General features: G+C 38.9%; 3 protein-coding genes and 1 pseudogene across 7 annotated transcripts; 2 read left to right on the top strand and 2 right to left on the bottom strand.

Moving 5' to 3' along the window:
- Positions 1 to 50,976: 50,976 nt before the first annotated feature.
- On the top strand, positions 50,977 to 72,264 carry LOC131221706 (uncharacterized). Its single transcript, XM_058217004.1, has 5 exons — positions 50,977 to 51,196; positions 70,008 to 70,180; positions 70,629 to 70,727; positions 70,816 to 70,967; positions 71,752 to 72,264. The coding sequence occupies exons 2-5, from the start codon at positions 70,010 to 70,012 to the stop codon at positions 72,131 to 72,133; spliced, it is 804 nt and encodes a 267-aa protein (XP_058072987.1). The 5' UTR covers positions 50,977 to 51,196; positions 70,008 to 70,009; the 3' UTR covers positions 72,134 to 72,264.
- Positions 72,265 to 78,555: 6,291 nt separating this feature from the next.
- LOC131220642 (dormancy-associated protein homolog 3-like) lies at positions 78,556 to 81,016 on the bottom strand. Its single transcript, XM_058215441.1, has 3 exons — positions 80,803 to 81,016; positions 80,563 to 80,729; positions 78,556 to 78,773 (listed from the first exon to the last, which is right to left on the bottom strand). The coding sequence occupies exons 1-3, from the start codon at positions 80,999 to 81,001 to the stop codon at positions 78,702 to 78,704; spliced, it is 438 nt and encodes a 145-aa protein (XP_058071424.1). The 5' UTR covers positions 81,002 to 81,016; the 3' UTR covers positions 78,556 to 78,701.
- A 3,368-nt stretch (positions 81,017 to 84,384) lies between these two features.
- On the bottom strand, positions 84,385 to 85,616 carry LOC131220246 (uncharacterized mitochondrial protein AtMg00810-like; annotated as a pseudogene).
- Positions 85,617 to 111,088: 25,472 nt separating this feature from the next.
- On the top strand, positions 111,089 to 130,884 carry LOC131221704 (putative beta-glucosidase 41). 5 transcript variants are annotated; one of them, XM_058217002.1, is made up of 14 exons: positions 111,089 to 111,342; positions 112,198 to 112,264; positions 112,357 to 112,415; positions 115,615 to 115,690; positions 115,789 to 115,860; positions 116,364 to 116,451; positions 117,630 to 117,888; positions 120,467 to 120,582; positions 120,908 to 121,131; positions 121,223 to 121,254; positions 121,347 to 121,449; positions 121,896 to 122,004; positions 130,298 to 130,479; positions 130,598 to 130,884. In XM_058217002.1, coding segments are annotated over exons 1-14 (1,512 nt in total). In that variant the 5' UTR covers positions 111,089 to 111,219; the 3' UTR covers positions 130,600 to 130,884. The 5 variants fall into 5 exon arrangements, with proteins under 5 accessions (XP_058072985.1, XP_058072983.1, XP_058072984.1 ...); XM_058217000.1 differs by having other exon boundaries at positions 130,298 to 130,528; XM_058217001.1 differs by having other exon boundaries at positions 111,090 to 111,342; positions 117,633 to 117,888; positions 130,298 to 130,884.
- The last annotated feature ends 13,295 nt before the right edge of the window (positions 130,885 to 144,179 follow it).

Raw genomic sequence — 144,179 nt, 5'->3', positions numbered from 1 at the left:
CAAACGGTTGAGAACTGACCAGAATGTCCAACAGTCCCGATCATGGCCTCCCTAAGCCCAAAAAGAAGATTCAAGGCCACAGGGGAATTCCTTCAAAACCATCCTACAAAGTGGGTCCAACCAAAACAAAACATGACAAATTCCATGGATCATTGACTTGAAAAATGAAGAAGGAGAGAAATCAGAAAAAACCATCGAGATAAAATGGTGTTCCTGGACGTCCTTGAACGGAGATGAAATAAGGAAGGAGGGTGCAATGGTCGGACCAGCGTCCACATCGAACCAACGGACAAAACGGATGACCGGTGGTAATCGAACTGCCGACCCTAACCAGATTCCCTTGGGACAGCGACCGGTCCCCTATGAAGTGATGGTATGTCCGGTCTTGTCTTAGACCCATTGGATAAAAGCCCTTAAAAAAAGAGAAAAAAAAGAAAAAGATTCCTCCCTTAAAAAGTTTCTTCTCATAAGAAAATTCCAAAATCTCACGAGAAATTAGGAATCTTGATACGATAAATTGCTAGAAAATACAAGGAATATAAGAAAAATCACAAAAATCCAAATAAATCATGATTGGATGCCCCATTATTTTATTAGTGGAGGCCATCTAATTATTTGATCTGAACCATACAAATAAAAACTAGACAATCACGATCACCTGCGAGATTGGACGGATCTTTCAAAAATTCAAAAATATTTCAAACTATTAGCCCCATCGGCTTATCAGTGGAGGTAATGTAATTTTCGCAAATAAAAATCGAACGACGACGCCCACTCATGAGATCGAACGGATATTTTCCAAAATCCAAAAAATATTTTCAATAAAATCTCCAAGGAGTCTAGTTCCAAAGAGATTAGTTTTCAAAATAAAAATTTTCAAAAAACGCATGTGGCGCGTTGTACACTAAGGAATCTTCCATATTCTCCAGTTGTGATCAGTGCAAACAGATAAATAAGATTCGATCTCTTCCAGTTTCCCCAAAGGATGATCGAATCCGTACATGATACATGTACTATTGGCCCGATCTATATATCTAGACAGTCATACAAATGCTACTAGAAATGATTGGATCTACCTCTAAAAAGAATAATCAAACTCGAAGTGACGACAATCCATTGTAAGTAAAGTATTAGAAGTAGCAGACTGCATGACAAAAGATTACCTGCACATACTTAGTTCGGGATGATCGAAAAAATTGATCGAGTCCAAGTCGGCGTAGTGAGTTCTTCATAAGGCCGCACGAACGCGCATGGCAGCTAACCAATGTGACGATCAAATAGAACAAATACTCATAGGATGATTACGTAGCAAAGGAAACGATAGATCAAACAGTACGAGAATCCTCGTAAAGCCGCAATGAACGCGTAGAGGCCCTACTTTCAGACTTACCCTCCAATGCTATTAACAATCTGACGTAAAAGGGTTGTGATTGGTGACCCGTCATGCCACACCAACGCGCAGGGACAATCACAATGTTTTTCTCAGCCCTCATGATATGTGTAAGTCATCTCTTTTCCAAACATTCAACTGACAATGATACAATGGCAGATAATAGATTCGAATCACTATCCTTTCTGACTAGAAGGATTGTAAGTGTTATGGTCTTATGCTCCTTTGGTTATCAAATTCTGTTATGCCAAAACCTCTATATGTGTCTTGTGTAGTTTGTTGTTATATGAATGTTCAAGACACTGCATCAATGCTTCAAGTCAAGTACGGTGATCTACTTCAAGAAATGTAAGGTCATGTACTTGGTCCTCTTTTGTAAGCTTCAATATTCAGAACTACATCGATAAGAAGAGTGCTTGTTCAAGTCTAAAGAAGATGTTCAACTTAAAATGAAGTACAACTTAAGAAGACAAATCCAACCTTTAGAAGATCTCAAGATCAAGCTACATCAAGTAAAGATCTCAAGCTTCATAAGGTTCAAAGGTCAACCATCTTCTGATTGAATGAAGTTTCAATGTTCATACTTCATGTCCCAGGTATGATAGACCTTAGTTTGACCTTAGGGTAGGCCATTTTGTATATATAATTCAAGTTAAATCTTTTTATGTAATTTTGGTCTGTTCTAAGACTAGTCCTGGACCTTGTTTGACTAGTCCTGACACTGGTTCGACTAGTCCAAGAAATTCCACGACCAGTCCTAAGTTGTTGCAATTTTTCAGAATTTTTTGGTTATGCTACGACTTATCCTGAGACCTGGTCAACCGGTCGTATGAACAGTGCACGACTCGTCCCATGACCAGTGCTAGTTCTACAACTCGAACTACAACAACCAATTCTAGTTTCCAACGACCAGTCATGGGTTTGCTACGACTAGTCGTGGATGGTCTAAGACCAGTCATGGACATTCTAAGACTAGTCGTAGAACGGTTTTTTTTTCAGATAGCGCTTAAAATTTCAAAATGTCGTTGGTTCTACGACTAGTTGAAGTGTTTTCAAGACTAGTCGTAGACGAGATTTTTGCATCTATAAATAGAGCACAAATTTCAGAGATTGATAACTCAATTCAAGAAAATTCAAGGCTTCATTCTGAGATAAGTTTGTGTTCATTTTAAGCTACTTTGTGCATATTTAATATTCTCTTTTTGTTAGTTTATGCATTTGATTTTGTTTCTACATTCCAATCTGATTTAAAAGAGGAATTTCTATATTCCATCTTCTTGGAATCAAAATCAAATAAAGCTAAGCCCAACTGGTTTAATTTAAAATCAATTGGAACCTAGAACCATTTTAAAGTGAGTATTGGACATTGAACTTCTATATTCAAACTTCTACTCCGATTGGTTCTTCCGGGCTGCTTCAAAGAAAAGGAGAAATCCAGGTATTTTACATTATTGTAATTTATATTCTTTTTAGTTTCTTTTGGGATTCACCAGAAAAATCTCATTGTACTGATTATTTGAGGAAAGCCAGAAAACTCAGAAAGAGGGGTTTTTGAATTGTGTAAGCCCATTTAAAAGACACAATTGTGAAAGTTTTAGGTGAACCTGTGAAACCTATTTTGATAGTGAACGCTGATATCCCCTATGTGAGGATATTAGGAGTGGAGTAGCTGTGTGGCTGTTGTTTAACAGTTGGTGTACACATAGGCAAACCACTATAATTTCTTGTGTCGTGTGATTTGAATGTTTGTTTAATTTCTATATCTTTTATCATTCAGATTTGGGGGATGTATGTGTGGATGTGAATGTTGTAATATTTACATTTCTAGCATTGTGGGAATGTTGTAATAGTTTAGAATTTATTTCTTGCTATTTCTTTTATTTCCTTTTCAGTTTGAGTTTTTGATACAAAGAACATTCTAGAAATAAGGTTGTCCTGCCATAAACCCTTGGTTTTTATGGTGTAAGGTTGTCCTTAGAACAACATTTGTATCAACATCTCAACACTTGATTATTAAGGCTGCTTTTTATTTCAGCATTGTGAATTGATTTCCTTTATTTGGCTATCATACTCTTTTACTCCGCTATTATTATTTTAACTTGGCATAGTCCTATTCACCCCCCATCTAGGACATATAGCTAGGCCGTTTCAGTGGGATCTCTACTCGCTTTGACCTTCGGTTGCTTGCAACCTCGGCCAAAGAGAGGCATCTGTAGACACCCCACCCAGGCTAACATCTTGAAAAGGCAAGGACAATCTCGACCATGATCAATAACCCAAACCCCAAACCCTAATCCGAACCCGAAACCTTAATCCAAACCTCGAAACCCTAATCCAAACCCCGAAACCCTAATCCAAACCTCTAAATCCCACCTTAACCTTAGCTTAGACCTTAAACCCAGCATAACCCGAATTCCAATCCAAACCTAAAGCCTGTCAGAATTAAAAGTGTACACACAAATCAGCATGGGAACACACCCATTTGAACCCAAAAACTTGAAAAAAAGACTATCGAATGAACCAGTGCACCAAACGAGGCCCACATGCTCGAGCCCGGCCCGAGCCCGCGGTATTTCGACTACCGCTGCTCTCAGGGCACGTGTGTCCTCCAAGCAACAGCTGTCACAATATCCGAAAGTTAACTTTCTTTTAAAATTACCCCTCCAACCAACCCTATTTACCCTTTTACCAACCTCAAAAGCCAATGGGAGCGCGTCACGTGGCGTTTCTCTCTCCTCAACCACTCACAAACTGCCATATCGGCTTTTACCCCTCATAAACACTATAATTATTATAAAACCATTGGAGAAGGCTATAAATAGCCCTCCCCTCTTCTCATTTTTCACACAACAACTTCTACTTTCCAAGTGAGAGAGAGAGAGAGAGGGAGAGAAGAAGAGAGTGAAAGTGAGAGTGATGGGAAGCTCCTAAGCCTTAAATTTCAGATTTTTCTAGCCACCTCCTAGCCTCACCTTAACCATCTAAATTCCTAGGTTTAACCCGGATTAACCATGGTGTACCTTATGTTCTAGCAAACTCAAGTTCAAGCCAAAGATCCATTCATCTCATACTCAAGCATTCATCATGACATTTATTCCCTTCTCAACCCTTTTACTCCTTTAGATTGCTAGTGAACGTATGGCCTGTGACTTGCCATAAATTGGATCCTGTCACATCAAAAATTCATAGTAGTATAGTCCACTTTTTTTACCTTTTTGCATAAGCATCGTCACATCTGCCTTCTAGATACGCCGTTGGACGTAAGCGTTGTGGCTTGCCGAAATCTTAGATCTTGCCGCATCATAAATCCGTGTGTATGCCTAGTCCTATCTCGATCACAGCATCCATCATCCCTTGTGATTATTTTTCCACGCCAAGTAGAGACTGTACCTTTATGCCGGCAGAGAGGGTGCCTAATGCCTTCCCTCTTTGTAACCGAGGTCCCTTACCCGGAATCCCGATTCGTAGACTAGGAGTCAATCTAAGGTAGGAGAGTCTCCGGATTTCTCCAACCTTACATATTTTGCGGGTTCTAGCTGACTGTGGGATTTTAAGATTAATTGGCTAGTGACGACTTCGACATTCACAAATCAGCCTACTAATTCCCACCTTTCACACCAAAAACATTTAAATCAGCGTGAGCGCTAATTTTCAACGTTCACACATATATACATATATATACATATACATACATATACATACACACACATATACATATATATATATATATATACATATACATACATATACACACATATATACATATATACTTATACACACACATATACATACATATACATACACACACACATACACACACATACATACACATATACCCGCTTGTGGGGAAACTCAAATTCTCCAGTTATAGCATAAAACACCAAAGTATATAAGACCCAGCATGTTATATATGTAAAATTAACTCAATCTATTTGGTTCTATCATGCGTATCAATGTTAGTTATAATGCTAAAAATTAATTAAATTTATGACCCAGATGGACTGCACCACATTCAATAATAGGGATGTGATCTTAACCATAGGTGTGTGTTTGGGCCACCATAGTATGCATCTTTCATTAAATATATAAATTAAGTGCGAATCTCTAAGATGAGTAAAATACATTGAAAATAAAGCCTGATAAAAAGCTCGAATAGGCCATACCATGTGAACATATATCTTTTATAATAAATTTTACAATTTTCTGATTGCTATGACATATGAAAACTTTTACTCAAACTTGTATTTTATAATAAAAATAATATTTCTCACCTAACAATTAATTTAGCTTAAGAATCAGTTCAACTAGTCATATAAATAAGCTCAATAAAATTACATACTTTTATCTAAACTTTTTTACGTGACAATTTGATTTTTAAACAATTTCATACTCCAAATTTAGGTTGGTCTGAATATAAAACATCTTACCTGTATCTAATTTATAGGTTATCCAAACACAGAAACTAAGTTATCTGTAAGTTAGTTTCAGCTTACACTCAAACAAGATTACCTGTAACTTTCTTTTACATATAAATAGGTTACTTGTAACTTACAACTTAAAAATTTTCAGGCATCCAAACGCAGCCTAAAGAAGCAAAAAATCGAGATTTTGGTCTTTGAAGGGCATGGGGTTGAACTTTCGTTAGGCGCACACGCGTGTGTACAAGTAATGTCATCTACACGCGTCGTAGTGGCAGATATGTGCAATGTTCGAGTCATCTATCAGATGGATCCGACTGCTTAGATGTTCTCACAGAAAAATAAGAATAAATCAGGTACTCTCCTAGGTGGTCTGTGATAATAAAAACACGGCAACATCTGTTCTCAGCCGTCAATTTGTTTCATAAAAAGCGGGCCAGTAAATCAATGTGCCTATATAAATCTTTGATCATTATATCCAAATAAATTTATCCCTATGATGAATGGATCAGATCTTGTGCCAACATTCCAATCTAGCACATGTATGGTGTGTACATATAATGTCTTATACACGCTCATGGACTTCCTAGATCTCTCTAATTTAGTCCCATACACCCTTGTACAGGCTCTATTACACGCGACTACTATTACACACTTGGGACGACTGACCAGGTGGGCCACTGTTTAGAAGACCTGGAGGAAAGCTTGAGCTTGGGAAATTATCAAATGGATCATACTTCTACAAATATGATGGATGGTTGTAAGAAAGCTTGCCAATGGTCCACATTCAATGTATTTTTGCGTCACTCGAGATGAGTGGACAGTCATGACTTATGGAACAAGTCTTCTACATGGTGTGGTCCACCTGATGAACGTATCAGATTTTTTACATTGAACCAGATGTTGTAAGAAAATAGTTAATCTTGGGCCATGGATTGTCTGGTTAGGATCATCTAACTAAAATGCTTCTTTGGAACCTATGGCAGGATCCATTGAACCAGATGTTGTAAGAAAATAGTTAATCTTGTTAGGAACTTAAATGTCCATTTTTGTCCCTGATCGGATGGGGGATAAACGATTGAGAGTGGCGTGGCCCACTTGAGTTTTGGATCTGCCTAGTTTTTGGGCTGGTGTCCACACGTGAGCTGGAAAAACTGATGGATGGAGAGGATTTCTCACGTACATTGCAGTGGGCTCCATAGAGGGGAGACTGACTTAACATTGGGTGCATAAAATGCCAAACCTCTGTGAGGCCTATCACGTTGCATATGTAAAATCGATTCCATCCATCAGCCCTGGACCATTATTTGAACTGTACATGTAAAAGATAAGCCTGATTAAAAATTCATATGGGCTGCCTCAATGGAAACAGCAAAAAAAAAAAGAAGCCAAAATTGCTAAGTCCAGACGATGTGACTCGCCTGAGTTTTTTATCCGGATGATTTTTGCATATTGTCTTCATCCAGGTGGGTCAGTCCTGATTAACGAGTTTGATAAAAGATACACACTATAGTGGCTCCACACATAAACCTATGGTTCACATCCCTTCCCCTTTGTTCCATATAATGTAGCCCATTTGAGCTCGTGAATCTTATGATTGTAGGCATGTGGGCCTAACATTTAGGATGGAACCGGATGGATGGAGTGGGTTTTACATTTATAATATATGGTATCCCCACAAACTTAGGTGTTTCACACAATTGGGACGGTCCGGATCAATGATCGTCCATGGCTTTATAGGCACCTCACTCAAAGTCAAGCAAACTGATCAAGTTGGATGGAAACCGTAAACACAGTCCAAACCTAAATTTAATCTTAAATACTAAATTAAACTCTAGAACTTAAAACCTTAGAATTCAAAAAACCAGTCATTGAGTCAACTCGGCAATTCAACCCATTGAGTCAACCCATCTGGTCAACCCACCTAGTCAAATTAAGCCCAAAACCCATCCGACTATGATGTCTTTATTTAAAATTCAATCTGTCTATCTTATTTAATTAGCTATGTTAAGGGTCCAGCCTAAAGATGAGGCGGATTTACAACTCACATAGCATGTACCAAATGAAATTTACAATTTAAGTGTCTATTAATATAACTCCAACGTTAAGATCACTTTGGTAGTTGTTGATACAGAAATCTGGTTAGCCTTCCTTGGACTCGAAAACATGCACAAGAGATAGACAAATAAGACCCTGGCTTGTACAGGGGACCCTCCGATGCCTAAGTCGAGAACCTGGGTCTAGTTGAATATTGAGGGTTTGGGGCTAGAAATTGTGCATACCTTTCACCATTTGGGCCTTCTTATTTATAGGTGAGGAGAGGCGGTGTCGTAAGGAGCACATATCCTTATTTAGTAGGAAGTGATTATAGTAGAATTCAGATTCCTTGAGCGGCGGATCTTTATGGATCCTTGCTTGGAATTTCGGGGTGATTAGTATGGAAGTCGGTTTTCGTGATCTTTGGCCAAGAACATGGACAGACCTGATTGCGGTCAGGTCGGATCCCACAAAGGGTGGGCTCAGCCATCTTAAAGTGGTTTGAGCTAGGTCACAGCTGAGGTCAGTGCTGCATTCGTCTAAGGATAGGTCTTGTCGACTTGAGGTGAGCTAGCTTGCTTCACGTTGTAGTTTAGTAGATGCATTGACCTTGTGCTTAGAGGTTGAGGTCGTCCTTTCCCCATCGGTCTTTCTCCATACTTGAGGAGGTCGAGCTCAGCCTTCCTCCATACTTGGTCGAGGTGACAAAGGTGATCTAGCCATTGGACCACACCGTCACTTGTTCAAATTGTTGACCTGACCTGTCAATAGTAGGTCAGTCTATTTTCCCCATAACAGTAGTTAATAATCAAAATTCATGGGCCTGGGGCTCTATTTTATGGTGGATTATATGAGATTAAAATCCCTATTAATTAATTATAAAATTTTGAAATCCTACATTTTGATTGGTTTCAATTTGTTGATATTTATTAATCCAATGATTGGATAGCTTCCAAACCTGATCTAAAATGGTCCCAGGGTTTTATAATCCAGTCCAAGTCTAGTCCACACGAAAATCAATGGTCGACTAATTAATCGTATGGTCTAATTATGGTAATTGACTTGAATAGTCTTAGTACGAATTATGGATCAGTTTAACGATGGATTTGTTGGTTCCAAGATCCATTATTGACAATAAACGGTCTAATTTGTCTATCAGAGTCTTTTACAAGGCTTTGTCAAGGTTCAGAGTCCCGAAACACAGTTTCATATGTAAACTTCTAAGTTTTTCTCAGGTTTTAAATCATGTGTGAGTACACGTGTTTTCCTAATTTATCAAAAAAGAAAAATTCTAATGACACCCGAGGACATCTAATACTGAAATTTAGAAAGTTCGAGGTGTTACATATACACACACAACATTACATATATAGTCTTACACACATAATACTCAACACTCAATCAGTTCAAGCATATGCTCTGCGACTTGCCAACTTTATCAGATATTGTCCATAAGAAATTATTGGGAGCGTTGTACAAAAACATTAGGATCTCGCCTCCCAAAACACTAGAATTATGAGATATAATGAAATAATGAAATAAAGCAAAGCACAAACCATACGACATAAGAGATTTTAAATGGAAAACCCTCAAAGAGGTAAAAACCATGAGACCTTGTCCAGAGCAACAATTCACTATAAAGTAGAACATTACAACCGATTAGAAGCATATACTGTTTGGATCAAACCTTCTTCACTCACGTAGGAGTGGATGAACAATAAGAGAATAATGAAAAACTGAGAGATCTCACCAATCACGAGGACGTAGAAGCGCTGAGACGTCGACTGTGCAGTAGATCACCTTTACGAGCAGAATCCTTCCTTCCACAAGCTTCCTCTCTCTTTTCTCTCTCTTACCTTGGTTGTGAAAACAACTTAAAGGAATTACTTTAGAAACCCTTAGCATACCATAGAATAGCCCTAGGGACCCCTATTTATAGTTTAGGAAACTCCTCTCTGCACCTCTGCGAAAACCGCCTCAAATTTACATAATGTGCATCAAATCCAGACTGAATCTGCATAACCCTCGACTAGTTGATTGCTTGCCTCCAAGTGCAGAGGTTCGTAAGTAATATCATGTGAATACAGGGTCGATCCCACATGGAGATGAATTGCGAGAAGAAGAAAATCAGATGCAAAACAAACTAAGTAACAAAAACTAAACTGATGGTTTGATTTTAGGATTTTTGAATGTATGTAATTCAGCTGAATTAAAATAACACCAAAGCTTCAAAGTTCCACACATAGGTTAATATTCTAAAATCATGATGACTTGGATAACACAACTAGGATCTGAGCACTATGGTCAGCCTAATCGGAAAATAAAACAGTTTAAATATGTTAATAAATGATATAAAAGATTAGAAAATCATGGATTTGCATCATTGACATATATTCTTAAGCGCCAGTAATTTTAAGAATTCAATATCAATGAGAAAATTAAAATTAAAGAAATATAATATGTTGAGAACCTCTCCTATCTAGGAAATCTAATTGATCTAGGGTAAGTCTATCCATCAATGTGGATCTCATATGATGAAAACATATGGATCTCACAAGAGGATTAAAAACAAAACCTAAATAATCAATAACATGCATACACCATTCTTCTCATCATTAAAACAATCAATCGTCATAACTTAAAGAATTATTAAACCCATGTGCTTCCCTTCTAGCTTAGGCTAGAAGGAACTTAGAAAAACATAATTAAAATAGAGAAAGAAAGCAATAAGAAAGAAATAAATACAAGTAGAAAAGATCTAAAAGGAAAAAAATAACTTATAAAACATTAGTAAAATTAAAAACTCTTTAAAAACCCTATATATTGCTCTTGAATGCTTTGAATGATGCTTAGGAATGCCCTAGGAAGTCCTACTTATAAGTGGGGAACTCCAATTTTCGTACAAAGTTGGAAAACTCTAGAAATCGCCTCAAATTTACACAATTTTCCAAAATAGACTTCTCGCTGACAGTTTGTTTAAAATAGATTTTCCGCTGCACAGTTTTCTAAAATAGACTTCAAAGCTTTAGAATACACTTTTCAGGACGATTTTAGGATTCTTCACTTCAAATCTTCAATTCTTTTCATTCCTCACTTAGTTTTCTTGGATCTTTGGCATGTGAATCCTTCAATCTTGGTCTCCTAAGATCTATCCTTTACCTTTGTAATTCTTGAGCATCAGATTCATGCTTTTTAGCACCATTTTTTAATCCAAGCTCTTAAATTCACCTCGTAACACATACATAAATAAAATAGAACATTAAGCCGATTCATATTCATAAAACCAAGATATAAATGGGGAAAATTATGCAATATTTGAGTCTCAACACTAGTCGAGTCGGGTTCTCAACTAGTCGAGCCAGGCCCTCAATTAGTCGAGTAATAAAAAACTCGGTCGCTGGACTTTGAGTCGAGCAGTCCTCCACCGGTCGAGCAGCACCCTTCGACCGGTCGAGCAGCGTGGTGAAATATTCATTTTTTATAATCGGCTGCTCTATCTCTCCTCTGAACTGAGGAGAAAAACCCCATCAAATCTCTCCTTTTCTGACTCAGGAGAAATTCACCTTCTTCAAGCCAGCCAGGTTTTTACAAACCTTAAACTTACTCTCGAGTAATGCCTTGGTCATCATGTCTGACCCATTATTGTCCGTGTGAACCTTCTCAAGCTATGACACATTCTGTTCCAAAGTATCACTGATCCAGTGATACTGAATCTCTGTGCTTCGACTTGGAGTGCTGACTTAGATTCTTGCTTAAGTGTATAGCACTTCGACTATCGCAATATATCACGTGTTGCTCCTGCTTCAGGTTAAGTTCCTATAGGAACTTCTTCATCTAAAGCATCTCTTTACATACCTCTTTGACTGCAATGTACTAGGCCTCTGTCATAAACAATACCATGACCTTCTGTAGCTTGCTCTGTCAAGAGACCGCTCCCCCTGCAAACGTGAACATGAACCCCGATGTAGACTTTATGGAGTTTATGTCACCTGCCATATCCGCATTGTGTAGCCTTCTAACATAGGTTTTCCATCACCATAGCATAGGCTCAATCAGGATGAGCCTCTTAGATACCGTATTATATATCCATTTTACCACTGCCCAATGTTCTTTATCAGGATTGACAAGATACCAACGGAGAACACCAACCGCATAGCTATGTCTGGGCACGTACACACCATAGCATACATCAAACTTCCTACCGCTAAAGCGTAGGGTATCTTCCTCATCTCATCCGCCTCTGCCTTCATCTTTGGACACTGCTTGTCACTCAATTTGAAGTGACCATCCATTGGAGTACTAACTGGCTTTGTCGCATTTATATTGAACCGCTCTTGTGACAACCAAAGCTTTCTGTTGCTTCTGTCACGGGTTATCTCCATTGCTAAGATCTGTTTAGCCGGGCCCAAGTCTTTCAATCCAAGCGACTTTCTCAACTCTTGTTTTAGCCTGTCAATCTTCTTGATGTCTTTACCCATGATGAGCATGTCATCAACGGTAACAACAGAACTAAGAAATCACCATCTGAGAACTTACACATGAACACACAATGGTCCGACTCCGTTCTGTCATATTTATGCTTTAACATGAACGAGTCGAACTTCTTGTACCATTGTCTTGGAGTTTATTTCAGCCCATACAAGCTCTTCCTTAGCCTACACATCATATGCTCTTTGCCCTTGGCTTCGAATTCCTCTGGTTGGTGCATGTAAATCTCTTCTTCCAGGTTACCATGGAGAAAGACAGTTTTAACATCTAACTATTCTATCTCCAGATCCATACTAGCCACCAACCCAAGCAATACCCGTATGGATGTCATCTTCACCACTGGTGAGAATATCTCCTCGAAGTCTATACCTTTCCTCTGATCAAATCTTTTCACCACAAGTTTGGCCTTAAACCTCGTTTGTGAATTCTTTTGCTCAATTTCCTTTCTGAACACCCACTTGTTGCTCAGTGCTTTTTTGCCCTTAGGCAATTTCACCATATCATAGGGTGAGGTTCTTATGCAAGAATTCCATCTCTTGTTGCATAGCTTTCAACCACTTCCCCTTATGCTCGTCGGCTAAGGCCTCAGAATAATCTTCTGCCTCTTGCCCATCAGTGAGCATAATGTATTCATGAGGTAGTACTTCTTAGATGGATGTCTGTCCCTAGATGACCTCCTCACTTGTGGCTCAACAGGTGGATCAAGTGGTGGTTGCTCCCCTGGTCTATCTTCTATAGGAACTCCCTCGTCCTCTGCACCATGTTGTACTCCCCCGTCATAAGGCACCACAAGAAAAATAACTGGATATATGTCCTCTAGCTCACCTAAACTAGGCTGGGTCTTCTCTGGCTTACAAATGTCTTCTATACATTGATCTTCAAAGAAAACCACATTTTTGCTCCTCACGAGGTTCTTCTCGGTCGGATAGAAAAATCTATAACCGAATTTTTCATCACTGTGCCCCAAGAACACACATTGTCTGATCTTCGTATCGAGCTTGGACCTCTCGTCCTTTGGTACATGAACGGATGCCCTGCATCTAAACACCCTAAGATGACTGTACGATGGATCATTGTCCAGTCCACACCTTCTCAAGTACTTCTCCATTCAACGGAGCTGATGGAGACCTGTTTATTAAATATACTGCCGTGTGTATTACTTCTCCCCAGAACATCTTGGGCAACTTTGCATGGATAACATGCATCTAATTCTCTCTACAATGGTGTGATTCATTCGCTCAACCACACCATATTATGCTTAGAGGTGGGCATGTTGGACCTGATCCGGTGGATCTGACCCAATCCGACCCGACTCGGTACCGTTCCAAACAGAACTGACGGCATAGATCGTCCCTGATCGAGTCTGTCTATTCAGATCCGATCATTTTTTGGGTCAGGTTCGGATGATGGTGTATCCGGACAGAACCGATCCGAAAACTCGGACCGAAAGGGTCTGAACCAACCTGACCAGACCCGACCCGGGATGTAAATATATCTCTATTTTGCAACTTCACCCCGCCTAGGCTTTTTGTTTTGTGCCAAAAAAACCCCCCCAATGTACACATAAGCCCCCAACTCTATCTCTCTCTATATCTGTCCATCTCTCTCTATATCTGTCTCTCCCTTTCTGTTAGGGCTTCTATTTCTCCCCCAAATCGCACAACATCAATCCCCACATGCAGATCCTTATCCATCTGTGACGGATGGTCTCGATTTATCCCGGGGCTTCAGTTCCTGTGAACTCTGCATCAGATCCTGAGATAGAGCATCTTCGCCATGGGTTTCTTCATAACGACCCTGATCTTCATCTTGGCCGGCGTCATTGCCACTCTTTCCGTCAGGTTGTGCTGCAACAAGGGCCCTTCTGTCAATCTGTATGTCAACTGCCTCTCTCCAATTTCATTTTATTTCATTTCATTTTAATTTTTTGAATGCAGAATGCATGAAAAATGATGATTGGCTGATTAATTCTTGGATCCCCACCATGATTTATGTGTTTTATCCACGTCGTCCATCCATTTTGAAAGATAATTTTAGGGCATTATCCCAAAAATTAGGTAGATCTAAATCTCAAGTGGACCACACCATGGGAAAAAGTAGTGATTGAATTTCCACCATTAAAAAATCCTGGGGCCCATTTTAATCGTTATTTGACATCTAGCCTGCTAATTATGTCATACAGATTTGGATGAAGGGAAAAAATATATTTTAGCTTGATCTAAAACTTTTGTGGCCCAAGAAGTTTTTAATGGTGGGCATTCAATCAACACTATGCGGTCCACTTGAGATCTGGATCAAACTAATTTTTGGGCTCATATCATAAAATGATCTAGAAGAATGGGTGGACGGAATGGATGAAATATGGAATGACAAATGGTCTACATATACACCTGTCCACCAACAGATGATCGGACGGTCATGATTCTCGTACGTGGCATGCAAAGAGTGGGGGAGGCTAGATGAACAACTCAGATGTCGCACATGTGATAGGGGAGTGAAGTAGGCAGAGAATGTCTACTCAAGCAATTAATGTAGGGAAATCGTCATCATAAGGACTGGAAGCGGATTACGTACTAAATAACTCAGTATCCTAAGCCTACTGAGTAAACTCTGTGGGACCCACCGTCATTCATGCATTTTATCCACTCCGTTCATCCATTTTATCAGATAATTTTAGTCATTTAGCACAAAAATAAATCCTACACAAATCTCAAGTGGTCCACACCAACGGAAACAGTGTGAATTGAACTTTTATTGTTGAAAAGTTTGTGGGGCCCACAGAAGTTTTCTATCGAGCTGATATTTATTTTTTCCCTTCATCCATGTCTTTTTTATATTATTAACAAGTTGGATGACAAATAAACATCACAGTGGGCTTTAGAAAGGTTTTAATCGTGGAAATCAATACTTCCCCTGTTTCCTGTTGTATAGTCCACTTGAGATGTGAATATGCTTCAATTTTGGGCTAAACACTTAAAATAATCTTTAAAAATGGATGGACGGCGTGGATAAACCACATTCATCCATGGTGGGCCCGACATAGTTTACTCAGTACGATAAGAGCGTACTGAGTAACTTAGTACGCAATCAGATTTCATAGGGACTAGGGAGGGGTACTTGTCTCGATGGCCAGTTGGCCACCGAATCCATGATTTAAATAACAGGTGTGATCTCATCATGAGATCTCTTCCACAACTTACCCCGTTCTCTCTCCAACAACTGGCCTGACGTTTTGTTCTATACATCTCGACGTATCATAATTATACGTCGCGAGTTTTGATATTTCAATTTGCATGCGTATTTCCAGTATCCGAACCGTTTATATGATGCTACTCACATTGGAATGATGAGCCGCAAGAAACAAAAACTTTACATTGGAACATTTCGACCTTAGACTATTTCTCTTTTCATTTGAACATGGATGATATCTTTAGTTATTAATTTTTTTTTGATGGATATATCTCATAACGAGTTATTCCTATCTTTTAAATGGTTCGGATCATTGAAGATGATATCTATTCAACGAATAAAGTCTCGAAGTTTCCTACCATAGTACATCGGGATGGATCCTAGCACAGGGATTATATCATATATGATACTCAGGTAGCGTTCATCGCTTAATATGCAAATGCTGAAAAATAGAGTACATCGCAGACTTATAATCTAAAACTTAGATAGGTTGAGCAATCTTATCATCTGATTCTTTGATAGCTAGCCTTGGATTAATTTTTAACTGTCAAATTAAATATGGAACAAGCACATTTTCAAATCATCCAATAACCATAAATTTTCCTCCGTGGGACATCTAAACTGGGACCCATGATATGGACGGACTGATTTGATTTACTGTATGCTAGGTATGCACTGAACCGTGCCATGCCCAATCCGATCTGACTCGGTTTTCCCGACCGAGTCGGACTCGGATCGGATAAGGCCATGTACCATTCGGTACGGTTCGAGTATATTGACCAGGACTCGCTCCCGGAACGGATCGAATTCGGGTAAGCCAAATGAGATTTCGGATAGGGTCGGGTTGGACCCAATCCGATCCGACTCGGTACGATGCCTAGCTCTAATTATGCTGGGGGGGTCTTGGGAACCATATATTTATGCCGTATACCCAGGGACTTACAATACTCATGGAAGTCACCTGTTACGCCCCAAACTCGGAAACCGGGCTCACAAAATTTTCAATCGTCGAATCCGGCGCCGACAACCTCTGTAGTACCCCATTCTCGGCTCCCGGCATCTATACACCAGGTTCCGATCTTGGGATCCTACAAGGAGGATTTTAAGCATGATTTTGATTCAGTATAAGCATAACCATAAGTATAACCCACAAACAATAACCATAAGAACACTGAAAAGGCCTAGCTATATGTCCTAGAGGGGGGGTGAATAGGACAATGCCAAATAAAACTTATAACAGCGGAATTAAAAAGAATATGATAGCCAAAATAAATCACAATGTAGGAAAAAAAATAACCTCAAATTCAGATCTTGAGAGGTTGATACAAATGTTGTTCTAAGGACAACCTTACACCAAAAACCAGAGTTTATGGTAGGACAACTTTATTTCTAGAAAGATCTTTGTATCAAATCTCAAATCGAAGAGGAATAAAAAAATAAATACAAACTGAATTGAAATAAATTGTAATCACAAATGTATTGTTCTAGGGACAGCCATACACCATAAAAATGGCAGGGCAACCTTGCTGGAACAACTTTTAAAGGAAATAGAATATCAAGCTGATAAAGGAATAATTAAAAATAAATTCTAAACTATTACAACATTCTCACAATGCTTAAATTAAATAATTACAACATTCACCACCATACATACATCCCACAAAAGAATAATTAAAAATCAGAAGCATAAATCATTCAACCACAAGACAAGGGATTATAGTGGTTCGCCTGTGTGTTCACCAACTGTTAAACAACAGCCATACAAAATGCTACTCCACTCCTAATATCCTCACACAGGGGATATTAGCGTTCACTAAGAAAATAGGTTTTCCCAGGTTCACCCAAAACCTTTACAATTATGTTTTTGTCTGTGGGCTTACACAATTAAAAAAAAACCCTCTTCTGAGTTTTCCTGGCTGTCCTCAGATAACCAATACAACAAGATTTTTCTGGCAAATCTTGAAAGAAACCAAAACAAAAAGGAATTTACAATTAAATGTAAAATACCTGATTATCTCCTTCGTTATAGCAGCCCGGTAGAACCAAATCAGAGTAGATGATTGAATGTCTAAGTTCAATGTCCAGTACTCAATTACAATGGTTCTAATTCTAATAGATTTTAAATTAAACCAAATAGGGCTTGCCTTAATTGATTTTGATTCCAAAGAAAGGGAATAACAATTCCTCTTATCAAATTAGATTGGAATAACAGAAACAAAATCAATTAAATAAAGCTAAGGAAAGAGAATATTAAATAAGCACACTTAGCTTAGATGGAGCACAGAATTATCTCTTAGAAGTTCGACGAAGATTGGCTTGAATGGACTAATTAATTCGATAATTTCTTCTGAGATTCGTGCACTATTTATAGGTGAGCAGATCGCGTCTTCGACTGGTCTAGGGAACTCTTCGACTAGTCGAGGCAATAACAGATATTTGAAAGATCCGGTGGGATAAGCTCTGACCGTTCTACGACTGGTCGAAGGTCTCCTTCGACTGGTCGTAGGTCACCTTCGACTGGTCGTAGGTTTCCTTCGACTGGTCGAAGAACCTAAAAACATCGCTGGATTTCGAGTCGAAGATTTTCGACAGGTCGAAGATGCAGTCGACACTGTTCCTTCGACTGGTCGAACAGATTCCTGGACTAGTCGAAGCCTAACAGATTTTATCCAAAATTTGTAACAAACTCACGACTGATCGAGGAATTTCTTAGACTGGTCGAAGAAGGCCTAGGACTAGTCGAAGAACAGACCAAACTCATGTAAAATAAACATTCGACTTATGTATCCAAAATGACCTACTTCTAAGGTCAACCTATGGTCAGTCAAACCTCAACCATGAAGTAAGGACATTGAAACATTAGGAACAAGTGACCTTGAAGTATGAGCCTTGAAGTCTTGATGCAGTTGAAATCTTGATGTAGCTCAATCTTGAAAGTGTCTTGAGTTCTTTACAAACTGCCTTGTACTCTTCTTGAAGTCTTGCAGCTTGAGTCTTGTCTTGTGAGCAGTTCTTGCATTCAAGATTGATCCTTGTACTTATGAGCTTTGCTTGTTGTGAGCTTAGCTTGTTTATGAATGTTGATCCTTAAGCGAGCTTCACTAATGCAAGTTATATATAACAGTGATTTTGGCACCATAAATTTGACAACAGACATGGATATAAACTATAGCACTTACAATCTCCCCCTTTGTCAAATTAGTGACAAAACACATAACCAAGATAAACATAAAGTAAAACAACTGGTTAAAGAGTTATGAACCAGGTCATATCAACTGGCTAACCTGCAAATCAATATTCAATATACAACATTCAACATTCAACCAGTTTCATTCAACTAGTTCAAACATACTCATACTTCCCCCGAGTAACATAACCAATGCTACTCCTCTCACAATCACATCGTTAAGAACAAACCATTCTCCCCATTTTTGTCACAATATGATAAAGGAGAACTAAATAAAGGAATAGATGAGAGTAAACATGAGGAGTTAAGAGAGCATAGCAAAATAGTGATAGAGATACTCAGCATAGCTTCACATAGAATAAATATCCAGCATAAAACATAGATAGTATCCAACTCAAAATCAGTCAACCAAGTGCTAAGTTATAAAGTTATTACAGACCAGAAATCTCATATAAACTAGTCAGAACCAGAACCAGATGATGGAGCAGGAATAGAGGGATCAAGTTGGTGCATGCCTTTGTTCAAGCGTCTAAGATATTTGCGCATGTACTTAAATTGTAAATCATGAGCAACAGACATGTTTTCCAACTTTATATTTATATTCTCAACTTTACCCTCTAATGCACTCAGACGTGCATCAACATCAGATGGTTCAAAATCTGGATCATTTGTTGAGTCAGAATCCAGTTCTTCAAAAATGTCATCCAAATTTTAAGTGATTCCCGAGTTCTACGACTGGTCGTGGGTATCTACGACCGGTCGTAGGACGACTAGTCGTGTATACTCACGACTGGTCGAAGAATGCCCAAAAAATTCATATTTCTTGCAAATTATACAAAAATTGGAATTCAATCTAGCAAATATATACACTATAATACAAGTAGGCATAAATAATCAATTTAAAATGCACATGCCAAGATCAAATTTCATCTTTTTGAACCTGCTTTTATCGAGAGGTTTTGTGAAAATGTCAGCACGTTGATCTTCAGTAGGAATATATTCTAGAGATATAACTTTTTCTTCTACTAATTCCCTTATATAATGAAATCTAATGTCAATGTGCTTAGTACGAGAATGCTGGATAGGATTTTTTGAAATATTTATCGCACTGGAATTATCACAATGTAATAACATAGAATCCTGTTTAATTCCATAATCACTTAGCATTCGTTGCATCCAAACAAGCTGTGTACATGCATTACCAGCTGCGATATACTCAGCTTCAGCTGTTGAAAGAATTTTGTTTCTTACTAAACCATAAAACTAGACAATTTTCAATGTAAAAACAACCACCACCGGTTGATTTTCTATCATCTAGATTACCAGCCCATCCGAGTACCCAGCTAATTGGACACTAGTCTCATGAGGATACCAGAGACTGAGATTTACAATACTTGCGACATATCTAATAATTCGCTTGACAGCAATCAAGTGAGATTCTTTTGGATCAGATTGATATCTTGCGCAAATACCAACACTTAGAGAAATATCAGGTCTACTAGCAGTTAAATATAACAAACTACCAATCATACTCCGATAAAGTTTTGAGTCAACATTTTTACCATTAGAGTCTTTTGAGAGTTTCAGGGTAGTACTCATAGGAGTATCGAAATTCTTGCCATTCTCAAATCCAAATCTCTTGATTAGATTCAAAGCATACTTAGATTGAGAAATGAATATTCCTTCAGGTTGTTGCTTTACTTGCAATCCAAGGAAATAAGTCAATTCCCCAACCATGCTCATTTCGAACTGTGATTTCATCAAATCTGCAAACTCAGTAGTCAAGGCAGTACAAGTTGATCCATAAATGATATCATCAACATAAATCTGCACCATTAAGATATGATCATTATGTTTTTTAACAAACAGAGTTTTATCAACAGATCCCATTTGAAAATTATGACTTAAAAGAAATTTCGTTAGTTTCTCATACCATGCCCTAGGTGCTTGTTTTAATCCATAAAGTGCCTTTTTAAGCCGATATACATAATCAGTATTTTTGAAATTTTTAAAACCCATTGGCTGTTCAACATAGACTTCTTCATGTAAATCGCCATTTAGAAAAGCACTTTTCACATCCATCTGATAGATCTTTATCTTTTTAAAACATGCAATGGATATAAATAATCTGATAGATTCAAGACGTGCTACTGGTGCAAAGGTTTCCTCAAAATCAATCCCTTCAATTTGAGTATAACCTTGTACTACTAGTCTAGCCTTATTTCTAATTATATTTCCACACTCGTCGGACTTATTTTTGAAAATCCATTTTGTTCCAATGATGTGTTTATCTTTAGGTCTTGGTACGAGATACCAAACATCATTTCTTACAAATTGGTTGAGTTCATCTTGCATCGCAACAATCCAGTTCTCATCAGCAAGAGCTTTTTTTACGTTAGATGGTTCAATTTGGGATGTAAAACATACATAATTACATATATCCTCAAGTTGTCTACGGGTGCGAACACGAGGGTTTCCAAGAATTTGTGTGGTTGGATGATCTTTAACAGTCCTCAACTCAGAATCAGTCTGATTCGATGAAGTATCGGGTTTATCAATGATTAGTACTTCATCATTATCTGAATTAGAAATTGGTGTGTTTAAGTGATCATCAATGACAACATTAATAGATTCTTGAATCACACCAGTCCTTTTGTTCAGGACCCTATAAGCTCGACTGTTTAAGGAATATCCTAGAAAAATCCCTTCATCACTCTTCGTATCGAATTTTTCCAAATTTTCATGATCACGTAAAATATAGCACTTGCTGCCAAAAACTCGAAAGTATTTAACAGTAGGCTTTTTATTGAACCACAATTCGTAAGCCGTTTTATTTTTATCTTTGCTAGTGTAGACTCGATTAATAATATAGCAAGCTGTGTTGACTGCTTCAGCCCAAAGATTTTTAGAGAGCTTCATGCTATTCAACATGACATTAGCCATTTCTTGAAGCACCCTATTCTTTCTTTCTACAATTCCATTTTGTTATGGAGTTTTGAGAGCAGAGAATTCATGTAATATTCCTTGGTCGGTACAGAACTTCTCAAAATTGCTATTCTCAAATTCAGATCCATAATCACTACGAATTTTACTGATTTGAGAAGATTTTTCAGTTTGAATCCTTTTGAAAACTTTTCTTACTTCTTCAAGGGTTTCAGATTTATCCCTTAAGAAGACTACTCATGTGAATCTGGTAAAGTCATCAACTATTACCAGGATATACTTTTTCCCACTACGACTCTCTGTTCTGGTATGTCCTATCAGATCCATGTGGAGAAGTTCGAGTGGTCTTGATGTGGTATTTGAATTTATCTTTTTGTGTGAGTTCTTTGTTTGTTTGCCTATCTAGCACTCACCACATATTTTATCTAATTTCTGAAGTTTGGGTAAACCTCTTACAAGTTCTCGTTTGCTCAATCTATATAAATTTTGATAATGTACATGTCCAAGACGTTTGTGCCATAAATCAGTCTCGTCTGTATGAACCATGAAACATGTTTGATTAGATGAGCTGGATTCGCTAATAATATAGCAATTTTCAGACGTTCTACGTCCAGTTAATATTACAGAACCCTTATTGTTTAGTATCTCACAGCTTTGATTAGAAAACCGAACATTATGGTTATTATCACATATTTGAGATATACTAAGCAAGTTATGTTTTAAGCCTTCAACATATAAAACATTTTTAAACACAAGAAGATTAAAAAGTTGAACCGTACCTTGGCCTATAATCTTGCAATTGCTACCATCACCAAATGTGACTGAACCATCAGTCATATCTTTCAGATCCGTGAATAAAGCTTTGTCACCTGTCATATGCCTGGAGTATCCACTGTCTAGGTACCACTTTGAATGACTTGTTCCTTTGAAAGCAGTGTGAGCAACTAAGCAGGTGACTTTAGGAACCCATTTCATAACTGTTTTAGGTTTAAGGACATAGTTGGTCTTCTTCTGTGTATATTAGTAGGAATGACCTATAGAGTTAGATTTTAAGAGCTCCTTGAGTAAATCAACTATCTTTTCAGCTAGTGGATTTCGTTTCTGATTAAAGCTGACATGGCTGTTTCTAGGTTTTTGAAAAGTTTTTGAATTTCTAGAAAAATCTTGATAAGTATTTTTCCCTTTTGAGTTTGAGGACTCTCCTTTAACAAACATAGGAGGAGTATACTTTTGTTTAGGAGGTAAATTTTTATCATAGCCCAACCCGGATCGATCGCCACATTTTCTTGATCCGGATAAAAGTTTCTCTAACTTTGGATCACCTTGGGCATATTTCCATGTGTCCTTTAAACTCAGAAGAGAAGATACTTCAGTTTTAAGTTTCTCAATTTCAGATTTTAAATCAATAATTAGGGAGTTTTTGAATTCCAAATCGCATTTTGATTTTTCAAAACAATCTGAAATTTGTGATTTTTCTAAGACAAGTGATTCAAAACAATTTTTGAGTTTAGAAAACTTTTCTTTTTGAAGTTTAAGTTTGACAGCAATTTTACAACTTTCCTTATATAGGGCATTGTAAGCGTCTTGAAGATCATCTTCATTTTCACATTCACTATTCAGATTTTCTTCACTTGTTGAGTCATTATCTGAAAATGTGAATTTGGCTAGAGTCATAAGAGCTTTAACCTCATTGCCCGACTCAGTTTCAGAATCTTCTGATTCAGAAGAACCTTCAGAATCAGATGATTCATCCCATGTAGCCAACATACCCTTCTTCTTGGGTTTGTCCCTTTTAGAACATTTATTTGCTAAGTGCCCATAATCTTGATAGTTGTAACATTGAATATCTTTCAAAGATTTTCAAAATTTGGGTCTAAACTTCTTTTTATCATTAGTTTTTTGAAAATCAACCCTTTTCTTGCTTTTGAAAATCTTGTAAAATTTCTTAGCTAAAAGAGCCATTTCATCTTCTGAATCAGAATTTTCTTCTGAATTACATTTAGAAGATTTTAGTGCGATAGATTTACCTTTAGGAGCTTTAAAGTTTAACTCGTAGGTTTGTAGTGAACTAACTAGTTCTTCTACCCTCATATTATCCGTATCACGAAGTTCCTATATCGCGGTTACTTTAGAATTGAACCGTTCAGGAAGTGAGCGTAGTATTTTTGCACACACTTTACTTTCTGGGATTTTATCGCCAAGACCTCACATTGAGTTTACAATGTCATTCAATCTAGTGTAAAAGTCCATAAACATTTCATTTTCCTCCATATGAATTTCTTCAAATCTGGTTGTGAGGAGTTGGACTTTAGATTTTTTGACAATTGTAGTACCCTCGTGTGTCATTTCTAATATATCCCAAGCTTGCTTTGCAGTATCACAGGAAATGATTCTTTTGAACTCATCCGGTGATAGTGCGCAAGTAATTGCATTTAGTGCTTTAGCATTTGCACTACTCTCACTTTTCTGAAGAGTGGTCCATTGGTAATATGGTGTGACTTTCATTGATTTTGAACCATCAACCCTAGTAACTTCCATGATAGGAGGATTCCATTCAGTCACTGTGGCTTGTCAAACATTTTCATCCATTGATTTGAGGAAGATCCTCATTCTGGCTTTCCAATAGGCATAGTTGGAGCCATCAAAGGGTGGAGGCCTTGTGACTGAAAGGCTATCAAAATTTGACATCTTAAATAGCTTAAATCGTTAGCTCAGGAATTAAATCCAAGAAAAAAAGAGCTATTAGGCTCTGATACCACTTGAAAAGGGCCAAGCTATATGCCCTAGGGGGGGGGGGGTGAATAGGACAATGCCAAATAAAATTTATAACAGCGGAATTAAAAAGAATATGATAACCAAAGTAAATCACAATGCAGGAAAGTAAAATAACCTCAAAATTCAGATCTTGAGAGGTTGATACAAATATTAATCTAAGGACAACCTTACACCAAAAACCAGAGTTTATGGTAGGACAACCTTATTTCTAGAAAGATCTTTGTATCAAATCTCAAATCGAAGAGGAAAACAGAAACAAATACAAACTGAATTGAAATAAATTGTAATAAAAAATGTATTGTTCTAGGGACAACCATACACCATAAAAATGGCAGGGCAACCTTGCTGGAACAACTTTCAAAAGAAATTAAATATCAAGCTGATAAAGGAATAGCAGAAAATAAATTCTAAACTATTACAACATTCTCACAATGCTTGAATTAAATGAATACAACATTCACCACCATCGATACATCCCACAAAAGAATAATTAAAGATTAGAAGAATAAATCAATCAACCACAACACAAGGGTTTATAGTGGTTCGCCTGTGTGTTCACCAACTGTTAAACAACAGCCACACAAAATGCTACTCCACTCCTAATATCCTCACACAGGGGATATTAGCGTTCACTAAAAATAGGTTTTCCCAGGTTCACCCAAAACCTTTACAATTGTGTCTTTGTATGTGGGCTTACACAATTAAAAAAAACCCCACTTCTGAGTTTTCCTGGCTCTCCTCAGATAACCAATACAACAAGATTTTTCTGGCAAATCTTGAAAGAAACCAAAACAAAAAGGAATTTACAATTAAATGTAAAATACCTGATTATCTCCTTCGTTATAGCAGCCCGGTAGAACCAAATCAGAGTAGATGATTGAATGTCCAAGTTCAATGTTCAGTACTCAATTACAATAGTTCTAATTCTAATAGATTTTAAATTAAACCGAATAGGGCTTGCCTTAATTGATTTTGATTCCAAAGAAAGGGAATAGCAATTCCTCTTATCAAATTAGATTGGAATAGCAGAAACAAAATCAATTAAATAAAGCTAAGGAAAGAGAATATTAAATAAGCACACTTAGCTTAGATGGAGCACAGAATTATCTCTCAGAAGTTCGACGAAGATTGGCTTGAATAGATTAATTAATTCGATGATTTCTTCTGAGATTCGTGCACTATTTATATGTGAGCAGATCGTGTCTTCGACTGGTCTAGGGAGCTCTTCGACTAGTCGAAGCAATAACAGATATTTGAAAGATCTGGTGGGATAAGCTCTGACCGTTCTAGGACTGGTCGAAGGTCTCCTTCGACTGGTCGTAGGTCACCTATGACTGGTCGTAGGTTTCCTTCGACTGGTCGAAGAAACTATAAACCATCGCTAGATTTCGAGTCGAAGATGTTCGACTGGTCGAAGATGCAGTCGATATGTTCCTACGACTGGTCGAACAGATTCCTGGACTAGTCGAAGCCTAACAGATTTCATCCAAAATTTATAACAAACTCACGACTGATCGAGGAATTTCTTAGACTAGTCGAAGCAACTCTAGGACTAGTCGAAGAAGGCCTAGGACTAGTCGAAGAAGGCCTAGGACTAGTCGAAGAAGGCCTAGGACTAGTCGAAGAACAGACCAAACTCATGTAAAATAAACATTCGACTTATGTATCCAAAATGACCTACTTCTAAGGTCAACCTATGGTCAGTCAAACCTCAACCATGAAGTATGGACATTGAAACATTAGGAACAAGTGACCTTGAAGTATGAGCCTTGAAGTCTTGATGTAGTTGAAATCTTGATGTAGCTCAATCTTGAAAGAGTCTTGAGTTCTTTACAAACTGCCTTGTACTCTTCTTGAAGTCTTGTAGCTTGAGTCTTGTCTTGTGAGCAGTTCTTGCATTCAAGATTGATCCTTGTACTTGTGAGCTTTGCTTATTGTGAGCTTAGCTTGTTTATGAATGTTGATCCTTGAGAGAGCTTCACTTATGCAAGTTATATATAACAGAGTATAATAGTGATTTTGACACCACAAATTTGACAACAAACAGGGATATAAACTATAGCACTTACAAGATATACTAAGTAAGTTATGTTTTAAGCCTTCAACATATAAAACATTTTTAAACACAGGAAGATTAAAAAGTTGAACCGTACCTTGGCTTATAATCTTGCAATTGCTACCATCACCAAATGTGACTGAACCATCAGTCATACCTTTCAGATCCATGAATAAAGCTTTGTCACCTGTCATATGCCTGGAGCACCCACTGTCTAGGTACCACTTTGAATGACTTGTTGCTTTGAAAGCAGTGTGAGCAACCAAGCAGGTAACTTTAGGAATCCATTTCATAACTGTTTTGGGTTTAGGAACATAGTTGGTCTTCTTTTGTGTATATTTGTAGGAATGACCTATAGAGTTAGATTTTAAGAGCTCCTTGAGTAAATCAACTATCTTTTCAGCTAGTGGATTTCGTTTTTGATTAAAGTTGACATGGCTGCTTCTAGGTTTTTGAAAAGTTTTTGAATTTCTAGAAAAATCTTGATAAGTACTTTTCCCTTTTGAGTTTGAGGACTCTCCTTTAACAAACATAGGAGGAGTATACTTTTGTTTAGGAGGTAGATTTTTATCATAGCCCAACCTGGATAGATTGCCATATTTTCTTGATCCGGATAAAAGTTTCTCTAACTTTGGATCACCTTGGGCATATTTCCATGTGTCCTTTAGACTCAGAGGTGAAGATACTTCAGTTTTAAGTTTCTCAATTTTAGATTTTAAATCAATAATTAGGGAGTTTTTGAATTCCAAATCGTATTTTGATTTTTCAAAACAATCTGAAATTTGTGATTTTTCTAAGACAAGTGATTCAAAACAATTTTTGAGTTTAGAAAACTTTTCTTTTTGAAGTTTAAGTTTGACAGCAATTTTACAACTTTCCTTATATAGGGCATTGTAAGCGTCTTGAAGATCATCTTCATTTTCACATTCACTATTCAGATTTTCTTCACTTGTTGAGTCATTATCTAAAAATGTGAATTTGGCTAGAGTCATAAGAGCTTTAACTTCATTGCCTGACTCAGTTTCAGAATCTTCTGATTCAGAAGAACCTTCAGAATCAGATGATTCATCCCATGTAGCCAACATACCCTTCTTCTTGGGTTTGTCCCTTTTAGGACATCTATTTGCTAAGTGCCCATATTCTTGACTATCTTTCAAAGATTTTCGAGATTTGGGTCTAAACTTCTTTTTCTCATTTGATTTTTGAAAATCAACCATTTTCTTGCTTTTGAAAATCTTGTAAAATTTCTTAGCTAAAAGAGCCATATCATCTTCTGAATCAATCTTTTGAATTACATTTAGAAGATTTTAGTGCGATAGATTTACCTTTAGGAGCTTTAAAGTTTAACTCGTAGGTTTGTAGTGAGCCAACTAGTTCTTCTACCCTCATATTATCCGTATCACGAAGTTCCTGGATCGCGGTTACTTTAGAATTGAACCGTTTAGGAAGTGAGCATAATATTTTTGCACACACTTTACTTTCTGGGATTTTATCGCCAAGACCCCACATTGAGTTTACAATGTCATTCATTCTGGTGTAAAAGTCCATAAACATTTCATTTTCCTCCATATGAATTTCTTCAAATCTGGTTGTGAGGAGTTGGACTTTAGATTTTTTGACAATTGTAGTACCCTCGTGTGTCATTTATAATATATCCCAAGCTTGCTTTGCAGTATCACAGAAAATGATTCTTTTGAACTCATCCGGTGATAGTGCGCAAGTAATTGCATTTAGTGCTTTAGCATTTGCACTACTCTCACTTTTCTGAAGAGTGGTCCATTGGTAATATGGTGTGACTTTCATAGATTTTGAACCATCAACCCCAATAACTTCCATGATAGGAGGGTTCCATTCAGTCACTGTGGCTTGCTATACATTTTCATCCATTGATTTGAGAAAGATCCTCATTATGGCTTTCCAATAGGCATAGTTGGAGCCATCAAAGGGTGGAGGCCTTGTGACTGAAAGGCTATCAAAATTTGACATCTTAAATAGCTTAAATCGTTAGCTCAGGAATTAAATCCAAGAATAAAAACGAGCTATTAGGCTCTGATACCACTTGAAAAGGCCTAGCTATATGTCCTAGAGGGGGGGGGGGGGGGGGTGAATAGGACAATGCCAAATAAAATTAATAACAGCGGAATTAAAAAGAATATGATAGCCAAAATAAATCACAATGCAGAAAAGAAAAATAATCTCAAATTCAGATCTTGAGAGGTTAATATAAATGTTGTTCTAAGGATAACCTTACACCAAAAACCAGAGTTTATGGTAGGACAACCTTATTTCTAGAAAGATCTTTGTATCAAATCTCAAATCGAAGAGGAATACAAAAATAAATACAAACTGAATTGAAATAAATTGTAATCACAAATGTATTGTTCTAGGGACAGCCATACACCATAAAAATGGCAGGGCAACCTTGCTGGAACAACTTTTAAAGGAAATAGAATATCAAGCTAATAAAGGAATAGCTGAAAATAAATTCTAAACTATTACAACATTCTCACAATGCTTGAATTAAATGATTACAACATTCACCACCATACATACATCCCACAAAAGAATAATTAAAAATCAGAAGCATAAATCATTCAACCACAACATAAGGGATTATAGTGGTTCGCCTGTGTGTTCACCAACTGTTAAACAACAGCCACACAAAATGCTACTCCACTCCTAATATCCTCACATAGGGGATATTAGCGTTCACTAAGAAAATAAGTTTTTCCAGGTTCACCCAAAACCTTTACAATTGTGTTTTTGTCTGTGGACTTACACAATTAAAAAAAACCCTTCTTCTGAGTTTTCCTGACTCTCCTCAGATAACCAATACAACAAGATTTTTCTGGCAAATCTTGAAAGAAACCAAAACAAAAAGAAATTTACAATTAAATGTAAAATACCTGATTATCTCCTTCGTTGTAGCAGCCCGGTAGAACCAAATCAGAGTAGATGATTGAATGTCCAAGTTCAATGTCCAGTACTCAATTACAATGGTTCTAATTCTAATAGATTTTAAATTAAATCGAATAGGGCTTGCCTTAATTGATTTTGATTCCAAAGAAAGGGAATAACAATTCCTCTTATCAAATTAGATTGGAATAGCAGAAACAAAATCAATTAAATAAAGCTAAGGAAAGAGAATATTAAATAAGCACACTTAGCTTAGATGGAGCACAAAATTATCTCTCAGAAGTTCAACGAAGATTGGCTTGAATGGACTAATTAATTTGATAATTTCTTCTAAGATTCGTGCACTATTTATAGGTAAGCAGATCGCGTCTTCGACTGGTCTAGGGAACTCTTCGACTAGTCGAGACAATAACAGATATTTGAAAGATCCGGCGGGATAAGCTCTGACCGTTCTACGACTGGTCGAAGGTCACCTTCGACTGGTCGTAGGTTTCCTTCGACTGGTCGAAGAACCTGAAACACATCGCTGGATTTTGAGTCGAAGATTTTCGACAGGTCGAAGATGCAGTCGACACTGTTCCTTCGACTGGTCGAACAGATTCCTGGACTAGTCGAAGCCTAACAGATTTTATCCGAAATTTGTAACAAACTCACGACTGATCGAGGAATTTCTTAGACTGGTCGAAGCAACTCTAGGACTAGTCGAAGAAGGCCTAGGACTAGTCGAAGAACAGACCAAACTCATGTAAAATAAACATTCGACTTATGTATCTAAAATGACCTACTTCTAAGGTCAACCTATGGTCAGTCAAACCTCAACCATGAAGTTAGGACATTGAAACATTAGGAACAAGTGACCTTGAAGTATGAGCCTTGAAGTCTTGATGTAGTTGAAATCTTGATGTAGCTCAATCTTGAAAGTGTCTTGAGTTCTTTACAAACTGCCTTGTACTCTTCTTGAAGTCTTGCAGCTTGAGTCTTATCTTGTGAGCAGTTCTTGCATTCAAGATTGATCCTTGTACTTGTGAGCTTTGCTTGTTGTGAGCTTAGCTTGTTCATGAATGTTGATCTTTAAGAGAGCTTCACTAATGCAAGTTATATATAACAGTGATTTTGGCACCATAAATTTGACAACAGACAGGGATATAAACTATAGCACTTACAAACACCATTACAAAATCCACTATGATAAAAAACTTTGAATATAATACGTATGAAGGGAAATACAAGATAATGATAATAACAGAAACTCCAAAAGCTCAGCTGCACACTCCAACTGCGACAAGGCTACGACTGCGTCCTGACGTCACTTGCACTCATCAATCGTGCATAAGCTTATATAAAGCTTAAAAGGTGGTGTAAGTGTGTGCGCAATATAAGCGTGCTCAGAATGCAAGTTCAGAGAAATGAGGAATCATGCTGATGAGTACATGAATGCAATCAGCCGTACCAAGGCTATGCGGTGTAAGATATGAATGCTATCGGCTATGTCAAGACCATGCAATGCGAGATACAGTTCAAGCATGTCAATCCTCATCATATATCAGTACAGTTCTCATTCTGGATAATCACCGGGGTTTAGTACACTCCAAATGGCACTGCTCTCTTAGCCGCACAGTCCAAGTGAGCGTAAGAAACCTCACTATCCGCCTGACCAATAGTCTGCCAATACCTATCCAGCACGTCAATAGCGGACCCATTCACGAGCTGGTCAAACTCAGCCTAGTATTGGGCCCTACTCTAGGGCGAGTAAGGCCACACCTCTTTTCAACCGACCGCGACACAGTGAGAGATGCGGCCTCTTGGTATTCGGCCCTCGTGCGCTCATATATCCACTCGGTCTCGACATTGGAGTCATCCTCTAGTACCATCGGGTTTAGGAATTTTCACCTAGGGACATCTATGGTGCCTTAATGCTTAGTAATAATATTTTCGGTATTCGATCCTGCCATCCACGATGTGTCTGTGGAGGTCATAACCCCAATGTCACTAGGGTATATAGTAATCATGTCATACAAATGTGAAGTGCATGAATCACACTACTAGTCATGCAACAGTCCTACGCGTACCGCGCGCTCATGAAGGGCAACTCCACCTATCAGGGAGCCCATAAACAATCTGTCCGAAAGCATATGCTATGACTGGTCACTCCTCATATCAAGCATACATATGATGCGTATGAGCATGAATCATGGATCTATACTAAACAAGTTATATGGTGTTGGGCTCTGTTCATAACGAAGATGGGCCTAAACGGCCTACACATTACAAATATGGGCTTATCAATGGGCCCTAGGGAGAGTGATAATGTAGATATTTAACCAACATTATCCATACAATGTGGACGTCAAACCATCATTGCTCCCAAGGCGTAGCCCACCATCGAGATCATCATATAAACCACAGTGGAAACACATTACAATAGGCCTTATGTACATCCCATTGGGCCTCGACCTGTGGGCCTCCAATACATCAAATGTGCCTCATACCATGGGTCTCATATATATCAAAGTGGGCCTTAGTGGGCGGGTCACAAATACATCAAGTTGGGCCTAATCACATGGGCCTTGCATATGTCACAATGGGCCTTATAACATGGGCCTCATATTTATTAAGGCGGCCTTAACAACGAGCCTCATGCAAATCAAGGTGGGCCTCAACAATGGGCCATAAATATGGTAAGTGGGCCACACCACATGGGCCACATGTATATCAAATGGGCCACACTCAAATACAAGTGGTGTTAAGGATTTCCACCATTAGAATTCCCAAAGGTTTAATGGTGGATGTTCAAACCCATTGTTTTCTATAATGTGGTCCACCTGATCCTAGATCTGTCTTATATATATATATATATATATATATATATATATATATATATATATATATAATTTTTATTCCATCACATGCCTTAAAATAATCTCCAAAATGGTTGGACGGTTTGGATGAAACACATGCATCATGGTGGGTCCCATGGATGGCATAGATGAATTACATAACTCATGGTGGGGTCCACACTAATGGAAGGTGTGGATTACCACACATACATACATCAGTGGGTCCCATGTGGGGCTCACTATAATGTTTATTTTCCACCCAACCTGTGGATAAAGTCACACAGAGCTGGGGCCCACCAAAATGTTTATTTTCCACCCAACCTGCTGATGAGGTCATACAGACCTTGGGGCCCACCATAATGTTTAATTTCCACCCAACCTGTGGATGAGGTCACACGGACCTGAGTGAGGAGTAAAAACAAATTTCATATATGATCCAAAACTTCTGTAACCCAAAAGGGTTTTAATGGCAGACGTTTAATCACCTCTGTTCCCTATGACGTGGGCCACCTAAGCTATGATACGGCTGCCTCTGGGGGTGGCCCACTGCCCTAAGGGGGCCCGCCTAACTGCACGGTGTAGATGTTTTACACGCATCACGGTGGGGCCCACAGCTGGGGTCCTGGGTCTCTGCCCGCCCAGCGTCCACGCAGACACTGCTGCATCTCTGGTCAGTAGCAGCAGCAGGTGCTGCTGCCTCTTATGATATTATTATTATTATTTTTTTCTAAGGATTTTCTTAGGTAGGGCCCACATTCGAAGAATCTAACCCAGCCATTGCATTTCATGGCTCAAGACCGACCAAACAAGCCCAATATTGGGTATGTTTTAGTGTGTAGAATCATCAGATGGGTTTTAACGGTAGAAATCGCTATTTCTTATGTTATGGTCCGCCAGATAGTCATATTGGGTTCATTTTTCAGCTTAACATCTAAAATGATCTGAGGGATGGAATGGACGGCGTGGATCAGCCCCATACATCAAGGTGGGGCCTACATGGGTGGCCCACCCCAAACAAATATAAATATATTTTTTATATAGCTCGTTAGTACATACCCATGTCAGTACACGCACCCCATGTTAGCGACCACGCCCTGTCCAGCGTCCAGGATGCTGGACGGCATGGATACACAACATTGTGGTGGGTCCCACATGGACGTGGCCCACACATTAAGGTGGGTCCTACATGAACGTGGCCCACCTAATTTAAACCAATCTGATACTTGTGTTTTTCCCTCATCTTGACCGTCCAATAGACCCGCTGCAGGGTGGGCCTCACGACCGGACGGCCAAGATCGTCATGCACAAGGTGGCCACAAGACATCCCACCAAAGAAAGAGAAAGAGGGAGAGAGAGAGAGAGAGAGCGAAAGAGAGAGAAAACCGGTGAGATAGAGAGACCCCGCCACTATGGGTCCCTCACTACATTACATACATCAAAATGAGTCCCACCAACAAGTGGGCCCTAAAATAAGAATTTAACGGTGGATCACCTACCTCTAGGCATTCTCCTTGATCCCTTAGGCTTGTATGCTCTTATACTCAACTTTTAATGGTGGGTGATGGGGTTTTGATGGTGGGGATGAGAGATGAGAGGGTAGGGAAAGTGGGCCACACTTGGCTTTAGAGAAGAGCTTGGACGTATGGAAATTTTGGTTGCTTGGGATTGAGTTGTGAGAAATGATAGAAAATGAGAAATGATGGATTAAAGGGATGGATGGAGTGGTGTTTGTAAGGAGAGGTATGAGTTGGGTTGAAATCTTGTAAAAGAGGGATGGGTAGGAGAGAGAGAGTTGACTTGTGAAAAGGGAGGGATGGGTGATGTACTTGGCGTATGGCTTGTATTTGACATTGATTGATTGATGGGACACGTTATAGAGATTCCCTCAAAATTCACAATGCACGACATTTTTCTCGAAATAAACGTGGGCCCACATCTTCTGGTACGGGTATTGGTTCGGTGCACGAGTCACGGCATTGGAACCGCGGCGACGGTGCGGTCGTTAAGGTACAAGTTTCGGTTCGAGCCGACTTCGGTATGTGGGACCCTGCTTAAGATCGTGTGCAAATGTCGGATACGGGTCGAGAGTTGCCGGAATTCGACCGAGAGAATCGTGGAAGCCTACGGAACGATACGGACTATGATACGGGTCTTACATCACCAATGTATTTACCACCATTATCAGTCCGCATGCACTTTAATGATCTATATGTCTCTCTTTCTCTCGACCATAGCATGAAATATTTTAAACACACCAAATACCTCGTCCTTGGATTTCAAAGCATAAACCCAAACCCTCCTAGATGCATCATTTATAAAGGTGACAAAATTCAATGCCCCACCTAAGGTTATTGTCCTCATACGACCACAAACATCAGAATAAACCAAATCTAATGTATGCATTTTATTAACATGGGAAGCAGATTTAACAAATAAAACTCTATGCTATTTCTCTGATAAACAGTTAATACAGGTTTTGAGAGGTATATTTATCACGCCTGGAAGGACCCTTTTCTTTACCAATAGCTGAAGTCATTTTTCACTCATGTAGCTTAGACGCCTGTGCCACATGTCAGTAGTTGAATCTTCCGCTGCGTTCAACCGACCCTTGCACACACTGACACTTGCTTTGTAAAGGGTGTAACACTTCTTCCCTTTGGCTGCATCAACGAACCCTTGATGAGCTTTTAGCGCCCATCAATAAATCGGCTTTCATAGCTATCATCATCCAACCTTTCTGTCGATATCAGGTTGAGGTGAAGGTCTGGAATGTGCTTCACATCCTTGAGAATCAATGTATATCCCACATCGGTCTTCACACAAATATTACAAACCCCTATGATCTTCGATACTTCAGAATTTCCTATCTTCACTGTCCCAAAGTCACCTGACTTGTAGCTTGTGAAGAAATCCCTACGTAGAGTCACATGAAATGAGGCTCCCGAGTCTATCACCCAGTCGGTGTCCTGACTTGTAGCCGTGAGACAAACATCATAATCTGCTGAAAGAATAACTACAACATCACCATTTGAAGTGAATGCAGTGGAGTCTGATTCATCTTCATTCTTCTTTCCTTTTCCTTTCTTATCATTCTTCTTCTTACAACATTCATACTTGTAGTGGCCCTTTTTGCCACAATTCCATCATTCAATATCCTTCCTGACACTCGACTTTCCTCTTGATTTATCTTAAAATTTTTCACCCTTTCTATTCTTTCCTCTCTCCTGATCTTATATCACAAGAGTCTCTTGTTGAGTAAACTCCTGAGACTTCCTCCTTGTCTCCTCATTGAAGAGACAACTAGTTACCTGTTCTATGGACACCTTTCCGTCTGGTGCGGAGTTACTCAGAGACACCACCAATGTCTCCCAACTATCAGGCAATGAACCAAGCAATAACAAAGCTTGTAGTTCATCGTCTAAGACCATCTTCATAGCGAAGAGCTGGTTCAATATGTTGCTGACCCCATTCATGTGCTCAGCCACAGAACCACTTTTTTTACTTTAGATTCACAAGTCGTCTTATCAGAAAAATCTTATTACTGACTGTCTTCCTCTTATACAACTCTTGCAATTTCAGCCATAGGCTAGCGGCTGAGGTCTCCATAGACACATGGTGGAATACGGAATCATCCAACCATTGTCTAATAAACCCCACCGCCTTCCGGTCCAACTTCTTCCAATCATCATCTGACATATCCTTTGACTTTGCTGATATGCCTAGAATTGGAGCATACAAGTCTTTGCAATAAAGCAAGTCCTCCATATGGTCCAATTAGAACCAATGAGACTGATCATCCTTGATGAGCCACCTTCCATAATTCAAATTCGATCCCACTCTGTTCAACCAACCTGAACGCTTTGATGCCACTTTGTTGGGAGTGTTGCACAAAAACCTTAGGATCTCGCCTCCCAAAACACTAGAATTATGGGATATAATGAAGCAATGAAATAAATTAAAGTACAAACCATACAACACAAGAGATTTTATGTGGAAAACCCTCGAAGAGATAAAAACCACGGGACCTCGTCCAGAGTAATAATTTACTATGAAGTAGAACGTTACAACCGATCACAAGCACACACCGCTTGGATCAAACCTTCTTCGCTTACGTAGGAGTGGATGAACAATAAGAGAATAATGAAAAACTGAGAGATCTCACTGATCACGAGGACATAGAAGCGCTGAAATGTCGTCTGTGCAGTAGATTACCTCTATGAGCAGAATCCTCCCTTGCACAAGCTTCCTCTCTCTTCTCTCTTTCACCTTAGTCGTGAAAACACTTTAAAGGAATCACTTTAGAAACCCTTAGCATGCCCTAGAATAGCCCTAGGGACCCCTATTTATAGTTTAGGAAACTCATTTTCCCACCTCTGCGAAAACCGCCTCAAATTTACGCAGTCCGCATCAAATTCAGGCTGAATCTGCGTAACCCTCGACTAGCCGAGCTGGGTTCTCGACTGGTCGAGCCAGGCCCTCGACTGGTCGAGCAATAAAAAATCCAGTCGCTGGACTTTGAGTTGAGCATTCCTCGACCAATCGAGCAACACCCTTCAACCGGTCGAGCAGACTACTCGATCGGTCAAGAGCACGATGAAACATCTATTTTTTACAATCGGCTGCTCTATCTCTCCTCTGAACTGAGGAGGAAAACCTCATTAGAAATTTGGACTGGTTGGTTTACTGCTTTGGCAAATGAGTAGTCAAAGTGGATTTATCCAACTGAAATTAATGCATGTCGTAGGCATTGCATTTGACACATCATTACACACATATCACTAACTAGCATGTAAGAACTAACTAAATTATCAAAATTTTGAGAGATCTTGTAAACTTAAGACTATATGCTTATACAGGCAGAGTATCATGACTCAGATTTTAGGTACTTAGCGTATATTTTGGACTTGAGATCCACGTCATGACTTGTACACTAAGTGTACTTAAATTATTTGATATGCTTACATAAAATTTGCCTAGCTGGTAGTACTAACATAGATCTAAGTTTCGCTCATACTCAATCACATCTCATGAATAAGAAATTAGCCATTAATTTTAATCATTAGTTATTAACATAGCTAAGGACCATTTCATTCGGAGTCTTATCCAATAAAATAAATTTTTATCTAACAAACTTAAAAGAAAAAATTAATAATTCAAGAACATCAAATGAAATTGAAATTATAATCATAGTTAGTTTAGCATAGCAACTATTTCCTCTATCTAGTATGGTCATTTGTCCCTTGGGTAATTTTCTAGCTCCACCACGTATTCTTATTCTTGAGCCACTAGCTCGCCCTCAATCTTATCTATACATATTTACATTAATGCAAGGTAAGCTGGGTAGGATCAGAGAGAAGTCCCAGCATTGTTCTTCACATCAAATTCGAATAGAATAACAACAATCATATACAATATAAGTTTAGAAAGAAAATAAAAATGTTATGCACTGTATGAATGCATCAAGTAGGAATTCGTCCACTTTCTTAAGTTAGAAACCCATCAACCCGCATCTACGCCTTGGCAGGCTTATACCATTTGGTAGGCATAGGCAATGCGCACATTTACTCATTCAGTAGGCTTCCACTGGTATAGTGGGCTTTTAGTAACGATTCTACCCGATATACCATCCATGGAGGTCCTCTAGGAATTCAGCACGTATTGTGCATATAAATGATGGATGCACAAACATATTAAGTAGTCGTGAATGATATATCATATGATCACTCCTCGTCTCAATCTTGAATCATTATAATTTTCATGCTAATTGGTAACATCATCACAACTATCAATTTATAGTTATATCCATTCAGCAAATTAGATCATTAGTAGCAACTATACAAAAATTATATCATATGTTCACCAACAGAGTAAACCTTATTATTGCCTATACTAACATATTAAACAATTCGCATCATTAATAATACAACAATTAAAATTATATTTTCAATCAAATCAAATAAGAGATCATAACGACAATGTTAAAACATATATACAACACATAATCAATTAATCTATTTTAACTTAATGGAGGGAAAACACATCAGGATCACTCTGATGCGGTAGAGATGATTTCGTAAACCAATGGTTTGATTTAAATTAGAATTTTCTAAAATCGCATAAATAAAAATTATTTTGTAATCTAACTAGTTTACATGATGGGGCCAACCTTTGATCAATCTAAATCCATTTAAATAATAAGATATTTCATTTAAATTAATTCATAAATTAAGAACAAATATTATAAATTTAGAATTAGCCCATGGAATTTTTAAAGATTCTGGTTGTTTTTAGTAACAATCTTGAAAGTTGATTCTTCTGAAAGTTCGGGCGGCATTCTATAATATTCTGAAATTTTATGCTAAAATCTCATGACTTCGTTAAAAAAAAAAAAATCTATTTTAGCTCTAAAATTTTGAAAATTTATGTAGTTTGTGATGATTTATAAGAAATTTTAAGAATTTATGTACTTTATAATTTAAGGTTCAAATCGCATTTGATAGATGGATCAAAGCCAACCATTGATCATTACTTGATTAATTTCAAGGGACAACCAATGATCATCTTGATTTGATCATCCATACATTAATTTATTATAATTACTAACGATCACATTGATTGGTTAATGTGTCCCACTAGATGGTCAGATCGATCATCAAATATGGATGTTGTCATCATCTGATGTCCGAATTTTGATAGTCGGTCCAAATCGAGTTAGATCTCAACCATCTAATGGTTCTCAATAAATCAACACATAGTTCATTGCCTACCATTACCTTAGATCGATGCGACCCATCCAATGATCTGATCGGTCTGAAATTTAGGATTTTAATTAATTTTATTCTTAGGAATATGATGAATGAAAATTATTTAATCATACATATCATATTAGAGCATATAATTCTCTGTATCAAGTTGTAACTTGCGCAAAGAATTACTCTTCCGGTATTAATTTAATTTCTTTAAATTAAGGAAGAATCTTGGTAAATCTATAATTGGTGTGGTCTATTGAGGTGTCGAATATGTCTGATTCTTGAAATCATTATGTGATTAAGTCTTAGAAAACCCGTGAACTGTACATAAATCATAATAATCGCTGTTCATTATGGAAAAATCTCACCTTATGCACATCAGCCCTAAAGTTATACGCATCAGTGTACCCTTCTACATGGATGAGTTAGATGTATAAAATTGATGCTTAATTGATCCAATTTGTCAAATGTGTATATCAATACTGAATTAAACTACTACACAAAGAAAGCAAAGAAAAGATCATTATATTAATATGAATAAGCCAATTCTAAAAATCTATTTCCCACTTTCTCTCTCATTTTTGCTCTACAATTTTTTCTCTGGTTCTTTGAGTCTTAATAGGACTCTTGCTCTCACACACTCCCTCTTTAAGAAAGAGGGTTTGTTAGGAGACTATGAGATATAAAACATAGTTGGGATAAGGAATGATAGGAGGAGAGATGGGATGAGATCGATGGATCTCTCTCTCACTTAATTTTTTTTAAAAATAACGTTATTTATATTTTTTTTGAAAAATCGAGAGTTACATAAAGTGGGTGCCTAACACCTTCCTTCTCTGTTATCGTGATTCCTTACTCAAAATCTCTAGCCACGGATTTAGGAGTCATCTTAATATAGGAAATCCTTAGATTCTCTACCATAACATTTCTACAGGATCTAGCCAAATGTGGAATTAGGTGACTCTAGTCAGACATAACCTTTTTTTAATCATATACTCAATCATTTGCAAATCCATCGTTAGCATGAGCGTGATCCTATGGTGTGTTGAAGTATCTACTATGTTCCATGACCCCAAGGTTTGAGTGTACAATTGTGTACAATTGTTTATGCAAACTCAAGTTATTACAAATTTGGAGGAGAGTTGACTTTTGGATGAACTCTCCCTAAGTTACACCTCCCTAGGAAGCTTTTCTCTCTTTTCACAGACCACATCTTGAATTGTAGAATCATTTACGTGACAGGTGGCTCATGATGAGCCCTTATCTCATGGATTGCTACCAAAATGCACATCAAATTTTGAAAGAAATCCACATGGTAGGCAGTTCATTAAAGAGCCGCCTCCTACATGATTCTATTCACCCTTCGTCAATCTCATACCTCACTCATTATAGCTTTATTTTTGGTGTTTTTGTACTCGTTGGAAAAGTAATTCAATAAGCTTTCCAATGGGACTGAAATCTCCTCATTTGGATTCAATTCGACCCTTAAAAAGTGGGTCAAAGTCATCTGATGGTTCAACCCTCCCTGCTTGCAAATTTTAGCGACATTGTTTTGGTAAATTGGCTATATCTATCTTGATATTCGTCATATTTGATTGATCTTGGGCTCGTTAGAAAGGTAATTTGATACGCTTTCCAATAAACTATTAATAACCTTTATTTGATACCATTAAATCTATCATGCCATCTTTAGAAGAATGAGTAGCAAATAGAGTAGGTTTTATGCCTAGTTTTGGGCTTGGGTTGGACCGATTCTTATGGGGTTTTTCTATAATTTTTAAGCATTGTTTTAAGCTTGACTTTGAGTTTAAAGTGATTGAATTTGGGTTTAATTTTGAGAGAAAATTACAAGTCACACACAATCTAAATCTCATTGCAATTGGACACCCCGCTCAGGGTGGATTATCTATAGATGCCCCTCTTTGATAAAATTATGTGAAATTGAATGCTAAAGCAAGTATACACTCCACCATTCTGGTTAAACTAGGTCTTAATCTAGATTGGTTGTTGCCTTAGTGTTGATAATATTTGATTTTTAAGAAAGAAAGTAACTCTCACATATCATAAGGGTTTGAGGAAAATGTTATGACTGTCGCTTCGCTTTCTATGACATTACGAGTAACTAATCACAACCCTTTCACTTTGAATCAGTGATAGCATCAAGAATGAATCTGAAAAGTAGTGCCTTTGCACGTCGTAGCCTAACGGGGATGCCCCTACTTTCTCGATTTGAAGTGTCCTTAGTTACATGATTACTCTGGGAGTACTTGGTCAATTTTATCACTAAAGTGGTTAGATGGCCTATACTTTTTGTGGCCTTACAGGGAACTCACTATGTCTACTTGTACTTGATCAAGCTTTTATAAGCATCCTGACTTAGGTATGTGTGAGTGACCTTTTTTTTCATATAATCTTTTGATTTTAACATATAAGTTACAATTGGTCTTTTCTACCAGTGCGTACTTTTGCTCGGGTGGTAGACTCTTAGGAGTTTTAACACCCGGTCAAGGGTTCGAGTATCCATAGATGGTGAAATTCCACTAGCATGAGTGTGTGGGGTCTGTGTGCATGTGTAAAAAAAAGAAGAAAAAAAGTACTACTTTCATTATTTTGTTTATAATGGTGCAATCGCAATGGTATTATTAGTTCAGGCTGACCATATTTTTTTCATATATAAATAAAGGAAAATAAATGAATCGGGTAAACCAAATTCAAGTTTATTATCACACTAGTCTCCATTGAGAAGTATAGAAGACTTCTTAATGCCTCGGGCATTGTGCATAATTTTTTTTAAAAAAAATTGGATCTTAAAAAATGTCTCACATGGGAAGAAATGCTCCATAGGAATTTTATTGCAGCAATTTTTTTAGACTTTATAGGTTGTCAAAAAGATCATTTTGATCTTGTAAGAGGGTGTTATTATACATTTTTTTATTTTAACATTTCTTTTTTTAAAATAAGTCTAATATTGTAACACCCTAAACTTTTCAATACCCGAGTATTGAAAGTTCTTAAGTGTTACCATGAAATTTAACTTATTATGTACATGTATATGATACCAATCTAGCTATCCTAACCTACATCCATTCTCCAACATGAATTTGACCATTGAGAATAATTTACATTCATAGATCAAGCTATCTGACCATTAATTTTGAGATAGGATAATCATATACCCAAGTATTTTCACTTGTCCATCATAATCAATCGTTCAGTCAACTATTCAATGCTAGGTAAAGATATATGACTGTCCACTCTGAATTTGGACCACCTGATCATAGTAAATTATCCACTTGATCTCAACATCTACTTGTACACAAATCAAATTAAGATTCTGATCTGTTCATCTTGTTCATCACCTATGAATATGCTTAATCCATCATCAAAACTATAATCTGAGAAACTTATATATGTGAACAAGTCACTTGGATCTAACGGTATACATGTTCTATCTTTTGATCACTCCAAAAACTCACTTGTGATTATTCGTTTACAAAATTGACCATACACCCACTTACATACATGATCAGAGTACTAACTATCAACTTTTTCTATTTTAACATGTCATCTGACCATCCATTATGTTCATTGATATATGTATATTCTCTTTAATTTGTTTAGTTAACAATTCCTTATTCATAATGCTTTAGATATAAGTTCTTTTGTGTGAATTACTTAGAAATGTGCTTACAACCATGTAGAACCATTAAATTTTCTAAAACTCTCATATCAACAATAATTATGAAAATTTTATTAACCTAGACCCTTGAATTCTAAATCACATCGTTCCCATAATCCGTTTGATTTAAAATTTTATACCATACGTATGTATCATAAATTAACTATACATGTCAAATTTTGGCCCTTAGATCATTGCAAAAGTGACTAATTGACAAATTTTCTCCTTAACCATTGATTTTAGTGTCCATCGAGTGAAAAATTTCGTGGGTAATCATAGTAGGATATTTTTCTTTATATGAATGACTTAGATTACCCATAATATAAACCAAGTGTTAAATATGAATACCCCACTTTGGTAAGTTTTTCCTTAGGCTCGAAGTTTTCCTGTCAAAGCCTACCAACTTCTTATAAATCCAGAACTTCTGATTTAACGAGTCCAGAAAAGCTCCGTGGATTCGGAGTAGTTATCCATGAGGAAGATGATGATCGACCTCATCACATTCATCCCCGTATCAAGATCCTTGCATCACAGATATAGTGGATGTGGATTTGCCATATTAAGGGCCCGTTTAGATAGTTCATCATGGACATAATTATAAATTGTAAAAAAAAAAAGAAAAAAAAAGGCACTATATCTTAATGCATTATTCTGATCAGAAGTGTTTGGAATGCTCATTAGGATTATAATCTAAGGGTATTATGCTTGCATAAAGACTTATTTTCTTCATTTTCAGAAATATAACTAGAATATTTATCAGCTTAATCTCTTTTATCCCTCATCTCTCTCATCTTCTCACTTGTGGACCCCACATCTAATTAGGCTAATAATGGAGATGAATAATATGGATTAGACTGAAATTGAATATGAATGCACTTATGAAGATAAACAATATTAAAACATGTGATCTCTCAACTTCCCCCTCATTAAAGTCACAACTATTGTAATATATATATACAAGTTGGGCCACAGTTGTAGAGACAATCCTAGCCATTGGTATTTAAGTTCCAACATGGTCTAACAGCATTTATCTTGCCTCATTTTAAGTACCACGCAATCACATGCATACGCTAACCTTTTTCTCACAAGGAAATCTTTGATACTTTGACAGAGTCTTATGCACGATACACATGTAATCAGAAATTACTTATAAATTATATACGAGGTATGCAAGAAAATGAAATTAAACAATCCAAAATATGGGTCCTACTTTAGATATATCATGAACCAAAAGTTTTAGTTATTTCATTTTCTTAGTATCAGATTGTGGGATATTTATTAGATGGTTGAAAATGAAAAATATCCAATGGTTCCATTTTAATAAACAAGTGTGTCCGTGAGTTAGAGGCTAGGATTTGATTTTGTGATTACCACGTAGATATAGTGGGTTCTGCAAATGTAGTTCATTTATTTTTCAGTTAATGTATCCCATATTTACAATTTCTGAGTGTCTTAGTAATGTGCGACTTGGATGGAGTTGGAGAAGTATATAAAGGCTTCTTCACTCAAGCCATATATGGCTTGAAAAGTTTTTGAATATTTAGTTCCTCTGAATTGATTCTGCATCATCAACCATGCATGCATTTTCAATATCACTGCTGGCATGCATGCATCAAATCTTAACCCAAAATTGATGCTAGACCAGTGATGTAGAGCGGGTTGTAGACAATTTCATGGCCAAGAAAGACCAGATAAGGCCCAATCGGAGGTGGAAGTGATCCGAAGAACCTTAAAAAAAACATATCTTGCAAATTAGAATGAATTATTCGACCCAATCGGAGGTGGAAGTGATCCGAAGAACCTTAAAACAAACATATCTTGCAAATTAGAATGAGTTATTCGACGTTTCATTTATGATTTTGGGTAGGAGAAGCTACTTTAGCCAACCAACCCTGCTATGCTGGGTTGCCTCTGCTGAATTTGCAAGATTCCATCAGATTGATGGTCGAAAATCTATTTTATTTCTATTTTTACTATTTATAGTAAGTTTTAGTTCGATCACAACGTATGATCCATTGAGTTTTGGGAGTCGTGTCCAACATGAAAAGGGCTTAGAAAAATTAGCGGAATAACATGGTTAGGCCAAATTGGACGCTCACTATTTTTAGCTGAAAACCATGAAGTCTAATAGAAATCATGACCGCCTATAAATAGTAAGTTTCCTATTTATAGTAAGTCACAATTTTAGAGAGTTGGAGTTGGAGTTTGATTATGAAACTTCTTATAGGTTTGATATTAATATTTAAAGGATTGTAAACTCATTTTTATTATCAATCAATTTATTTTTGGAATTCTTATAAATTATTTTCTATTTTCTTCCTAATTCGAAGAATCTCCATGAGGAGTTGAGAGAAACTCCGTGGATTCAGAGTAGTTATCCTTGAGAAAGACTGTGCTCAACCTCATCACATTCAACCCATCATGTTCCAAAATAAGACTCAGATTGCATAATGCTAGCCATCCAAATCCCGAGCCACCCTCATCTAAAACGTTGGTTGTTATATCTAATTTTAATAATGTGTTTGCATGTTAGCAATCAAATGACTATGATTCTAGCGTAGAAGAAATTTTAAGATGTGGTCCATCTACATTATGTTCATTAGATCAATTGTTCAAATCACTCAACCAAAGGCTTCATTGACTGAACTTATGGTCATTCCTCTATGAATTTTTAATCATGTGGGTGCCATCCAAAATCAGCACTTCTCAAAATGTATATCAAAGAATGTATAGATTGTTAGTGTCACGAGAGAATTGTGTATTAGGTGCTCTTGAGAATTATAGTTTAATTTTCAAATGTTTTATATTATTATAAATAAGAAAAGGGAGCAGAGAAATTACTTCACCCTAACCAAATTAATTTAATTTCATGGATGAAAGATAATGGTGTGCATTTTTGGCAGGTGCCGAATGGCATTGGTTTCATACTAGGCACAGCTCAATTGATTCTCTATGCAATATACATGAATACCAACATTGCAAAAGGCAGAACAAAAGACATTATGGCAGAAAGCAAGGAGCCCCTCGTCAAGTCAGCTGAAGGACACAAAATCCACATGGGAAAGGCCTATGACGTGGGGAGCCATTGCAATGGAAAGCCCACCTCAACGTCTATTTCCTATTGAGAGAATGGCAAAAGAACATTCACGGCGGTAAGTACTTGCATTTTGGTAGAGCCACTATTATGGTGGTAGCATTGTGTAATTTTTTTAGTTAAATGGTTTGTTTGATTAAAGCATTTTTAGTGGCATTATCTTGTCATAGAAATTATTCCATGGGAAGCTGATAATTATATATATAAGCGCCATCCATGGAGTGTTTACATCCCATGGGTGGCTTATCCATCCATCAAGTGATTACATCCCATGAATGTCTTATGTATCAAAAATCAAATATATTTCTTTATCTTTTTTTTCGCTTTCTACCTATGACCTTCATCCGCTTGTTTGGTAGATGCCTGAAAATGAGTTCATATAATTATAGTTACTCATACTTATGTATTAGAGAACATTTTCTTTTCAGTAAAGATTATCAATTTTCTTGGTAACAAAAATTCATGATCTCTAATATATGATTATGATTAACTACAATGAGATGAACTCACTCATTTTATATATTAGGCATGGACCCACTCTAATGGACCAAATTTTGAACCCGAATCCATTTAATATTGTTGGTTCAACCCGGCCCATTTGCACCCCAAGTAGGGACATGATGCGTGGGGATGAAAGTAGTGGCCAGAAGTGCCCAATCTCCACGTTAGGGTTAGGGTTTGGTGATACCTCTGGGTAGAGATGGGCATCAAGTCTAGTCGTACCAAGTTAGGACTAACCCAACTCAATCTGGTTTTGAACTGGGCCGGACCCGAACTCGAACTGACTCGGTACCGAGTCCAGCATGCCTGACCCAAATCTAAGTCCAACTCTAGCTTGGACTAATCCGGATCGAGTCTGATCTGGTCACAAGTACTAAGTCAATTCGATTCTGGTGAAGTGGGTATTCATGGGCTGAAATCACCTCTCAATGTCTAGATTCACTTGCCAAAATTGCAGCCTTTCCATCAGCTACACGGCATCTCAGACATGAAATGCCATATATAAGTTTTTTTTTTTTTTTAAATATATATGTACGAGTTGAGTTTTAGATCGAGCCGAGTTAGTACTGAGTTGGATTTCGAGTCAAGTCAAGTCAAGTTATTGGGTGACTCGAACTCAACTCGGTTTGAGCTCGTATTGGACAAAGTCAACTCGATTCGGATCGACTCACCTACTCGGTTCGGATGGAGTCAAATCTAAACGAGTCAGACAAGTCAAGTTTGCCGAGACGAGCAGTCTCGTGCCCAACTCTACCTCTAGTAATACATTGGGCCTGACTTAGGTTGGGCAATGGCCCAAATATTTTGTAGATTGTATCATCCTAGCCATTCAATCATTGGCCCTTTCTTGAAACTGGCTGTGATTTGTCTTAAGGATCTATTTGCAGGCTACTAAGCCAAGGATTAGGGATTTTCAACATAGGAGATATTTTATGAGGCTGATCATATCAGCGGTCTGGATCAGTAAACCATGGACCCCACTTGAAGGGAGAAAAAAGATACCTAGTTATAACAGAAGGAAGGAAAAGGAATCATACGATATGTGACAACAAACTTGAATAGGATAAAGTGGTTATCAGTTCTGACGAGTGGGAGCCAATGGTCGGTAATGCATAGGAGTTGAGCTCTGATCCCACCGTGAAGAGGAATGGTCCATAAATCAACGGCTATTTGGAACTTTTCCAATTGAATGTAAACTGTCGTTGCATCTCTCTTCTTAACCGGTTATCTGCATGCCGCCACAAATTGGAAGGTTAGGATTGCCCGATGAAAAAGACTTTTTTGCCCATTGTCCACTCCGCCCATTAGGTTTCCTCCTTGATGCTAGGATCTGAACCCTAAAATCAGCTAGATCCACAACTCATGTGGGCCCCACCGCATAGAACAATGGGAATATAATTTAATTGCATTTCAATCTAATGGAGTGGAAAATACCAAAACCGTAATTACTTAGTGGAATTGCAATGGATCCATTTGGAAGGATGAAACCCTAGCCCACAAGGGAACCCTGTTGGCAGAAGCTCTGTGGGGTCCACCGTGATGTCTGTGTGACATCCACACTGTCAATCAGTTTTAACAGCTCTTGTTAGGATATGAGCCAGAAAATGAGGAAGATTTAAAAATCTAGTGGGCCACACCACTCTGGAATCTAAAATCCCATGAAGGTTTTGATGGTGGCGTTGGATCCTTTCTATTTCCTGTGGCGTGGCCCATTTTTGTTTTGGATGTGTCTCTATTTTAAGCTCAAGTTCTTGTATAAGTTGGTGAAGCTGAAGGATGGAGTGGATGTCACACAGACATCATGGTGGGCCATATGGTAATACACATTGTTATAATGTATGAAAGGTATCGCAACTAACATCAGAACAAGCTCCCTTAACTATTAAAAAGCTGGAAAAGAAGAGTAGGGCAAGAAGGCTCGGTGACCGGCATGAAACAGTTATACCAAATTGGAAACAAAACTCATTAACAGACCCACTGACCATGAGCTTGACTTCGGATGTCAACATTTGACAACCTCGACTACCAGTACTGAATCTCAACCTTAGACAATGACTTCGACTTCGACTTCCGATGCTGACCTCAATGTTAAATGTTGACTTCGGCATCAACTGAGCTGGGAATGTAAATATCTATAGAGAATCTTGTACCGTATATGGCAGGACTCTCCAGCGATGTCTTGTTCGAATATCATGCCAATCGAGATATAATTGGACAAATATTTGAAAATAAATTTTAATTCTAATACAGATCCCTCCAACATATTTTATAAATATACTTGAATATGGGAATTGCTTAAGAGCACCTATAAAAATATATTGTCATCTTCAAGGAAAATGGACACACAATTATCCTAATTCTGCTATACTTATTGTGAGTCCATGCACCTGACCTAGTCATCGGATGGTCCCCAGCTACAATTGGCACCTCTAGTATCTTTTTATTCTCCATTAAATTACAAGTACCTAGCAATTCGCAGGAAGTGAGGCGAGATCAACCAGATTTGAGCAACATGAGACCACATCTAGGTTGAAATATAGAACAGGTTATCAAACAATATAGGATTTGTGAGTTAATTGAAAACTCTGCAACTCAAATTGACTCGTCAGGACTAGGGGTGTACATTGGGCTGAACCGAGTTGAACTGGGCTTAACCCAGCTTGGCCCGATCACCAGCCATAACCAATCCAAACCCACCTGGCCCAGTCACCGGGCCAACATGTCCAACCCAAACTTGGCCCGGTCAACAATCGGGCAAGTTCGGACCAGTTTCGAACCTTACAGCAAGGTCAAGGGTCAAACAGCGTTCTCACTTTTTTGTCTCTAATAGTTAGGGTAAGAATATATATATATATATATATATATATATATATATATATATATGTATATATATGTATATATATATATATATATATATATGTATATATGTATATATGTATATATGTATATATATATATATATGTATATATATATATGTATATATGTATATATATGTATATATGTATATATATATATATATATATATATATATATATATATATATATAAACGGCTGAGTCAGGCCGAACTGAGACTTGTTTGAATTTAGCCCAAACTCAGTTTCGAACTGAAGAAAATAGCCCGTCCTGGACCGAACTCAGTTTCAGGTCGGGCCGAGTCGAGCTTTTTCGGGCCAAGTCGAGCGAGTTTACCAGGCTAACCCGGTTCATGTACAGCCCTAGTCAAGACTCAACCGAGTGAGGGATGACCCATCCTAGTCAGGATACTTCCTGTGCTGCCTCATGGTGCTGATCTAAATCAGACTCGACCAGGTCTGAGTTGGCACGGACGGGTCACATCACACTTGGACAAGTAGTCCATCCATGTCTGGGACACCCTTGACTGGACCCAGTCCATTTGGGACGTGGACTGAGTACATACTGGTAAACTCAATGGGACCCACCATGATGCCTGTGTTTTATCCAAGCCATCCATCCAATTTTCCAGCTCATTTATGCATTATCAAAGCTTAAGTGGACCACACCACAGCAACCATAAGAATTAAACGGCTGAGGTTGAATAACAAATAAACATCAATGTACGGCCAATAAAAGTTCCAACGGTGGACGTCATTGTCCCCACTATTTCCTGTTGTCTGGTCCACTTGAGCTGTAGATATACTTTAATTTTGAGCTCATACCCTAAAATAAGCTGGTAAAATGAATAGACGGTGTAGATAAGGCACTGCATCACGGTAGGCCCCACCGAGTTTATTAAGTACGGAGTTACTCAATACGCAATCGGGTCCGTCCATTTGCACCCTGACGTAAGGCACCACTTGCTATTTGTTTACTCCACCAGCAAAGTGGCACTTTCGGCTTAAGATCTCGGCCATCCAATTCTATGTACGGTCAATGGCTTTTGGGGTCCACGGAAGTCAAGACGAATTCTCCAAAACATAATGCTATGGACAGCCCCTGGCAAGTGGTGTGCTTGACCCCTCCCAAAGCAGGTAACGGTTCGGCTACTCACCCTCCCATTAGCCAATGGCTAGTGGTCGGTGCTATGTGGGTCCACCATGATGTGTGTTTCATCCATGCCGTCCACCCTTTCTGCCAGATCATTTTATGGTATGATCCCAAAAATGAGGTTGATCCAAATCTCAAGTGGAACGCACAACGTTGATTGAACGCCCACCATTAAAAACTTCTTAGGGGCATAGGAGTGGAAATAATGATACCCACCGTTGAAACCTTACTAAGGTAGGGCCCACAGTGATGTTTATTTTCCAACCAACCTGTTCATAAGGTCACATAGGCCTGGTCACCTCGATGAAGGGAAAACAAAAATGTCTCTTTATCAAAACTTCCGCAGCTGCCAAGAAATTTTTAACGGTAGAGTTTAATCCCCACTGTGTGGTCCACTTGAACCTTAGATCTGCCTCATTTTTGGGCTCACAGCCTTGGGTCAATACGACATATGCGAATTGGTTTTAAAAAAAATGGATAGATCAGATGATCTTAGCCATTTTAAATTAACGGCTGTGATGAAAAATAGCTAATAGTCACCACTAAATGTTGCAATTAAAAGAAAATTGGTAACTAGGATCATCTGATTAGTGTGGTTTATAAAGCATAGGCCATGGGTCCCACTAATTGGACCGTTTAAATTGTATCGCTCAGATAAAGATTCTGGCTTAGAGTTATCAATGGGCCGGGATTAAGCAAACCTCTTCCTGTTATTCCTTCACCTGCAAGCAACGGCCTTGCCTGCTCTCAAAGGGCTGCCACACCCATTCACCATCTCCTCCTTTCTTCGTGTAGTCTCCTCACCCTTCTCTGTGTGCGCGTAGCCCGCGTAATCTCTCACATCTGGGTGCGTGTACCTTCCTCTCGAACCCTAATCTCTCTCTCTCTCTCTCTCTCTCTCTCTCTCTCTCTCTCCAGAAGAAGAAGACATGTAAGATTTTCTTTTTCGTTTCTTTCATTTTATTTGTAAATTTTTTTTTTCCAAACGTTGTATGGTTTTTAGGGTTATAACTAGAACTATGATGGACACCCGTTTTGGATTGTTTGATTTGATTTGGATTTTGGGATTACGACCCATCTACGATGAGCCCAAGGTTTTGATGTAGGGTTTTGAATTGTTTTTTTTGTGTGTGTGTGTGTGTGTGTGTGTGTGTGTGTGTGTGAAATGCTATGAAGAGAAGTAGAGAAGAAATGGGGGTTTGGAGAGGGAAGGAATGATTTTGATAACCTTAAATAGCATCCCTTTCCATGTGGAAGGATGCTGACAGAACCCTTTAATCCTCTAGAATTGAAAATTTGTTCAGTGCGATAGACCCAACTAGTGGGATCTTTGTCTCCTAACTTTGGAAAATTGAGATGGGTTTATCGTGCTTGGATGGGGAATACAGTATCTGTATTGGGTGCACTGTTAGATCCACCGGATTTGCTCCTCGTATCTTCATCGTTGGTCGAATCTATTGTATCCTTGATCATTCAAGATGCCAACCGCTCATATTGGAGGTTCATGCAAGCAAGGGTCTCTTTGATCTCCCGCAATAACTCTGAATGTTTGCTGCACTTCTTTTTCCAGGCTCTCAACTTTAACCTTCATCGATTCAATTTGTTGAGATCACGTTTTTGGTTTTGGGAATCCCCAAGATTGATGCTCTTTGATACTAGTTGATATGTTCCTTGCTCCAAAAGCAGGGATGAATGCTTGATCCTCTTCGGAGGAGATTTATTTCCTAGTACACAAGACATTGAATTGTTTTAGGGAATTTATCGATGATTTTGATTAGTCAATAATTCAATATCACTGAATTGTTTAGGGGGATTTATTTAATGACTCGATCTTTTCCTCTTTTGCTCGCATGAGTTTATCAAAAAATTAGTATGGTTTCATGTCTGGGAGGTGTTCCACTGAAGTTATTTTCCTACTTAGACAATTGACAAGGAAACATAGGGAGAAGAGGAAGGATCTCGAAATGGTATTTATCGACCTAGAAAAAGTATACGATAGGGCCCCTAAAGAGTTAATTCGATGGGTGTTATGAAAGAAATGAGTTTAAAAAGGATATATTGACATGATTAAGGGTATGTGGGAGAGAACAGTAACAAATGTAAGGACCTCTAGTGGAGAGGCAAGTGCAAGGTGTTCCGTATCCGTTAGGATATGCCCATAAAGGCCGATATGTATAGGTAATGGGCATGGCCGTTACTTGATACGGGGGTGAAAAGAGATAGTTAGTTTTTTGAGACTGTATCAGCCGTTACGGTGGTCGTAAAGGCTGTCACAGGGCATAACGACCGTTGCTCCCATAACAGTTGAAAAATGATCGCTTTTTTTTCCTATTTAAATTCATTTTTCTCCTCTTTTTCACTTTTCTTATTCCAAAAAACTCTCGTATATCAATTTACAACATATTTTGACCACTCTTGCTGTAGCTTTTAAGATTAAAATTGTGGATTGAAGTGATTTGCGTGAATGGAATCTTTGAGGGCCTTTTTTTCAAAAATTTGAAAAAATAGTATTTATGCCTTTCTCTAATTTCTAGTTGTAATGCTTGATTGTGATGTGTAAACATTAAAGACATAATCATATTAAACAATTCACTAAACAACCCGATACAACATTCTCACCAAAGAGTGGACCGTTACACTACCATAAACATATTCAAAACAAAAAATGAATACATATTTGAAATATTTACATTATTCTTGATTTTCTAGATATTTTTTTCAGAATTTTTCAGGCAAAAGAAAATTTTTAACCGATATGGGGGTCATAACGGTTGTTACGCCCTCGTATTGGCTGTTATGGCCGATACACATATCGGTAATGGTGGTGACCATTACGGCTACCGTTACCGATACGGAATACCTTGGGCAAGAGTTCCCAATTATTGTTGGATTGCACTAAGAGTCGACACTGAGATCACACCTTTTTCCATTGGTTATGGACGAGTTAATGAGGCATTTGCATGAAGAGATCCCATGGCGTGTTGTTTGTATATGACATAGTTTTGATTGACAAGACAAGGGAGGGTAAACACAAAGCTAGATCTATGAAGTGATGCTTTAGAATCTAAAGGATTTTAAATTGGTCGGACTAAAACAGTGTATGGAGTGCCATTTTAGTAACAATAAGAGTGAAAATGAGGAATTAGTTAAGATTGTTGACCAAGAAGTTTCACAAAATGACCACTTTTGATATATTGGGTTCATAATTCACGAGAGTGGAGAGGTTGAGAAGGGTGTTGCCCATAGAATTCAAGCTGGGTGGAAAAATGGAGACGTGCCTCTGGATTGGAGTTTTATTTGATTGTTGTGTTATGTACCACCCAATTTGAAAGGGAAATTTTATAAAGTAGCTATAAGACTGGCTATGCTTTATGGGACAAAATGTTGGGCAGCTAAGGAACAACATGTTAATAGGATGAATGTAGTTGAAATGAGGATGTTGAGATGGATGAGTGGCAAGATGAGGAAGGATAGGTTTAGAAATGAATGCATTTGAGGGAATTTAAAAGTAACACCAATTGGTAATAAGATGAGGGAAAGTACATTTAAATGTTTTGGTCATGTACAATGGAGACCAAGAATCACACCAGTTAAGAGTGAGTCAGTACAAGTTGAAGGCCCTAAAAGGGCAAGGGGAAGGCTAAGAATGACATGTGGTCTAACTCAAGGTATGGCCCTCGATAGAGTGGAATGGTGGAATTGGATTCATGTAGCCAACCCCAATTAATTGGGATATGGCTTAGATGGTGATGATGATGATTTGTGGTTTATATGTTGGAAATTAAATCATTATGTTCTTGAAGTTATTTAGAATGGAGAAATGCTCCAGTGATCTGAAAATTATAGTGCTCCTAGTTGTATTAGTTCAGTAACTTCAGTTACACAGTCCAATCGATTGATCTGAACTACCATTGAGTCCATGACACATATCTAAGACTATGATGCAAAGATTTCTTTAAGTCTATGATCCAATCCATCCTTGATTTGGCCTTATTTTCTGTAGCCATCCGTATTCCAAGCCATCAATGGGATGGCTACGGTTGCCTTACAAAAATGATTCTTTAGAATTGCAACTTGCAAGCAATCGATGATGGTCCTAACAAATAGATGGATCATATTGTTAATTAGACCCATTTTTATGTAAGTGATCTGGACTGTCCATATTAAAGACCATTGATTGAATAGTTCTATTTGTCAGATTAGTGTGATGGTTGCAAGGTTGCCCATGAAATGTGCATTGGACTTTGATGCAGACACAAGTGCATTCAAGGTGTACCAACGAAGAAAGCGCCAACCACAAGTGCCGTCCTTGTGGATAGGCGACTATTGAGGAGCTGAAGACCTTTCACATGTGATTGGACATATAGAAGACCTCACTTAGGGAAGACACATGTGAAGGAAGATTGGAGAAAGAAGACCGAGCGTCCAAACTTTCCCATGCTTATGTTATTTGCGCGTTTTTGACTTAGTTAGGGGTCTTTTAGTAATTTTATATCTTTATTTGCTTATCCTAGGGGTATTTTCGTAATTTTATGTCTTTGCTTATTTAAGTGGGGTAAAGCCCTAAACTCGAATGTCAACTATTGATTAATGAAAAGCAAACCCTTTGGTTGCCTCCTTCCTCTCTTCTCTCTAATGGTGCTTCTTCTCTCCCCCTGATCTTCTTCTTCTAATTTCTTCTTGTGTCCCTCCAACTTCTTCAAGGTAATAATTTTTTTCCTTTTATTTTCCAGTTTTGGCTAATCCTTCTTCGATCAAAATCTTGAGAACCGATCTAAACCCTAAATCACCAAATTCTCAAATCCGTAATCCGAGAAACTTCTTGGTTCTTTGGACTAGTGATCTTCATTGATCGATTGGGTGTGACCATGCAAGATCGGGAGGTCTCATCCCTCGCCGGATCCAACCTAAGTAGTAATTGAATTCTATAACCCATGGTTGTAGTGATGGCCCGCTCCATTGCATGTTTCCTTTATGATTTTCTCAGTTATGATGATTACTGTTAGAATTTTAGATCATTTATTCCTTTTATTTCCGCTGTTTAATTATCTCCATGAGCATGCATCATAATTAGGGCTGTCCTGCGTCAAATTGATCCTACCTAAGTAGTAATTGAATTCTATAACCCATGGTTGTAGTGATGGCCCGCTCCATTGCATGTTTCCTTTATGATTTTCTCAGTTATGATGATTACTGTTAGAATTTTAGATCATTTATTCCTTTTATTTCCGCTGTTTAATTATCTCCATGAGCATGCATCATAATTAGGGCTGTCCTGCGTCAAATTTGGTATCAAAGCCAGGTTTGCATGGTTTTTGTCTAGATCGAGTTATCAAATTAGGGTTTTGATTTTTAGGTTTAACTTAGGAAAGTTCCAGGTTTAGAAAGTTTTCAATTTTAGAAACTTTCCAATTTTAGAAAGTTCCTAATCTGAAAAATTTTCAGATTTGAGTTGTTTCCTGTTTCAACTTAATTGTGTTAGTTCATAGTAGTTTTGCATTCATCGCATTCATCTTGAAAGTCATAACACCTAGTAGTCTAGTTAGGTAGAGTTTGGTTCAAATCTTCATTGTATGCCCACGAGAAGAGGTAGAGGTTTCGGACTTCAACCTACCATGAATAACGAGCAGTTATCTGAGTAACTTGCTCAATTGATACAAAAGATAACCGCCTTAGAAGCGGGTCAAAGGCGTGAGTTTGCCCTCCTAGAGAACCAAATTACCACTACCATGACTAAGGTGGAGCAACTAGAGGCGTCCCAAAAGGAAAACCCCGCTGTAGGGGAAGATGCACACTCCCAAGCGGAAGGAATCATTGGAGAATGCGCTGCCACACGTGGTGGTAGTGAGGATAGAGATCGTGGTAACGGTCGTGGTGTGGTGCGAGAGGCACGAGCCACATGTGGTCATCAAGACCGTTATGATCCAGATGAGCGTGCGATGAAGAGTGTGAGAGTTGAGGCCCCGAGTTTTGATGGGCGCTTGGATCCCAAGGCGTTCCTTGACTGGGTTGCTGACCTGGACCACTACTTTGAGTGGTATGGCATGTCGGAAAACCGTCAAATGCGGTTTGCTAAGATGAAGCTTGTGGGTCAAGCCAAGCTCTTCTCGACCAACACCGAGCGTAGGATAGAGAGAGTTGGTAGAGCCCCTATCACACATTGGTATGAGATGAAAGAGAAGTTAAAGGAGAAGTACCTTCCTCTCTCATACCGTCAGAAGCTCCTTGATCAATGGCAATCCTTACGTCAAGGGTCAATGCCTGCCGCTGACTACATCGCTAAATTTAAAGAGTATGTGATGCGATGTGATATCCGAGAAGACCCTCTAGTAACACTCTTGCTTTTCAAGACGGGCCTTTGTGCGGATCTTCAGCGCGAGCTTATTACTCGGCCCTTAACGGACTTAGATGAAGCATATCAAGTCGTGCAGGAGTTAGAGCAATATCTGAAGGCTCCTGTCGGTCGTCGTTTTGAGTCCCGAGACTCCAGTGCTAGATCTAGTTCCCAAGGAACTAGACCTAATATTGGTAGTCAACCTAGGGCACAGGCGACTATTCCGCCTAGGCCTAGGGAGGACAAGGGTAAAGGGGTTCTTGGTGCCGGTCCTAGTAACATGAGCCGGGTGAGGTGCTATGAGTGTGGCAACCTTGGCCACATGTCTAATCAGTGTCTTACGAAGAGTCGTGGGAGAGCCTTAGTTATAGGCGAGTCCCACAAGGGTGGGGATGACCAGGGTGATTATGAAGTTGAAGAGTATCACCCTGAAGGAGGATTTACTGATGAAGAAGAAGTGGATGGAGAAGCAACGCTTGCAGTAGTCAGACGTGTGTTAGCTCAGTCTGGAAGTAGTGCTAACTGGCGTCGAAGCACACTATCTTCTACACTATTGCCAAGTGTGGTGAAAAGAATTGTAAGGTGATAGTGGACAGTGGAAGTTGTCAGAATGTGATTTCCACTAGCACCTTAGATCGCTTAAAACTGAAATCTACACCTCATCCAGACCCGTGTAAAGTTTCTTGGGTTGACAAGACATCCCTACCTGTCACCCAGCAATGTCTAGTCCCCATCGAGTTTGGGTCATACAAAGAGTCCCTGTGGTGTGATGTTTTACCTATGGATGTGGGACATGTTATCCTAGGTAGACCGTGGCTATTCGATAATGATGTCACGATCTTTGGCCGTTCAAATGCGTGTACTTTTATGTATAATGGTAAAAATATCAAACTTAATCCCATGCCACCTGAGAATACACTAGGGAAGAAGAAGGATGAGAAGGCAAGTGAGCCTAGAGAAATGGGGAAATCCAAACCTAAGTCTTTACATATCATCAGCGCAAGAGAGTTTGAAAAAGAGGCTAAGGAGGATTCTATGGTGTATGCCCTTGTGGCTAGAGAAATTACACCTGAGGTTCCATCAGAGTTGCCCTGTGAGGTGACCTCGGTCCTGAAGGAATACAGTGATGTATTTCCTGAAGACTTACCGAATGAGTTGCCACCTATGAGGGACATACAACATGCCATTGATCTTGTCCCAGGGTCTACTCTACCGAACCTTCCTCACTACAGGATGAACCCTGCAACGCATGCAGAGTTGAAGAAGCAAGTTGATGAGCTTCTGCAAAAGGGTTTCATCCAAGAGAGTATGAGCCCGTGTGCCATGCCTGCATTGTTGACGCCAAAGAAAGACGGCACGTGGCGCATGTGTGTGGACAGCCGTGCCATAAACAAAATTACTGTCAAGTATAGGTTTCCTATACCTAGACTTGATGATATGCTTGACATGATGGCCAGGTCCACTATATTCTCTAAGATAGACCTCAAGAGTGGATATCACCAAATTCGTATACGCACAAAAGATGAGTGGAAGACGGCGTTTAAGATGAAAGATGGGCTGTATGAGTGGTTGGTCATGCCCTTCGGCTTGACTAACGCACCCAGTACTTTCATGCGGGTGATGACACAAACTTTGAGGCCGTTCATGGAAAAATTCCTAGTCGTGTACTTTGACGATATTCTTATTTATAGTACCACTAAGGAATCACACCTTGAATATTTAAAGAAGGTCTGTAGTGTCCTTAGGAAGGAAAAGTTGTACGCTAATCTTAAGAAATGTGCATTCATGTCTAACCAAGTTGTGTTCTTAGGATTTATAGTGTCATCTGAAGGGATGCGCCCAGACCCTGAAAAAGTCAGGGCTATAGTTGAGTGGCCAGAACCAAGGAACATTCATGAGATGCAAAGTTTTCACGGCCTAGCAACTTTTTATCGTCGGTTCATTAGGGATTTTAGCACGATCATGGCTCCCATTACCGAGTGCATGAAAGAGGGAGAGTTCGTGTGGTCTAAAGCCGCCGTCAAGGCTTTTAAAGAAATTAAGGGCAAGATGGTGGAAGCTCCTGTCATGCGTCTACCTGACTTTTCTATAGTCTTTGTAGTAGCGTGCGATGCATCTGGTGTCGGTATAGGTGGAGTGTTGAGTCAAGAAGGACACCCAGTGGCCTATTTCAGTGAGAAACTGAATGAGGCAAAACAAAAATACTCCACTTACGACAAAGAATTTTATGCGGTAGTGCAATCCCTGAGACATTGGCGACACTACCTCCTACCGGAAGAATTCGTTTTGTTTTCTGACCATAAGGCTTTGAGATATTTGTATTCTCAGAAGAAACTCAACCCAAGGCATGCCAAGTGGGTATCGTTTCTTCAGGAATATTCGTTTGTTTTGAAACACAAGGCCGGGGTTGAAAACAAACCAGCGGATGCCCTTAGTAGGAGAGTGGCATTGCTCAACTCCTTGAGTGTAGAGGTAGTCGGATTTGAGCAACTGAAAGATGAATACCCCATATGTCCTGATTTTGGGGGTACTTACGCGTTGCTCTCCAGTGACCAGCATATTATGGGTGAATATGTTCTTAAAGATGGCTTTCTTTTCAAGGGAGACAGACTTTGTATTCCCCGTATGTCCCTTCGTGAATTCCTCATCTGGGAGCTTCATTCAGGAGGGATAGCTGGCCATTTTGGTCGTGATAAGACCATTGCCCTTGTGGAAGATCGTTTTTATTGGCCAAGCCTCAAGCGAGACGTAGCCAAAGTTTTAGGGCAGTGTCGAACATGTCAGCTGGCAAAGCAAAGAAAGCAAAATACCGGGCTGTACACGCCATTGCCAGTGCCACATGCTCCGTGGCAGGACATTAATATGGACTTCGTGCTCGGTTTTCCTAAGACTATAAAAAAGCACGATTCCGTTTTTGTCGTTGTGGACCGTTTTTCTAAAATGACGCATTTCCTCCTATGTTCGAAGACGTTAGATGCGTCTCATGTTGCTCGTCTCTTTTTTGATGGTGTGGTGCGTCTCCATGGGTTACCTAAAACCATAGTGTCTGATCGTGATGTTCGATTTACTAGCTATTTTTGGAAGACACTGTGGCACATTATGGAACTCGTTTGCAATTTTCTACTGCTTACCACCCACAAACAGATGGTCAAACTGAAGTGGTAAACCGTAGCCTTGGAAATCTTCTACGTTGTCTAGTGGGTGAACATGTTAAGACTTGGGACCTAATTTTACCAACTGCTGAACTTGCTTATAATGGGTCAGTTAATAGATCTACAGGGTTGAGTCCTTTTGAAATTGTAAGTGGTTATAAACCTAGAATGCCCATAGATCTCTTACCTATGTCTGTTATCCAAAGGTCTTCTGAGTCAGCCGATGCATTCGCACGCCATATTCATGATTTGCATACACATATTAGACAGCGGTTAAATAAGAGCAATGATGATTATAAAGTTTCAGCTGATTCTCATCGTAGAGTGCAAGAATTTCAAGAAGGAGACTATGTAATGGTGCGAATAAGGCCAGAGCGATTCTCTCAAGGATCTGCAAAGAAATTACAAGCGCGTAGTGCTGGACCATTCAAGATATTACAAAAGGTTTGGTCCAACGCGTATCGGGTTGACCTTCCACCTGAAATGAGCATTAATCCAACTTTTAATGTGGAAGATCTAGTTTGTGCCCATACTCCCATTGTTGATACATCGTCCCTTTTATGGCATTTTTCTGAGTTTTCTACCCAACCCCTTCCACCCCCTCCTCCACCCATTACCCATAAAGAAGCAATTGAGGAAATCTTGGATGACGAGATAGTATCCACGAGAGATGGGGGTTTCCAAAGGTATCTTGTCAAGTGGAAAAACAAACCATCGTCTGAATCTACGTGGCTGTCGGGCGACGCATTGCAGGGTATTGATCCAGATCTACTCGAGCGCTACAAAAGTTTCAACTCGTCGGAGTCGAGTTTTTCTCACCCGAGGGGAATTGATGTGGACACAAGTGCATTCAAGGTGTACCAACGAAGAAAGCGCCAACCACAAGTGCCGTTCTTGTGGATAGGCGACTATTGAGGAGCTGAAGACCTTTCACATGTGATTGGACATATAGAAGACCCCACTTAGGGAAGACACATGTGAAGGAAGATTGGAGAAAGAAGACTGAGCACCCAAACTTTCCCATACTTATGTTATTTGCGCGTTTTTGACTTAGTTAGGGGTCTTTTAGTAATTTTATATCTTTATTTGCTTATCCTAGGGGTATTTTCGTAATTTTATATCTTTATTTGCTTATTTAAGTGGGGTAAAGCCCTAAACTCGAATTTCAACTATTGATTAATAAAAAGCAAACCCTTTGGTCGCCTCATTCCTCTCTTCTCTCTAATGGTGCTTCTTCTCTCCCCTTGATCTTCTTCTTTTAATTTCTTCTTGTGTCCCTCCAACTTCTTTAAGGTAATAATTTTCTTCCTTTTATTTTCCAGTTTTGGCTAATCCTTCTTCGATCAAAATCTTGAGAACCGATCTAAACCCTAAATCACCAAATTTTCAAATCCCTAATCCGAGAAACTTCTTGGTTCTTCGGACTAGTGATTTTCATTGATCGATTGGGTGTGACCATGCAAGATCGGGAGGTCTCATCCCTCGCCGGATCCAACCTAAGTAGTAATTGAATTCTATAACCCATGGTTGTAGTGATGGCCCGCTCCATTGCATGTTTCCTTTATGATTTTCTCAGTTATGATGATTACTGTTAGAATTTTAGATCATTTATTCCTTTTATTTCCGCTGTTTAATTATCTCCATGAGCATGCATCATAATTAGGGCTGTCCTGCGTCAGACTTGGTGCACAATCTAGATCAATTGATTGGATAGTCAAAGTATTCCAATGCAACTAAATGCAACTAGGAACATTATAACTTATAGTGGTCTGAGAGCACCGGTGCATGTCTCTATGGAATGAATCTATGTTATGTCCTCATGTTCTTGATGATATTGATTTTTATAAGGTTGTGATTTTTCCCCCTTTTTTGAGTTTTTTAATTTTATTTATTTATTGTTGGAAGATTCTATATTATTTTTATTCTATCTTTTGATCTTTTCAGAGTTTTTTATTCAACCATTTCAAAAAGTTTGTAATGGTTTGTGATCTGAACTGTTTATTTTGTGGGTCACACCATGATTTTTGCATGGGGATGTCTCTGCAGTTTCTATCTCACTTCCTCTCCCTCCCTATCTTTTTTTCTCCCTTGCTACACGTGTGTTGCATGTGCCATTCCCTAAGTAAAAGATAATTTTCCTTTATGTTTACCGTAGTTGATTTGAGAGGGGGGCAATTATCTTTTATTATTGTTTGAGCATGTGAATCTATCATTCTTTTGGGCTATCATTCGATGCAAAAATGGGTACATGCATGCATATTCTTGTAATTGGTATTTCTTCACGTTTCTGGTTGTGCCAAAAATGACTATTTGGTTATTTTTTGAGGGAAGAAAACCCAATAGACCCAATTGCAACTGGGAAATTCAAGATACTTCTTTAATTAATTTGCAATAATCCCCCAAGATACTCGTAATCTCGAACAAAATCCCTAAAGATAATAACTCAAAATATAATCCCCCCAAATCAGTAAAATCTTTTTAAAAAATAGCATGATAAATATACCCGACGAATTACATGGGCATCCACTAATGCATATTCATTTATATATATAACTGTAAAATCCCTCCCTTTTTCAAAGCAACCTTGCCCTTGAGGTTGAAATTGAGGAGAGTTATTGTTGTCATCAAGGTCATGAGATGCATCATTTGGTTCTTCAACTGGTTCGATGACAAACAACTTTTTTCTGTTTACAGAATTGGCCCTTTTGCCACTTTCCATTGCAATGCCAACAAAGCTCATTTGCCTCTCTTTCATTGATCCATTTTGCAGGCCATTTGGTCCAAACTGGTTCTATTGAATCGACCTGATCTCATATTCAGTTAATTATAAATACGAAAACTCCAGGTTAAGAAAAACGTAACCTTCAACGGGTAGCTGAAAAATTAGATGGTGAGGGAAGGGAGTCTTGGAATTGGATGCGAGAGAAAAGAATTGGGCATTGTTGCGTAATTGGTGTTGGATGTATGGAAGAGATGAATGTATTATGAGGAACATGGTCATGGGAAAATATGGTTCGTCTGAAGTGGGATTGTTTTCCAGGCATGAGCAGTAGGCAAATGGGTACTTTGTTTCGGAAAGACATAAGCAAAGTAGGAAAAAGATATGTGGTGCGAATAGGACCATTTCACACATAGTTGGTATTAGTTGCTTGCTGTAATGGGCTGGTTTTTGGTTGGTAGAGTAGATAGAGTTCATTTCTGGAAGGATACATGGTTGACAACGAGTGTCATGAGTCATCTTTCTAAGATCTATTTGAGCTAGCAATTGACAAGGAGGTAAAAATTCATGAAGGCTATGAAATGGTGGGGAGTCCGTGGTTTGGGATATCAGGATGAGAAGAAACATATATGACACATAACTGGCTAATTTGATAATCTTTTCAATTGAATGAGGTGCACTTGGATCAACCGGTGGAGGATAGGAAAGTCTAGAGGCAGTTGGCTAAGGGTGAATATTTAGCTAAATCCTTATATGCAGTAAAATCCCTCCCCTTTTCAAAACAACCTTTCCCTTGAGGTTGAAATTGAGGAAAATTCTTGTTGTCATCAAGGTCATCATATGCATCATTTGGTTCTTCAACTGGTTTAATGAGAATGATTTTTATTTTTTATTTTTTAATGTTTACAAAAGTGGCCCTTTTGCCACTTTTTATTTTATTTTATTATTTTTTTAATGTTTACAAAAGTGGCCCTTTTGCCACTTTCCATCCCAATGCCAACAAATCTCATTTGCGTCTCCTTCATTGGTCCATTTTGTGGGCCATTTGGTCCAAACCGGTTCTATTGAATTGACATGTAAATCAACATGATCTCATATTCAATTAATTATAAATACGAAAACCCCGGGTTAAGAAAAATGTAACCTTCAACAGGTGGCTGAAAAAGTAGACGGTATGGGAAGGGAGTCTTGGAATTGGATGTGAAAGAAAAGAATTGGGCATTGTTGTCTAAATGGTGGTGGACACATGAGGAAGAGATGAATGCATTATGAGGAACATGGTCATGGGAAAATATGGTCTGTCTGAAGGGAGATGGTTTTCCAGGCATGAGCAGTAGGCAAATGGGTTCTTTGTCATGGAAAGACAAGCAAAACAGGAAAACAATACACGGTGCTAATAGGACCATTTCACACATATTCGGTGTTAGCTACTTGCTGTAATGGGCCGGTTTTTGGTTGGTAGAGGAGATAGAGCTCGTCTTTAGAATAAGATCTCATGGACTGAAGGTATTTGTTAGAGGATCCTCCTCACGATCATCAATTGAGCACTTGCAAATGAGTTTCGTGGGTGCTCTAAGACAGATCTTCTGGAGTGTTGGGGGAGCTTGTATCTGGATTGGCTTTTGTTTCCGTTTGTAAGGGTGTTTGATTTCTGGTGGGCTTCCTAAATTGCTTAGTGACAAGAGGGTCATTGTTTTGCTTTGGGCTTGTCCGTAAGGGTGTTTTGTTTCTTTTGAATGAATTAAGGCCTTATCATCTCCCCCCCCCCCCCCAAAAAAAAAAAAAAGGTAGATGGGTAGACGGTTTAGAAAGTAGGGCAATGGTTCACCTTCATCTGAAGAGAAGGGCTGGAAATTCTATAGCTAGGATCTTCAAATGTAAGTGAGTTTAGTGCATGGGTTTTCATGGTGAGTTTGGACAAGAAAATTAGCTTGTCCTGATTTCATTCCCAAAAGGGGTTCATAAACAAACGTGCATTTTCTTTTTATTTGGTGATTTATGCAAGGACCAATCTTACCATCGCAGGACTAGTGTTAACATTTGCTAACTTGGACATCGCAAAATAAGGTTAGCGACTCAGTGAGTGGCCCCTCTTGCGAGGAGGTGGAATATGTGTTAGACATCCGTGCGTGGGTGCAAGTGTCAACTAATTGGAAAGGTAGAATACACCGTGAACATCCTATGTACCAAAAGTAATGCTGGTCAGCTAATTGGTAAGGTCAAGCTTTTATGACAAAATGGGCCAGCAGTGGACCATATTCATGTGTATCAGTGGTCCCCTAAAATGACACAATGTCATTTTCAGTAATTATAAATACAAAAACTCCAGGTTAGAAAATTCCAACCTTCAACAGGTGGCCCCGGAAAGTAGATGGTTAAGAAGGAAAGTAGAGCAATGGTCCACACTCAATTGAAGAAAAGGGCTTAAAATTCTGTAGCTAAGATCCTCCAGTATAGTTGAGTTTAGTGCCTGGGCATTCATGGTGACATTGGATCAAAAGCTAACGTTTCCCAGTTTTATACCCAAAAGGGGTTCGTAAACGAACCGGCCTTTTTTTTTTTTTTTTTGTCAGGGTTGATTGCAGCAATTGCCAATCTTGCGATTGCAGGACTGGTGTTAACATTTACTAAATGGGATGCCATGCATTAGGGTCGTGTTGCAGTGAGCAACCCCTTATGTGAGGTGGAATATGTGTCAGAGATCTGTGCATATGACAAAGGTCTCAAAGATCTAGGCCATTCATCAAGTAGGGGGTGCATCATGAACATCCTATGGGCCAAAATAAATTCTGTCTGCTAATGAGGTCAAACTTTTATGACAAAATGGGCCAGCAACAGACCATATTCATTTAAAATCAGCAGACCATATTCATGCATATCAATGTTAATGGATGATTGCTAAATAGATCCGGTAAGTCCGATTTGGACTGAACAGCTTACAAACAGATTGATTCCTTCTTGTGCTTCAACTTTTAAAACACTAGGAACTCTTGCTCATCATCTTTTTCAAAAATAATAAAAAGGAAAATTAAAACTGGCCAAAGAAAGCTTTTGGTGCCCCCTTATAAATCCTCTCTTCTTTAGAAAGCTTACCATGAGTATTCCAAAATTAGATCCATCTCACTATTGGCACAACCAAACAGGAGGTTTGTTTTTACAGATCTCAATCAGTCATCTCCTTTTCTATATTTTCCAAATACATTTCTGTTTGATTTATACATTTTGTTTGTTCTCAATCTCTTTGTTGATTCGATCTGGGGAAATTTTGTTTGATTTGAAGATAAAGTCAAGATTTTTGGAACCCTAGGTTTTAGTGTAAATGGATTTGAAGTAGATTTCATTAGAAGAGCTAATTCAGATGCTTGTAATAGGGAGGTTGAGCTTGATTTTTGCTGATATCTGGATCTGGAGGAGCCATTTTGGAGGACCCTGACAATGCTTGGGGATATTCTGTCTTGGGTCGCGTTCAGATGTTCTACTGAATTGCATTGCAATAATGAGTCTCTAAAGAGTAAATCACAAGTATTGGGGCTAACCTGACACCATTCATGATTAGGGCCTGACCAATACCCAAATTGCAATTCTTCCAATTCAAGTTGGATCTGTCAGGGACCACTTCAACCAGATAACTTACAAACTTCTATTCCAAGCAATAGGGCTCTGTTATTTGCTTTTAGCTTTAGCATGATTCATGGTTTTGCCTATCAGTTAAAACAATGCATTTTCCGTTGTTGGTAGAGAGGATAATGAAAGAAAGAAATAACCTTAAAGAGGCAACATTTGATATTTTTCTTGTGGGTATTCGGTGGCATTGTCACCATAGGGCATTAACATATGCTTTTGAGCACGTGGGTAGTTTCCAAATTTTGATAAACTGCCTGGGTTTGTCTCTAAGCCTTTGTATAGGGCTGCATGTAGTAGTTATAATTCAAATAGCACAAGGCCCTGACTTGCAAAGTACTACACTGCAAGAATTGTGAACCATGCTTTTTCAGAAGCTTACGGTGGTTCAACATTTACCACGTTTCATGCTTAGTATGGTCTGGGGTTTGTATAAAGCTTTGAGCCTAAATGGGTATTTGTTAAATACTTTTTCTTTCTTGTTTTTATCATTTGTCATCATCAAAGCCTTATCCTTGCTAACTGGCGTCAGCTATGTGAATCCCTTTCTGCCATTCCATTCTATGAAGGACCATGTCCTCATTTAAATCATGGATTGTCAATTCTTTTCTGACTACCCCCACCCATGTTTTTTTGTGCCTTCCCTTGCTCTCATATAGTTTTTAACTTAGCAATCTCACTTCCAATGAGGTGCAATTCTTGGTCTGCATATACATGGCCAAACTGTCTATCAATGTTTGAAGTATTGGTATCACTACAAGTTTTGCTAGCCGGGGATAGGGAAATGATATTGATATCACCTATGATATCGTTGATAACCGGAAATGTGGGGAAACATGGAGAAATCGTGGAATTTTTCAATGAAACTTTAGGAGATGCTAAAATACACATATTGCTTATTTAGGAATAAAAAATTGCAAAAAAGAATGCATACATAATAAATTTCTATTTAATGAGGGCCTAAACGCATGTATGGTTGTAAGAAACTAGTCCAACCATCCTATCTATCCATCCAACCTTTCATCAAAACAACCATCGATATTTTAGAATGTCGACGACACACAATATTTTGCTGAGAAATCATTGACAACCGAAAAGGAAATGAAAGACTATGTTCTCATTGACAATTTGAACACCGCATACAACCATGCGCCCATAAAAAAATGAAATGTTTTTTTTTTTTTAAATAAACAGATTTTTGGCGATATCGATACATTGATGATTTTATTGAAATATTGCCATACACTACATTGGTGATACAAGCCACACCTGGAATTTACACAGTTGAAAATATTGGCAATATTGATACATTGGCTATATAAGCGACACCTGGAATTTACACAGTCAAACATATTGACTTTATTGGTACATTGGCAATGCTTAGTGATACATCGCTGATACTTGGTATTTCTGAGGCTACCAGCATTATCGATATAGCTACCAGTGTTATCGGTATCGCCTAGCTAGAGATACGGATAATATTGGGCATACTCCGAACAATGCCATCTATATCTACTTCCCTCATCTTCTTATCTGTTGGGGCTACTTCTAAGTTCACCCGGATGCATTCATGTCTAATTCTATCGTTCCTCGTCTTTCCACTCTGCCATCTCAACATCCTTGTTTCAGCTACACAATGTGCTGTTTCTTGACTACCTAAGTACCTAGCATTCTATCAGGTAAAACATAGCTGGTCTTATAGGTGCCCTCTAATGTCTCCCTTTATCTTCGATTGGTATAATGCAGTTAAGTAAAACTCCAAAGGCACTCTTCTTCATCCACCCAGCTCTAATTCTATGAATGACATCCTTCTCGGCCTTTCCATTCCCGTGAATTGTTGACCCAAGATGTCTGAAATGGTTATTTTGGGGTATTATGTGGCCATGAATCTTAACTAATTTTCTGCATCCACTCCTATTATTACATAATTGCATTCCATACACTTTGCTTTGTCTGACTAATTTTAAAATCTTCTTTTCTAAATTTAAAATTCTAAAGATTTCTAGAAGTTCACCTTTGGTTTATATGCAATGGATCGTGTGGTTATAGACTTTTGGCCTGATTGGTGCTTATTTTATAGTGCTTATCCATGTTGGGGCCTATCAGGTGCATGGGTTTGATCATCTCCATCATAAGGAGATCAGAGTGCAATACAACTGGGATTTAGGGCGAATTTTATCACTTCCTTAATTTTAAAAAAATTACCATAAATCGTAATCTATGTTAATACCAACCAATCAGTTGCGAATCTGTGTGTGTTTGTGGGGGGTTATGGTACTATAGGGCTGTGAGGTCGAGTCGTGTCTTCTCGTCAGAATTCATGTCGCAGATGCCAGCGCTGTAACTAAAAAGTAAAACCAAGAAGGCCGAAGGATTATGTGGTGTGTCCTCAGCAGTGTGTTGACGTCACCAAGTTTTGTGGGCCCCACAATGATGTATGTGTTATGTCTAAACTGTCCATTCATTTGGCGAGATCATTTTAGGGTATGAGCTCATACCCTAAACTGGTCTTGCCAAATGAATGGACAGTTTAGACATAACACATACATTATTGTGGGGCCCACAAAACTTGGTGACATCAAGACATCACCGAGGTTTTGTGCGCACCACGCAATCTGCTTCCACAGCCGTAGGAGTCATAGCGGGGTAAACCAATACGGCTGAGTACTTGCCTGGAGGGCCGATTCCGCCTGTTTTTGTTCTTTCTTGCAGCCAATTTTGCTTTTTTATTATGGCACTGGCATCTACACTGTGAATTTTGGCAAATCTGTCATTCGATGGATGATGAGAAAACACAACTCGACCTCATGGTAGTGTTATATACGCTTCGACCCTATAGTACCACCCACCCACCCACCCGCAGACATATATCCCAATGCTCAGCTGCGCACCAGTTCTCATGAGAACTCATCACACACGATGTGAGCCCAGAATCTGAGCGGACAACGTGATGCAACACCCCATGAAGCCCCCAGGGTCCAACTTTTACCCTGATCCAAAACTTTGGTGGGCCATGGCAAAAGAAAACAGTTTCCTCCCTTGATTTTCATCTTTGTTTTCTATGGCCCACCAGAGTTTTGGATCAGGGTGAAAATTGGTCCGTGGGGGTTTCATGGGGTGCCGCATCACATGGACCGTTTAGATTTTGGGCCCATGACACGTGGAAAGGTGCACAAGTGAGCATGTCTCTCTCTCTCTCTCTCTCTCTCTCAATATATGCGTGCGCGTGCGTGCGTGGATAAAAGATTTGGACCATTTCTCAATCACATTAAAGTTGAATTCTCAATCTGTGTAGGTCCAACCAACCGTGATATATCTAATCAAATTGCAATAGATGATAACTCCGCAGGTTGTCGTTTGTGAGCCTAACTTACTATAATAAATTCCAACTTTGAAGCCAGAAGCTACTTTAAATGACAAATTTTGTTGTAATTTCCCCCCTACAATGTTCGTTTGTTTAATGCTTTCATATGAATATGTTGGGATTCTAGCCTTACTTTCAGTGGTGGTATTTTTTTATTGTCTTTCCCACGTGGACATTTCATCTTTGTTCAGGCTTCATTGGCAATATCAAGTGCTAGCAATAAGTGCCAACCTTCACAATATGATCCCCTCTGAAACCACCCATCTTTAAAATATCATTTGGCAGTCTGTCCACATATTCTTGTTTTCTTTTCTTTTATCAAAAAGCTCCTTATGCCCACAGTGCCTACTCTCAATCACTTTTGGGAGATGCTCCGTGGGCAGCTTATCTGAAATTTATCACAAGATTACTATTGCTCTTCTAGATTAATTGGCTTTTATCCTCAAATAAGAGTATTCTTGCTTGATGAGGTTCTAGTTCTCGTGATCTGTTCCAATTACTGGCTCTCTTGATTTCATAAATAATTTAATGTCATTTTCTGTCATCTTACAGCAATGTATGATAATTTGGGACGCCAGCCTGGGGTGCCAAGACCACCCTTGAACCCCCAACCAAATCCCTTTGGAGATTCATTCTATGGAGCTGGATCAGGACTCATCCGAGGTGGGCTGGGTGCATACGGGGAGAAAATCCTTGGATCGAGCTCTGAGTACGTGCAAAGCAATGTATGCAATGTCCGGAGATCAAAACAAATATAGCCAATGGTTCCCTGCAACATATTTCATTAAATGAGTTTTTGCCGAGCACACTTACCTATCCACATGCGATCACCTGGAATATGTGTGGCACATGATAACCTGTATCAGGTGGATCCCACTGAGTAGATGAACTAGCCCACAAAATCATCCTGGCTCATTATCAGGTGGGCCACTGATGTTGGTGCTATGTGAGCAGTCTTCAATTCATTCAAAATTCTTTGTTGCTTTTACATGTGGCCCACCTGACAAGTTGACCAGCATGATTTTTGGATGAGGTCATTTCTTGCGTACAGCTCCAACATCCCATATCTGTGCCAGGTTAGATCTTGTGGCCATTGTGTGGAGGTACTTTCGGATTTGCAAAGCTTTTTCCATGATATGTTACTGTATTAACATTCTGAAACCATGTCAACAGATCAGTAGGTATTTTTCGGATCCTCAATACTACTTTCAAGTGAATGACCAATATGTGAGGAACAAGTTGAAGGTTATCTTGTTTCCATTCCTACACAGGGTAAACAGTCCAGCTCTTCTTTATCAGTGTTGAGCTGCTTTCATACTTAAAAAAGGTGTTGAATCTTTTCTCTCTGTGTTCTGTCCAGGGACATTGGACGAGGATAACAGAACCAGTCGGGGGCAGGCTCTCTTATAAACCTCCAATCTATGACATCAATGCTCCGGATTTGTACATTCCCTTCATGTCATTTGGCACCTATGTGGTTATTGTGGGCTTCGCGTTGGGCCTTCTTGGAAAGTGAGACTTGAATTTAATTGTGCATATGCACCTTTCTTTCTTAGGGGAATTAACTGTGATGCATTAGGATGTGTATGTACAGTCCTTACAACTGGAGTGACCATTTACTGATCCAGACCTTTAATTAGCTTTCAGCAGCGTTGGCTACTTCCTCTGATAGAAGTTTTTTTTTTCCTGTTTTTTGGGGAATCTCCATCAACTTCCTGCTCCATCAAACAATACTGGATCACCAAAATGTAGGCCCCACTTGTGCGGATTGCGCCACATCATGACAATATGCTCATCCTGACATCACAAATTCTCGGCTCTAATAATAATTCATCAGAATCTTATGAGGAGTTATAGGGTCTTCATCAGTAAACATACGATTTGTTTATGCACATGATTCCATGTGTGTGGCACCATGGTTTGGCGATGGGAACCGTTGATATCATTGAGATACACAACCTGCAGGACTGCCTTACAAAGCTTCGTGATGGGTAGATCCTAACCTTCTGATTAATGGCTCACAAAAAGACAACTAGGGAGACTCCATATTCAAAGGAAACAGCTCAGTGATCAAAGTGTTTGAAATATTCCAATTTGCGAGAGCTTTTGGATGATCCAACCCTTTGATGGGGACAATTTGTTGCAACCATCTGTTGTTTACGAGCTGTAGATCACATGTTTAGAATCATCAAACTGAAGTGCTACCTTGGAATTATAAGCAATGCGAAGTGGGGTCAAATATAGTATGAAATGCCGCCATTCTTATACCCATCGCCTGTTCTTGTTTCTTATGCAGGTTTAGCCCCGAAGCTTTGAGCCTGCAGTTTTCAAAAGGATTGCTAGGCTGGTTTTTGCAGGTCGCCCTGCTTAAAGCTTCCTTATATTCACTGGGTACTGGAGAGGCCCCACTGCTGGATATTGTTGCATATGGTGGGTATGCTTTCACTGGCATGTCGCTGGCTGTTCTGGCGGGCATCTTCTCAAGATATGCTTATTACTGCCTGATGCCGTGGACGTGCATCTGCATGGGGGTGTTCCTGGTGAAGACCATGAAAAGGGTTCTCTTCGCAGAGGTAAGGAGCTACGAGAAGCATTCAAGCCGACACCACTACCTGCTACTGTTCATGGCCGTGGCCCAGTTCCCATTGTTCTTCTGGTTAGGCAATGTGGGGTCATGAATTCCGACTGCGGCTCTCCTATAGAAACTGTGTATTCTATTGGCATGCCCAAGGTGGCCTGTCTGAATCAGACGGTAGTTGTGCACTTGTTTGGCATTTTGGGTCGTTGTAGGATGTCGATGCTTTGCATCACAAGCCCACATCGATGCTTTGCATCACAAGTACAATGTGGGCTCCTTGTAGGACGGGCAGACGGTCCCATGAAGATGTTTTTTTTTTTTTTTTTGGTTGCATTTTTACTTGTCAACACAAAGATGGATTATATCCTTAAATTAGTGTATTGTATTGCATCCAAATCGATTTTAGCTAGTTGTGGTTTAAGCCATGCCTGCTGCTGTGTTTTCTAGTCAGGAAAGTGGCCTTGCTATCATCTAATAATGTAGCGTAAAAACGTTGTTCCAGGTCCTGTTTGCATGCTGGGATCAATCAGGCTCCGTTTGGCTAGGGAACCCAGGTGGGCCCTATCTTCTCCATGTTTGATTTCCATTTGTCAAAGCAACAATTTCCTTGCCCGGTCAGAAGTTCTATTTTCAAGGGTGCATTTGGTTGCACCAAATATCACAGAATTTCATGATAATTTGATATTTAGTGCAACCAAACGCACACTAAAAGAAAACCTCCCTAGAGTAGAGTCCTCAAAATTTTCCTTTTCACCTGGATCAAAATTGCAATAGACATTCAATTCCCATTTTGTTTGAAATGTTCTGTTTCTGCTGAATTGTAATTCTTTCAAATTTCCATTTTTGCAACCCAATTTTTATTTTTATTTTTTAAAAAAAGGTTTGATTTTTTTGCGAAAAGAACTAAATACATTCATGTGACTTCCAACCCACCAACAAATGCAACCCAAGACAAACTAAAAATCTAGACTGTCTAACCCGAATGTGGGCCACACCCTAAAAACCATAGTACGCCACCAGTAGCAAAACATCCAAATCACATGTGGCCCATTTGATGATCATCGGCCAGATGTTTGGTTCATCTGATCATCATGGTGTGGATGAACAGGTTGGATGTCAACCAACTAAACTTTAAATTCAAATGTCCATGATGTGAAATCATTTCAGCCCTTCAATTTCTTTAGAGTTGGGAAAATTTGGCAATGACTTAGTGTTTTACAAGAAAATGGAAATTTTGCAACCATGTGAATTTGGAAGTTTTTGGGTGAATGTACATTATTTTCTATGGTGTGGCCCACCTAATGATTATGTCGACCTGATTTTCGGATCTTGGATTCAACTCAATGTGTGTGGAGCACAGTAGGCCCACACACCGTACGTTGCTAACCTTTACATGTACGTTAATGATTGAGATTAACCTGAAAGATGGGCCATCTGTCCTAAGGGTGAGGATTTGATGAAATTTTATCTTATAATTCCTCCCTAAAGGGTGAGTATCGTAAGAACATATTAGTGTGTTTTCAGTTATGACAAATGCAGTTCATGGTTTAATAATCGAGACCGTTGATCTGTTCTAATCTCACTGACCCAAAAATCTCCTCCACACAGCACTCTTAAAGTTTTAAAACATGGTGGGTCCCACATAATTTGGAAAGTTTTAACAATTGGCATCCTTATACCATCTGTTAAGGACTGATGGATATGGCCTCACACACTGCATCGTAGAATAAGCTTACTCTACAAATGATGCAGAAGAAACCGCCTCATAGAATAAATGTTCACAGCAAACGTTGTACTGGAACTTGGACGTACAACGCTTCTTTTTCTTTTTCTTTTTCTTTTTCTTTTTGGCGAAAGGTGGGAGTAAAGATCACCAAGCAAGCAAAACCGTCCAAATTGGACCCCAGACGGCCGAACACTCAAAACTCCACGCACCCAAAATCAAGTGTTGCAGGGATCTGCACAACAAAAGGCTCTGTGGACCCCGCTGTGACATCTGTGTAAGATCCACTCCATCCATCAGTTGCGCCAGCTCGTGCTTGAGCCTGAGCTCAAAAATCAGATGGACCCAAGGCTTGAGTTGACCACACTACAAGAAAAATGGGAATAGGACCGGACCATTGAAACCTACTCGGGGCTACCTAAAGTTTTGGCTTCGTCTGATATTTGCGTACTCGTCATTCTGGTGGGACGGACTCACCCTTATGAATGGACGGGACAGAATGCAAATATCAAGGCGGGCCTCATGAAGGTCTCAATGGTGGGCTCCCCCATCTCTACTGTTTCTTTTAGTCATGAGGTCCCAATGGTGGGCTCCCCCATCTCTACTGTTTCTTTTAGTTTGGTCCACTTGAGCTTTGAATCAATCTTATTTTTGGGGTCACATCCTAATATGAGTTGGAGAAACTGATGGACAGTGTAAGTTACACCAACATCACAGTAGGTTCCACTAGCTTTTTATTGCACGGGCTCCCTACAACAAGTCTCATAGGAAATTTGCACCCAAACTCAATGTAGATTTGGGGTCCATCTAATGGATGGATTTTACCAATTTCATTCGACGTAATCTTCATTGTATGTCCCACCATTTGAATGGCTAGGATGTTCCACTGGAGGTAATCTTCACTACTCTCTAGATGGTTCTGGATTTCTATTCTTTTGGCCTAGTATTTCTACACGATCCAAATATGTTAAATTGTCCAACATGGCTGATGATAAATCCATGCAAGCAAGCTATAATATCTGGTAAGGACGTTACTACAGTACTTCCCAACCTACTGTTATAGGATACAACCGGACCGTAGCTATTGGTTCCAGGGGTCATGCCTGGTGATTCAAACCGTTGATCTGGCGAGATCCATAGCTGATGTTAGATGCTTCGAAAGTATTCAACAATAAAAGATCTCAAACGTTTGATCGAATTGGACCACAAAACATCATATAGGAGATAGTCTATATTCGAATTCCAAAGGAAAAGAGTTGAATGATCAAAGTGTTGAAATTATTCCAATCAAGGTTTGTTTTATCCCTAATCCACAGTGAGGCTCATCATATAAACGGTTTGGATTATTAAAACACCACCAAGATGTAAGGATTATGATGCTATAACAATGTTAGGACATTTGTGTGTGTGTGTGTGCGTGTAGGGAGCCGGTCTCCTACGAACCGTGCCGCATGGAATTTTTGTGCGAGCCTTTATATACACTGTAGGATGAGGAGAGCGGTTGGGATTCCATTTCGTTGGGAGAGAGAGAGAGTCTTCGAAGAAAAGACTCTCTCCTACACTCACGGTGAGAAATTTGGAATTGCAAGAGGATTTTTGGGAAAGCCTTTTGCATGAAGATTATGCGAAAGGATTTTGTGTGGGGCCTATTATGATGTTTGTGATAAATCCAATCTGTCCATCCGTTTTTCGAAATCATTTTAAGTTACGTGACCAAGAATGAGGAGGTTTCAAAAATTAAATGGGCCACATGAGAGGAAACAGTGGGAATTTTGTGACCACCGTTGAAATTTATAGTTTTGAGCCCATAATTGAAGCATATACATGTATCTATTGGATCATACCCTTTTATAGGCTCCATAGTGATGTTTATTTGTCATCCAACATATTCATAAGATTATACAACATGGATGAAGGTAAAACACAAATATAAGCTTGATTCAAAACTTATGTTACTCTCAAGAATTTTTCGAAAGGTGGATGTTCAATTCAACTATTCCAGTGGTGTGGTCAATTTGAACATTTAATATGGCCGATTTTTTGTGTCAATCCCTAAAATTATCTGGTAAAATGAATGGACGAAGAGGATAAAATACATAAATCATGGTGGACCCATGGAGTTTACTCGGTTCGCTAAGCACAGGAGTCTGGATCCTCTGCGAAAGCACAACTCTCTAGGCGCAGATTACATATTAGATACTGAAAGGTTGAGAAGTGAGACTTGCTACTAAGTGACGTCATCAATTTCCGTAGGCCCACTATGATGTATGTTTTGTATCCACACTTTTCATCCATTTGGAGAGATCATTTTAGGGTAATATCCAAAGAATAAGTTAAATCCAAATCTCCAGTGGACCCCAGCATAGAAAGGAGTGGGGACAGTGACGTCAACAGTTAAAAACTTCTAAAGGCCACAGAAGTTTTAGATCAAGCTGATATTTGTGTTTTCCCTTCTTTCATGTATTTTTTAACTTTTAAACGGGTTAGATTTCAAATAAACATTATGGTGGGCATTAGGATAGTTTCAACTGTGGGAATCACTTCGCCACTGTTTTCTATGGTGGTTCCACTATAGCGTCCCGACTTTCATGCTTTTTTCCTGGTTTGCTGAATAGTGATTGGTCCATCTCAATCATAGATGCAATTACACAATCATACGGTCCAATTAAATTACAACAATATGCAAACAGAGCATCCGTATTCGAAGCGTACTTTGTATTCTGTGGTGGGCCCACTATTACATTTATTTTCCATCTAATCCGTTAATGAGATCATAAATACATAGATCTAAAGGAAAACAAATTTCATATTGATCAGAAACTTCTGTGACCCCCAAAAGGGTTTCAATGGTAGACGTTCAATACCCAACTGCTTTTTGCAGTGTGGTCCACTTGATCTTTATATCTGTCTTATCTTTCGGCTAAAGCATTAAGACGAGCTTGCGAAATGGATGGACGTTTTGGATATAACACACACCTCATGATGGGACCCACAACTATATAGCTGATGTGTGCTACACCAGCCAATCCGCTTCCGTTCCGTTCCAAAGAGGGACACGGATGGATGTGGATTTCCTGCTAAAGCCTTCGTAGGATGTTCCAGCGCTAGGATGCTAGGTGGGGTCCACCATGATGTTTTTGATAAATCCATCATGTCCATCCGTTTTCTAGGCTCATTTTATGACATGCTACCGAAAATTATATGGATTTAAAAGTCAAGTGGGCCATATAAGAGGGAAAATTGGAGAAAGAGTTTTCTACTGTTGAAACTTTCCTAGGCTCCACCTTGATTTTTATATGCCATCCAAACGGTTTATGCCATCCAAATGGTTTACAAGATCATTCTGATTGGGATGAAGTGAAAACAATAAAAAATTAGCACCATAAGAAACTTTCATGGCCTTAAAAATATTTCAATGGTGGTGACTAAATAAAAAATGTTTCCTCTGGTGCGGCACACTTGACTTTTGTATCCATCTGATTTTCTGTAGCATGTCTTAAAATGATTTCAGAAAATGGATGAATGGGTTGGATTTATCACAAACATCATAGTAAGCTCCACAAAGAATACTTGCATAGGATCTTCATGTGAAAGACTTTAACGGGAGTCTCTCACGTCGGTGAGTGGAGGAGAGAGTCTTTTTTTCGAAGATTCTCTCTATCAACGAAGTGGAATCCCAGCCGGTCTCCTCATCCTACGGCGTATATGAAGGCTCGCACATAAATTCTGTGCGGTACGGTTCGTAGGAGACCGGCTCCCTATATATATATATATATATATATATATATATATATATATATATATATAGCATTGAATAAAAAATAATAATACAAGAATGGGAAGAAAACACCATACACTATTCAAAGATGAGGTTTGGATTATTAAAACACGACCAAGATGTAAGGATTATGATGCTATAACAATGTCAGGACATTTGAAAGCTAAAAAAAAAAAAAAAACATTCAACAACAAAAAAATTCAAGAATGGGAAGAAAACACTATACACTATTCAAAGATGAGGTTAGGGTTTATAAAGAACTTTAATAGAATAACTTCATTACCATTGTAATAGAGTATATTAAATTCCACACTTCTTTATAAATAGAAAAATTCAATCTACACCCTCCAATCAAATAGTAGCAAAATAATGAACTATCCATGACACAGATAGATCCAACATGATGATAGCTCATAATAATTTATATATTTTATTATTTAATAAATGATATTCTCTTAACACCGATATAATATAACACTAGCATAAGATTGAATTTATAAGAAATATATATAGAGATGCTTAAGTGCATACCTTTTTAGGTGAAAACTAGTGCAGACCCTTGAACATGTGTCATGGGCTCAAAATTCAAACAGTAGTCCACCTTGTGTCGCACCTATGAAACCCTAAGGTTCTATTTTTAGCCTCGTCCAAAACTCTGGTGGGGCATAGTAAAAGCAGAGAAATCAAGATAAGAGATTATTTCTCTTTACCATGGCCTAATTTTAGATCAGGCTAAAAAATGGGCCCTAAAAGTTTTATAGATGGGTGCTATATCATGTGGACCGTTCAGATTTTTTACTCATAATACATGTAAAAATGCACCTAATTTCTCACCAAGAAGGATATGCAAGTGAGTATAAATGTGTGTAGAGAGAAATATGTTCTCTAAGAAACAATTCTCCTTTGGAAACTTTTGATACATGATGTGGGCATTAAATCATATATATAGTCTACTAAATGAGTCACATCATGAAATCAAAAGGCTAACTTTTTGGCATGTCCTAAAAATCTAAGTACATAAAACAAACAAACATCTTACAATAAACACCCACCTCTTTTACAAAAACACCCACAAAACCGCATACCTATATACAAATACGTACATGTATACACCACCCCCTTTTCCTACTCTCTTGTATGAGATTGTCAAAAAAATGTACTCAAATCTCACACGTCAACGTGAGTAGTAGATGAAAAATTCTTTCTTGAGTATCTGACCTTAGAATACGGCTCCATTCCCTCCTTCCTGACATATACACAGGGAGAGGATTGTGTATTAGAGACTGGAATTTCCTGCCCTCAAACACCAACTCGTAGAAACAGTAACAAAGTTCATCAATCCAACGGCCCAGAACTTTGTAGTCCATTCGATAAGTTATCTTAGCCGTTGGGTTCCTATATCATAGACCATGGTGCAATGCAAACCGGCTCCATCTCTCTCAAAAGTCCCCTGGTGCAACTTGGCAGCTGGATCAGCTGACCCAGTGCACCTCGAGGGACCGATATCATGAACACGTGTACGGTGATCTTAACAAGGCATTCTGCAGGCTCTACCGTTGATCTACACGTTTTTCAATTGGACGTCCTTAGCACCTGATGGACGGATGGATTTCGTGTACACAACACGATTGGATGGTGACCCAACTACCACCAGCCTCTATGGTGGCAGGATTCTGTGGGGCCCACCATGATGTATATGTTTTATCCACGCAGTCCATCCGTTTTTTCCAGCTCATTTGAGGCCACAAGTTGAAAATTGACGCATATCAAAGCACAGGTGGACCACACCACAGAGAATGGTGGGGATTGAATGCCTACTCTTGAAAACTTCTCGGGGGCCACAGGAGTTTTGGATCAAACTGATAGTGTTTTTTTTTCCCTTCATCCAGGTCTGTGTGACCTTATGAACAGGCTGGATGACAAGTAAAAAATCAAGGTGGGCCCAAGGAAGGTTTCAACTGTGAATGATCATTATCACCACTGTTTTGTGTGGTGTGGTCCATTTGTACTTTGGATTTGATTCGATTTTGGGATCATGGCCTAAAATGATCCTGAAAAACGGATGGACGGTGTGGATAAAACATATACATCCCATTGGGCCCCACAGAATCCCCACCCCCCACCATGGAGGGTGGTGGCTGGGTCACCACGCAATCGGTGTTCGTTAAAGACCGTTAGCTATGCTCCTGGAGTAGGTAGAATCAGAAACCTACTCGCAAGTACACGATCCCAGTTTAGCCGAAATGACCAGAAAACCCTTTCCTTGTATCAAATAAAACTAACTGACGCCTATTGCCTGCGACACACTGTCAGAAGCTAGGTGGGGCCCACTAATGTTTGCGAGAAATCCACCCGTCCATCCGTATTTCCAGATCATGTTAGGACATGAGCTCAAATATTTTTTTGTTTTCAGTTCATCCCACCTTATGAACGGTTTGGATGGCATAAAAACATCACCGTGGACCTTAGGGAGGTTTCGACGGTAGGCATTTCCTTACCCACTTTTTCCTTGTAGTGTGGCCCACTTGAGTTTTGGATTTGCCTCATTTTTGGGCTCATGTCTTACATGATCTGGAAAATTGAATGGACGGGTTGGATTTCTCACAAACATCACGGTGGACCCCACCTATCTCCACCATCAAATGAAGAGCACAAAATCAGCAGCCTCTATCGATCTCCACCATCAAAGATTAGATTTTCACACTCGTTCCTCCTCACAATGTCATTTCAGATCTACCAGACGAGTGCCGGGCCCACATCTTCCTCTCGTAGTGGATTGATTGGGTAGAGTAGGAGGTGGGCTGGGTGGTGGTCTTGGACTACTGGAGGTTTCAGCTGTGGGGTCATTTTGGTCATTTTACATAAGAGAGGGCTTTTTCGTCATTTCACATTCAAAAGACACCAACTAACGAGAGAAATGAAAATTGCAAAACCAAAGACGTAATCGTAAATATAAGAAAACAAAGGGATTATACGGAAAAAAAAAAAAAACCCTAAAACCGTAACTACCAAAGGTAGGCTATTTTACCAGAAACGGAGACACCGGCGGTGTAGATCCGGCCGGCGAAGACGGCGGCGATCCGTTCCCCAACGACGGATTTCCGGCAGCTTTCACTATCATTATACTCCTGCTCACCTCCGTCACATCGTCTGACGAATCTCCGCCGTCCGATCGCTCGCTCCCTCCGTCAGATTCTGCCATTCAGCAACCAAAACCATCAGTACCCAAAACAAACAAATCTAACGTGCGCCTGGTGTGCCACCAGACCTTTGCCACGGTAACTGAAGGTGGAAGACTTCCGGAGCTTGCTGAGGCCGGTTTCCGGCAGAGGTCCGGCGAACGTGTCATCCCAGAGCTGGTCGAGAATGCCCATGGCTTTTGGAGTATCTTGCTTCGATAATAGAAGAAAATCAGGAAAGGAGAAAAAACCATCTCTGGTAGAAGTTCTTAAATAGGCTATGGCCATTAAACATCGAACTGATTTGTGGGCCAGATAACGGATCTTGGCCGTTGAATTTCATCCGGAGGGATGACGTGGAGAAGATAAGAACACGTGTTGTGATTAAGAGAAGCCGAAATCTATGCATAGGACTGCCAGAGCGAGAGCGAGTCGGATGCAAGGACCTTCACTAGGAATGATTGCGTACGCACACATGTACGGTAGTTATCATACGTCAGATGTGCAGGGCCCATCTATGATGCTTATGTCAAATCCAAACCGTCTATATTCTCTTGTTTACCATACATTCCAATAATCATGAAGATCTAAACTCTTCTGGGACACACCACAATGACCAATGTACAACAACAAGTATAACCTATATATTCACATGATGTGGCCCATGAAAGATATTTAACGGTATTATTTTTTTTATTTACCTTCATCCTCTTGATTTTCACCTGATGAATGGTTTGGATAGAATATAAAAAACACACTGGACCCTGAACACTTATCTAAAAGCTTCTACGATGGGCATTACTCTCCCCGAATATCCCCAATTATTCTATTTGGTGTGGCCTACATGAATTATAAATCAAACAATATTTTTTAGTTCCAGGACTTAAAATGGGAAGAGAATGTAATGGATGGTTTAGATGGCGTATTCACACCATGATGGGCCCTACATAGCTCTAACCTCCGGTATCTATCATACGTGAGTAACGAAGATACCGGAAGGCTGCGTGTGTGACTTCTGCCAAGCCCACTCGCATCTCTACACGCTGGCCACAGTTGCGATCCTTGCATTCGTGTGGATATCTAAGCCGTTCATCATGTGGGTCCTAGTATTTTGATAATTCTAGCCATATTACAGGCGACTCTACCTATAATATAATCAACACGTTCGACTGAACATGGACCACCGTTCGGATAATCATTTACAGTCTTATTTTTATTTGAACGGTAGGCGTCATTATCACTGCTGCTTCCTGTGGTGTGGTCTTGGATCTGCCTCGTTCTTGAGATAATGTCCTAAAATGATCTAGAAAAATGGATGGACGGCGTAGATAAACTCCATACATTACAGTGGGCCCCACAGCCCCTGCGTGGACCGAGTCCGTCCAGGCTCGCTTCTGTCCGGAACGACGATCTTCTCGAATTTACGACATTGCCCAATGCAATCGAAACAAAATCCACCGTTAGATAACGACAAAAACTCCGCGGCGCGTAGAAAAAAAAAACTTTGTTACTCGGCAGTGTGATGGATGATACGCATGCACTTATAGATTACTCTTAATTGTGTACATGGAATACAGGAAATCCAAATCAAACTGTAAACATTATGGATCCCTCTTTAGATATTTCATTAGAAAAAAAAAATACTCTGATTTTAATACATGACTATCCGTTCTGTGGACATTTATTTAACGGTTAATAATGAAAAGTAGCTAATAGTACAATTTCAACAAACAAGTGTATACAAATAAGCGGTTGGGATTATTCAACCAATCTTATGTTGGAAATGTGAGAGAGTCGGTTTCACATTTAGGTAGTTTAACTAAGGAAACGCATGCTACGTCTACAATTTATTATTGCCTGCGTAGCAAGCGTCACAGACGCCAGAGTATCAGATAACTCCCAGCTAGTTTGGAAGCTGGCTGGAAGCTGACTGCGTGCTGCTTTGTGGGGCCCACCGTGATGTATGGTTTTATCTACTCTGTCCATCCATTTTTTTTTTTAATCTCATTTTAAAATATGAGCCCAAAAATAAGCAGATCCACGGCTCAAGTGAACCAAAGTGAGGATTAAATTCCCACCACCAGAAACTTTTACAAGCTGTAGAAGTTTTGAATCAATCTGATATTTTTGTTTTCTCCTCATCCACGTCTACATGACCTTACGAGCGGGTTTGATGGCAGCTCATAGGTAGGCTTCAACAGTGAGTTTTCACTATAGGGACTGCTTCCTATAGTGCGGTCCACATAAGTATTGGACCTGTCTAATTTTCAGACTGATGCCAGTAGTTTTTTAATATTTTTGATCACTGTATTTCAAAGTATATGAGCAATGAAAAGTTGACACTGACCAGAACTTTTTAGCTAAGCTTTTCATTGTAAATTAAAATTGTACAAGGCTTGCATCCATGGCTCACATAAATTCAGAGAAGTTCTCTTATATTTGACATCATGTCATAATCCCAAAGGGGCCAATAAATCAATTGATAGGATAATTCCCAGAGAACATATAAACATGACATTATAAGATAATTCATATCGTAAAAGGTACGAAAGAGATCAATAATTGATGTGAAACATATAATCGCATGGAAGATTCAAAGTGATATGTAAAGTTTAGATGAGATACATGTAAAGATGAATTCAAATTCATGAAGACAGGAAAAGGCAAATTTCAATTATCAACTTAAATTAGAGTAAGCCTAAAGGATAGAACCCTCACCTATTAATTTCGGTCCCTTCCAATGCCGTTAGATCTTGACCTCACGCTTCAAATCTAGTACAGATAGGATTCACTTACGTTAAGTTATAGTACTATTCCGTATGCTAAGTTTTATAGTTTAGGTTGGGATTAGAGTGAATAACTGGGATAGATCAGGATAGGTGTGGATATATTTCGGTTCACCTCTAATCACCATCCGATCGAGCTTAGTTTCAATCGATCTTTTGCTACGTCAACTTGAACAATCTTAAGTTCTTAAGAACTGTTAGAATTCTATGATTAGTACCTTTGATCGTTATAGGGTTAGGAACGTGGATGATTCTACTGGTGATCCCGGTTGAGTTGATGTCTTGGGTGAACTGTGGCTGCAACAACGGTTGGCCAGACCTCAGTCTCTCTTCTTTCTTCTTTCCTTTTCTTTCTTTCTTTCTTCCTATCTTTTCCTTTCCTTTCCTTTCTTTCTTTCTTTCCTCCTTTTCTTTTCTTCTTCTTTTTCCTTTCTTTTTTCCTTTCTCCCCTGGAAACTGTTGGATGAACAGAGTGTCAAAAAATTCCGTCTTCATTCTTTTTCATTTAATTATAGGTTATATATAAAAAATAAAAAATAAAAATAAATAAATAAAACCTCTTTGCTATACAATTTCGTCTCCTACACTCATGCTACGGGATGTCAAAAATTTCAAATCCCTAAAATCTCTCTTGGTTGTTTAGCTCACGCCAACAACTCTCTTGGTTGTTTACAATGCTAAAATCTCTCTTGGTTGTTTAGCTCACGCCAACAACTCTATTGGTTGTTTACAGCTCACGCCAACACTCCCCCTCAAGTTGATGTATAGAGGTCTCGCATGCCCAACTTGTCAAGTGAGTTGTAAAAGTCCTTGCTAGATACAACTTTTGTAAGGTCCACCAACTGATCTTTGGATTTCACAAACGGAAACTTAATTATTTTTTCTTCAAGATTCTCTTTGATGAAATGTCGATCTACCTCCACATGTTTAGTACGATCATGTTGAATAAGATTGTGAGAAATGACAATTCCAGCTTTATTGTCACATAAGAGATTCATCTCGGAAGTGGGGACAAACCCGATTTCAGTGAGTAGCTTTCTTAGCCAAAGGAGTTCACAAAAACCCTTAGCCATTCCCCTAAAGTCAGCTTCAGCACTTGACAAAGCTATCACTTTTTGTTTCTTGCTTCTCCAGGTTACAAGATTTCCCCCAACAAATGTAAAATATCCTGAGGTGGACTTTCTGTCAGTGATATTACCTGCCCAATCCGCATCCGTATATCCATAAACCATCGACTGACTATTATGTTTTGAGAACATAAGCCCCTTGCTCGAGGATGACTTCAAGTATTGAATCACTGCTTCCATATGACTCTTACTTGGATTATGCATAAATTGACTTACAACACTTACAGCGTATGCAATATCTGGACGAGTATGAGAGAGATAAATGGGTTTACCAACTAACCTTTGATATCTTCCTTTATCTGTCGGTACTTGGTTTGGATATTCTCCAAGCTTGTGATTTTGAACCATGGGGGTGTCTGCAGGTTTACATTTCAACATCCCTACTTCGGTTAGCAAGTCTAATATGTATTTCTATTGGGAGAGAAATATACCTTGCTTAGACCTGGCAACTTCAATTCCCAAGAAATACTTGAGTCCTCCTAGATTTTTCATCTCGAATTTAGTTGCTAATTGCTTTTGAAGCAGAGAGATTTCTTCTTCATCATCTCCTGTAATAATCATGTCATCTACATAGACTATCAAAGCAGTTACCTTGCCCAACTGATGCTTTAAGAACAAAGTATGGTCAGAGTTACTTTGTTGGAAACCATATTTCTTCATTGCCAAGCTAAACCTTCCAAACCATGCTCATGGTGATTGCTTTAGTCCATACAACACTCGCTGCAATTTACACACCACTCCATTCTTTGAAGAGGCTGTATAACCTGGAGGAACACCCCTATGAACCTCTTCTTGGAGATCACCATTGAGAAAAGCATTTTTTTACATCAAATTGATACAAAGGCTAATCAAGATTTGCTGCAAGAGATAATAACACCCTAACTGTATTCAACTTGGCTACAGGTGAGAAATTCTCCTGATAATCGACACTATACGTTTGTGTATATCCCTTCGCTACCAGTCGTGCTTTGTACCGTTCAATAGATCCATCTGCTTTGTGTTTAATGGAGAACACCTATTTGCACCCCACGGTTTGTTTTTCTTCAGGTAATGAAACAAGAGTCTATGTATCATTTTTAAGTAGTGCCTCCATTTCTTCCTCTATAGCTCAGGTCTATCTTGGATTTGCCAATGCCTCATGAACACTGGTAGGAATCTGACATATGGAGAGTTCTTGTGCAAATTTCTTGAGAGGTTCAGAGAGTTCTTTGGTGAATACATAGTTAGCAATTGGATACCTCGATCTTCGTTCTTTAATATCTGGAGAGTATCTGTTAGGTGGCTTGCCATGATTGTACCTGTGAGGTAAGACATATCCTGCAGATGCATCTATATCATCGGTATGTAAGGGTGTAATAACAGTACTTACCTCAGGAGTACTCTCAGGAGATGATTCGGCCGGCACTTCAGAGGGAGGGAATATAGGTTCGGTCTCAGATGTTGCATGCTCTACATTAGGATATATCTCGGCTTCACAGTTCACAACGCTTGAGTTATCATTCGGCCCACCATGCTCCTGCGGCTCGGCTTCACAGTTGGCTTCACAGTTCACAACGCTTGAGTTATCATTCGACCTACCATGCTCTTGCGGCTCGGCTTCACAGTTCACAATGCCTGAGTTATCATTCGACATCTCATGTTGGAACCAATTCAACTCTTCATTATGTATCTCCCCCCGAAGAGTAGAAGTAGGTGCCGAAGAGGAAAAGAACATATCAGTCTCCAAGAATTGGACATCCATAGTCACATAGAGTCTGCGAGTGGTAGGATCATAGCACCGGTACCCTTTTTGATGGATGCCATAGCCCAAAAACAAACACTGACGTGCACACGGATTAAGTTTAGTGCGCAGGTTCTTGTGGAGATACACATAGACGACACACCTAAAGACGCGAAGAGGAAGCATCAGTGTGGTAGGTAGTGACACATAAGTAGAAAGACATTGGAGTGGTGTCTTAAAGGATAAAACCTTGGAAGGCATTCAGTTGAGAAGATGGATAACAGTTGAGACGGCATCGGTCCAAAAACGTTTGGGCATATGAGCACAGAGAAGCAAAGCACGAGTAGTCTCAAGAACATGTCTATTCTTCCTCTCGGTGACACCGTTCTGTTGAGGTGTTTATGAGCATGACGTTTCATGAATTAAACCATATTGAGTAAAGTACGCTTTAAGGTGCTTATTGACATATTCTCCACCATTATCAGAGTGGAGAACCTTCATGGTGGCATTATACTGAGTACTAACCATAGCATAGAATGTTTCAAAGGCACTGAGAACCTCATCTTTGTATTTCATCAAGTAGAACCATATCATACGGGTACAATCATCCATAAAAATAACAAACCAACGAAAGCCAGACATATTAGTAACAGGTGAGGGCCCCCATACATCAGAGTGAATTAACACAAATGGATTGTCACTTTTAGTCATGCTTAATGGATAAGTAGCGCGATGGCTCTTAGCCAAAATACAAGTGTCACATTTCAAATCAGAGGCCTGTAAATGCTTAAACAGATTAGGAAAAACATGCTTCAAATAAGGAAAAGACGGGTATCCCAAGCGTCGATGCCATAACCAAAGTAGTGTCTCTTTATCAGCATGTGGATGGTTCATGTTATTGGCCTGGCTGATACTGATGTCTTCCACATAATATAATCTCCCCTCTTAGTACCATGTCCAATTATCTCCTTGGTGAGAATATCTTGAATAAGACAGAAATTTGAATAAATAAGTACAACACACCCAAGGTCCGCAGTAAACTGACTTACAGACAACAATTTATGGGATAGAGATGGAACAAGTAAAGTATTAGATAAATGCAGATGGAGATAAGGTCACAGAGCCAGCTCCAGTAACTGGTGAGATAATACCATTTGCATTGGCTATGCTGGTGCGTCGCAGAAGAGAGGTCTGAGAGAAGTCTGAGATAGCAAATGTCATATGGTAAGTGGCTCCTGAGTCGAGAAGCCATGCACTACAGTCCGCATCTCTGTGGGAGGTAGGAAGAGCAAGACCAGGGATACCTGAGTTCAAGTTGGGAGGAGCATCCGTGGACGTTGCAGCTGGTTGTATAAGAGAAAGATGGGGCTCTGCAGTAGCAACAACAACTGTGCCTGAACTTCCATTAGTTCCGGTTCCATCAGAACATTTACGGGCTTGAAGACCATGCCACCAATTAGGGTACCCATGCAACTTAAAACAGTTTTCACGTGTGTGTTTCTGGTTTCCTCAATGAGAACATTTTTTCGTATCAGTAGAATTTCGGGTCTTGGAAGATTTATCAGGGGCAAAAGTGCTTAATGTAAGGGCTTTGGAGGCCAAGACAACTCCCTGGAGCCCATTGGTGTCATGGGAAGTCATAACTTGCTGTCGAATAGCTTCTCGTCTAACATGTGCATACGCTTGTTCGACAGTAGGAAACGGTTTCATTTGTAGAACATCAGCCCGTATTTTGTCTAGCCGATCGTCAAGACCATCCAGAAACACATAAACACGATCTTCCTGGATGATCTGATTATAGTGCTGAATATCAACAGAGCATTCCATAGGATTTGGCCGGCGGAAATCAATTTCACGCCATAAACCCTGCAACTTAGTGTAATATTTTTCTAGCGAGCAAGCAGCTTGCTTCAGTCATGTCACACGCTGTCGAAGATCATACACTTGTGAGGTATCACTACCATCAAAGAAGGTAGTTGTAGTGGAATCCCAAACTGCTTTTGCCATAGGAAACTGAATAAAATTGCCAATTAAGGATGAATCCATGGAAGAAATTAACCAACTTTTAACAATGACGTTATCGGTGCGCCACTTGCGAAAGGAGGGATCAGTTGATAGCGGCTGGGGAAAGTCACCATTAATGTACCCCAGTTTGTCCTTGCCAGAGATATACATCTCAACAACCTGGGACCACAGTGCATAGTTGGAACCATCCAACTTAATGCCGATCGGAGCAGCAAATGTTTCAGTGGTGATGGTCAAGTTCTGAGTGCTGTTCAAAACCTTGGTCATCCTTGTAGTCAATTCAAGGATAGAGTCAGAGAGATTGGACATGCCGCCAGAGGAGTTCGGATCATTAGAGTTCGACATGAACGGAGGTATAGTTAGGATTGTAATACAGGAAGTCAGAACTCATTTGGCTTTGATACCATGTCAAAAAATTTTGTCTTCATTCTTTTTCATTCAATCGTAGGTTATATACAAAAAATAAAAAATAAAAATAAATAAATAAAATCTCTTTGCTATACAATTCCGTCTCCTACACTCATGCTACGGGATGTCAAAAATTTCAAATGCCTAAAATCTCTCTTAGTTGTTTAACTCATGCCAATAACTCTCTTGGTTGTTTACAATGCTAAAATCTCTCTTAGTTGTTTAGCTCATGCTAACAACTCTATTGGTTGCTTATAGCTCACGCCAACACAGAGCTCCCTCTTCTTCCTCTTCTCTTTCTTTTTCTCCTTCGCTGGACGGCAGCAACCTGGGCGGTCAGTTGCCGAATCCCTCTCTCTTTCTTTCATGGGTGTTGCTCCTGGTCGAGCGTTCTCTCTCTCTCTCTCTCTCTCTCTCTCTCTTTCTTCTTCTTTCCTTTCTTTCTCTTTCTTTCCTCCTGGATGTGCACTGCCCCTTTTATAGAGTGCAGCGCACCTTCCAGAACGTCTTGCGAAGCCTCATAATCAGTTACACTCTAGGATTCTCTTGCGCAGCGATTTCCGGAAGAGGACTTGCGTCCCAGCCAAAATCGGCATTCATACCGATCAAACGTCCGCATCAACCTTCTTGGGAGTAGTCGGTACCCTGTATACTCGGGTTTGAACGGCTATGATCAGGTCGAAACTCCCTTACTAGTCTCTCCTACAATGCGGAGTGAAATCCATCCTAGCTCCTATCGACACAGCTTGCGGACGAGGATGCGACCTAATCGAAGGTGGGAAACATTGGGATCTAATAGAAATCGTCCCAGGAGCATGATGAATGGTTCCGATCAGCCCTACGGACGATGATGGGTCCTCAAATTCATTCCAGCGGACGGCCTGCGAATCCTCCATCTACGAACGCTTTCTTCCCCGTCTTTCCTATCCAAATATGGTATCGAAAGTGGGGATAGGTTGGGTTTCCTTGCCTTCTACACCAGGTGAACGGTCTGGATCTTCCGATGGGACCGTGATGGTGGGCCATAGCAGTTCTCAAACGGTCGTGGTCCGTCTGTTACACAGCGGCAGAAAATAGAGAGAGAAACCTCTCCGTGCACGAACAGGAGTCGGGTCGGCGCGTGCTGACCGACGCTCCTGACCCGGTGCACAGCGGGTGCACCACAGTGGTTTACACGTAACTCACACGTAGGGTCAATTCATAATCCTGTCAAAAGCTCGATCCTTTACTTAATTAGAGCATTGGAATCTTTTGAGATTTTCTAGGACTTAGAGTTTGAGTCAAACCATGTAAATTTCACATAAATATGGTTCTATCAGTCCGTAACTTCGGTTATTCTAAACTTATGGGAAAAACGGTACGAAGTCTTATACCCTTGAAGTGGATGACTCTACATGGCCTATTAAGCTTCTGTTGCATACTTGATTATCAAATACACTGCCCAAAATACTGTCGTCACTGATTTATTATGCTTAGGTTTTCAGCGTATCGCTCGTAAGGTAGATATATATTTATACATCTGGGTATGTGTAACTGATTACATGAATTGGGGATGCTACAGCCTACCCCCCTTAAACAAAATCTCGACCTCGAGATTTGACAATTGACTTAGCTCACTTACTCCTTTCCTGATTGTGGTTCTGTTGCTGGGATTTGAACCCGGGTCGCCTGGGTGAAAATCAGGTATCCTAACTAGACTAGACGACAATGGATTTAAAATTCTTTAGAGGGAGGTTGATGGGGACCTAGATTCGCAGTTTCTAAATTCCATGTCTAACTTGAATATTTCCAATGGGGATCCTAAATATAGGTTTCTAATTCTTCAACTCCTAGTTTACTTAGGAATTCAATTGAGTATATGTCACTAATTCATTATATATCGTAATCGTGAAAAATTTTGTGGTGGTCCACTCCCTTAGTTAATCTCATTCTCGTGCTCTGATACCAACTATAACAGCCCGAAATTTTCACAGCTAGAGTTTGTACTCGAGCCTAAGGAAACCGGGTGTTAATGATGTATAAATTGGATGCTTTAGAAAATCGCACTTTATTTTTTTCATTTGGGTCACATCGAAATACATTCATGAAGGTAACATTTACAAGAAAAAAAATCAACTGTATTGAATACATTTCATCAGAGTAAAATAATAATCAAATGACCTCATAATGGGAGGTTTATTACAACATTAGAGTTCACAGCGGAAGTATAAATTTAATTAAGTAATTTAGCTTAAATTCTTTCAGCGTAGTCTTCTACAGGAAGTGTACCCTCTACGTCTTTAAACCTTTACGTCACCTGTAACAACTATACGGTTGGGAGAGGGTCAATGCCCTACTCATAGCGAAGGTTAACCTTTAAGATTAATAATAATTCAAGAGAATTATAGAAGCAATATAAAAGGGTTCCATAAAAGTAAAGTAACGGTACTGATACATCTCGTACTCCACTAATACATAAGATATCAGTATGTGTAAATAAACTAAATGAGATGCATGCCTAGCATGGTGTGTGTGGCTCATCATACGTAGTGATCGTCACAATGTGGAATATAATTCATAGGAAACCCGGCTCGACCTGCATCCCATAACTACCAATATTCGCCGGCATGGCCAACGCTAACGTGGATTTATACGAATATCTTAAGGCAACATAACACGCGGTTGGAGGATTTACGTAACATGATGTGTTCATTGAGCGATTATTTGCAACATCCAATCCCGAAAAGTTGATATAACACGTATGCCGATTTACATACATCGATTGTGCACCACGCTAACCAACCCACGGAATTACGTGCTGACCAAGAGGGCCGCTACCGTATCGCATTACGTCCATGATAGGATAATTGAATCACTAGTCGTGATATAACACATCACTTGCACATTATAGAGAATATAGCTAAATCATTAAGAATAAAACTGAATCATGGAGGTTCTGGAATAACAAGATATATGTCCGTGCTTTTAAAGATAGACGGTACAAGGTCAATATAATAAGAGAAGAGTGACAATGGTCAACTCAATAAAAGAAGAGTGGCAGAGCTAATTCAAATAAAGAGACGAGTGGCATAGCCAACTCAAATATAAAGAGGAGTAGCAGAGCCAACTCAAATATAGAGACGAGTGGCAAGGCCAACTCGATAATTGATGAGGCAGGGGCAAGGCTTGCATCCATGGCCTCACATAAATTTGGAGAAATTCTCTTGTATTTGACATCATGTCATAATCCCAAAGGGGCCAATAAATTAATTGATAGGATAATTCCCAGAGAACATATAAACATGACCTTATAAGATAATTCATATCGTAAAAGGCACGAAAGAGATCAATAATTGATGTGAAACATATAATAGCATGGAAGATTCAAAGTGATATGTAAAGTCTAGATGAGATACATGTAAAGATGAATTCAAATTCATGAAGACAGGAAAAGGCAAATTTCAATTATCAACTTAAATTAGAGTAAGCCTAAAGGATAGAACCCTCACCTATTAATTTCGGTCCCTTCCAATGCCGTTAGATCTTGACTTCACGCTTCAAATCTAGTACAGATAGGATTCACTTACGTTAGGTTATAGTACTATTCCGTATGCTAAGTTTTATGGTTTAGGTTGGGATTAGAGTGAATAACTGGGATAGATCAGGATAGGTGTGGATATATTTCGGATCACCTCTAATCACCATCCGATCGAGCTTAGTTTCAATCGATCTTTTGCTACGTCAACTTGAACAATCTTAAGTTCTTAAGAACTGTTAGAATTCTATGATTAGTACCTTTGATCATTATAGGGTTAGGAACGTGGATGATTCTACTGGTGATCCCGGTTGAGTTGATGTCTTGGGTGAACTGTGGCTGCAACAACGGTTGGCCAGACCTTAGTCTCTCTTCTTTCTTCTTTCCTTTTCTTTCTTTCTTTCTTCCTATCTTTTCCTTTCCTTTCCTTTCTTTCTTTCTTTCCTCCTTTTCTTTTCTTCTTCTTTTTCCTTTCTTTTTTCCTTTCTCCCTTGGAAACCGCTGGACGAACAGAGCTCCCTCTTCTTCCTCTTCTCTTTCTTTTTCTCCTTCGCTGGACGGCAGCAACCTGGGCAGTTAGTTGCCGAATCCCTCTCTCTTTCTTTCATGGGTGCTGCTCCTGGTCGAGCGCTCTCTCTCTCTCTCTCTCTCTCTCTCTTTCTTCTTCTTTCCTTTCTTTCTCTTTCTTTCCTCCTGGACGTGCACTGCCCCTTTTATAGTGTAGCGCACCTTCCAGAACGTCCTGCGAAGGCTCGTAATCAGTTACGCGCTAGGATTCTCTTGCGCAACGATTTCTGGAAGAGGACTTGCGTCCCAGCCAAAATCGGCATTCATACCGATTAAACGTCCCGATCAGCCTTCTTGGGAGTGGTCAGTACCCTCTCTCTTCAGGTTTGAACGGCCATGATAGGGTCGAAACTCCCTTACCAGTCTCTTCTACAATGCGGAGTGAAATCCGCCCTAGCTCTTATCGACGCAGCTTGCGGGCGGGGATGCGACCTAATCGAAGGTGGGAAACATTGGGATCTGATCGAAATCATCCCATGAGCATGATGGACGGTTCAGATCAGCCCTACGGATGATGATGGGTCCTTAGATTCATTCCAGCAGATGGCCTGCGAATCCCCCATCTACGAACGCTTTCTTCCCCGTCTTTCCTATCCAAATCTGGTGTCGAAAGTGGGGATAGGTTGGGTTTCCTTTCCTTCTTCACTAGGTGAACGGTCTGGATCTTCCGAGGGGACCGTGATGGTGGGCCATAGCAGTCCTTAAACGGTCGTGGTCTGTCCGTTACGCAGTGGCAGAAAACAGAGAGAAATCTCTCCGTGCCCGAACAGGAGTCGGGTTGGTGCGTGCTGACCGACGCTCCTGACCCGGTACACAGCGGGTGCACCACAGTGGTGTACATGCAACTCAAGCATGGGGTCCATTATGATTTCTGAATGAGAGATCTACATCGTCCATTCATTTATCTATCTAATTTAAGGGTTGAGCCCAAATTTGAAGCACATCCTAAGATCAAGTGGCTAATAATCGATGGTTAGAGATGATTTCCCCCATTAGGCCAATTTTATGAGGATCCAACGGTAGAAAACTGACATGTATGGTTAATCTATGATGTATAGGCCTGGTGTTAAATTTCTCATTAACTGGATCATAGGAAACATGTGATTTGGGATTTGGGGTTTAGGTTAGTGGTATTTTTCGTAATTATCGCTGATCTTAGAATTTTGTGAAATCCAATGGTTCTATAGGCTTTTATGCACTTTTCCAAATATATCTTACAAATGAACTTACATCTAAGTTGTTATGGATAGTCAGTTATTCTCTAATTTACTTGAGGGAAGTACATAAGTCGAGTCTCATGATGGATGGTGTGGTCTTTAAAATCAATGGTCAGATCTATGGATCTACGCATGAGGATCATTCCCAACAATTAGATTTGTGTTAGGGCGAGGATGTAAGGCTAGGATAATTAGATTGGTATGATACACATGTACATATAGGTTAATTTCTAGGTAACGCTCGAGAACTTTCAATACACGAATATTGAAAAGTTCGAGGCATTATAGTCATTGTGTAGGATTGTAAAGGTTAGAGGTGAACTTGATTTAAAACCTCCAATAGTGAAGTACAATACACTCATGAGTTGAGTGCATCCACCGAGAGTGGAGTAAAAAAATTGAACCACTATATATGCTTGTATTTAGGATTGTTATTTGAGCACTTTTTTAATTATGCTTATGTGATTGAATGTCTAATTATATGTATGCATGATTAGATAGATGCTAGAAGATGATAGGTCACACATCTCACACACACATGTACACTATCATGTTTGTAACTAGTTGCTTAATTGTTAAATCTTTTGTAGTCTATTTAATTGGACCCTCTGTTAGTTTGAAAGCCTTAGAGTTAATTATCTTTCTTAGTGTAATTTGAATATTAGTTTAAGTTAGGAAATTATGTTTTAAAAGGCGTAAGTTTCTATTTGGCCCTAATTAATCACCCCCCTTTTAGGACACAACATTCATTCCTTAGCTTCGCCAAGCTTCCATGCACAACCCGTAGGCCCTCCACGTGTAATTTCAAATCTTATACGCCACGATGTGTTGACTGCTCATTTTTTGGTATTAACTTATACTAACTAGGCGAGATTACTTGGTGGTCGAAGGAGTTTTAATATCATCTATGAGAGAGAGAGAGAGAGAGAGAGAGAGAGAGCACTTAAGTAAGAGGATTGAGGAATTGGAGGAAGAGAGACTTGCCTGAGTAGTCATCGAGGTTGATGTTGGATCAGGTGCTTTGAAGTACTCATTACTCGAATAATGTAGGCTGGAGACATATTTTTCTAGCTATTTGTTTATATATATATATATATATATATATATATATATATATATATATATATATATATATATATATATATATATATATATATATATCTATTTGTACGTGGTAGGAGATAATGCATTTATTTTTTAAAAAATGAAATGAAAATGTAAACATTGGTGTTAGTTTGTTTGTGTGAGCATGGTTTGGATGTATTACGCCTATAGATGTAGGTATCTAAATATTCTGACTCGGTTGAATGTCATGCCCAATTTTTGAATTGTTCACCGAGGGTCTCAATCCCTTTAAGGTAGTAGTGTGCAATGGTATTATGCTATTAAGATTTAGGCAGAGCTAAAAAAGAATTCTTCACTCATCATTGTCATCTTTACATCTTTTGAATGTTCATATTGCTCAAATATTTCATATACGTGTTTTTTTTACTTTTCGATTTTTTTTCTTGTCATTATTTTTCACTATACCATTTTAGGTTTTTGCTACGTCTGACTTGCTTGTCATTTTTTTCCACAGCGCCCTTTAAAATTTTTCACTGTGTCTCGGGTGTTTGATCTTACTTGCCCCTTAGTAGCTATGCTTTTTTTAAAACCTCTGGTGCCTTTTTGGGATTTTACTAGGCCTTCTATGAGCTCGTTATTTTTATTTAAGGTGCACTTTTGAGTTTTTACCTCACCTATTCTACTTAAGCGTGCTCTCTCTCTCTCTCTCACTCTCTCTCTCTCTCTCTCTCTCTCTCTTTTGCATATTAGCGGCCTATAGTTGGATTCTGTCATTGTTAAGCGATTGACAACCTAACTGCCTTTGTTCCTGGTCATGATCATAAAGTTGCAGTTAATGCACTGATTTTTGCACCTATTTGTCAATCACATGAGTCCATATCTCAGGGAGTCGGTTAAGTCCTCGGAAGCTGAAGGCCAAAGACACAATAGAAAACGGAGCATCAAGGAGTAAACAACAGGTAAATGATGTGCTTTGGTAACCCTAACCTTAGACCCAAAACAACCGTAGCCTTTAAATGATTATGCCTTAATAGATAAACCTTTGAGTGATCATTCCATAGCCTTAGGAGCCTAATTGCACATGATAAGTAAGGTTAAATGATGTTTAAAGCTATTGTAAAAATATCTGTAAAAGACAATACTCTTCGAGTGAAGCTCAATCTCATCGACTAACCATCGATGTGTCTCGAGCGAACCTTCAATTGATCAAAGTCATGGCTCGATCAATCTAATGTTACAAAAAATGTCCAACTACCTATCTAAATGCTAGAGTTTATTGATCCCATTGAAGGGTCCTTTGATCGATCAAAGGCATCGCTCGATTGATTGAAGGTGCTGTTTTTTGTCTTTTTTTTTTTTTAATTTTATTTTTTATACCGTTGGAACATAATTCCTTTATAAAGGGCAATTGGACCTTGGGCATTATGATGAGTTTTAGTGCAGTAGAAGCCTAGGTGATTCTCCACTCATATCCCTCATTTTAAGCCTCTAAACCAGTGAGGTTTAAGTCATCTTCTTGAGCTTTACCACTCAGATGAGAATTTTAATATTGATTATGAAGATAACCTTGATATCTCGCTTGTTCTAAAGATTATACATGAGCATATAGTCAAATTCTTATCTAAATCCCCTAGAACACCCATCTAGATGAATCTCATAGGAAATCAACTATCCATTATTTGTAGGAGATTCCACCATCCTCCCACCACATTGGTCACCTCATCGGGGCATCATATGCAAGGCGGTTGATCATAAGAGTTTAAGCATCGATGTCAACGATCGAGGAACTACAATGAGAGCTGATTGAAGCACATGAGAGCATCGATCAAGCAATTCGAGCAAGACACATCAACGGGGCTCAATCCTACAAGTAAGGTTGTTAATTATAGAGTCCATATACTCATTCCTTGTGTAGGATTGAGTGTAAAAGTTTATGACATAAACTTGAATAAGTTCTTGTGTAGGACCTATGCTCTTGTGTAGGGATAAATTCACTGGACATGAGTGTGTACATGTTAGTCTCATTGGGAAGCCTCCAGCGAGAGTGTACGTATGGCCTTGGTTTAGGATCGCTAGTGGTTGTTAGTTAGTCAATAGATAATCAAGCAAAGTATCTTATGGGAGCCACAGACCGAGGTGGAAACGTGTTCCTCTGACATAAGAGTGTACATGCGTTTAAGTCCTTGTGTAAGATTGTAAGTGATCCTATTCACCCCATTTGGGACTTAGCCGTAATTCTAAGCTCCATTAAATTTTCGCATGCATGCGTTGTGGTTGACTATTCCACATAATTTTAACTATTAGTATAGGGATATAACTATCTTAAGAGGGAAATGGGTGATTTTTGGAGAATTATACTTATATATATATGTATATATATATATATTGGGTTTGATTTCTTTTCTTTTCTTTCTTTCTTTCCTTTTTTTTTTAATTTTGTTTTTTTTTGTTTTTTTTTTGATTGTTTGGTTACAACATGTTGACTAAACCACGACTGTCTAAGTCGTCTCACGACCATCCGGGTCTAAAAGACTGTCCGTAACACTGAAAATTCTTGCGCTTGTGTAGGTACATGAGTGATTATTCTTGTATATATCCTAATTTAAACTTGTGTTTTTAAGAGAATTACACTTGGACTTGTGCACACGAACACACTTAAACCCATGTATGCCTTATAATGTTTTTCAATATCCAATATATTATCATTAGGGCTGAAAGTTGGGCGGGTTCAACCCGACCGACCCGTGATCAACCCGACAATGGGTTGGGCTTGGGCAGGATGTATAGCGTTTGATCTCGGGCTTGGGGCCATACAAATGTCAACCCGATAAAACTTGGGTTGGGCTCGGGTTGAGGTCTTGGGTTGCCCGACCCAACCCGAACCCGATCAATATATAAGTTCCTTATAAATTTATTATAATTGAGTGTGGATCGTCGATGTTGAAGGCACAAAAAATTCCAATGCCATCAGGTTTTATTGGTCTACGTCATTTCCGATGACTCAAGCTAATAAGATACACTGGATTTCTCTCTCCCAAATTGATTGCTTGATGCATAGTACAAATTTCAAAGGAGTAGTTGTCCTATATTTTAGCTTGTTTGTTTAGAAAAAATGTTTGTTTTTTATGATAAATAACTACATATATAATTAATACAATTATAGGTATAAAAAATAAAACTTGTATTGAAAATATAATAGACTAATGTAATAATGAAAATATTAACATATATCTACCCGACCAACCTGGCCAACCCGACCGAACCCACTTGGGTTGGGCTTAGATTGAGAATTCCCATGCCAAGGTTGGGTTGGGTTGGGTTGGGTTAGGGTTGAGGTATAAGAAACTTGGGTTGGGCTAGATCACCAACCTGACCCAACCCAACCCAACCCGCCGGACTTTCAGCCCTAATTATCATATACTCAATAAGCCATCAAACAAATTGTTGGAAATGCTACACATCACTAAACTTAGACATTTGGCTGTCTATTATACTTTTAGGCCAGTCTATTATACATTTAGGCCACCCAATCATGACAAACCAACTATGGACTCATTATATCCGTGCATGTACACATCCATTTATGAATTCGACCCATTAATCTTAATCACTACCTTGTGTAGGCTTATCTAACCGTCGAGCCTGCTTATGTAAAACTGTGGGCATTTGGCGCTGACCGGCGGGGGGTGGGACACAATCCACGTCCTCCTGTTTCCACCGGACGTGGATTAAATACTAACAGGTTGAAGAGCGAGTTGGCTACTGAAATGATGTCACCAAGTTCGGTGGCCCCAGTATGATGTATGTGTTATATCTATACCGTCCATCAATTTTGAGATGTCCATCAATTTTGAGATATCATTTTAGAGCATGAGCAAAAGAATGAGTCAGATTAAAAGCTGTAGTGGACCCGGTCACAGAAAACAGTGGGGAGAGTGATTCCGACTGTTGAAACTATCCTAAGGCCTGCCATAATGTTTATTTGAAATCCAACCCGTTCAAAAGTTTAAAAAGACATGAAATAAGGGAAAACACAAACACCAGCTTAATCTAAAACTTTTGTAGCCTTTAGAAGTTCTTAATGGTAGGCACTACTCTCCCCACAGTTTTCTGTGCCAGGGCCCACTGGAGCTTTGGATTTAACTCAATTCTTTGGATATTGACCAAAAATGATCTCTCCAAATGGATGAAAAGTGTGGATACAAAACATACATCATGGTGGGGCCCACGGAACTTGGTGACGTCACTTCAGTAGCGACTCTGGGGTGCTGACGTGTTGTCTCAACCCACCCATGAAGATTCTTAGGTAGCCGAAGCTACCAGGGAAACGGATTGGCTAAAAAAATGCCACTAGCCAAATGGCTGGTCGGTGCTCTGTGGGCCCTGCCATGATGTATGTGTTTCATCCATTCCATTCATCCATTTTTACAAATTATTTTGGGGCTTGATACTAAAAATAAGTTATATCTCAATCTCAAGCAGACCACATTACAGGAAAAAGTGTTGAATGAACTTTGACTATTAAAAACTTTTTGAGGGCCATAAAAGTTTTGGATCAAGCTGATCTTTGTTTTTTATCTTCATCTAGGTCTTTATGACCTAATCAACAGATTGGATATTAAATCAACATTACAGTGGGCCCTAGGAGGATTTTAATGGTGGATATCTAATCACTATTGTTTTCCTATGGTGTGGTCCACCTGAGATTTATATACCTCTCATTTTATGCATCAAGCCCTAAAATGATCCATAAAAATGGATGAACAGCATGGATGAAACACATACACCATGGTGGGTCCCACAAAGCACCCACCACCAGCTACCTGGCTAGTGGCAAGGGGGAGTAGCCAATCCGTTTCCAGCTACCAGTTGGTTTCAGTGGACGCGGATTGCGTACTACCCCCGCCCGTCCCTAGCTCCGAACGGGCAGCTCTGTAGGCGAGCCCATTGTGATGTATCTGTACATCCAAGCCGTCTATCCCTTTTCTCTTATTATTTTAAGGCATCAAAATAAAAATGAGTCAGATCCAACGATTAAACGACAACACCATGACTCTTGCATTTAATGCAACTAACATGTAAAGCTTTTCGCATTTTAATGCAACCAAGCTTATTATTTGGTGTGGTCCACTTGATTTTTGTTTTAATGCCTTGAAATAATCTGAAAAAAAGGAATTGACGGCTTGGATGTACAAATACATCACGGTGGGCCCACCCACAGACCTGCCCGTTCTAAGGACGGGCGGGGGTAGTACGCAATCCAAGTCCGGTTTCAGTGGAGCCATGCGCACGAACTTAAATGTAAGAGTAATCTCCAACTGTACGACCCATATATGGCCCATCAACCTTCTGAAGCCCACTTGCTTTTTTTCTCTCAAGAATAAGCTCCGGCTGTACGGCCTCATTTCTCAGGTCGAAAATGCCCCTCCTTTCTTTCCGGAAGCAGATCGCCTGTTACTCGAAGACCAGCGCTGATGCTCATCGAACTCCGAGTTGTACGAACGGTTCAAAAGATATCAAAGTTACATGGGCCCCACAGTTATGTATTTATTATATCCACAACGTTCATCCATATTGTGAGATCATTTCGGAGCATTATCAAAAAGAAAAAATCGTATTCAAAAATCAACTAAACCACACCACAAAGAGTAGCGGGAAAATGATTTTCACCGTTAAAAATTTTGTAGGCCCACCATAACATTTATTTTCTATCCAATCCATTCATAAGGTCACAGGACCTGGATGAAGAGGAAAAACAAATTTCATAATGTTCCAAAACTTTTGTGACTCTTATGGCTACATATTATAACCGTAGCCATAGAGGACTCTCCGGGGTGGGCTCGCCGAACTAGCGGCCCCCGTGCCAGTTGCTGGCTTGTCCGGCGAGACCACACCGATCTAGCAGTCCCTATAGTTGTGGATTATAACCGTAGCCATAGACGAACCTTCGTGACAATAGTCAATGTATTTTTAAAATTTTTTTTTTTTTTACGTGGAGAACTTTATTCTACCTACAATTTTCTCTAACACATTTATATAAATACGTATGTATGTATAAGCATATAAATTTTTTTTTTCTCTCTTTTTTTCATTTCCTTCTTTATTCATTTAACAAGAATATCTTCTAAACCTAAATTAGTTACTTGATATACCCTATATGATTTTGGGGCAGGAGAAGCTACTTTAGCCAACTAACCTGGTTATTTTCCAAGATTCCATCAGGTCAATAGTCGAAAATCCATTTCAATCACTTCGCAGTCAATTTCAATCATTTCACGGTCAATTCCATTCATTTCATTTACTTCGTGATCGATTCCATGCATTTCATGGTCAATTCCCTTCACTTCACGGTCAATTCCGTGCATTTCACGGTTAATTCTCCTTCATTTCCCTTCATTCATGGAAATGGCCGTGAATCAACACGGAATAGCGCGGGAACGACCGTGAAGTGAAGTGAACTGATAGTGAAATGCGTGGAAATGACCGTGAAGTGAAGGGAATTGACCGTGAAATGCGTGGAAATGACCGTGAAGTGAAGGGAATTGACCGTGAAATGCGTGGAAATGACCGGGAATGAACACGGAATCACCGGGAATGACCGTAAAATGCATGGAAATGACTGTGAAGTGAAGTGAATTGACCGTGAAATGCATGGAAATGACCGTGAATTGAAGGGAATTGATCGTGAAATGCATGGAAATGACCATGAATCAACATGGAATCGCCGGGAATGACCGTGAAATGAATGGAAATGACTGTGAAGTGAAGCGAATTGATTGTGAAATGCGTGAAAATGAGCGTGAAGTGAAGGGAATTGACCGTGAAATGCGTGGAAATGACCGTGAATCAACACAGAATCGCCGGGAATGACCGTGAATCAACACGGAAATGACTGTGAGGTGAAGCAAATTGACAGTGAAATGCATGGAAATGACCATGAAGTGAAGGGAATTGACCGTGAAATGCATGGAAATGACCGTGAATCAACACGGAATCGCCGGGAATGACCGTGAAATGCATGGAAATGATCATGAAGTGAAGCGGATTGACTGTGAAATACGTGGAAATGACCATGAAGTGAAGGGAATTGACTGTGAAATGCATGGAAATGACCGTGAATCAACACGAAATTACCGGAAATGACTGTGAAATGCACGTAAATGACCGTGAAGTGAAGCGAAATGACCGTGAAATGCATGGAAATGACGGTGAAGTGAAGGGAATTGACCGTGAAAAGCATGGAAATGATCGTGAATGAACACGAAATCACCAGAAATGACCGTGAAATGCATGGAAATAATCGTGAAGCGAATTAACCGTGAAATGCGTGGAAATGACCGTGAAGTGAAGGGAATTGACCGTGAAATGCATGGAAATGACCGTGAATTAACACGGAATCATCAAGAATGACTGTGAAATGCATAGAAATGATAGTGAAGTGCGTGGAAATGACCAGGAAATGCGTGGAAATGATCGTGAAGTGAAGGGAATTGACCGTGAAATGCATGGAAATGACGGTGAATCAACACGAAATCGCCGTGAATGATCGTGAAATGCATGGAAATGACCATGAAGTGAAGGGAATTGACCGTGAAGTGCGTGGAAATGACCGTGAATCAACACGGAATCAGCGGGAATGACCGTGAAATGCACGGAAATGACACTGAAGTGAAGCGAATCGACCGTGAAATGCATGGAAATGACCGTGAAGTGAAGGGAATTGACTGTGAAATGCGTGGAAATGACCATGAAGTGAAGGGAATTGACTGTGAAATGAGTGGAAATGACCGTGAATGAACATGAAATCACCAGAAATGATCGTGAAATGCATGGAAATAATCGTGAAGCGAATTAACCGTGAAATGCGTGGAAATGACCGTGAAGTGAAGGGAATTGACCGTGAAATGCGTGAAAATGACCATGAATTAACACGGAATCATCGAGAATGACCGTGAAATGCATAAAAATGATAGTGAAGTGTATGGAAATGATCGTGAAATGCATGGAAATGACCGTGAAGTGAAGGAAAATGACCGTGAAATGCATGGAAATGACTGTGAATCAACACAGAATCGCCGGGAATGATCGTGAAATGCATGGAAATGACCATGAAGTGAAGGGAATTGACCGTGAAGTGCGTGAAAATGACTGTGAACTGAAGGGAATTGACAATGAAATGAGTGGAAATGATCGTGAATCAACACAGAATTGTCGGGAATGACCGTGAAATGCATGGAAATGACCGTGAAATGAAGCGAATTGACCGTGAAATGCGTGGAAATGACCGTGAAGTGAAGGGAATTGACCGTGAAATGCATGTAAATGACCGTGAAGTGAAGGGAATTGACCGTGAAATGCATGAAAATGACTATGAATCAACACGGAATCATCGAGAATGACCATGGAATGCATAGAAATGACCGTGAAGTGCGTGGAAATGACCATGAAATGCGTAGAAATGACGGTGAAGTGAAGGGAATTGACCGTGAAATGCATGAAAATGACCGTGAATCAGCACGGAATCACCGGGAATGATCGTGAAATGCATGGAAATGACCATGAAGTGAAGGGAATTGACCGTGAAGTGCGTGAAAATGACCGTGAAGTGAAGGGAATTGACAATGAAATGAGTGGAAATGATCATGAATCAACATGGAATTGCCCAGAATGACCTTGAAATGCATGGAAATGACCGTGAAATGAAGCGAATTGACCGTGAAATGCGTGGAAATGACCGTGAAGTGAAGGGAATTGACCGTGAAATGCGTGTAAATGACCATGAATCAACACGGAATCACCGGGAATGACTGTGAAATGCATGGAAATGACTGTGAAGTGAAGCGAATTGACCGTGAAATGCGTGGAAATGATGGTGAAGTGAAGGGAATTGACCGTGAAATGCGTGGAAATGACCGTGAATCAACACAAAATCGCCAGAAATGATCGTGAAATGCATGGAAATGACTGTGAAGTGAAGCGAAATGACCATGAAGTGAAGGGAATTGACCGTGAAATGCATGAAAATAACCGTGAATTAACATGGAATCATCGGGAATGACCATGAAATGTGTGAAAATGACCGTGAAGTGAAGGGAATTGACCGTGAAATGTGTGGAAATGACCGTGAATCAACACGGAATCACTGGGAATGACCGTGAAATGCATAGAAATGACCGTGAAGTGAAGCGAAATGACCGTAAAATGTGTGGAAATGATTGTGAAGTGTAGGGAATTGACCGTGAAATGCATGGAAATGATCGTTACGCAACACGGAATCGCAGGGAATGACCATGAAATGCATGGAAATGACCGTGAAGTGAAGCGAATTGACCGTGAAGTGCGTGGAAATGACCGTGAAGTGAAGAGAATTGACCATGAAATGCGTGGAAATGATCGTGAATCAACACGGAATCACCAGGAATGACCGTGAAATGCATGGAAATGACCGTGAAGTGAAGGGAATTGACTGTGAAATGCATGGAAATGACTGTGAATCAACACGAAATCGCCGGAAATGACCGTGAAATGCATGGAAATGACCGTGAAGTAAAGCGAATTGACCGTGAAATGCGTGGAAATGACCGTGAAGTGAACGAAATTGACTATGAAATGCGTGGAAATGACCGTGAATCAACACGGAATCACCGGGAATGACCGTGAAATGCATGGAAATGACCGTGAAGTGAAGCGAATTGACCGTGAAGTGCGTGAAAATGACCGTGAAGTGAAGGGAATTGACCATGAAATGCATGGAAATGACCGTGATTCAATACGGAATCGCCGAAAATGACCGTGAAATGCATGGAAATGACCGTGAAGTGAAGCGAACTGACCGTGAAATGCATGGAAATGACTGTGAAGTGAAGGGAATTGACCGTGAAATGCATGGAAATGACTGTGAATCCAAACAGAATCGCCGGGGTTGACCGTGAAATGCATGGAAATGACCGTGAAGTGAAGCGAATTGATCGTCAAGTGCATGGAAATGACCGTGAAATGAAACAGATTCACCGACATTGACCGTGAAATGCATGGAAATGACCATGACGTAAAGCGAATTGATCGTGAAATGCTTGGAAATGACTGTGAAGAGAAGATATCATTTACTGCAAAATGATGACTTCACCATTCATAATGAAATCACTATTACGAATACATCATTTGTTACAAAATTATGACAAAATATACAACACATCATTTACATTATTTCACCATGAATGTTTTAGAGTACATCATTTACAACAGTTTACTACATTTCACAAAATTTCCTGATTCCTTTCATTCCCAAGACAAATATATCATATTTTGAGGTCACTCAGGCAATCATAGGCTATTGACTCTGTAAAGCTGGAAGTGAATTGCTGCAAGTCTCTCTTTGATAAAATTTGATCACTGCACAAAATATCGATATATTTCATGACAAAAATGCCACAGTCATATCCGTTCGTCTGCTTTGCTTTGGTATAAAGGTATCTTCTCTAACCGTCTAAGCATTTCCTTCCAACACAGACCTATCTCCTGTGGCGTAAAATAATAAACGCACTTCGTCACTGCCAATATCCCGATACATTCGCAATCTCGACATTTGCATGCCGATACATGGCTATTACAAACAACATACCAAATTAGAACATATATTATATAATGAAATAACATAATAAACATGATCCAAATCATACAGTTACCAGAAAAAATGTGAGACATAACTTGCAGTCCTTTGTATATAACGGAGGAAATGATCGGTGCCTTCTCTCCAAGAAATCGACGTATTTGTTGATAGCCTAATCAATAAAGATAGAAAATTAAGCTCTACTCTAATATAAGTGTTTTGAATAAAACCACAAATGCATGTGTGTGATTTACTTACCACGTCGTCAACCCATGCATTCTTCTCTCAAATGATCAATTCGGTCAATTCGCTTTACTTCACGGTCATTTCCATGCATTTCATAGTCATTCCTGGCAATTCCGTTTTGATTCACGGTCATTTCCATGCATTTCACGTTCAATTCCCTTTACTTCACGGTCATTTCCATGCATTTCACGATCAATTCGCTTCACTTCACTTCACGGTTATTTCCATGCATATCACGGTCATTCTTGGCAATTCTGTGTTGATTCACGGTCATTTTCATGCATTTCACGGTCAATTTCCTTCACTTCACGATCAATTTCACGCATTTCACAGTCATTTCACTTCACTTCAGGGTCATTTCCATGCATTTCACAGTCATTCTTGCTAATTCCTTGTTGATTTATGGTTATTTCCATGCATTTCACGGTCAATTCCCTTCACATCACGGGCATATACCCTACTTGTTGATTTGTAGGATAAGCTTATGCTACAAACACTTGTACGAGATACAAACTCGCTCGGGAAATGGTGGAGATTATTTCCCGTACACATGGCATACTCATGGAAATCCAGACCGTTCAACTTCTGATCCAACTGTGGATGGCGCATGATAAAAAAAAAATCATCCCACTTAAATTTGGACCACTCAACAGATTACTTTTAACTATCAATCTCATAGCCATTAAGATGATGGTCAGGATTTATTGATTAGTATGATTTTGGAGATATGGCCATTTCTCAATGGGACACATAATTTGGGTGGCCTGGATCTTCGTAAATAAGCCTGACATGTGAGGAGGGCCAGTTAATGCCATTTTTTAAATTGTGTAAAACTAATATAATTGTCTACTGATTTGACACGCTGGCAGAATATCAAGAAGCATTGATAAATCATAAATGCAACATTGTACAACACACCAGCTATGTAAGTTATGTAGCTGATGTATCGACGACAACATGTTATATAGTTCCCATCACGGTGCATTTGTTATATTAACCATCCGTCCATTTTTATACCTCCTCTTAAGGTTGAGATGAAACATAAAACAGATCCAACGATCAAATGGACCACAATGAAAATAGCAGCGGGGGATTGAACGTTTGCCATTGAAACCCTTTTGGGGTTCATGGAATTTTTGGATCAATATGTAAATTTTTTTTCCTCTTCATCGCGGTTTTTGTAACGTTACGAACAAATTGGATGGAAAATAAACGTTATGCTAAGCATTATGAAATTTTTAATGGTGAAAATCATTATCTCAGCTGCTATTTGTGGTGTGGTCCAGTTGATCTTTGGATATAATTAATTTTTTGCATATTACTCTAAAAAGAACTTGAAAATAGAAGAATGACGTGGATATAATAAATACGTCATTGTGGCCATGTAATTTTGATCTCCTTTGAATCGTTTGTACAATTCGGAACTCGAGGAGCATCAACGCTCGTATTCACATGGAAGCGGATTGGCTGGTCTACCTCACACCATATATAGCTGCTTTATCCATGTCAGTAAGTTTTGTAGATCTGAGCATGGGGTATGTGTTATATCCAAACCGTCCATCCATTTGGTGAGCTCGCATTAAAACTTGAGACTAAAAATAAAACAGATCTTACTATCAAGTGGACCACATTGAAAAAATGAATAGGGGATTGAACGTCTACCATTGAAACCCTTTATAGGGTTGGAGAAATTTTGAATCAATATGAAATTTGTTTTTCCTCTTCATTCAGATATTTGTGACCTTCAATCATGAAAATTCAGGCCTATATAGTTGTTAGATAGTTGCAAATCTCTCATAACATGGATGGTTTAAAAGATGATTTATATTCCACAAACATGTGTGGCCGACTTAATGACTTGACTTTCTGGACCGCGAGGTTTGTGAGGTTTGTTTGGATAGGAGGAATTTTCATGAGAAAAAAAATCTCTTCTGCAGAGAGTTACTATTTTCCATTCTTCAAATTGTGGAAAAGAATGTGGAATTCTGGACTATATTTTCATTATATCTATAAAGGAGATATTCACGGCGGCGCTTTCTATTGTGAAATTCGGGAAGGAGTGTTTGAGGAAAGACCAACGGATGAGATGAATGTATTAGAAAAGGGAATTTTACTAAAACTATCAACTTATTAAAGAATATTGTACACTCAAATTCCTTATTATTATTACTTTTTATAAAGTTTTATATAAGCTACCACTAGGGCTGTCAACAGGCCGGCCCTGGGATAGGTCTCCGCCCAGATTTTGAACTGTTTTGGGCTGGGCCATGAGGCCAGCCCTAATCAAAATTCTGCTTTTTCAGGCCCAAGCACGGCCCATTGATACCCCTAGCTACCACATTAATTTTATTATCATTAGAGTACCTACCGTCAGATTTATTTCTTAATAACGGCTTGGGTTAGCATGTGAGCAAAGGTGCGACAGCTCAAGTGGGCCCACCATGTTTATTATGTGAAATTCATCCTAACCACTAGGTGTGCCACCCTACCTTAGGCACCTAAATCATAGATGGGCCTGATTTTTAGACCCAGACCTAAGTTTTTGTACAGCATCTAACAGTTAGAGTTGACTTCATATTGATAATCATCATGGTGAGTCCTATAAAAATCAAGGGTAGATGCCTCTCTTCCAATTGTTTCTTTTATTGTGACCAACTTGAATCTACACGGTGAAGCTTATCCTACACATCATGGTGGGACCTACACAACTTGCTAAAATTGACTGAAATTGAGACGGACCCGATGCAATTCCATCTATTCGAATTCCAAGCTTTTCCATTCTTCCCAAACATGGAATGGAATTGGCACACGACCAGATGAATCCCATCCCACCTAATCCCTTCTAATCCCACTGCCCAAACACGCCCTTAATTTATCCTCGCTTCCGTTTCCAAACGCCGAGAGGCGGTACAGTGGACTCAATTGTGTGGTCACCGTCCCACCACCGACCTCCATGATGGCAGGACTCTGTAGGGTCCACTGTAATGTATATATTTTATCCATACCATTCATCCCTCTTTCCAGCTCATTTTAGAATATAAGCCCCAAATTAAAGTGTAATAAAAACTCGAGTAGACCGCATCACATGAAACAATGGGGATTGATTGCATGCCATTGGAAAAACTCCTTGTATATCCAGAGGTTTTGGATCAGGCTGATATTTATGATTTACCTTTATCTAAAAAACTGCCTGCATATCACAGAGGTTTTGGATCAAGCTGATATTTATGATTTACCTTTATCTGGCTCTGTCTTATCTTATGAACAAGTTAACTACAATTATCAGCTTGATCCGAAACATCCATGGCCTCCAAAAGGTTTTTAACGGTTGGTATTCAATCCCATCTATTTTCTGTGGCGTGGTCCACTTCATTTTTGGATTTAACTTATATTTGAGCTCACATCTTAAAATGAGCTGGTAAAACTGATGAATAGAATAAATATAACACATGCATAACGGTGGGCCCATAGAGCATGCGTCAACGGCCCCTGTTGCTGACGTGGATTGGGCCCTGTTCAACGTCTAGATTCCTACCATTTGAACTTCCTTTTCCAACCCACCCTTTCCCAGTTTAACGCACGCTTCTTGTCCAAACTCCCAACTACAATACAAGAAAAGGGCATGGAAGTTCTACTCGCACGAGTAGGACTTTCACCCGTGAACGTAGAGAGTACACGATCCGCGTGTGCAACATCCAGGATGTTCATAACACATCGAACGGACGTGGATTGCGTCTTACCAGTCTCATCCACACCGTCCATCCATGTTTTCATATCATTTTATGGTATATGCCCAAAAATGAGACACATCCAAGGATAAAGTGGACTACACAACAGGAAGCAGCAGTGATAATGATTCTCACCGTTGAAAATTTTCCAGGGCCCACTGTGATTTTTATTTTCCATCCAACCTATTCATAAAGTTACATAAACCGGGATGCAGAGAAAAAAATAAATATCAGATCCATCCAAAACTTCAGTGGCCCCAAGAAGTTTTCAACGGTAAGATTTTAATCCCCATTGTGTAGTCCAGTTGAGCTTTATATCTGCCTAATTTTTGGTATTACACTCTAAAATGATACGAAAAAATTAGATGAACGGTATGGATAAGACCCATACATTACGATGGCCACTAAAAGCTGCTTCCCATTCTCAGCTGGGGACGGGCGAGGCAGGACGCATTCCGCGTCCATATCGGACGGGGGATTAGGTGGTGTTGCCCACACGTAATGTGTTGGGAGCTGTGGAGCCCACTTTGATAGGTGTATTTTATATCCACTCCATCTATCCGTTTTTTCACCTCATTTTAGGACACAAAATCAAAAATGAATAAGAATCGAAGGTCAAGTGGACCACACCACAGGAAACTGTGGGACTAATACACCCACCGTTAAAACCTTCCTAGTCACCACCGTAATGCTTATTTGCCATCCAACCTGTTGATAAGGTCACACAGACGTGGATGAAGGGAAATCACAAATATCAGCTTGATCCAAAACTTTGTGGCTCCCATGAAAATTTTAATGGTGGACATTCAATCACCACTGTTTTCTGTGGTGTGGTCCACTTAAGCTTCAAATCTATTTCATTTTGATTTACATGTCCAAAAATAAGCTTGAAAAACAGATGTACAGTATGGATATAAAACATATACATCAAGGTGGGCCCCACAATGCCCAACACATCATCCAACCACGGGGAGGGGTGGTGTGGGCAAAACCACCTAATCAGCATCCGAGCATATTCCTTCCATACATGACCCAAAGATATTCCCAATCTATTCCTCAGATGGGCCATACTTATACTATTGAATATGGACCATTGACCTATATCCCCAGCACATAAATCACTTTCAATGGTCCGATTGTCCTAGTTTCCAAATCATTGCACATGAATGGTATGCCCCACATGATGAACTGCTTAGATCTTGCACACATGTGCCCTACGGCCACGATCCTGATCATACTATTGCAAGTAGACTCACCTTAATCTTTCCTATCAACCATCCATTTATGCTATTAGCTTACGTCCAACGCATGTATTAGTAGGCATCCCCTTACAAGACAAGAAAATTAAGGGGTCGCTTTTACTCATCTCTTTAGCCACGTTTCCTTCTCTTACACAATCAACACAACCACTCCTTCCCATTTTTTCTTTCCTATATCTTCCCAATGCAAACCAAAGTCTATTGAATATTTGTGTCCACATTGAAATTTTTTCCAATGCCAATCATTCTAATCCTGTTTATATTAGTAGTGGGCCTTATCGCCGCCGAAACGGGAGGCATTGGTCGAGCCGATTTCCCAAACGGGTTCGTCTTCGGGACCGCTTCTTCGGCTTACCAGGTTTGGTTTTACATCGTTTGTTTCAGTCACGTTTAGATATATAAGTGAATTGAATTTTGATCACTTAGTGTAGTTTGTGTTCGGAAAAAGTGCTCAAATTGCATTCTACCCAATACTCATGGGGTCCACATGATCGGATTGGCCTAGAACGACAAGCGAGCCAATGATCATATTGGCCATTTGGGCTAATGGCAATTTCACTCATTATAAATTCAATAGCATCCAAACATGACCAATTGGACTATGGTTTCTTTTGGGTTCAACTTAAAAGTAGTAGTGATCACTTAGTGTAGTTTGTGTTTGGAAACATGCTCAAATTGCATTTTACCCAATACTCATGGGGCCCACATGGTCGGATTGGACGGGAATGACGAGCGAGCCAATGATCATATTGGCCCTTTGGGTGAATGGCAATTTCACTCGCTATAAATTCAATAGCATCCAAACATGAACAATTAGACTTAGGTTTCTTTTGGGTTCAACTTGAAAGTAGTTGTGATCACTTAGTTTAGTTTGTGTTCGAAAAGGTGCTCAAATTGCATTCTACCCAATACTTATGGCGCCCACATGGTCCAATTGGCTTGGAACAACGAGCGAGCCAATGATCATAATGGCCATTTGGGCTATTGGCAATTTCACTCATTATAAATTCAATACCATCCAAACATGACCAATTGGACTTGGGTTTCTTTAGGGTCCAATTTGAAATTGTGTGACCATGCTAAGGAAATAAATCACATCACAATTCAAATTGAGAGTACATCCAAACACACCTCATTTCTTTTCTTCTTTCTTTTTTTTTTTTCTTCTCATTTTTGGGATTTGATTTATTAACACAAACTGCATTTGTACAAGTTCGAAGGCGCCGTGGGCGAAGGGAAGAAAGGAATGAGTATATGGGACACATTCACTAGGCGGCCAGGTCGGAATTCAAATCCAAAACTCACTAATGATTTGATAATGGAGAATCATCAACATGGCCTTTTTCATAATCTGTTGTTTATGCGTAGACAGGGCGGATTTTGGACTTCAGCAATGCGGACACGGCGGTTGATCAGTACCATCGATTTAAGGTAAGTCTGGGAAGATTTACCAATACTAAAGATAGATTATGTATGTTTTTAGCAAGCTTGTGGGCCATTAATCATACTCTGTCCAATCCCAACTCAATTAAGAGAGAGAAGTTAGAAAGTAAATATGATTTGTGATTGATGTGGCATGTTAGCGACAAACGAACGCATGCATTAAAATATTATTAGAAACAAAACAAAAGGATTCCATTAAGATAAGAACAAGAAGTTTGGTTCTTGACAAGAACCAAACAACTCTTTTACAATAATACTTAAAATTTATGTATTTGGATAAGATGCCCATATTCTAAGAGAGATTCAATAAAGATAACTGTTAAGGACTGCGCATCAAAGGACAAAATCTAGCCTATCAAACAATACTGACCGTCAGTTATTTTTGCTTCTGACTTATATATATATATATATATATATATATATATATATATATATATATATATATATATATATATATATATATATATATATATCCGGTTGTAGTGGATTCTTTATTTGATTGGTAAAAATCCCTTCCCAGACTGTAAAAGCTTCTTCCAAAGCATGCGGCTTCTGGATGTCAGCTCACCGGTGCACCTACGCACGTGTACACCTTTGCACACGTGTTATGAGAATCTAATCTGAACGGTTCATGTAATGCGGAATCCTATGAAACTCCAAGGGAAAATTTTTTACCCTGATTTAAAATTTTGATGAGAAATGCAAATCAAGAAGGATGCTGTTTTCATTTTTCATGGCCCACCAAAGTTTTGGATCAAAGTAAAAATTGGGTTGGGGTGGCTTCATAAGGTTCTGATTCACGTGGACCGTTCAGATTTTAGAGTCACATAACTAATAATGAGTTCTCAAAATAGTTCGCTCGAGTTACATGTGAACTGGTGCACAGCTGAGCATTTGGCCCCACCACGATGTGTGTTGGCCATCAATACTATGATTTGATGGGTCCCCTTTAGGTTATGGGATATCCCAAAAATCAGCTGTATATGGAGATTAGGTGGGCCATACCATCTAAAACCATGTGAAGACATGCCTAAAACGTATAAAAGTACTTGGTGGGGCCACTTGAGTTTTGAATGCAGGTTAATCTTGGTATGACCCCTCATCCAAGTGGGACACAAATAATGAATGGTTTGGATTTATGAAAAACATCTTGGTGAGCTCAATAAATGATTCTGAACGTTTTAATGGGAGGATAACCCCTCTCAGCTGTTGTGTGTGTTGTGGCCCACCCAAGTCATGTATTGATTTGATTTTTAAGCCCGTGGTCCACCATAAAATGATGCATCTGACTGTTAGTGTGGATGTTCGAAACACATCATGATGGGGCCCACACAGCTCAACCTAATGGGAAGCTGCGGTTGACCTCATAGCACCACTTCTCACCGCACTCATGCAAACTTTTTTTAAAAAAATCATCACACGTGATGTGACTCCAAAATCCTAACGGTCCACGTGAAGCAGAACCTGATGAAACCCACCAGGCTCAATTTTTAATTTGATCCAAAACTTTGGTAGGCCATGAAAAATGAAAACAGTTTGCTCCCTTCATTTGCATTTTTCTTTGCTATGACCCACCATAATTTTAAACCAGGGTGAAAATTTGTTCCTTGAGTGTTATGCGATTCCGCATCACATGTACCGTTCGGATCAGACACCCATGAAACGTCTACAAAGGTACGCATGTGTAGGTACGCAGGTGAGCATGACTGAGCATGACGCTATATATATATATGTGTGTGTGTGTGTGTGTGTGTGTGTGAAAAGGTACTATGTGTGGGCCCCACCGTGATGTGTGTTGACCATCAACACTGTGCATTTGATGGTTCCCTCTAAATTATGGGATATCCCAAAAATCAGCCGTATATGGAACTCAGGTGGGCCATACCATCTAAAATCATGTGAAGACATGCCAAAAACATATAAAAGCGCTTGGTGGGGCTAATCTGAGTTTTGAATGCTGCTGAAACTTGGTTTGAAATCTCATCCAAGTGGGACACACATAATGGATGGGCTGGATTTGCAAACCACATCTCGATGGCCCAAAAAATGATTATGAATGTTTTAATAGTGCACGGCCCCTCCCCACTTCTGTATGTGGTGTGGCCCACAAAAGTCACGGTTTGACTTGATTTTTGAGACCTAGGCCCACGATGGAATGGTGCATCTGACTAATGGGGTAGATGTTCGAAACGCATCACGGTGGGGCCCACATAGCTCGACCTCATGGGACGGTCCCATCAGGTCGAGTGCATAGTACCTTTTCCATATATATATATATATATATATATATATATATATATATATATATATATATATATATATATTCCCCATATATATATATGGTATAGGTTATGAAATAGTATAATAAGGAATACTGAATACATTGACCTAATACATATACTTATTTATTAGACCGACCTATGGATGTGACTTCCATGGTCTTATAAATAAATGGACTTGATTGGTAGATAAATATGCCACTTGTAACAAACAATGTTTTTTTAAATCCAAACCATCCATTAATTAAATAGGACAGTTTATGATGTTGATGGGCCATCTTGGGTGGAAATTGAAGGAAGCGAATTGTGTCCTTCCCTACCATGGACGGAATCAGTCCAGGGATTCTGTGGGGGCCACTGTGATGTATGGGTTTTATCCATGCCATTCATTCATTTTTCTGAATTATTTTAGAATACGGTCTAAAAAATGAAGTGGATCCAAGGTTCAAGTGGACCACGTGTTGGGGATTGAACGTTCACCATTAAAATCTTTTTGGGGGCCACTGAAGTTTTGGATCAAGCTGACATTTGATGGCTATATGCTAAGAAAAAATTCAATAATAAAAATTGTTACCAACCACATATCGAAGGATGATATCTAGCTTATCACACAATCCTGTCCATTAATTATTTTTGTTTGGATTGGTTAGATAGATAAGAATGCCTATATGTATATGTATATTCTTTTTGGGCACATGTGATATACATAGACGGTCTAATAAATAAATGGACCTGATTGGTAGATAAATATGCCACTTGTACCAAACAATGTTTTTTCAGATCGAAACCGTCCATTAATTAAAGAAGACCGTTTACCGGTGGAAATTAATGGTCGACATTAGTACTCATGGGGGGGTACAAACACACTGATTAACGGTTTGCTAATGAGATTGAAACTCCATTTACAGACTGATGTAGACTTGATGAAGGACTTGGGGATGGACGCTTACAGATTCTCGATCTCGTGGTCCCGGATCTTCCCAAGTAAGAATCGACCGTATACGTATTCAACGGTGAGAGATATATCCATCGCTTCTCTTATTTTTTTAAACGGTGATCATGACATGCTCCTGTATTGGCAGATGGAACTGGGGAGCCGAATCCAGAAGGAATAGATTACTACAACAGTCTCATTGATGCTCTATTAGAAAAGGGTTTAATTCAAATAACCCACTCCCTAATAAATCTTACTTATAAGGATTGATCCACTCCATCATAACATTTGGATGGCCGATTGATCGATCTGGACCGTGAATTAGGTTTATCACCCATTTCATCAGGAACCATTCAATTATTACATGATTGGACAATTCTAACCATCTGATCAATAGCTTATTAAATGGATGGTCAAGATCATCTCTATAAGAAATAAGCTCAATCAGCAATTTGAGCTTTCTATTTACCAGGGACCATCAAGGATTGCTTATGATTCTAAAGAGTCTCTTTTATCAGGCAATCCTAGCCACCCCATCCTTCACTTGGAAAACGGATGGCTTTAAGAAAAGGACACCATATGGTTGGTTCAGATCATCCAGGCGGCATGATTTTTGTATGGTATTATAATCGACCTAATGGACCGTTCAGATCGGTCGATCGGATTCTCCAAGTGTCCAGATGTAAATATTTAATATTTATTTATTTATTTTGGTTTTTGTAGGAATACAACCATACGTTACTCTATATCATTGGGATCTTCCACAGGCACTTGAGGATAGATATGATGGTTGGCTGAGCACACAGATTATGTAAGTTCGATGTATATGATACTGCTCACAGATCACTGTGGGGTCCACCTACTGTTAATCTTGACCATTCAATTGAACAGGCCACTCGTGTATTGCACATGCCTGAAATTCTTGTTCATTGGGACACAGGCAAGCATAGGATCAGTGTGATCTTTGTTTCTCCAACATATACAAAGATCACCCTGATCCAACGGTGGCCTACTGTCCGATCAAGCCGATCTTTCGTCAGGTTGCAATACATGGGGGATCCTCTGATCCAACGGTCAACCTTCACTGAAGGTGGGTCACCTAATTTTCTGTTGATGGTAATACTTTGTGCAAGATTAACCATACAAGCGCCAATGTGTCACAAGAAGTGCATGATCTGTGCCATTCATCAAATGGGACCCTTTGCAAATGCTCCATTTGCAAAAAATCAGAGCTGTCCAGACATCAAGCGTGCCACATGTACGAGAAAAAATGGATGGTTAGAAGAAAAGGCCTACAGTCCATACTCAATGTACATGCGTGGACCATCTGATGATTGGACAAGATCAAGCCATGTTCTTAGTGGGACCTATCTCATGAATGATCCTAACCCCACACCTTTGCTGTACCTGTCCTGGGCAAGGTATTCCAAATTGGTTATGTAACGGCCGTCACGTAACGGTAATAGGCATATCTATTATGTGTTAGGGATCAAAACGGCCATCCCGTAATGATTTTGTAATGCCCATAACAGTTTTTTCAAAAAAATAAAAAAGAATTATAACGGCCAATACGGAGGCTGTTACAGCCAGTGTCATAAAGATAACGATGGTGGCCATTACTGTTTTGGAACACCTTAGTTCTAGGCATTAGTGGGACCTACATCATGTTCTTAGTGGGACCTACCTGTCTTCAGACTGTATGTGTTATGGGTCCTTGTTCTGTAACAAAAATTTTCAGTTAAGATCAAGGTTGTAAGACTCAGACGAGTCCTGTGCGAACTGTCTGAGTCAACTCAGATGAGTCTTATTCAACCCACCCGAGTCGACTCAGACCTGGTCAGATCCAATCTGGTTCGACACCATGAGTTAGAATTGAAAATGGGCACAGACTCGGCGAGTCATGACCCAACTCAGGGTTGAACCAGTCGGAGTGAGTCGTCTGAGTAGTAAAACCATTGTTCAGATTGCAGTAATGTTCCTCTGTTGTAGCAGAGAAGATTTTGAGCATTATGCTTATACATGCTTTCAAGCTTTCGGCGATCGAGTCAAGTACTGGATCACCTTCAACGAGCCGCACGGATTCTCTATTCAAGGCTACGACACTGGCATTCAAGCTCCGGGAAGGTGTTCGATTCTATCTCATGTATTCTGTAAGAAAGGAAAATCGTCGATGGAACCTTATACGGTCGCACACCACATCCTCTTATCTCATGCTGCTACTTTTCGTACTTACAATCTTCATTTCAAGGTGACCATTTTCTGAATTCGTGTCATTGGTTTCGATTATACTAAATTGATGTGAAACATGATAATTGAATTTGGGGCGTGTTTGGATGATCAATCGAAATGAATCATGATTCATTATAGAGGAAATGACCAATGTGGGTGGCTGCATTTTAGTTTATAATGACAGAGGAAGGACTACTGGTCATAAATGAGATGTGGGGCCTCGTCCAATTATTGAATTGAATTATTGCAATTTGATAAGATTGATCATCCAAGCATGGCCTGTGTTTCATGCTGAGAATCTTCTTCTCAAAGTGGCCGGTTTGTGCAATTAGCATTTATGGTTCCGATTCTACTAAATGGACAGAAAAGAAGAACACATAATTTGGGGTGTTTTCGGATGCTCAATCAAACTGAATCATGATTCATCTGATTCATTATAGAGAAAATGACAAACATTGGTGGCTCCATTTTAGTTCAAAATGGCAGCCAAACGACTACCCGTGGTAAGTGCAATTTGGTGCCTCGTTGGATTATTGAATTGAGTTGTCGCAATTCTACTTGACTGAGCATCCCAAAATAACCAGTGTTTCATACATAGAATCTTCATTTCGAGGTGACCCCATCTGCCCAATTTGCATGTACAGTTCAGATTCTACTAAATGGACGCAAAACAAGAAAACAGGATTTGGGGTGTATTTGCATGCTCAATCAATGTGAATTGCGATTCCTTCAATTCATTATAGAGGAAATGACCAATATGGGATGGCTCCAATTTAGTTCACAACGACAGCCGAACCACTGCGTGTCGTAAATGTAATGAGGCTTCATTGGATTATTGAATTGGATCATTGCAATTTAATTCAATTGAGCATCCAAACACTGCCAGTGTTTCATACACAGAATCCTTATTTTGAGGTTATCAGTCCACCCAATTCACCTCTACGGTTCTGATTCTACTAAATGGATGCAATACAAGAAAACAGGATTTGGGGTGTGTTTGCATGCTCAATCAATACGAATTGTTATTCATTCAATTCATTATAGAGGAAATGACCAATATGGGGTGGCTCCAATTTAGTTCATAACAACAACTGAACTACTGCCTGTCGTAAATGCAATGGGGCCTCGTTGGATTATTGAATTGGATTGTTGCAATTTAATTCGATTGAGCATCCAAACACTGCCTGTGTTTCATACATAGAATCCTTATTTGGAGGTGATCAGTCTACCCAATTTGCATCTACGGTTCTGATTCTACTAAATGGACGAAAAACAAGAAAACAGGATTTGGGGTGTGTTTGCATGCTTAATTAATACCAATTGCGATTCATTCAATTCATTATAGAGGAAATGACCAATATGGAGTGGCTCCAATTTAGTTCACAGCGACAGCTCAACTACTGCCTGTCGTAAATGCAATGGTGCTTTGTTGGATTATTGAATTGGATTGTTGCAATTTAATTCAATTGGGCATCCAAAAAATGCCTGTGTTTCATACATAGAATCCTTACTTGGAGGTGATCAGTCTACCCAATTTGCATCTACCGTTCTGATTCTACTAAATGGATGAAAAACAAGAAAACAGAATCTGGGGTGTGTTTGTCTGCTTAATCAATGCAAATTGTGATTCATTCAATTCATTATAGAGGAAATGACCAATATGGGGTGGCTCCAATTTAGTTCACAGCGACAGCCAAACTACTGCCTGTCGTAAATGCAATGGGGCTTCATTGGATTATTGAATTGGATTGTTGCAATTTAATTTGATTGAGCATGAAAACACTGCCTTTGTTTCATACACAAGATTATTGAATTGGATTGTTACAATTTAATTTGATTGAGCATCAAAACACTGCCTGTGTTTCATACATAGAATCCTTATTTTGAGGTGATCAGTCTACTCAGTTTGCATCTAAGGTTCTGATTCTACTAAATGGATGCAATACAAGATAGCAGGATTTGGGGTGTTTTTGGATGCTCAATCAAACTGAATTGTGATCCATTCAATTCATTGTAGGCGAAATGAACAGTGTGGGGTGGCTCCATTTTAGTTCATAATGGCAACCAAACGGCTAATGATCATAAAGATAGTCAAATTATTGAATTGATTTATTTCAATTCTGTTCGTAAAGCTAGTCAAATTATTGAATTGAATTATTGCAATTCGATTCGTAAAGCCAGTCAAATTATTGAATTGAATGATTGCAATTCGATTAGTAAAGCTAGTCAAATTATTGAATTGAATTATTGCAATTCGATTTGATTGAGCTTTCAAACATGGCTTGTGTTTCATACTTACAATCTTCATTTCAAGGTGACCCATCTAATTTGCCCCTACTGTTCCCATTCTCCTAAATGGATGCCAAACAAGAAAGTAGGATTTGGAGTGTGTTTCGTTGCACAATTGAATTTAATTGCTATTTGGTCAATTGCAATTAGTTCATAATGGCAATCAAACGACCAAATGATGGAACATACAATCTGGGGGCAAGTACAATTATTGCAATCCGATTACATTGAGCATCCAAACATGGCCTTGAATTTTCGTTCATGTTTTTCTTGCGATGGAGGTCATTGGGTTCATTTGGGTCTTGCAGGAAAGACAAGGAGGCCTCATCGGAATGGCTCTTGATGCCAAATGGTATGAACCGATATCTGATGCTGATGAAGACAGGGATGCTGCAAGAAGAGCAATAGATTTTGTGCTTGGATGGTATCCTTTTACTCAAATCCTATTCTATCCATTTGATCATCAGGTAGCCCCCACCAAGTTTGCATTTTCACAAAAAAATAGGCTGATATGGACATACAAATGGGCCACACATGAACATTGAAAATGGGCTGTTGGCCTACTTTTTAATCTCCTGTTTTTTCATATGTTGTCCATCTGTTATCGGACAAGCGTAAATTTTCAACCGCGAGAATAAATGTAGCAGCCCACATGACAGATGGCTAGGATCACTCACGGAAACTTGGTGCAATCACATTTCTCATTATCTAACAGACATACAGGTGGTAACATAAGCTAATTGAATCAGGTTCTTGGATCCAATTTTCTTCGGCAGATATCCACATTCGATGCAGAATCTCGTCGGGAGTAGACTTCCCGAGTTCACACCCGAGGCATCCAGATCATTGATTGGGTCACTGGATTTCGTGGGCCTCAACCATTACACAACATTGTATGCTCGGAATGATAGAAGCAGGATTTGGAAGTTGGTATTGCAGGATGCTTCATCCGACGCGGCCGTGATCACAACCTGTAAGACACCAAGAAATCACAGCCCTTCTTTCAGATTTCAAAATCTGATAAAATGGGGTCCTAATAAATCAGCTCAATATCTTGATTGTAGCGTTTCGGCATGGAGTGCAGATTGGAGAAAGAGTACATTTCCCCCTGCTTACTTTGAATTTGTTGCATCTTTGAAACTGATTTCTAGCTAAGATTTAAAGATCTTGTGCTACATGTTCCCTCAGGCTGCTTCTCATTGGCTGCATATCGTCCCGTGGGGTATTCGCAAGTTGGCAAGATACATGAAGGATAACTATGGGGACCCACCAGTTATTATAACCGAAAACGGTATTGCCGAATTCGCAGTTTCGGGCCATTTGGATGCTCAATTGAATTGAAGTGCGATTTGGTTGGTTCAATGTAGAGGAATCTCCAAAATGGGTGTAGTGCCATTTTAATTCGTAATAACGACCGAATCTCCTAATTGCAATTATATGAGTTTCAGGTCAGACTTGAAGCGAAACAATTATTGCAGTTCATTTCAATGGTGCATCCAAACATGTTTCAACAGTAACAGGCGTGTTTGGATGCTCGATTGAATTGAATTGGGTTTAGCACCATTTTAGTTCACAACGACGATCGAACCACCTAATTGGAATTCTATGTGTTCCAAGCTGGAATTGAAGGGAAGCCATTGTTGCAATTCATTTCAATTGTTCATCCAAACATGCCTATATATGTACATATATATATTCCATTACCAACAACATTGAACTTTAGAATCATGTTTGCAGGCATGGATGATCCAAACAGCCCTTTCATGTCTTTGAGCAAGGCATTACAGGATGAGAAGAGAATCAGCTACCACAAGGACTACTTGTCCAATTTATCAGCTGCAATAAGGTATGATAATGGTCGTGTGTCACAACCATAGTTTAAAAGAAGAAAACCCAACTCAACTCGTAACCCAGTCGAGTTGAGTCGACTCAAAAACTCGTAGAACCTGTTCAGCTATTTCAGATTTTTTTTTTTTTTTTTTTTTCGGTAATATTTGATATTTAGAATATAAATAATGTCGAGTCGTGCCCAGTTTTACCGAGTTTTCTGAGTCGAGTCGAGTTTCAACCCAATCAGGGATGAAATCGAGTCGAGCTGAGTCAACTCGGGCGAGACTAGACTACATGAATTGTGGGCCCAGTTATCGATAGAGCATATCAAGTGGCACATTGATGGGCCACTTGAACCATTTGTAATGTCGGTCGAATTGGACCGCTGATCATTTTCTTATTGTCCAACTATTTGATGGCCAAATAGATGGATGGCTAGGATTATCTGAACAGTGTGATTCTTTTGGAACGTGCTCTGACCACAATGAACCCATGGTCTGGACTTAGAATTGTACACGAGCCGAACTAAGTCCAGCTTGGCCCAACTCAGCCAGTAGGCTACCCTAGCTCGAACTCGGCTCAGCTTAGTCCTCAAGCGCAACTAGCCAGCTTAGCTTGGCTTGGCTTGGCTTGTTCAACACTCAGGCCAGCTTGAGCTGAGCTGGAGCTTGATCTTTTGAGTTGAGTTCGAGTTGGAGCCTACGAGTTGAGTTCGAGTTTAGGTTTTAGGATTTTTAATATATATAATATAAAATATATATTATAATATATAATTTATGTAAATATATAAATATTTACAAAATATTTACATTAAGTGAACTCGATCCGAGTTGAATTGATTCAAACTGAGTCAAGTTTCGAGCTACGTGGAGTTAAGTTCGGTGAAGCTCGGACTCGGCTCAAAATTTTTTCGAGCTTAAAAAATCAGCTCAACTCGGCTCAAACCAAGTTTCAAGCTGAGTTGAGATTTTCTGAGTCAAGTCAAGTGAGTTAACCGAGCTAACTCGGTTCATGTACAGCTCTAGTATGGACGGTTTGGATTGATGTACATTTATGCCACACATAATAGACAATTCATCACCATTGATGAAATTGTTAGAAAACACAAATAGAAGTTTTGCCCCTCTTCATCACACAAGACTATTATGGGATTGCCCCTGGGCTGTGCTGGGCATGGATAGCCTGATGATCTTACCCTCCTTTGGGCTAGGGGCCCATTTTTTGGGCCCATGACTTAGTTTTCTTGCCCTTTACTTGATTGGGCTAGGCCTGGGCTGAGTCTACTAAAGGGTTGCAAGGTTGCCCAAACTGCTCTTAGATTGCATTTGGCTAGTGGGCCCGGTTCTTAGTCGATTAATGGGCTAGGTTTTGACTTGGGTCCTTTCGCTCATGAACCATGAACTTTTTCAACTAGGTTTTGATTTTTCTAAGGGCTCGTTTGGCAGCATAGAATTGGAGGAATTTGCTGTTTTTTTTGGTCATTTTAGGAGCAAGGAATTGGAGAGATTTGGATTTGAGAGGAATCCAAATCCCCCAAAATAGGTCTTTCTGAACTCCTCTATCAAAGTTATGATTTCAAATCCACTTTGCTTCGTAGAGACTAAAATTCACCTGATTTTAAATCTACATTCCCAAACCAGCCTTTATTTTTAAAACCAAAAGAATACTTTGGAAATGAATTCTGACTACATGGAAATTGAGTTAGCCACTGTTAATGGAAAAAACACAGCTGTGAATTTGATTTTTCATTTCCAAGGATTTACTCAAAAAATGCAGTTAGCAAAACTCTGTTTTAAACTCTTTTTTTTTTTTTCAAAAAAAAAAAAAAAAAAAAACAATCCATGCTCAATCAACATTCAAAACTATATTTCAGAAGATCAGAAAAGGAAAAGAAGCATTGAAAACCCAACTCGACTCGATGATTAGCCAAGTTGTGCTGACAAGAAGAGTTGACATCACTCAACTAGATATTTGATAAGTTAATATTAGAAGTGTTAGAAGTAATATTAACGTGGATATTTGCTAGCACATTACTTTCCCCCTCTCCTCTATTAGAAGTCATATTTGCTAGCGCATTACTGGGCTTGAAATCTCACCAGGTTGAGTTAACTCAGTCATATTTTTAGTTAAGTGAGTTTTAGAATTATGGATTTGACTCACCTTTTTGTGGCAAATCAAAATAGACATTTTTTTTTTTTAAAACAGCCTTTTATTAAAAGAAACACTTTCGAGTGCGATTTTTTTTTTTTGAAGGATTGCTAGTTGCAACCCATTAGCAGAATTGAGAAAAAAGTGAATTTTTTTAGAGGAGATGGATAGTTTTTAGGGAGATTGACCGTACTGACCTTGAAGTTTGGTCAAGTTACCTAAAAGGATTCAACCGTTCAAATATTCCGAGGGTGGCCTTGTGACAAGCTTCTGAAAATTACTTAGACTAAAATGCCCTTATCCTTTTTCAGTAGTCGCACGGTTTTTTAGGGAATAAGAAGTTACGTCGTATTTAATGCTAAGAAAGTGATGTGTACGGAACCCTTTTTTGGGCGTGGGCAAGGACCAAACTCGTGGGGCACACATGAGAACCACGACCAATATATAATGACAATTACAACCCATATATAATGACAACCACGACCCATATATCATGAGAACCATGACCCATATCAACTATGACTTTTACAACATTACAACCACGATCCATATCACATAAGAACTAGGACCCATATCACATGAGAACCTCGACCCATATAATATGACAACCATGACCCATATAGCCTGCATTTTTTGCTTCTGTAGTCTATCAATAGTTATCTCTACGTTATGGTCCATTTAAGATTTATATTTGAATAAAATTTAGTATCCATGGTGTAAATAGATCGTTTCATTTGATGGACGGTAAGGATCTTATGTATGTTTATCCTATGTAGTTACCAAGTTAGTGCAAGTCACGCCATAGTCATATAAACGATATCTGTATAGTAGCATAGGTCGCATCAGGTGGTTGTAATGCGGAAAATGGTCATGATTGTAGTGTCATAAGGGTCATAGTTGTCATGGGTCGTGGTTGTCATGAGATAAGAGTTGTGGTTGTCTTCATTTTATAGGCCTTGGTCTTAAAATGAGAACCACGACCCATATAACATGACAAGCACGACCTATATCACATGACAAGCACGACCACAATTACAATACAGTATGAAGAAGATAACATGACAACCACGACCTGTGCAAGGCCTAACTCGTTTGTCCCATAACCTTGTATCGTGGTTGGCAGGTTATATGGGTAGTGGTTATCACGGTATATGGATCGTGGCTTCCAGTTGTTATGGATCGTGGTTGTTATGTTATATGGGTCATGGTTTTCATGTTACACGGGTCGTGGTTGTCAGTTGATTTCCTATGGTGTGTTCCACCTTAGATTTATATCCGTCTCATTTTTGGGATCAAGCCCTAAAATGATCTGTTAAAATAGATGAATGGAATGAATGAAACACATACATCATGGTTGGACCCATGACTGGTGACGGGGGGAGTAGCCAATTCGTTTTCCTCCAAATCGACAATCCAACGTTGGATGACAACCATGATTTAACGTGGATAACAACCATGGTTTAATGTACATGTAAACCACCATCACACGACAGGGACATAGTTTTCATACACACTGAGTCGTGGTTACCAACTATGATCCATTGTGGATGACAACTACGACCCATTGTTCGTCATATCCATAACCATTCGATATCAGTGCCACATTTTTTTTCTTCAGGAAATGCCATTAATGTCACTACTTCCCCGTAATCCCGAGAAATGGTATTCCTAGCATTGAAAACCTAATAGTCGCACTTCATCCTAATCATATTAACCATTGGTTCATCAGCCTATAAAAGTGGTACTTGGGTTTTAAATTACTTTCACCTCATTGGATGCCCGTTGAAGAGAACTGTTCTTCATATTGTATTGTAATTATGGTCGTGGTTGTCATGTTATATGGGTCATGGTTGTCATGTTAAATGGGTTGTGGTTGTTATGTTATATGGGTTGTGGTTTTCCATGGAGTCGTGATTTTGCAGTTTATGGTTAGGGTCAAACAAGACATTCTCAAAAGAGTTTTTCGACTCGCTGGGTGCCTGTTGAAGAGAACTGTTCATTTCCTATGGGGTTGTGGTTTTGCAGTTTATGGTCAGGCTCAAACTAAAAAAAATTCTCAACAGAGTTTTTCAGCTCGCTGGGTGCCCGTTGAAGAGAACTGTTTGTTTCCCATGGAGTTGTGGTTTTGCAGTTTATGGTCAGGCTCCCTGTGTGCCCGTTAAAGAGAACTATTCTTCATATTGTATTATAATTATGGTCATAGTTGTCATGTTATATGGGTCGTGGTTTCCTATGGAGTCGTGGTTGTTATGTTATATGGGTCGTGGTTTTCATGGGTCGTGGTTGTTATGTTTTATGGATCGTGGTTGTCATGGATTGTAGTTCTCATATGATATGGGTCGTGGTTATCATGTTATATGGGTCATGGTTATAATGGGTCGTAGTTTTCATGGGTCGTGGTTGACATGTTACATGGGTCATGGTTGTCATGTTATATGGGTCGTGGTTCTCATGTTATATGGGTCGTAGTTATCATTTTAGGGCCAAGGCCTATAAAATGAAAACAACCACAACCCATGATAATTACGACCCTTACGACACTACAACTATGACTCTTACCGCATTACAACCACCTGATTAGAGATGGGCATCGAGTCGAGTCGGACCGGATTGGGCCTAACTCGACTCGGTCCAAAATTTCTTATGACCGACCCGAACTCGATCCGATCTGGGACCAAGTCCGAGTCCTCTGACTTGATTCGATCCATTGCACTGCTAGCTTGACCCGAACTGAGTCCGACTCAGCAAGGAAAATCGAGTCGAATTAGTTTAGGTATGGTTCGAATCGAATCTTCATTGAATCTGCATTGTTTCCTCTTCTAAGGGCTACTTGAGTTTTGGATACAATTCATTTTTGGCCGCATGTCCTAAAATGAGCTCCCAAAATGGATAGACGATGTGGATTTATCACAAACATCACAGTGGGACCCACTTAGCATCCCTCGTAAGAACTTCGTGTGAAAGGCTTTCGCTTGAAACCCGCGGCCGTCAGAGAGCTTGTGGCTCGATATGACTGCGAGCAGAAGTTAGCTAGCGTGTAGGAATATGAGAAAAAGAAAAGCATTGGATAAAGCAGGTGAGAGAGAAGTAGCCGTGTTATGATAGCACGCGGGTAATACACCATTCAAATGTTCCCAAACAACTCTTAGATATTACAGCTGTTCATCCAATGGGCCCCACAAAGGATGCACTACGATGTTAACATTGCATCCATTGATCGGATGGTTACGCCGTTTCCAAGAGAAGCAAAGTTTACGGTAATAATACCACCTATTCCACTTGGCAACCTGAGATCCACTGATCAGATGACTACGATGTATCCAATTTCCTTGGTCATGGCCCATTCTAGTGAGGCCCATGGTATGAACGGTTCTGATTAGAGGATGTAGCATTGTAGGTAAAAGATCATCCGTGGTCACGTGGACTACCATACTCAGGAGAAAAATCAACTGTCGGTTAGACGCCGTCTGACAACGCAGAGAAAGAAGGCAGTTTTTCCAAAAAGAGGAGAAAAAGGTTGGACGAGTGTTGTTCACAACACCTGTTTAAACCTACTGCGTGGAACACCAAAGATATCTGCGGTCCGCCATATCTTAACTTTAAAATCCAATTCATCCATCAAGTGTTATTCTATATATTAGATTATTGAGTAAAAATTTAGATTTATATAAACCTCAGGTGAGCTACACTAGAGGAAACATTGAGAAAGAGATTCCAACCGCAGGTTTATTTGTGGAGCTAACTTAGGGTTTATATATCATCAAAACTGTTAATCAGGTGTAAATATCTAGGATGAATAAAATATATAAAAATCAGACTGATAAAAAACTCTGAAAGCACAATATATGAACTTAAGTGTTCTTGATGTAATTTTACATTGTTCTCTTTGGTGGGTCCTTATGGAGAATTTATTAAAAATAATATTCATTATGTACAGTTAATATATTATTTCTAACCTTTTTGACGGAGTGGATTTTACATTTAGAACATGGACAACACCACGTAGCTTGGATGTTTTATGCTCTGCGTGAAATCGGTGTTGCAGCAGATTCGATTTAAAAAAGTGGTATAGCTAGCCAACGTCACTTCGCCACCTGGTGCCTGCCCTCTTATACCCAGGGGTGAGAAGACGGATTGGCTACTCCCCATGCTAGCCAATGGTGGGTAGTCGGTGCTCTGTGGACCCTACCATGATGTATTTATTTCATCTATGCTGTCCATCTATTTTTCTAGATCATTTTATAGTATTAAACAATCTCAAGTGGACAATATTATAAGAAACACTGTTGAATAAACATTGTTCGGATCGAATCGGATCGGATTTCAGATCGGATCGATCCGGATTGACTATTGATCCGAACTCGATTCGTTTTACGGTCGGATCTGACTGGGCCAACTCGATTCGACTCGATCTTGGCCTTCGGTTCGAATCGGTTTAAAGCGGATCGGGTCAGATCGGGTCAGATCCGTCGGATCGGTTCGTTTCTGCCCAACTCTACACCTGATGCGACCTATGCTATTATACATATATCATTTGCATGACGATGGTGTGACTTGCACTAACTTGGTGACTACATGAGATAAACATACATAAGATCCTTATCGTCCATCAGATGAAATGATCTATTTACACCGTGGAGACTAAATTTTATTCAAATATAAATCTTAAATGGACCATAATGTAGAGATGACTATTGATAGATTGCAGGAGCAGAAAATGCAAGCTATATGGGATGTCAAAACCACGACCCATCTGGCATGACAACCACAACTCGTATCATCTGCCAACCACGACACATGTAACATGCTAGTCACGACCCATGTAACATGATAACCACATCATCCCAACTGTTTATTAGGTCGTACAGACACAAATGAAAGGAAAAGGCAAAGATCAGCTTGATCCAGAACTTTTATGGCCCCCAAAATGTTTTTAATGGTCTACGACGCTCATTCAACACTGTTTCCTGTAATGTGGTCTACTTGAGATTGGGATATACATCGTTTTTGGATTCATGCCATAAAATGATCTGCAAAAATATATGGAGGGCATGGATGAAACACATACATGGTGGTGGGGCCCATAGACAACCGAGCATTAGCCATTGGTTGCTGGCAGGAGAGTAGCCAATCCGTCACTTTCTTGAGGGTTGAAACAGAAGGTAGGTTCTGTTTCACTCAAGGACCGTACGACTCTTGAACCAAGGACAGAGGCATTTTCGTCCGAAACAATATCCAAAAGTTGTCAGAAGGCCACTTTTGAGATATCTGGAACGTCGTAGCTCCCAAGGTAATTTGACCAAACTTCGAGGTTAGTATGGTCAAATTCCTTAGTTTTTATAAGGATTACTTGAAAATAAAAGATCTCGTGGGGCAAAGAATGATATTAATCCACCATTTGAATAACCATGTACATTATTATTCACATATATAGATATCTACCCATTTTAGTTGATTATTTTTTAATTATTATATATATATATATATATATATATATATATATATATGTGTGTGTGTGTGTGTGTGTGTGTGTGTGTGTGTGTCAAGATACCAATGGCTTAAAGAGCCTAGCTTGATGCATCCTATCAATTTTGGAGCTTTTGGCATATTGGTTAGGTTCTTAACAATTAGTATTAGATTCAACACCACATCCTCAAAAGGTCTGTTTGGACAACTAGAGTGCAACCGTCATGTCTTGGAAAAAAGCTAGAGTGAGTGCTACCACAGATTGGGCCACCATGGATGTTGAATGTAGAACGTAGTGGAATGTTATGATTCCAACGGTCTAAAGAGCCTAGCTTGATGCATTCCATCAATGAGCTTTTGAGGTATTACTTATGTTCTTTATAGTCTTTATAGTGTGTGTGCCCACACACACACACACACATGTATATATCTACCTTTTCCACTAATTTTTAATTGACCATGCTAAACCTAAAGTTTTTATTCTCCAATTTTTGCCATAGTCATTTCTTTGACTAAACTTTTGAGAGCTTTTTTTATGATCAAAAGTGAATAAAAAAACAAACATGCATCATTCCATAGTCTTTCATTTGATGAGGATTCCGTAGGAATTCGCCATGTCCATGTTTTGGATTTTCTTTATCCAAACAGGCCTAAACAACTATAGAATAAAGATTGATATATACTAAAAAATGTAGGGAGGACGGATGCAACGTTCGTGGTTATTTTGTGTGGTCCCTACTTGACAACTGGGAATGGAACTCGGGCTACACCGTCCGATTTGGACTTTACTTCGTCGACTACAAGAACAACCTTACAAGGATCCCAAAAGCTTCTGTTCAATGGTTCAGATCTCTTCTCAGGCAAACAGATGCTAATTGTATCACCATGTCCTGCTAATCTTTCTCTTTGGTTTCTTATTTAACAAGGTAGGTGCCAAATGCTAATATCTAATTAATTAAGCAAGAAATCTCTGTAAACATGGAATGCATGTGCAGGATCAAGACCGTTCATCTGTAAGGACCTACCATGGATGTGGCTGACGCCGAAAATGATACTGTTTGGGCTTTCCTGGCGAGTTGATTATATACATTTTGAATTTCAATTGTATTGTTTGAAAAAAATTGACAGTTATCAAATATGCGGCTAGGATTATCTGATCGGTGTGATTGTCAGCATAGGGTAGAGTCAGGGTGTCAAATATTAGAATTTAGCAATGGATCCTTCACCTTGTTTGTACATTATGAAATATTCATTTTCTATGAAATAGATTAAGATTGATTCACTTCCTGTATTAAAATGTGGGGTGGGATCCACTACAAAGCTTTGTTAGTAAGCAATTTATACAAAAAGGGCATATTATCCAATATGAAATATTTCTTTCCTACTTGTTGCATGTAGGATTCCTTTCACATGTTTTGAGTCATATCTTTCCACAAGAACTTTCACTTTGTGAGGCCCCCATGTGATGTGTACATAGAATACAAATTGTGCGTATGGTCAATCATCTCATCCTCACCATATATCCAAAAAATCATCTCGGCCCAAAATTTGAAAGTGATGCATGGCATGTGGAAGTTTCAATGGTCGGCATCAAACTAAGTGAGTTGTTCATTGTTCTCAAAGGTGTGGCCTACATGGCTACAAATGATGTTGGGTTTTGGAATGTTTGGCTAATAAGGTGGAAAAACCCAAATGCATGATCTGAATTGCACTTATAGAAGATGGTAGGCCCCATCATAGGGGCTGTTTGGATGGGAGTAACTAGAGGCCAATGAGAGGAGGCCCCATCATAGGGGCTGTTTGGATGGGAGTAACTAGAGGCCAATGAGAGGAATTAGGAGTAAATGGAGGTAGATGGTATTTGAGGTGTGTTTGGATGGGAGTAAATGAATAGAAATGAAATGAAAATGGGAGTAAATGGGTATGTAAATGAAATCCTCTTTAAGAGATGATGTTGAAGTAAATGGAGATGAAATGCTCTTTTGAGCTCCCTTAGAGGGTTGCACCAATAAACAAAGCTGATGCTATGCACATGTCCGCCATACTTGTGGCACGTTGATGATACTCTAAAACAATTCAATTATTAGCTACATTGCTAAAATCATACAAATAGGATGATTAAAACCATCCAAAGTTTGGCCATCTAAATGTATGTTAAAAAACATTGGCAAGTTGTTTCTTTGTAATCCTTACATTTGTGGCCTACCCAATGCTTGAAATATCCTCATTATTAGCAAAAGTGTATATTTCAATGTACTTATTATATTATATATCACATATACGCACTAATTTGTGATATTAAAGTTGATTTTGGATACCATATATATTCTTATGAATATATTGAAATTTTTTATGTAGTCCAATTCCTCCCATTTATTTCCATCCAAACAGATATTTGGATTTCAATCTATATCATTTACTCCCATCTAGACATATCTAGGTAAGCCATTTACTTCCAATTCATTTACCTCCAATTTCATTTCCCATTTACCTCAATTTACAAGCTCCTAAACGAAGTGGTAGTATGAGAAAAATGAAGAAAGAGAATATACTAAAAAACATAAAAAGTAACAAGACACTAAGGGCTTGTTTGATTTGCTAAGATTACTTGTAAATTAAAGAAGTTGTGTAATGAATACAAATTACTTCAACTGTTAGTTGACATCAACTATATTGGATTGTAGATTCTCATGTTTAGTTTATTCATAGTAACATTATAATGATATATAGTATTTTTATATTACTTTAATGTCAAATTATATATTGTCAAAATATACTAATGCCATTGTTTGATTCAAGATTTTTAAAGTAATTACATGAAAAACTGCAATGATTATACATTTCTTTAATTGTCACTTGAATACATATGCATTTGACTAACTATTTTGTGCTTAATTTGGTTGTGGTAAATTCATACTAATAACACCATTATTTTAATTTACCAGGAATTTTAACAAATTAAACAAGCCTTAAGAAACATCGACAAAAACTCAGAAATACTAAAAACCACTGAGCAATACTTAGAAATATCGGACACTATTAAAAAATAAGAAAAAAAAAAAACACTTCAGAACATACAGAAATATAAGAAACATTAAAAAGACTTAAAATATTTAAAAATACTTAAAAAATCTAAGAAACACTAAAAGACAACTACAAATATTTAAAAAAACCCCTGTAATACCTACTAACACTCAAAAGCTCTGACAAACACCGAATAACACCCAAAAACACTAAAATCACCAATAAACATTTAAAAATATCAATAAAAAAAACCTAGAAACACCAATAAACATCCCAAAACACTAAGAAGCACCAAGAAGCACATAAAATATTACAAAACACTAAACACCAAGAAATACCATCCACACTAGTGACTTTTGATACGTATATGCTCGTTAGATATGCAGTGGGATAACTTTATAAAAGTAAAACTTAGAATTGTATAATATGAGTGAATTTCGATAAATAAAAAATTTGTTGGAGGGGTCCACATGCACACATATTAGACTTACACATCACCCTAGCACGGGTTGGTATGGAGATGCTCGAGTATCATCCATCACACTTTGCCAAAGTATACAGGTTTTTCTCCATATAATTATCACTCTATACATCTTTTAGGAGTGGGGAATGTGAAGAATAAATTTCGTTACTCTTATAGAGTAAGCACCATGAAATTTTATCAAAAAATTATGTGGCATGAAAGTAATTAAAACTTAAATTTGAAATTCAGTACAAGAAAACACACTTTTACTGATGAAAATTTTCGTCGCTAAAAGCTTTTTTTTTCGTAGGTAAAAAGTTTTACTGTTGAAAATTTTCGTCAGTAAATTCGTCGGTAAACGACCGTCGTAAAAGTTTTTTACCAACGAAAAAAAGTTTTCGTCAGCAAAAGTAACACTTTTATCGACGAATTTTTTCGTCAGTAAAAATCTTTACTGACACTTTTTTTCATTGGTAAAAATATTTACAAAACTTTACCTACGAATACTTTCGTAGCTAAAAATATTTACTTACGAATATTTTTGTAGCTAAAAATATTTACAAAACTTATACTTGCAAATATTTTCGTAAGTAAAAATATTTACAAAACTTTTACCTACGAATATTTTCGTAGGTAAACTTGTACCTATGAATATTTTAGTAGGTAAGAATATTTACAAAACTTTTACATATTTACAAACCTATTTTTACCTAAGTATGGGTTTGTAGGTGACTTTTACCTACGAAATATTTCGTAGGTAAAAGTCTCTCTCTTTTTATTTATTTATTTATTTATTTTTTTCAATTTTCCAGCACAAAATTCCTAATATACACCTGTTACAATATATTTCATCATATTCTTCCAGATATACACCTATATATAATATATTTAATCATATTCACATTCACTTCCATCTAAACCCAAACTACGTAAATCCATCCAAACATAAACTACATTCATCCAAACATAAACTACATCCATCCAAACACAAACAATCTTATCTACATCACATTCATTCACGCAGAAATACATATAAGTTTAACATCATAAATAAAATATAAAAAACTATTCATAGCCTATTTCCTGGTGGGGCTCACAAAATTTAGTGTGGTGAACACATCGCCGACTGTGCACACACACTTAGGTCCTTACTCATGCCTTCATGGTAGATTCAAAATAGTTTCAATACAAGGTCATGAGTTCAAGTACCCATTGTGGCTGTAAGTGACTTTGGTGTGTGAGTGTGTGTTAAAAGAAAAAGAAAGAAAGAAAATGCTGATTTATCTTTTGGGTTGGCCTGATGGTACTTGGTGATTTCTCATCAGGTAGAAATTATTATTAGTTGTTTTTAAAAAGGTAAGATTAGGCCACTTATAATTATATTATCATGATAAAATGTTGTACGTATATTTGAGCAGACATCACAAAATAAACAATCATATGGAAAAAAATAAATGAAAAGAGAGAGAGAACATATGAGAGGTGATCCTTATCTCCTTTGATGGATTCAAACTGCATGTGCCCTACCCAATTCCTATAAGGAGAAGTTATATGGGTCTTGGAATAATGTTAGTGACAAATTCACCTTGTCTATTAATATTATGATATTGTGTTAGGACATGGCTCTAAAAATGAGATAAATCTAAATCTCAAATAATCTATGCTATAAGAGATAGTGGATATGAAAATAGATGCATTGTGATGCTTGAGTTCGAGTATGCTTACTAACAAAGCAAGATTTTCTTGTTTGTTCCCATGCGATTGGGCTACATTATTATATACTACGTTTGATGCAGCAATGCTGGCAACGTTAATGATGACTAGGACTTGCAGTCACAATGCAAGAAAATGAGAAATTTCTATTTGTATCAATGGTAAGTAGAGGATCTAGATTTGTGATGCTCATATGTCATCCAAATTGTTTATAAAGTCATTACCACTAAAATAAACTGAAAAAACACAAGAGTTTGCTAATCCTAAACTCTTATATCCCAAAGAAGGTTTGAATGTAGGCATTCAATCTCTCATCTTATCTCTATTCTTATTTGCCATGTGATTCACTTGAGTATGGATTTACTTCATTTGTAGGCACGTGTCCTAACATAAGCTTATAAAATTGAAAGACAATGAATTTCTCAAGAAAATCAGAGTGAGCCCCACCTAGATTCCACCTTGGTGGGGAACACACGCAATTCGAATCTCCCTCTAACCACCTTCCATGCCTACAAAAGAGGATAAAAATCATCATGACAACAGCTAATGTCCTAACAAGGTATTCAACTGAAATCATATAGGAAATATGCTATGAATAATCTACTTGTATAAGGATAATTCTTTAAGGTTGTGTGTGGGCCCATTCAATCGGGTTTAGGTTTAGGTTTGGGTTTTCAAGTTTAAGTTTATGTTTAGGTTAGGGAGTTGAGATTAGGATTAGGTGTAGGTTTAGGTTTAGGGATTTGAGAATACATTTAGGTTTTAGGTTTAGGTTTAGGTTTTGGGTTATAGGTTTAGGTTTAAGTTTAGGTTATAGGTTATAGGTTTAGGTTATAGGTTTAGGTTTAGGTTTTAGGTTTAGGTTAAGGTTAGGTTATATGTTATAAGTTTAGGTTATAGGTTATAGGTTATGGGTTAAGGAGGTTATAGGTTTTGGTTTAGGTTAAGGTTATAGGTTTATGTTTAGGTTTAGGTTATAGGTTTAGGTTTATGTTATAGGTTATAGGTTATAGATTATAGCTTTAGGGAATTGAGAATAGGTTAAGGTTTAGGTTTAGGAAATCGGGTTCGGGTTCGGGATCGGGTTTAGGTTTGGGTTTTCAAGTTTAGGTTTAGGTTTAGGTTAGAGAGTTAAGATTAGGATTAGGTGTAGTTTTAGGTTTAGGGATTTGAGAATACATTTAGGTTTTAGGCTTAGGTTTAGGTTTTAGGTTTAGGTTTAGGTTATAAGTTTAGGTTTAGGTTATAAGTGTAGGTTATAGGTTTAGGTTTAGGTTAGGTTATAGGTGAAGGTTTAGAGAATTGATTTTAGGTTATAGGTTATAGGTTTAAGTTATAGGTTATAGGTTAAGGTTTAGGTTTTAGGTTAAGGTTTAGGTTAAGGTTTAAGTTTAAGTTATAGGTTTTGGGATTTGAGAATAGGTTTAGGTTATAAGTATAGGTTTATGTTAATTTTGTAGGTTGTAAGTTTAGGTTATAAGTTTATGTTAATGTTGTAGGTTATGTCACGCCACAAACTCGGAAACCGAGCTCACAAAATTTTCGATCGCCGAATCCAGCACCGATTGCCTCCGTAAAACCCCATTCTCGGCTCCCGGCACCCATTTACTAGGTTCTGATCCTAGGATCCTACAAGGAGGTTTCTAATGTCAATTTGATTCATAATGAGCATAACCATAAGCATAACCCATGAACAATAACCACAAGAACACCATCACAAAATCCACTATGATCAAAATCTTTGAGTACAATGCGTATGAAAGGAAAATACAATATAATGAAAGTAACAAAAACTCTAAAAGTTCGACTGCACACTCCAACTGCGGTGAGGCTATGGCTACGTCCTGGCGTCACCTGCACGCATCAATTGTGCATAAGCTTATAGAAAGCTCAGAATGCAGAGTAATGCAGAATCATGCTGATGAGTATATGAATGCAAGCAGCCGTACCAAGGCTATGCGGTGCAAGATAGGAATGTTATCGGCCATATCAAGACCATGCGATGCATGATGTAACTTAAGCATACCAATCCTCATCCAAATCCACATACAGCTCATCAGATATCAATATAGTTCTCATTCTGGATAATCACCGGAGTTTAGTACACTCCAAATGCTACTGTCCCTCTCCCAGCCCCACAATCCAAGTAAGCATAAGAAACTTCACTATCCGCTGGCCAATAGTCTGCCAATACCTATTCGGCACATCGATAGTGGACTTATTTACGAGCTGGTCAAACTCAGCCTAGTAATGCCCCTGCCCTTGGGCGAGTAAGGCCACACCCCTTTCCAACCGACTACGACATAGTGAGAGACGCGGCCTCCTAGTATTCGGCCCTCGTGCGCTCATATATCCACTCGGTCTCGACGTTGGAGTCATCCTCTGGTACCATCGGGTTTAGAGATTTTCACCCAGGGACATCTATGGCACCCCGATGCTAGAAACAGTATTTTCGGTATCCAATCCAGCCATCCACGATGTGTCTGTGGAGGCTATGACCCTGATGTCACTAGGGCATATAATAATCATAATCACACACATGCAAGTGCATGAATCACTCTACCAGACATGCAATAATCCTGTGCATACTGCGCGCTCATGTAGGGTAACTCCGCCTATCAGGGAGCCCATAAACAATCTGCCCGAAGGCATATGCTATGATTAGTCACTCCTCATATCAGGCATACATATAATGCGTATGCTCATAAATCATGGATCTATAATAAACATGTTATGTGGTGATGGGCTCTGTTCATAACAAAGATGGGTTTAGACGGCCTACACACTACAAGTATGAGCCTATCATTGGGCCCTAGGGAGAGTCACAATGTGGACATTTAACCAACATTGTACTTATAATGTGGGAGTCAAGCCATCATTGCTCTCAAGGCATAGCCCATTATAAAGGTCAACACATAAACCATGGTGGAATCACATTACAATGGGCCTTATGTACAACCCATTGGGCCTCGACCCATGGGCCTTCAATACATCAAATGGGCCTCATAACATGGGTCTCATATATATATCAAGGTGGGCCTCAACAACGGGCCACAAATACATCAAGATAGACCAATTATATGGGCCTCATATATATCAAAGTGAGCCTCAACAACGGGCCACAAATACATCAAGATGGGCCAATCACCTGGGCCTTATATATATATATATATATATATATATATATATATATATATATATATATATATATATATATATGAATCATATCAAAAGATCAACTGGACCACACTTCAAATAACAGTGGTGAAAATGATTTCCACCATTAAAATTCTTAAGGCCCACCATAACATTTATTTTCTATCCAATCTGGTCATGAGGTCACAAAGACTTGGATTAAGAGGAAAATAAATTTCTTAATGATCCAAACTCTTATGATAACAAAAGAGTTTCAATGGCAGAAGCTCAATCCCCAATGCCTTTTTGCTGGGTGGTCCACTTAATCCTAGATCTGTCTGAGTCTTTAGCTCATGCCATAAAATGAGCTTTCAAAATGGTTGAACAGCTTGGATGCAACACATTCATCATGGTGGGTCCCATAGATGGACGGCGTGGATGACACAAGCGGGACCCACAGAACTTGGTGACGCCACTCCAGTAGCTACTTAGCTGGAGTGAGGTACACTAGCCGTCCCACCCTGGGATGGTATGGGATACAATACATACATCAGTGGGTCCCACGTGGGGCCCACCATAATGTTTCTCTGCCATCCAAGCCATTGACAAGGTCACACGGACCCTCATGAAAAGGAAAAACAAATTTCATAATGATCCAGAACTTCTGTGACGCTTAATAAGGTTTCAATGGCAGACGTTCAATCCCACTATTTCCGATGAAGTGGGCCACCTGAGTTACATACACGGTTGATTTTTATGGCAGCCCACAGCTAGAAGGAGGGCCCATAAAATGCAGTGTAGATGTTCTACACACATCACAGTGGGACCCACAGCTGGGACCGTGGGTCCCTGCCTCCAGCGCCCAGGACACTGTTGCGTCCTCTGGTGTCAGCGGCAGCAGCAGGCGCTGCTGCCTATGTTTTTATTTTTTATTTTTTAAAAAAAAATAGAAATCTTGTAGTTTTTCCCATGTGGGGCCTGCATTAGGTGAATCCACTCCAGCCATTGCATTTCATGGGTCAAGACTGACTAAACAAGCCCAATATTCAGTATGTTTTGGTTCAAGGTGGGTCCTAGTCAATTTTAATGGTAAAATCAATATTTTCTATGCTATGGCCTGCTAGGAAATCAGATAGGGTTCATTTTTCGGCTCAACGCCTAAAATGATCTGAGGAAAAGGATGGATGGATTGGATTTAGTACATATATCAAGGTGGGGCCTACGTGAGTGGTCCACCCAAAAGCTTAAATATAATATATATATATATATATATATATATATATATATATATATATATATATATATATATATATATATATATAATCATAGTAATATCATGTCAAGACACGCACTCCATGTTAGCCTCCATCATGGACGCTGGACGGCATGGATATAACACAAGCATCGTGGTGGGTCCCACCTGTACGTGGCCCACCATGCATATATATATATATTAACATATAAATATAATATATTATATATCATTTAGTCCGGTGTATGGAACTTCCCACCATCCCTAGAGTGGACGGTATGGATCTCCTAGAAATGTGGTGGGCCACACCATCTGATGGATGGAGTAGATTTAACATATCGGTGGGGCCCACTTCATTCTGAGAGAGAGAGAGAGAGAGAGAGAGAGAGAGAGAGAGAGAGAGAGAGAGAGAGAGAGATACACGTGAAGGGGAGGGACCCCGCCACTATTGGGCCCCTCATAGTTACATCATATACATCAAAATGGGTCCCACCAACCTAAAATAAGAATTAACGGTGGATCACCCACCTATTGGCCTTCTCTTGATCCCTTGGACTCTTATGCTCCTTACCTTCACTATTAATGGTGGTTGATGGAGTTTTGATGGTGGGGATGAGAGATGAGAGGGTGGGCCACACTTGTTGCTTTGGGATAGTTTGGAAAGGTTTGGACGTATGAAAATTTTTAGATTGCTTAGGAGTGAAGAGAGGGAATGAGAGAGAGAGGAAAATGATGGGTGAAAAGGGATGGGATGATGGGGTTGTTATAAGGAAAGGTGATGAGGAGGCATGACTTAGTTTGAAATTTTGTAAAGAGGGATGGTTAGGGGAGAGAGAGAGTTGACTTATGAAAAAGGAGGGATGGGTGTTGTACTTGGGGTATGGCTTGTACTTGACATTGATTGATTGATTGATTGATGCGACATATTGTAGAGATTCCCTCAAAATTCACAAAACGTGGTGTTTCTTCGAAATAAACCCGGGCCCACATCTCCTGGCTTGGGTATTAGTTCGGTGCGTGAGTCGTGGCGTTGGTACCGCGGCAACGGTGCGGTCTTTAGGGTACAAGTTTCGAGTCGTGTCGACTCTGATATGCGGGACTCGACTTAGGATCGCGCGCAAATGTTGGATACGGGTCAAAAGGTTGCCGAAATTCAACCGGGAGGACCGCGGAAGCCTACAAAATGGTACGGACTAGGATACGGGTCTTACAGGTTATAAGTTTAGGGATTTGTGAATACATTTAGGTTTTAGGTTTAGGTTTCGATTTTACGTTTAGGTTAAGGTTACAGGTTTAGGTTATAAGTGTAGGTTATGGGTTTAGGTTTAGGTTAGGTTATAGGTTAAGGTTTAGGGAATTGAGAATAGGTTAAGGTTTAGGTTTATGAAATTGGGTTTGGGTTCGGGTTTAGATTTGGGTTTAAGTTTGGGTTTTCAAGTTTAGGTTTATGTTAAGGAGTTGAGATTAGAATTAGGTGTAGGTTTAGGTTTAGGGATTTGATAATACATTTAGGTTTTAGATTTAGGTTTAGGTTTTAGGTTTAGGTTTAGGTTATAAGTTATAGGTTATAACTTTAGGGAATTGAGAATAGGTTAAGGTTTAGGTTTAGAAAATTGGGTTCGGGATCGGGTTTAGGTTTGGGTTTTCAAGTTTAGGTTTAGGTTTAGGTTAGGGAGTTGAGATTAAGATTAGGTATAGGTTTAGGTTTAGGGATTTGAGAATACATTTAGGTTTTAGGTTTAGGTTTAGGTTATAGGTTTAGGTTTAGGTTAGGTTATAGGTTAAGGTTTAGGGAATTGAGTTTTGGTTATAGATTATTGGTTTAGGTTATAGGTTATAGGTTATAATTTAAGGTTAAGGTTTAGGTTTATGTTATAGGTTTAGGTTTAGGTTATAGGTTTTGGGATTTGAGAATAGGTTTGGGTTATAAGTATAGGTTTAGGTTAACGTTGTAGGTTATAGGTTTAGGTTATAAGTTTATGTTAATGTTGTAGGTTATAGGTTAAGGTTTAGGTTTATGATTAGGGATCTGAAAATACATTTAAGTTTTAGGTTTAGGTTTAGGTTTTACATTTAGGTTAAGGTTACAGGTTTAGGTTATAAGTGTAGGTTATAGGTTAGGTTATAGGTTAAGGTTTAGGGAATTGAGAATAGGTTAAGGTTTAGGTTTAGGAAATCGGGTTTGGAATCGGGTTCGGGTTTAGGTTTGGGTTTTCAAGTTTAGGTTTAGGTTAAGGAGTTGAGATTAAGATTAGGTGTAGGTTTAGGTCTAAGGTTTTGAGAATACATTTAGGTTTAGGTTTAGGTTTAGGTTTTAGGTTTAGGTTAAGGTTATAGGTTTAGGTTTAGGTTATAGGTTATAGCTTTAGGGAATTGAGAATAGGTTAAGGTTTAAGTTTAGGAAATCAGGTTCGGATTTGGGATCAGGTTTAGGTTTGGATTTTCAAGTTTAGGTTTAGGTTAAGGAGTTGAGTTTAGGATTAGGTGTAGGTTTAGGTTTAAGGATTTGAGAATACATTTATGTTTTAGGTTTAGATTATAAGTGTAGGTTATAGGTTTAGGTTTAGGTTAGGTTATAGGTTAAGGTTTAGGGAATTGAGAATAGGTTAAGGTTTAGGTTAGAGAGTTGAGATTAGGATTAGGTGTAGGTTTAGGTTTAGGGATTTGAGAATACATTTAGGTTTTCAGTTTAGGTTTAGGTTTTAGGTTATAGGTCAAGGTTTAGGTTATAGGTTTAAGTTAAGGTTAAGGTTAGGTTATAGGTTATAAGTTTAGGTTATAGGTTATAGGTTAAGGTTTAGGTCATAGGTTTTGGTTTTGGTTATATGTTTAGGTTAAGGTTTAGGTTAAGGTTTAGGTTTAGATTATAAGTTATAGGTTTAGGGAATTGAGAATAGGTTAAGGTTTAGGTTTAGGAAATCGGGTTCGGGTTCGGGTTCGGGATCGGGTTTAGGTTTCGGTTTTCAAGTTTAGGTTTGGGTTTTCAAGATTAGGTTTAGGTTTAGGTTAGGGAGTTGAGATTAGGATTAGGTGTAGGTTTAGGTTTAAGGATTTGAGAATACATATAGATTTTAGGTTTAGGTTATAAGTGTAGGATATAGGTTTAGGTTTAGGTTAGGTTATTGGTTAAGGTTTAAGGAATTGAGTTTAGGTTATAGGTTATAAGTTATAGGTTATATGTTAAGGTTTAGGTTATAGGTTAAGGTTTAGGTTATAGGTTTAGGTTTAGGTTATATGTTTTGGGATTTGAGAATAGGTTTAGGTTAATGTTGTAGGTTATAAGTTTATGCTAATATTGTAGGTTATAGGTTTAGGTTTAGGTTTAGGTTTAGGGATTTGAGAATAGGTTAAGGTTTAGGTTTAGGAAATCGGGTTTGGGTTCGGGATCGGGTTTAGGTTTGGGTTTTTAAGTTTAGGTTTAGGTTTAGCTTAGGGAGTTGAGATTAGGATTAGGTGTAAGTTTAGGTTTAGGTTATAAGTGTAGGTTATAGGTTTAGGTTTAGGTTAGGTTATAGGTTAAAGTTTAAGAAATTGAGTTTAGGTTATAGGTTAAGGTTTACATTATAGGTTTAGGTTTAGGTTAAGGTTTAGGTTTAGGTTATAGGTTTTGGGATTTGAGAATAGGTTTAGGTTATAAGTATAGGTTTAGGTTAGTGTTGTAGGTTATAAGTTTATATTAATATTGTAAGTTATAGGTTTAGGTTTAGGGATTTGAGAATACATTTAGGTTTTAGGTTTAGGTTTAGGTTTAGGTTAAGGTTACAAGTTTAGGTTATAGGTTTAGGTTTAGGTTATAAGTGTAGGTTATAGGTTTAGGTTTAGGTTAGGTTATAGGTTAAGGTTTAGGGAATTAAGAATAGGTTAAGGTTTAGGTTTAGGAAATCAGGTTCAGGTTCGGGTTCGGGTTTAGGTTTGGATTTTCAATTTTAGGTTCTGGTTAAGGAATTGAGATTAAGATTAGGTGTAGGTTTAGGTTTAGGGATTTAAGAATACATTTAGGTTTTAGGTTTAAGTTTAGGTTAGGTTATAGGTTATAGGTTATAGCTTTAGGGAATTGAGAATAGGTTAAGGTTTAGGTTTAGGAAATCGAGTTCGGGTTCGGGATCGGGTTTAGGTTTGGGTTTTCAAGTTTAGGTTTAGGTTAAGGAGTTAAGATTAGGATTAGGTGTAGGTTTAGGTTTAAGGATTTGAGAATACATTTAGGTTTTAGGTTTAGGTTTAGGTTTTAGGTTTAGATTAGGTTGTAGGTTATAAGTTAAGGATTTGAGAATACATTTAGGTTTTAGGTTTAGGTTTGAGTTTTCAAGTTTAGGTGTAGGTTTAGGTTAGGGATTTGAAAATAAATTTAGGTTTTCGGTTTAGGTCTAGGAATTCGGGTTAAGGTTTAGGGAATTAAGTGTAGGTTATAGGTTTATGTTTAAGTTTAGGTTATAGGTTAAGGTTTAGGGAATTGAGTTTAGGTTATAGGTTATAGGTTATAGGTTCAAGTTTAGGTTATAGGTTAGGTTTATGTTATAGGTTTAGGTTTAGGTTAGGTTATAGGTTAAGGTTTAAGTTAGGTTATAGGTTAAGGTTTAGGGAATTGAGTTTAGGTTATAAGTTATAGGTTTATGTTATAGGTTATAAGTTACAGGTTAAAGTTTAAGTTATAGGTTAAGGTTTAGGTTTAGGTTATAGGTTTAAGGTGTGGTTTAGGTTAAGGGTGTGGTCCCTGCAAATACAAATATAAACACGGCTTGTCCAAATGGTCAGGCCACTCCAATGCTGTCCATAGGAAATGAACCGCTTTATTATGGTCATAACAGCGGTTCTCACCTTCCAAGGACCCCTACTCAACATCCAGATAGCTCCGACGCACATCCGGGTCTGCTCCATCAATTTCGAGCAAATACATAAACACGGTCTGTCCAAATGGTCAGGCCACTCCAATGCTGTCCATAGAAAATGAACAGCTTCATCATGGTCATAACAGCAGTTCCCACCTTCCAGG

The sequence above is a fragment of the Magnolia sinica genome, chromosome 12 (assembly GCF_029962835.1).
Source record: "Magnolia sinica isolate HGM2019 chromosome 12, MsV1, whole genome shotgun sequence".
Classification (NCBI taxonomy): domain Eukaryota; kingdom Viridiplantae; phylum Streptophyta; class Magnoliopsida; order Magnoliales; family Magnoliaceae; genus Magnolia; species Magnolia sinica.
The sequence above is the reverse complement of the archived record's forward strand: the minus strand, read 5'-3'. Positions and strand labels throughout refer to the sequence as shown.

Coding starts and splice junctions, on each gene's coding strand:
- LOC131221706 (XM_058217004.1), top strand. CDS start 70,010: ATGTATGATAATTTGGGACGCCAGCCTGGGGTGCCAAGACCACCCTTG. Junction 70,181..70,628: donor CTGAGTACGTGCAAAGCAAT/GTATGCAATGTC, acceptor CCATGTCAACAG/ATCAGTAGGTATTTTTCGGA. Junction 70,968..71,751: donor GCGTTGGGCCTTCTTGGAAA/GTGAGACTTGAA, acceptor TTTCTTATGCAG/GTTTAGCCCCGAAGCTTTGA.
- LOC131220642 (XM_058215441.1), bottom strand. CDS start 81,001: ATGGCCATAGCCTATTTAAGAACTTCTACCAGAGATGGTTTTTTCTCC. Junction 80,730..80,802: donor CTTCAGTTACCGTGGCAAAG/GTCTGGTGGCAC, acceptor GCTGAATGGCAG/AATCTGACGGAGGGAGCGAG. Junction 78,774..80,562: donor CGCCGGTGTCTCCGTTTCTG/GTAAAATAGCCT, acceptor GTCAGGAAGGAG/GGAATGGAGCCGTATTCTAA.
- LOC131221704 (XM_058217000.1), top strand. CDS start 111,220: ATGCCAATCATTCTAATCCTGTTTATATTAGTAGTGGGCCTTATCGCC. Junction 121,132..121,222: donor CGCGGCCGTGATCACAACCT/GTAAGACACCAA, acceptor TCTTGATTGTAG/CGTTTCGGCATGGAGTGCAG. Junction 121,450..121,895: donor AGTTATTATAACCGAAAACG/GTATTGCCGAAT, acceptor TCATGTTTGCAG/GCATGGATGATCCAAACAGC.